At 46.5% G+C, this 111154-nt stretch overlaps 1 protein-coding gene and 1 long non-coding RNA gene across 3 annotated transcripts in view; both read left to right on the top strand.

Annotated features, from left to right (window-relative positions):
- The first annotated feature begins 40130 nt into the window (after window positions 1-40130).
- Window positions 40131-107525, top strand: TCERG1L (transcription elongation regulator 1 like). Of its 2 annotated transcripts, none has more exons than XM_084525852.1 (13): window positions 40131-40422; window positions 41033-41179; window positions 42046-42226; window positions 54825-55013; window positions 77913-78038; window positions 85574-85668; window positions 87076-87164; window positions 88992-89146; window positions 94964-95030; window positions 98921-99056; window positions 100930-101019; window positions 104208-104326; window positions 106533-107525. In XM_084525852.1, the coding sequence occupies exons 1-13, from the start codon at window positions 40147-40149 to the stop codon at window positions 106687-106689; spliced, it is 1827 nt and encodes a 608-aa protein (XP_084381978.1). In that variant the 5' UTR covers window positions 40131-40146; the 3' UTR covers window positions 106690-107525. The 2 variants fall into 2 exon arrangements, with proteins under 2 accessions (XP_084381978.1, XP_084381977.1); XM_084525851.1 differs by having other exon boundaries at window positions 94961-95030.
- A 1631-nt stretch (window positions 107526-109156) lies between these two features.
- LOC311439755 overlaps window positions 109157-111154 on the top strand; it is a 17209-nt gene continuing 15211 nt past the window's right edge. Inside the window, exon 1 of the long non-coding RNA XR_014694975.1 lies at window positions 109157-109420. This is a non-coding gene — a long non-coding RNA (uncharacterized lncRNA). The remainder of the gene's footprint in view (window positions 109421-111154) is intronic.

The following is a 111154-nucleotide window of genomic DNA, read 5'->3' as shown; positions in this document are numbered from 1 at the left end:
GACAAGAGAGCCTGATGAATACAAACTAACAGCGGCAATGCCTTTAACCAGTGCTCTCTGCTACATGCGACCCATGAGCAAGCAGGGAAGGAAAACCCATGCTCGCATTAGTATGGGCCTCGGTTCGTGCTGCAGCAGTGCTTGCCTCCGTCGGTGTCAGCTGGCACCGCTCCTGCTCTGCATGCAGCAGGGGAACCACGGGCTTGGTAAGCGTGCGTGTTATGGAGAGGCTGTGCACTGTTAGCTGTGCTCCAGTTCAGAAAACAAAACTTCTATTCCAGCACTTCTAATTCAGTGCTAGAAAACCACAATATTAAAACAACATTTTTATTTTTATTTTTTTTAAGTGATTTCTACAGCTTGAGCTACACCATGCAAGCTAAGAACAGGCATATGGATGATTTGATGCTTTGGTTGGGGTTACAGTTTATTTTTGGTTACTGCTGGTAGCACAGCGTTGAAGTTTTCAATGTCATTCAGTATTCCTTAAATACAATTAATCAATACCTTAATAACAAATGCACGGTGATGCATGCGGAGGTAATTATCTGTTTAGATTCTCCAGCTGTCTGGTACAGATGTCACTAATGGAGTCTGGGCGAAAGGCATCCTTTAGTGTCGGCCTGGGGTGGGACTGCTGCGGAGAGACATAAAGCTGCTCAGGGAGTGCTGCTGGAGGCTGGATCAGTGGATCCCGTGCATCATCCTATCTGGGAAGCTCCAGGCTCTGTCAGGTATTCAAAATCCCTTCTGGCCTGTCTTGAGGAATTTTTGTGCTTGTTTTAAGACCAACACTTAAGGCTGGTCTAATAGCAACATATCCGGATTTCCATTACAATATTCAAACCTTACTATAGCAACTCCGAAGATGAAAATTTGGGCACCAATTTTAGATAAACTGCATTCACTACTGCTACAGTCAGCTCACAGTCGTGCCAAGGGAAATCTATCAATATAGTCTCACTACCTCTTAAAATACACAATGCTTGTGGTAATAAAGGATGGCTCTTCCAGAAAGCATGTGTGTTACAATTTTAATAGTGCATGTAAGTTGAACAATACCGAAAGTTAATTCAGGGGTTGTGGACCACAGAGCAGAAATACTGTCACACAGAGTGGATTTGCAGCTGCTTGAAAAAACTACAGATGTCTCAGGAAAACAGATAACACAGTTTTAACAGAAGGCTGAGACTACCAAAAAGTGCTTTGTCTGAGTTGCCTAATGGGAGTGGAGCTGACTAATGTGGGTTCTAAGAAGTGAACAAGGAAAATGTGAACATTTGCTGATTGCCTGCCATGGTCTCCTTACATCAAAATGCTTAAAGTTCATTGGTCTTTTTGTGAATGAAAATTATAATGGTTATAACATATATCCACAAAACGCATGTGCATCTGTCCACAGACCATCTAAGCCACTGCTGTTAAAACCCAAGTGAATGTAAATTAAAATTGCCTTTATAATGTAAATAAAAACAAAGCTTGTCTTAAGTGGCAACCTCCACTTGGTTTTAATTGATCTTACAATTACTGGGAAGGGTGGTTTTATTGCAGAAGGTCTGCAATAAAGATGCTCTGCAAGCCCATGAAATAAGCAGTGCAGACGGCGAATGACTTGGCTTGTTGTTTTCTTCTCTTTTTTGGGCTGCTCACCCTGGGGCCTCTCTTCCCATGGGTGTTGGTGTGATGGGGACCCTATGCACTCCTTTGTGCCGTGCTGGTCTCTGTGCTCCCTGCCCAGCACCAGCAATATACACCTTGCTTGGTTACTAATGCATTTGCTGATGCTGTGGTAGAGCAAAGAGCAAGGCCAGGATACTGTCCCCATGCAAAGACCCAGCACCTCCCTGCTGCCGATGAGGGACCTGAACCCCAGGGGATGGTTTCACCCCCCGAGGTGCCTGTCATGCCCCAAATGTGCATGTAGCAGCAGTCTCCGTGCCTGCAGCCCCTTTCGGCTCAGCCCCGAGGTGCTGCAGGCACCACACGTTGCAGGGTTGGAGGATCCCGCCCATACAGTCTGCAAGGCCAGGGAATGCATTTAAAAGATGAATTAGTTAATATTAGCACACACCCCGTACACAGGGAGAGCGGATAATGTATAGCACGAGCAGGAGACACTGTCTTCACCTCCAGCCAGAATTGCCAGCCTTTATTTATGGCCAGTATTATCAGCAATGTCCCGAGATTGTGTGCGAGGCTGTTGCTTGCAAACAGCTTAAATGTTTTTAGATGAAATACAAGATGGATAAAAAGGATCTTTATTCTGTCAGTTTGATGAATAATTACAGTATGGGAGCTACTAAAAAGCTCTGCTTGTAACAGGTTTCACCATCAGAGTTATGGTTGAAAGAGAAATGCTTTATTTTTACTATATTAACTAAAGCTACATTTACAGTCTGAAAATTGACTGGATAGCTCCAGTCCTTCAGATGTGGATTAATACCTGTTTAATTCAAATATATGATGCCAAGTTTGGTGGAGCTGAATGTAACGGTGTTTCTAGCAAGGTGGTCCTCTCTTAAATCCTCAGATTCCAAATATTTCCCCCACTCTACAGCTTTTACAGCACCCATTTTTTTGCAATTAATGAAAATATTTGAACTTTCCTCAGTGCGAGGCTTGCTAATTAAAAATCCATGTCAGTGATGAAGCTGTTACGCGTTTAAAAAGGTTCATTTAGGGGGATTTTTTAGTCTTGTGCCTACATTTTTATGCACCTAGAGTTTATCTGTGTGATTGAACACTGCCGTAGTAATGGGTGGGAAAACGTGCAGCCTCCTCATTTGCATGCTCAGGTATCTGGGTTGCAAATGTAGCCTCAGAATCAGAGTGTGTTTGCCCACAGCTCAGCTCTGTAAACAAGGGCTCAGCGCTTGTTGACATACAGGGAATGGGCAAAAAGCCTTCCACCCTTCCCTGTGAGGAATCCTTCAGTGCAGGAGCACATACTGAGAATGAAAAGCTCCAAACCCAGGTTTGGGTAATGGCTCAGGATGCGAAGTCTGCCGTTATCAGACTGGAAGGAAGGTGGGTGAAATAACCCAAAGTAGCCAAAGCCTCCAGAAGGAGGTGAGTGGAATGTGCCTGACACCAGGGAAACACCAAAATACTTCTCTAAGTGCCTCCTTGTCTTTTGAGGAACATTTAGTTTGGAACTGAGCCCAGAAAATGCATCTGCCCCAGCAACTTACACCTCATTGGTTAAGGCTAAAGAGGGAGGAAATGAAGATGATTAATTAAGGAAAAGTAAATTAGTCTCACATTGTATGTAGCAACTGTTGGTGATTTTCCTTATTAGAGAGAACCTATTTGTGAGCTGGCTTATTAGCCCTTTGTTTCTGCAATGAGGGTGTGTGAGCATGAGCCCCTAACGAGCTGCGGGGCAGCATCTCAGGGGACTGGGGCGCAATTTGGTTGGGGAAAGAAACTCACACTACATCCCCAAAGTGCTCCCTCGCCATGGCTGCCTTTCTCTCCTTCCATGAGGTTTCGTTCTCCCTTTGTTGTCTGCCAAGGATGATGGTAACATTGCTATTTTTGATGCAAGTGATTAAAAAGAGAAGTCAATAGCTTCTGAGAACAGATTAAGCTCTCCTGAAAGTATGCTTATCTGCTTAAAACCAAAATAAACAACAACAACAATAAGAATAGTGTTTTGTTTTTATTCTTGTGATGTAAATGTTCCAAGCGTGGTTCTTTCCTGGTGCCAGTGTAAATCAGGAACAATTTAAGGAAAGTCTGGCCCTCTTCTGGGAGTTACAGGGAATGAAGTTTTTATCCTGGACCGTGATGGGAGGCTCAGAGTTGCCAGCTGGGCACCAGGACAGGTCAATGAAGACCCCAGCCGAGGAAGGGGCAGGAAGCCAAAGGGGCAGTTCTTCCACTGGAGGCTTGGGTAGGAGCTGGAAAACCATTTTTTCCTGGCCCTGTGCAGGTGGAAACACACTGAGGAGTGGGGGGCTTCCCCCCAGCCCTGCCTAACGCCAGCCAGGCTGTGCGGTGCTGAGAGAGCATGAATGTGACAGGCAAAACGGAGTGCTTGCAGGTGAAGGGAAAGCTGTGCGGAAAGCTGTGCAAGAACAGCACCATTCCTTCATTGCACGTAGCATCTGCAGAATAACATTCCTGTTGAGTGGGAAATGACAGGTTTGGCTGTTTTTTAATGCTTGTGCTGCAATTTCCCTGCTCTACTTTCTCAAAGCAGCAATGGGAAGCCTCCTCTCCTGCCGGTGAGGTCTGCTGCCCTGGGGGGCTGCCTGCAGCAGAAGAGCTGCCGAGCCCCCGCCTGGCTCCTCGCTGCTCCCCAGCTGCCTGCATGTCCCTGGCACCCCTCTGGTCCCTGCCCTCCCCGAGGCCCCTTCCCTGGCTTTTGGGACCCCGGGCACAGAGCTCTGCTGGCCCTGGTGGGGAAGGGAAGCAAGCCTTGGAGATGTGGGCTACACCAAGGAGCCCTCCCAAGAAAGCTACCACTTGCGTGCCACCAGGTCGTAAAGACCCTGGGGCACCTGTAGCACACGTCAGGTGCTGTTACCAAGTGCTGAGGCACATCCCAAGGGTTCTGCAGGTGGTCCTGTGCAGCTTCCCTCCTGAGCAGGGGACTGTGCAACCCCTGCCTTTGGGTTCTCGGTGCCTGACCACCCCAATGTGCCTAGCGCCGTGCTTTATAGGTGAAAGAAGCATTGTTCCTTGAGAAAGGACCCAGCCTTCCACTTCTTGTATTTCTGTAATGTGGTTTGATTCATTTCACCCTGCTCACAGAAATGGATGGCTGTCCTCTGCTCCTCATTACAGAGAGAGCTTTTTTGAAAATGCAGGTTCTCCTTTCTGGCACAGCAGAGGTTTAGGTTCATTTCAATTCATCATAATTAGAAAAAAATGATGAAGATTAAAAGACACATGACCATCTCCTTTGGACTTTGCTCTGTCTCCAGCAGCAGAAGCGTCTCTGCTGGCTCCAGTGGTAGAGAGAGAAAATCCTCTGAGATAATGAGACTGGCAACTTATATGTAAATACTGCGACTTTCGCTTGGAGTGGAGAGCACCTAATGAAAGCATCGCCCGTTTTCATTGCCTGGAAATCAAATAGGCAGCGGCGTGCGAGATGTCCTCCTGGGTGCCTTCCAAGGTCACCCCCAGTGAGCGGAGGAAGCGGATGACGCCGAGAGCTGGCCTGAGAGGAGGAGGACGAACAAACTTCGAGCTGAACAAAGGCAGCGGGGGGGGAAGCATTTTTCACAAGTATTGTCTGCATCCAGGAGCCACGTAGAATCGCTCCAGATATTGAAACAATAATTTGCTGGCTTTTTCTCTTTGGTGAGCTCCACACAAACCCTCTTATTTCCTGGCAGGTAGACATTTATTTATGTGCTTTTCAACGAAATCTTCTTCTAAATCTTTGTGAGAGGGTAATGGCTTTGCACTGCCAAAACTGACAGCTCATTGAGTTGCTTTTTGCATATGAAGAGTTTTGCTTTTACAGGTCGTGTCTGGACCCTGTATGCAACAGCACGTCCCAGAGGAGGATTTGGTCTTGCAGAAGTCCCTTCTGGGACCGCTCTAAGACTGCAACTGGTCTGAAAGCCCCAGCTGGAGATCTGTGGGAAGGAGAAAGGTGGGGAAAAGCTCAGGCTGGTTCACTTCATCAGATGTCATCTTCTTGTTCAAAAAGCAGCCAAAGGAGCAGCGCTGTGCAAGTAGTACCTTGGGGGTGGTTGTGGTGAGACCCTTGGAGCCCTGCTGCGATTTGCAGGTTTTTTTTTCCCATCCTGGAACATGGCACCTCTCCACGGCTGGGCTTTGGGAAATTAGTTCTGTTCTAGCGAGACCGAAACTTGCTAAAAGTCAGTCAATTAAGATAATAGGAAGCGCATCCTCACTCTAGGAAAAGAGTACGTAAATGAGCAGCACAGAGAAGTGTAGTATTTTCCTCTGCAAAACCACAGGTACTTAGATTAAATGGATCAATAAGCCATCTGTATCACAGTAAGAACGGTCATAAATCACTCAAAAATTCAGTTTTTGAGCAAGTCTTTGGGCATATGGGCAAAGACAGAGCCGCTAAACGCTGCTGCTGGGAGCCATCCTTGCGTGCAGCAGGCTGAATGGTTTCTTCTGCTGTCACGGGAGAGTGAGGGATGGGGCGGCAGAATGGGCCAGCAGTGATGAAGAATTAAGGTAACACTGAATAAACGGAGTAACGAGTTTAATTTGGGTGCTGTGCAGCATAGCTAAAATCCAAGCAGTGGTTTCGTTTCTGAGCCTGAGCGAACCCCATAACACGAGACGCATTAAACACCATCATGGGAGAAAAAAACAGATCTTCAGACTTCCCAGCTAACCATTGCTGGCACAGCCATGGGGAATCTGGGCAGGATAACCCTGCTCGCTCTGTGCCACGGCTCACGGCACTCACTGCCAGCTCGTGGGGCAGCTTGGCCAGGTGCCTGCCTGGCTATCCGTGCTATAAAAGTGAGCTAATGATAATTTAAAGGCATTAACTTGGCCCTTTGTGCCGCTGCCAGCTCTGGTGGTTTTATAGCTATTTGCTGACAGCTAAAAGTGATTTTCTTTTCCCTTTTTGTTGTGTTACCCGTGCTGGGGAGACGGAGTGAATGAGTGCAGAGAGGAAACACGATGCTACACAAAATGGTGTTGAAAGCACAAAGTGGAAACAGATTTTTTCTCTCTCCTCAGCTCTCCAGTCCTTGTCACGATAAGGAGAGCTGGTGTTTGCAGACCAGACGCGCTTGCTCAGGTGTGTGCCATCGGTGGGAAGCAGAGACAGACCGCTCCACAAATTGCCCCTCACAGGCAGGCAGCTGTACCATGGGAAGAGGGAGAGCAGCAGAGCCACCAGGGAGCAGCTCACACCAAAACTGCCTCAGTTCACACTTGTGCTGCCCCGTAGGAACACGGGGCCTCAGCTACCGGGGCAGGTCCTGGAACTGATGCTGAGGGGAGAAGAGGCTGGATGGGTCCCGGTGCTGGGGAGGTGACCCGGTCCCTTCCCTTCCTCCCATTTCTGCTGGGCTGAGTGCTGTGGTGAGCCTCCTGCGCTCCCCAAGCAGCCGGCTCTGCTGGCCCCAGCTCCTGACAGTGACCATTCATCCCCTCTAAAGACCGGCACGCTTTAAGGGATACAGATTTCTTTTTTCCTCTGACTTCTGCTGAATTAGATTTTATGACAATGCGGCGTCAATAGGCTTGCAAGGTTTCCGCTGAAGAGACTCTGCGGGTCTGAATGATTCCTTTGGGGGATTGCTCTGCAGTTTGCAGCCTTGTGCATGAATCCTTCCTGTGACTTTAGTGGGAGAAGCAGCAGAGGGGAGGGGAGGATTCACCCATCGGTGACTTTATCTCCTGCTTCCAAAGGTCATATCAAGAAAATATTTTAGCCGGCTGTGTTATCTGCTACTCCATCTTCATATTGCATAGCATTTCTCAAGAGGATATTTTAATACCATTTTTTCTTTGCTTACCAGAAACTCTTATATTGGACAAACAAGATGCATGGCTCATAGCTGCCTGCCGGAGTTTATCCGTGGCTCAGAAATAAAGTATAAAAACATATCTTTAATAATGCAGGATAGGGCTGTTCCTTAAGTGATTTATAAACTTCATAGATATAGCGAGTCACTGCTAAAGTAGATTTACTGCTATCTCTACACGAACATCATAGAAATAATAAGGCAAGCAGATGCAAAGTTAAAAGAGAGTCCCCGTTTGTTTCAGCATGGCTGGGAGGTAAATCTGTCTTCCCATGTCACGGATTTGAGTTTTGCTTGTGGGCCAAGCAGAACTTCTAGGCAGAAAATAGAAACAAGTGCTGCGAGGAAGAAAATCATTAAGAGACAAGGAGGGGGCAGGAAAGTGTATGCAAAGCAGCCCTGGATCTACCGCGCATCTGTTCTCCAGAGAGCTACAGCACCAAAAGCTCTTGTCCGTCCTCCCCAGCACAGCCCACCTTCACCTGGACACTGCAGACTTGGTGCAGCCAGCTGGGGACAGATGTCAGTTTGCCTGGCAGAGACTGGAAAAAGTCTTCTGTGCCTCGTTGTCCTGCCCACAGCCGGTCACTGCAGCGTTTTCATGGTCTGACCCCACCCCGCAGTCCTGTCTGTGGCTTCTGCCCTGAAAATCAATCCTCCCCGACCACAGGTGGTGTAAGGGCAGGCACTGGGAACAACAGGGTTTGCTGACCGATGTCAGCTCCTGACCATGAAGTAGTAGTCTTGGAAAATCTGAAATGTTATCTTTTAATATGCCACGTTTATTCTCTGTCAAAAGGAACAGGCCTCAGTGGTGAATGGACTGAACGTGATGCAAAGCTTGAAGATCTCGTGGTGCTGGGCTTTGGCGTGTTCCTTCTGGAAGGGAAGGAAACCACAGGTTGAGATTGATGCCCACACAATGCCTTCCTCGGGATTTTCCTCTCAGGAGATACCCAAACGCCTCGTGGCATGCTGTACCAAGTGAGGAAGGAGGAGGTTTGTCAGTGTCTTCAGTCTCCGCTGCCGTCAATATGGAAACCCAAATGTTATAGCCAACAAAAACACAGCAGGAGTGGGCTGAAAACTTTGAACTCTTCAGGGGAAAAAAAATGTCATTTTATACAAATTCCATTAAAATACAGGTTCTTTGTGTTCCCGGGGCTGTAAGGGAGGAGCCTGTTTCCCTTCGCAGAATGGAAGAAAACATTGCTGATAGCTGCGTTAACTGATGAAGGGGTGGGCAGGGCTTTTAAACAGACTGGGAGAAGGACTCTTCATCCATCTATTTTCTGCCTTCAAATGAACAAACGGGAAAAATAAACACGTATGGTTTCTCGGTCCATTATTCTCCCTTCATTGTCAAAGCAGATGCTTGCTCAGTTAAAAAAAGACGGAAAGGTCCGTGGTTCCTGCAAAGGGCATGTTTTCATTTCAGCTGACACTTTCTGAAGCGATAAGGAAAATGATGTGCTATTTTTTCTTGCCAGATATCTGTTTATCCTTGTTGCTGTGTCTCAGCCCCGGACCACTGTAACACGGAGGACTTTTCCTCCCGTTGCTGGGTCGCTGCACAGCTAAACCTGGTGAGGACGGAGGTCTGTGGCGTGCCCTTTCCTCTGCCCAGGCCATTGCTGGGGTTATGCTGGGGCCCCACACAAGGTCGTGGCCGAGCATCCTGCACCCACAACCTCTGCTGCCTCCACTTCTGGCCCCAGCCTCGGCCCCTGGGCCTCCTGCAGGATGGGGGCTTGGTCGCTGTGCTGCTGTCCTTGCAAACCCATGGCTGAGAGTTTCGGTCTGCGGCACGCAGGTGCTGCCGCAGGTGAGCGCTGTTAAAAGCATATGTTTACTTATGCTGCTGAGATCTGGAAAAGCTGTTATTTAAAGAGAAATCCTTCAACAGTCTGTGCAAGCGTTGGCAGCCCTATCTTCTCAGCTGCAGACGTAGTCAAATTGTATTTGAAAAACAATTTCAGGTGTGCAGAGATTCACTTAGAGCAGTTTAGGTACAAAGTCAACACTACAGACATGTAGGGAGCTGGTGTCAGGTTCTGGGTGTATATTTAAGATCTGAATATGTTAAAAAATAGGTTTGTAGCTTTTATACTTAGATAGTACTTACAGCAAAGGTGGCAAGGCCAAAGAAATGTGTTTTCCAGGAGCTGAGGTGCTGGGGTCAGTGGCAGTGCTGGGTTTCTGGGATGTCTCTGCAGCAGTCGGAGACGTGCTGCTCCTGCCCCACAGGAGCACGGATTGAGGTTGCTCTGGGGGCAGGAGGAGGAGAAGGGTGCACATGTGTAGGATGCTGGGGCAATCAGTGCTGCTGGGCTACAGCAGGGATGTTGGGTCTAGCTCTCCTTGGGGTTAGTAGCAGGATGCAGAGGACACCCTCCCAGAATAAAAGTTTTCATCTACGTTTCCTCTGAAATAACTAGCCACAACTAATTCTGCGGTCCTTCCAGTGAAATATCTCCAGTAACTTCCCGGGGAGCGTTTGGTAGGAGCAGGCAGCCATCCCGCTGTGGGAGTGCTTCTGCAGAAAGCCATTGCAGCTGCAGGGGAAGCAGTAACGTGCAGCCATTGTAGACTCAATGACTACAGTATAATTTTATTTATGGGTAAATAATACTTAGCGCTGAGCTCACAAACATTAATCTTAAAGCAAGAGTTTTACTTCTAACATTTCCTCCTATTGTAAAATTAATAACAGGTAAGACGCACTGGTGAATTTAAAGGGCTGTTGCTGCGCTGTCACGGAGGCGCTGTGGAAGCACCTAGGTTTGCTTTTTTGCAGACACAGCTGCACCCCCAAACCTCTCCTCATGCAGATTTTCTGAGAGCCTGGGATCGCTCTGAGTTCAAGCAATAACAGCCAGGTGCAAAGCCAAGGAGACGTTTCAATTGCATCCTCTTCCACTGAATTAGAGCTCTCTAATGGTAAAACTAAATCTGTTCTGAAGGCTTCTGTGAGTTGCGTTTCACTGGGAAATCTTCATGTATCACAATAGAAGAGTTGGAACAAAAAAAATGGTTTGCCGACCCAGATTCATAGCTCTAAATATCTGTGATCCGGATGCTACCAGGATATGTGGCTCAAATCGAATACAGTCAGCCTGCCTCCATGTGAATTCCCTTCCTATTCCCTTCCCGTTCTCATTTCTCATGAGAAATTGTCTCTTAAAAAGCTTCCGTATGAGTGAATGCTTCCATCCACCCTGGACTTACTCTTGACTTTATGGCTTCTCCTTGACTCAGGACCCTCCTTTGATATGCCCTCCTGCAAATGACACACTTTCACTTCAAAATCCTTATTCATAAATGTCAACACCTCCAGAGACAGGAAAGTAAATGTGGGCTCTAAATCTTTACTTAAACTCACGACGACATCCTCTGATTTTTAAAGTGCCCAGCGTTAAGCAGTTTCCATTGGATTCTTAGCCTAAATCAGCAGTAATAGGATGTCTCCCAACCTTGTACTACAGCCTCTCACCCTATCAGTCATGAAAAGTTTGCATCTCATACATACTCAGGGTGTGCAGCTCTCAGACTTACTGATCCATATTCTGAGATTTATTGGGCATTAACCTGTCTTTTAACTATAAATTTACTCATTTACGTTTGTGATGCGATGTGTCAAGGTAGTTTCAGCATTTGCATGATCCTGGTAGAATCGTGAAGTGTTTCAAAGATGAATTGAGTGATATCTAAATTATTCATGTGCAGTGTCTGGGAATCTTTACATTGCTTTCCTAAATCAGAAGAACTAGGAAAACGGGAAACCTCAGCTAATACCCCTGTAATAACGTGTCATTCTGAAAGGAATTAGAAATAATACGGCCACTTTTCAGCACTTTTTGTGAGCACTGCTACAAATAAATGCTTTGTGCTTGCTGATGGAAAGCTATGGATGGCATATTTTGACCATCATCACAACCACAATCTGAGGAATACAGCGGGCGTGCCTCCCTGTGACAGCAATGTGAAGGAATCACTGACACTGCATCTTCGCTGCTAGCCTGGTGTGAATGCCAGGTGCTCGGGAGCAAGGCGTTTTGTGAGGTGAGGGGGGGCCGAGCAGAGCAGAGAGATGGGCAGGGTGCCCTGGCTGCTGGATGTAACACAGCCCCCGGGGCAGCCCCCGTAAACACTGGGGGACGGTAGGCACTGTTATATGGACATTAAACTTTGATTTTTGGCTCTGAGACCTCTGACATTGTTTTTTCTTTAAACCTCCCCAGGGACATAAAGGGGGTAAGGTCACCTGTTGAAGGCGTTATTGCAGAGCAAGCACAACACTTTACCAGCGATGCCAAATGAGACTTTAATACTCGCTGCCTCTGAGCTTCCTTTTGCTCTGTTTTCCTCTAGGAACAGGATTCAGAATTACTGTATGATTACCAAAAGCAAATTGTACTCGAGGGATTAGAAGTGCAAGACTCCCCCTGGCCAGCCGTACGGCTCAAAGCAGACCTCACTGGGTAGCCCGGGGCCGGGCTGCTAACCAAGGAGCAGGAGGTTTGGGGCTCATCCTGCAGCACGGGCTGGGTGGGAGGATGGCTTTGAGCTGTGCCATGCCATGTAAATGTCACCTGTGCTGCCACACAGACCTCACAGGGATGTCTCACGGGTGTATGTAGGACGTGCATCCTGGGCAGCAGTGTCACACCCCAGCAGTGTCTCTAGCCCAATGCACCCCATGCGCGCTTCCCCGTGCTGGCAGAGGTCACTCTGAGGAGCTACCAGCTGCCACCATGAAGGTGTCACCCCAAAAGGCCCCGTGGGAGCAGGGACCTCTCCAAGAGGTCTCTGCAAGAGGCTGAGCTCCTCTTCACACTTCTGCTTTACCGCCAGGATCATTGCGTCCCTAATAGCTTTTATAGCGGCGATGGCCCAGTAACACCACCTCTGATTTAATCTCATTCTCTGCTCTGACAGCTAATTCAAATCCCTGTTAGAAGTCATCAGATACTGAGAGGCAGAGCAGCGGCGTGTCACTGAAATAAGCTGAAAACAGGTTCCTAAAAATGTTACAGACTGCAATCCACCCTGCAGGCCTCTCCTGTGCGTTGCTGCTTCCACGGGTACCTTCTGTCGGTGTCCCTAAACCAGCCCCAACCACTGAGCTTCTAAAGGGCTCAGACATTTCGGTCAGACTGTCGGTGTGTGTGCGTGATATCAGCCATCCCAAAGTTAATAACCCCCTATTAAAAGCATCTGTGATGTGTAGCTGATTTGGATGACCACCAGAGCTGTTCCTCTCCAATCCAAGTGTTTCCCTACTCCATGTTCAGACTGCACCAGCTCACATTGCCCCCTTGCATTTAAACAAGAAAAGCCAATTCTATGATGCTTTAGTTCACCAAAACGGAGAAGTAAAACCTGCTATATTTTGCATTTCAAAGTTATCTGACAAATTTTATAAACTTCTGAATTTAAAAAGGAGATGATTCAAAGGTCCTTCGCAATACAGCAACTCAGTATAATTTGCTATTCTGTTTATCATACAAAATTTTTCACCGATCCCTTGCACTGTCCCCCAGAAAATCCCCACTCAAATTACTTGTTAAGTAGTGTCATCAATTATATTTGGAGAAAAGACAAAGTAAACACAATCCCCAAACTTCTTAGTCGTTGAATAGTCAATGTAAATGATGAAAATGAGTCAGAAATTAAACCACTGTGCTCCAGCAGAAATGTTTTAAGCTTCACTTGACAACTTTGGTTTGCTTTAGACAGGAAAATGTTCCTGGGGAAACGTTTCTCTAGTTAAAGGAGGATTTTAATGCTGCAAAAAACACTGAACTTGTCAGAAACTTTGCAGCTATGCTCTTAGAAAAGAAAGCATTGACTGTTTTCATGCCGTACTTTTCAGATCAATGTCAGGAGGCATTATTTGTGGCGCTGAGCCCGCCGTGCAGCATCGCTCCACTCCAGTCCCTTCAGGCTTCGGGTCTCCAGCCCCTTGTTTTTGGCGTGGGCACATGACAAGCGGCATCCCTAAGGTTCAGCTGAATGCTGTCAACAAAAGGACCCTTGCTTCAATCCTTCGCTTACTTACAGTACAGTTAGTGCTTCATCTGCTTTTGTTTCTTATGAGTCTGGGTAACTGCAACCTTAGCCATAAATCTCCCCTCTGATGTAAAGTCACACTGCTCCTGTTGGTAATCAGAATTTCAAAGGAAAATCTCTCTCATATAGGTTGAAGGGACCTTTACCCTAATGAAGTTATTAAAAATCTACCCACCTCTATCCAATAAAGCCACCTGAGGATGGCAGAGTAGGGGCAGAGCTGCTGGTGCTGCCTCCCCCCGAGGGCCACCTCAGCATCTCTCTGTGCCCGCTGGCAGAGGATGTGTGGGGACTTGCTGCATGGAGCTGATCAGGCACAGAATAGTCCTTCCATATGTTGTTTCTCCAGGAGCTGGCAAAACTTTGGTTAAGATAAGCTAAGCACACAACAAACGGGGAAAGTATGCAAACACGTTTGATTTAGGTGGGAAAATTTTACTCTTCTGTCATTCGACTATGGCACAAGCTCTGCAAATGCTCATCCAAACCTAACGTTCTTTCCAGCCCCCATCCTCGGGGACCAGCGGTGATTTTCTCTGGACAGACTCATTGGACATTTCTCCCACCACTAGCTTTATTTCCCCTTTTTATTACTCAGACTCTGTGCTTGCAAGCGAGGAGTCAAGGACTATAAAACCAAAGCCAAATAAATGAGATAACCCCCAAGATGCTTTGGCAGGCTGCTTCCACCCTCACCCACGGGGGCATTTTCTGGTCAGGGGACATCAGAGGTGGAGGCTGCTGCTACCACCACCAAAACATCTCCCCTTTCTGGTGGCAGACCCCAAGGAAAGGGCTCTCCCACCTCCCCAGGGCACCCCTGGGTGCTGCTAGGGAAAACACCACCTGGATTCAGGGTTGGTGTTGGCGTGCTCCGAGGAGCAAAGCCCACGAGCACCCTGCCCTGGGCAGCCAGACACGCTGCCGACACCACCCCACACCAAAGGCAGCCCCCATCTGTCTGCACTGGACGCTCATTTGTCATCATCTAGTGATGTGAGAGGGTTTGTATTAACCTTGCACAGGGCCACAGGAGCCAGCCAGCTGCTGCAGGGGGCCCAAAATGAGCTGGGGCCTTGGGAGCTGGCAGCAGGGCTCCTCTTCGCTCAAGGGCAGGACCTCACTGGGGTATTTTGCCTTGGGGAGACATGGATACGGCCAGTAAGATGGTTCTGCAGGTCCATCTGCTCCGGCCCACGTGGCAAGGGTGTTGTTAATGCAGAAATTCCTTATTTTCTTCATCTACTGGTTGTTTATTGTGTTATAACATTGCCCATAGGAGTTTGGGGGGAATATTAGGGAGTTTAGGCACTGCGATGCTTGTGTCATGATCACATAGAAATTTGTTACTACAGTTAACATTTTAAGTAGGGAATATAAATTAAAGGAACCTATATTCCTGCTTTTCCCACTTAGAAATGTACTATCAGCGTACAAAATGTTGCTGTAACTCCACAGAAAACTAAAAACATGTTAGACCCCAGCTTCTAGCGAGCCAGATTTCTTCTGAGAGATTTCAGCAGGCAGGCTGCCAAGTTGGGAACTGCAGCCACGGAGATATATTTCTTTTTGCTCCGGCTCATTAGCAAGAAGCAGCTGTTAGTTCATTCAGTATTAATGTCAGCCATAATGAAAGACACCCACTTGTAGGAAGAGGTGAATTTGGAGAGAACTATAAAGAAGGACTCCGTGCCAAATTACACGGTATCAGTCAGGGTGGTTGAATTATAACAAGACTCAATTTTTGTGAAACCATAAAGGAATAATGATAAAAGTAGAAAAGATGTGCATAGTCCTGACTCAGCAGACTCTAACCGTAATGCACGCACTTGACTTGAAATTAATGCAACGTATAAAATTAAGAGGAATTTTGCTGGGATGACTTCAAATGTTGAAACCTAAGATATATACATATATATATGTGCGATACTGTTCATGCTTGATGCAACCCAACTCTGAGGCTGCTTAGGAAATTTGCCCTAGGGAATATCTGAAAAAGCCTCCTGAAATGAAACTCACTTCATTTATTTTCCACTTCTGGAAGTATAGGACAAGACTTTACAAACATTTAACCATTTTTCTGCCTTTTAAGACCTAAAAAGGAAGCAGTAAATCTGTAGGAAAGATATTCACTGTATAAGGAAGCTAGAAAACACGCAATCAAAGTATTAATTGGAGGAAATTTTTTTTTTTTACATCTTACTCATTTTTTTCTTTTTTTTTTTTTTTCTTTTTTTCTTTTTTTTCTTTTATTTTCAGACACATATAGGGATGGGGCTACTAAGCAAGGGGAGGATAGGAAAGAAAATAACCCAGAATGAGTAGGCTTTGCTTGCAACCATGGGGAGTGGCTGGACTTGCTCCTTTTATATGAAATCCAGACAGAAGCTCCTGACTTGGCTGTATAAAAGAGGGGAGCAGCAGAACTGCCATCTGCAGCACCAAGCTGTGAGCCCACGGCCTGGGGAGACAGGGCAAGGGCTGGGTGCTCATGGAAACTGAGCTGTGGGCTCCAGAAGGTGGCTGGAGCAGGCTGCTGGGGGAGCACAGACAGCTCAAACACCTCCTGTGCCTGGTGCACGGGTAAATAAAATACCTCAGCTGCCAACGCTACAGATGTGGCACCATCAGAGCATTCTGCATGCCCTATAAGAGAAGAGAAAATAGCGCGATTGTGGAATAAATGATGAGTTCATTTCTGTTGCAGAGATGCTGCCTCGTCTCCCGTTGAAGACAGCCTCATCTAGCTCCATCCTGGTGTGCATGCAGGCTCCTTGCTCCTAGCAAATCGTGTCAATTCTCTTTCTCCCTGCCTCCCTGTTGGTATTAAAATCCTTTCCAGCGGGACTCCAGCAAGCTGCCAGAAGAGAAGGCAACTGTGTGCTGAGCACTGCCGGGAGTAAACTGAGTGTGTGCACACCTTTGCCAGCCTGCTTCACTCGTACCCATTTGGGATCCCCAAACCAGTACATATGCTCAGGGCAGTACATATGAGCCACCACAGCCACCGCTGCTGTAAGCCAGCCCCATGTCTGGTGGGGGGACACAATGTGTGTGCCACCTATCTGGGTGACTGACCCAGGGCAGAAAGCATTTGGGCTTGAGACGTGTCGTCTATTAAAGCTAGTAATGTGGGCAGAGCTAGGCTTGCTGTGCTTCTGCAGAAATGTGAGACAATTTTTGTGTATGGTAACTTCAGGGAGTTTTATAGATTTAAAGCCGGCGTGGTTGCGAGGGGTGGAAAGAAAGAAAATGTGAGATGGGAGATAAGAGATGGGAAAGCAAACAGCGAGAGCTGATTGGGGCTAAGCAGAGAGAAATCAAATTCTCATTGCAGCTTCTCAACAGATAAAATCCAAATCAAAGCAAATGTGATGAAATGGCAGCGTTAGAAATGTATTGTAACGGGAAGGATCGTGTGCTGCTAACTGTACTTCCAAGTGTGCCCGAGCCGTACGCCTGTGACATGTGTGAGGCCAGGCAGGCCTGCACCCAAAGGAGCCTGGCTGCACCCAAAGGAGCCCATCTGCCCCTAAAGGAGCCCATGGAAGCCCAGGGGCAGTCAGGAGGGTCATTGCCTTCACTGCCCACACCTGGGGGAATCCCACCCCCTCGAAGCAGGGAGCAAGAAAGGGATAAAAAGGGTGGGAAGGGCAGGCTGCTGCTTCTTGAGGAGTGGTCAGCAGGGGGGACTGCTCTGGTGGGTGCCTGGAGTGTTTGCCCTGGGGTTTGGTTTGTGCCTTTTTGTCATCCTCCTGCAGCCAGCAGGGCCCTCACTGCTGCCTTGTGTGCGCAGGCTGGGCCAGTGCTGTGACTGAACGTAACCTGCTGCAGGTGTGGTGTCCTTGTACCCTCCTGGCAACTGGCAAGCAGAAGGGTTTTTTACAGGAGTGTGTGTCTGGCATTCCTCTGAAAAGCTCTCGCACAACTTATGGGTGAGTAGGTGCCTAAAACTTCATTTATTTAATGGGAGGTAGGCAGCTGGACTCAGAGCTAAGCCAAGCATTGCTTTGTGGCAGCAGAATGGCCTTAACTTTTGTATGTGCAACAACACTTGTGCGTCTTAATGCTAAACTTGTGATGGTGAGAGGGGAAACCCAGCAGGGGCTGGAGGAGGGCTGGGTGGTAAAATCAGGGTGCTGCCCTCCTCTTCCTCCTCCTCACTGGCCTTGTGCCTCTGGTCGTGCTCCTGGGCTGCTCACTTGTGGTGCTTTGCAGCTCTCTGTCCCAGCATGGTGCTGGGGTGAAATGTTCTTGTCCTTAACCTGAGTGCAGCACTGAGTTACCTCCTGAGAGCTTTGTGTTTTACTGGCTGTCGTTCTCAGGTCCTAGCTGCAGTGTCTCCTAACAGTGCTTTTGCATCTTTGCTGTGTGGGAAGGCGAAGCGTGGGCACACAGCTGCTTCTGTGACAAAAGGGGTGTCAGTGTGCCGGCTTTTAGGTGAAAGTGATGAAAATAACCACTTCTTGAGCTTGGCTTTGCTCCCTGAGATTGCACCTCATCTAAAATCCTCAAACTTTTTCCACCAAGGGGACGATGCACAGAGGGATTTTAGGTAAACAAAAACAAGCAGCAGCTAAGGATGCAGGTTTTTAGGGGCAATCTGTTATGAGCTCCCTGGCTTTAGCCACATATTTTATGCAGACACTGGATGAATATATAAACTGTAGCATCTCTTCAGTTTGGTATGGGGTAGTTATAAATGCCTAGACCAAAAATAGGCTTATCAGGAAAGCTCTGTTCTCATTAGGAAATTCAAATGCATGATGATTTTGCATGTGCATATATTAAGTCATCTGGTTTCAAGGATTCCCCTGGAACAACGTGGTGTGGTTAGACTATGGGCCAAAAGTGGTGGTGAGTGGGGAACAAGCCTGGAGCTGGTGTATGTGCTTCTACGTGGGTAGTATTTTAAGAAATTGTGTACTACTGTGAGCAGTATTTATGCTAATCTGAAGTCTGTTTTGCCCCTGTTGTGAGGCCTCTGAGCAGAGGACTGGGAGGAGTAAAGCCTTCTGGCTTCCCTGGTATTTAGGAGTAAGATGTTCTGGCTTCCATGGTATTTCTCCAACAAATCCTTTGCAATGGGGTTGTGGTCCTCTCTCTGTCACCAGAGCAGGGTTTCTCCGGTCTCTGCTTGAGCCTGGATGGGAGGAGGCAGGAGTAGATCAGAGGCTGGGTTAGAGGCTTGCTTAGCATGTAGAAATTCTGCAAGCGGACCAAAATGCATTATTTTAAGTACATCACGTGAGATACTTCAGCTTCTTCACGCTGAGCAGAGCCCCTCGTGTTGCTGGGGATGTGCTGCTGGCTGGAGTGCAGCTGTGACTGGTGCATTAAAAACACTTTTGAATGAAGCCACAATTAAACTCATTTTTTCCCTGAGTGAAGCAGTGTATGAGGTAAGAGGCATCCATTTGCAGCTATCACCATCAGCCACATGGCAGCAGGTCACTTTACCTGGTGGCTCACACAGCCAGCTGTGAACCCCTGCATTAAATGCATTGCAGAGAGGGAACTTCCAGGTGAGCCTGACTGAGAATCACAGCCAGAGGAGCAGTGGGTTTCAAGGGAAAATCCCCCTTTGCAGGTTGCAATGAAGGCGTACAAGCTGTGTGCTTGCTTTATTTGCTAGGTAATGTTCTCTGTCTTCATCACAGGGCAAAAACAAGTGGGAGAAAATCCTCATTTAAGAGCATCATTGTGCTCTCAAGTTGAGGAAGAAAGTGCATGAATAAGTGGAAGACTTGAGGAAAATAACCATTTATAATAGCAGAGTGCAGTAATTACGGCACAAGGCAACATTTGTAACTTCTGGGATTTGTGGATTAGACAAGTTCTAGAAGCACAAATGTATTTTATTATCCTGAGAGGTGTTCTTATTCCCTGCCACTTCACAACCAGAGCGTTGCTGGATTTTATTGTTTGACAGCTTAATATCTGCTTTCCCTACAGTGGCAGAGCTGATGGCTAACACAGGTACAGAGGGGGGTGTTGCCAATGTTTTATTTCTGAGCCAGGTAAAGGACTGGAGAAGTACCTGCATCTGATGAATTGGATGGCGTGCTGATTTCTTTGCTCTGCAGCAGTGATGATTACAGCTGTAACGGGATGTGACCCCTCTCGGTGGGATGGCAGGGGCTATTTCCCTGGCTGTGGCAGGTTACTGTGCTAGCAGCCGGGCACCACGAGTGCTGGGAGGGTGAGGAGGGGGTGTCTGTGCCTTGCAGTGGGCATGGGCTGTGCCATGGGCCTGCCTCCCCTTCCACCTCTCCAGGGGAACCTTGTACTTTCGTTCACTGGCTAGTAAATACATAATCTGGGTATCCCCGAGGGAAAGTTAGGAGAGGTGTTGGAGAGCCTGGCAGATCATAGATCCAAGCTGTGTTTCTCTACATTTATTTTTAAAACGCTTTAGGAATGAGCTACTTCAAACTGTATGTAAACTAAAAATATTACTTCTAATAAGCCATATCTTATTTAGCAGTATGAACACATTTCTAAATCCTCGCTTTCCAGAGAGATGTAATGTGCAATCCAAGACTATAAAATGTTGAACTCAGCAAGCTGCTCCCTGCCTGACAGCCAGGTAGTGATTAACTTAAATGATGCCTTTCTACACAGGGTGTTTCGATGTCTAATGAACTTCTGGATAATGCTGATTGCAATCAGTTCTCTGTCCAAAATTCACAGAATGATGGCTTTTCTCTTTTGCAAATAATTCAGAGACTTTAAGCGTACATCTTCTGCCAACTGTCCAATGAATATTAATCTATTTGCAATAAACTGCCTTATGAATAATTTGCTTCACAAATGAGTGAGTTTAAGATATTGCAGAGTTAAATGAATCATTAGTGAAGTATGTCTTGTAAATATTGCCTGTTATTGGGTCTTGTTTGAGTTTTGTTGCATACTTTTATTCCTTCATCTATGAACACATTGCAAAGAGGGGCTTAACTTTTCCTTATTGCTCTTTTTATTGTCCCTATTGAAATGTTGGATGGATTCGTTAGATTACAACAGTAATGGCCCATCGCTAAGTGGAAAAGACTGAATGGCTCCCAGCCAGTGAGGAACAGAAGGCAGAGGATGAGAGTATCTTGATTAAAATAAGGGCCGAGGGTGCCTGAGTTCAGATTTTGGGTTGGTCTTAAATTACCTCTATTAACCAGGGCAGAACTTTCAGCCTGCCTCTGTTCCCAATGTTATAAAGTAAGGATATTCTTTTTGCTTAAGTTTTTTGATGAGAATGCTTGGGCACCTTATTAAGCCAGTGTCCTGCTTAGCACAAAAGGAGGCTGACCTTTGCTCAGGGTATTAAATTCTGTTAATATATTAAAGTTTGCAAAGCTTAACCATAATGCAGCTTAGATGAGTATAAAACGAATGAATGTCTTAGGCCTGTGACAGGGCTGCCAGGGGACTGGGGGGCAGCAGCTCCCTGCTGGGGGGGCAGTGTGCTGAGAAGAGGAGCTGCTCCTGTTTGCAGAACGATTGCTTAAATCTCAACAGATCAGTGATGGCTTAGCGTGCTGTTTTCCTGTTGTGCTCTTAGTTTGAAGCGTTACTCATTTCTGTAGGTGAGCATCAAACGGGCGGTATTAAGATTGGCCTTTAAAAAAACACAAATAATCAAACCCCATGAGCTTAGTTATTAATCACTTAAACTGCAGTGAAAAACTCTGTGAACTGCTTCCCTCGAAATAAAAGATCCAGTACACTGGAGAAAGCCATTTTAAAGAAAATGGTTAGGACAGGTAGATTAGTTATTCCCTTGAAACAACTCTGACCTTGACTTTTTGGGAGCTCTTGCTTTAAAAAAGAATTAAACTAGAAATTAGCATAATGACAGTGGCATACTTTAATCTGCAATTTAAAGCATGTTAAAAAAAAATCAGACTTTATTTGTATTTAAAGCTTTTAAAGCTGTTGCTATGCCTTATTATAGGAATATCTTCATAATTGCTCAAAATTCACTTTCTTGTTGTTGAAGAATGTCATTTGCATGTGGAGGAGCAAATGGGGAGGAAAATACGCCACTTTGTTTGCATTGTCTAATCCAGTAATGGAAGAATTTTTGAGTGAACATAGGTGCTTTGTCAGCAAGTTACCCTTTTCTTTTCCTTTTTAGAATGCTACCTGTGACTTCTGCTGAGAGTGCCGGTGGCTGGACTCTATTTTAATTCACACAATTAGTGTTTCAATATTGTGACGGGTTCATCAAAATCACCAAGCTGCAAACTTCTGACTAATTAGAAGTTGGCTGTACAGGGGATGTGAATCCATTTCCTCTGAGAAATGAGGTGAGACACGAATCTCTCTGCTTCCAAACCCAGAATGGTTAAAGAATTTAGCAATTTGTAAAAATATGCAAGCTGTACAGACAGATAAGGCTTGCTTATGAATAACATTACCCTATAACTCTCATCTGACGCTCTTATCCTTTTTATGCCATTGCTACGAAGATTGCAAAGTAGATAATAGAGCCATTTGTAAATTAAACAAAATGGTTTTTATAAGTTGTTATTCTAACATTTCAATTTGTTTTTCTCTTTCTGCTTTGGGCATCTCGGAGACGACCTATTTCCTGGGCTCTTGTTAGCCTGTCTCAGTGCTGGCTGTGGGGCTGTCGCAGGCTCTGGGGGCACAGCATGCCCTGCCCAAGGGTCCGTGTCCATCCTGCTGTTGGTGGCAGTGCCTTTTCTGGCCAAATCCCCATGCAAACAGGCGGTTTGTGCAGTTCCAAGCCAGAAGGCACTGCCTTCCCTGGGCTCACTTTGGTAATGAGCCCGTCTGTCCTTGCTGAGCTGGCGGCTCCTTCCCTCGTGCTGCCCCCCAGGCATTCCATGAAGCCATGAAGGGAAGAGCTGCCACAGCCCAACCAGCCATGGGACCTCTCCTTGGAGAAGTCCTGTGCTTAACGAGAGGCTGTGACCCCAATAAAATCTATGCAGAGCAACAGCAGTGTCTTCAGCAAGGCTCTGGCCACTCTCTCTGTCCCCAGAGCTGCTGCTGACCCTGCAAGCAGCTGCCTGCGCGTGGCTGGGAAGGTCAGGAAGGAGCTGGTTTGCGGAGGTGATTACTCAACTTTCTTCTTTTATAGAAAATTAATTAGGCTATTATCAGGGGCTCGGCAGCAGCGGGTTGCCATGTGGTTCTCGTGTGTGGGTGTAGTCCTGAAGGTTTTCTGAATCTTTTAATTACTAGTCATGAGCGCAGCGAAGTCTTGTGAAGAAGTGCCTTTGGAGGAAAATATTAATACATGGATGGGAGGCTGTGGGGAATGTTTCCAGCCAGGTACCTGCAGCCAGACCCGCTTGAAACAGTCTCTGGGAGAAATAAAACCAGAAGGAACAATTCTGTGTGCTTGAATTAACGTTGCAACAGCAGCAGGGGTATATATGTTATGGTTTTAATTTCAACAATCTTATCAAATCTGGCTACCACAGAAAGGGTTTCAGAGGGCCTTTAGCATTGCCAATGTTTTTCTCTATTGAAGCACCCATTAGTGTGTTCTCTTCTGAAAAAGGTCCTTGTTTTTACTTGGCTAATCTGGGCTTTTATACAGATTTTAAAGGTTTATTGGTTAGGAACAGCAAATGCCACATTCATACATAGGCTGTGGTACTGTGTCAAACTGTTAAAGTTCCTCAGGTATTGCTGGTGAGGTGGCCAGTGGGTTAGCTGTCTCCATCAGAAGCTTTCTGTGTAGCATCACCAAAAATAAGTATTTTGTTGGTAGCTTTGAAGAAATGCACTGAAAGTACAGAATCACAGAATGGCTGGGGTTGGAAGGGACCTCTGGAGACCCCTCTGGAGACCATCTCATCCAACCCCCTGCCGAGCAGGGTCACCGAGTGCATGTTGCTCAGGGTGGCAGCAGGCAGGTTTTGAGTATCTCCAAAGGAGGAGACTCCACAGCCTCTCTGGTAGCATCAGATAATACTAACTCTTCTCTAAATCTCCAGCAGATTACTGTTAGAGCAGTGTTTATTACCTGCAGCATTGCCCGTGATGTTGTGTAGTCCTTGGCAATCCTTAAATTCATAAAGATGGTTAAAGCTGGAGATGCTGAGCAGCTCTCACAGCAGCAGCATTCACAGCCTGACAAAAGCAGCCAACTTTCTTTTGTGGCTATCATTAGGTTGTTTATGCAGGCAGAAGTTTCTGCATGTGGTTTTTGTTCTGAAGATACACATTTAAGAACAAAATCACAAAACTAATAGCCTGTAATAACTCATCATGTCAATTCCTATTTTTTTCTGTGGCATTGAGATTGGCATTGAGATTACACAAAAGTTTCCTTCCAGCTGAGGATCTGAAAGACCTGTGTATTTTGTTTTGTTGATGAAGACAAATTCTTCAAACACTCAGTTGCATTAGCTTAATGTCTGAGTGTGTGTGTTTAGGAATATGATGATAAATTGAGTTGGTCAGTGTTTGGCATACATGTGCAGTTGATCACTACAAAGTTTGAGGATAACATACAGTAGTTAGCTGTTAAATGTATAAAGTCTCTATAGATAGCATTGCACATCTTGCTGCCATGTCTGCTGAAGCTTCCCTTCCACCCCAAGTTTGGTTTTGAGATTTTTGAGCTTTTCCAGAGCTACTCGTCCTTTCTCCCTTTCTGTGCAGAAACGTATCAGTGGCCTTCCATGTCCAAGTGAAGCATTTGGTAAAAATCTAGTTCTACCTGACCTTGGCTGCATCATGTAAGAAACAAATTTGCAAGAAGGCTTAAAACTTTTTTATTTTAACTGACCTTTGTTCTATTTTCCTTTCATTATTTGCTTTGCTCCTTCATCTTATTCTTGCTTTTTTAATCATCCAACTTTGTCCTCTCAATCTCATCCTTCTTTCTATATCTTATCCTTCCTCTTGGTAATCTTCTACCAGACTGCTGTTTTTTTATCTTAACACTGTCTTTTCATTTTATTTTAATATGCTATTTTGAGCTTTAGCTTCTGGACTTGCATTTCAAAAAACTGGAGGGAGGCGGCCAATGTGGAGTTGCATCCACTCCCTGTTCTCAATCCAGAAAGCTGACTTCTGTTGCCAGCCTTGAATTCAGAAACAACTTCCCCATCCTTGCAGACAAAACCAGATTTTCCTCCTGTATGGAGGTGATGGCTAAATTCAGGTATTGACATGCTGACCTTCAGCCTGTTTGGGCTCTTTGGGCTGGTTACATGAAAGGGTGAGCCCAGTGATGCTCGTCTGTACTGGTCAAGCACTGGCTAGACATCAGCAGAACATTTTCTGGTAATCTAATCTCAATAATTCTGCACTGCTATTGAAAGGGAGAAAAAAGTGATTCAGAATCTGTTTGACTCAACAGATAATGTTTATCCTTCCTGTAAATGCAGCTTGACCATCTATGGAAGAAATATGATCCATTTAGTTTCATATTTCAGACTTCAGCTTCAACTAGTGCAGCAGTAATGAATCATTGACCCTAGAAAAATATCACTGATTTGATTAATTAGCACTTAAAAAAAACTGCTAGGATAGGAAACTTTCAAAGGTTGGAAATAATGCTGGTATTTTATTTGTCCTTTCATTAACTGGATTCCTAAGAAAAATTCTGGCATGATGATCTTTATGGGCATTGTTTCAGCTGGTGCAATGTAGCCTCTGATTAGGTCATCTTTATCAGAAAGATTATGATATGTTGATCACAAGAAAACTTCAGAGAAGTTGATTTTATTTGACAGAGTTGGAATTTCTCTTTAGAACCAACTTTTTAAATTCAGAAAGCATGGGATCCGTTCAGAACGGGTAATGTATGCATTCCTTCTTATTCATAAAAGATGGTATTAAACTGTTTCCCTGGTTTCAAAGAAATACATCCCACTCTAGCACTTCTGCTGGAAGCAGTGTCTGGCTTTGCCCATAACCAATGTACCCACGTGCGAGTGAAGAAGCAGCTCCCCAGGCTGCTGCAGGAGCAGCTCGTGCATCCTGTGTGCAGTGTTTGGTGCTGAGGGAGGCGACAAGCTCTGTGCAGCAGTGAAGTATGTAAGGGCTGACTGGTGCTGCTGCACCATCTTTATAATATCTCTGCTGCGCTGAACTACTGAGCTCAGTGCTTGCTCTAGATGCGCACCCAAGAGCCTTATCAGTGGAGCAAACGAGCTATTAAGGAGTCCGAAAAGGCATTAAAGTGCAACACTTGCTCTTGCTACAGGGAGTGAAAAGACTTGCATGTGACCAGTGAATGGTGGAGAATGGGTTGAGTGTGGATGCTCAGCAGATAACTGCAGCCCTTTAATCACACCTCCAGGTAAGGGATACCTGGGCTGTGATTAAGGCACTTGCAACAGAAAAGACTGGTGTCTGTCTGCGGGGGCCACAGTCTGACAGCAGCCTGGGGCTCAGCACATCTGCTCCTCCCTTTTTGGTGCTTTCTGGTAGACCATGGCAGAAATACAGAGGCTGGCATGAGGTCCCCTGGGCTGCCTTGCCACAGGAGGAACACGTCACTGGGATCTGCTCTCTGTAATCCAGAAAGATCTGTCTCTGAATTGAGACCTACGCATTTCACGAAACCCATATGCTAACCTAAGGACTTCAGTTTTCCAAGAACTGAAATCTGTTCTTAAAAGGCCCTGGGAAGAAAACAGGAAAATGTTTGCATTTTAATTTCCTTTAGGAATGGACATGTTCAGTGGTAATTTAGAATTTAATTTCAAAACAAGTTACAGTATTATCATTGTATGATATAATGCTATTACATGTTAATTAAATTAATTGAAGTGTGTTAACTGGTAATTAGTCAAATGTACTTTAATTGGATAGATGGCATTATGGCACAGGGAATAGAGCTTGACAGACATCTTACAGATGTCTGCACTCCTACCTTTGGCTTGTCTACCTCCGTAGTAAATAGGCTTTGCATTTTGTGTTGCTGAACTTTACATGAGCTTTTTTTCTGTGAATTGTGCCTTTGGGATATCCTTTGATCCATGCTGCTTATTGGATTAAAACTACTTTAATAACTGTATAAAGCTATGTTTGGATTAAGGAGGAAAATTAACGCTTTGAGGAAGGAAATAATGAGACTTTGCCTAGCTCACTGACTTCAGGCTCCTTGCATGAGCAGAATCTGTCAGCATGCAGCGTTCTGGTTTTTGTTGAGTATCACTTATCAGTACAAAAAATAACATGTTTTCTAAACTCAAATGTCCCTAAAAGTATGCCATTTGCAATTACAACATACTGAAATGCATCGGTGCCCCTTGCAGGAGGGTAGAGTAGCCCTGCCAGTGCGAGCTGCAAGTGAGAGCAGACAAGTGAGGATCCGCGCTGGATGCTGGATTATTTTTAGCAGTAAATAGTGTAAAACTCAACACTGCACTTCTCAGCGCTCTGCTGCAGCAGTCCCGTGTCTGTGTGGGCCTGGGTGAGAGCGGCAGAGGATCGCCACGAGTGGAGCTCTCAGCTCAAACCAGGGCTGCGCTGTGCTTAGAGGTTTACAGAATTTACAGAATTTCTAGGTTGGAAGAGACCTCAAGATCATCGAGTCCAACCTCTGACCTAACACTAACAGTCCCCACTAAACCATATCCCTAAGCTCTACATCTAAACGTCTTTTGAAGACTTCCAGGGATGGTGACTCCACCACTTCCCTGGGCAGCCTGTTCCAATGCCTCACAACCCTTTCAGTGAAGAAGTTCTTCCTAACATCTAACCTAAAACTCCCCTGGCTCAGCTTAAGCCCATTCCCCCTCGTCCTGTCACCAGGCATGTGGGTGAAGGCCTGACACTTCCCTCTTGGTAGAAGAGCCTCTACCAGTGCAGCCCCAACACCCAGGTGGCACAGCAGGGCCTTGGGGACAGGCTGTGGATGTGTCCTGCTGTGCTTGGGGCCATCCTGGGCCTCCTGGTACCACCATGGGCCTGGTGCTCGCCACGGGCCTGCCGCTGCCAGGCGCTCGGCAGCCGGCTCCCACTCCTCCGCCGTGCTGCTTCCAGCAGCAGCTTGTTGTCATCTGTTATGACTAGCGATTTGATCGGATCTTATGGTTTGGCAGTTCTTGCTGGGAAGATCCCAGCACAAATCTATACTGTCGAGGGTGACTGCTGAGAGATGAGACTAACTTTTTTTTCTCTCCCTGAGTGTTATTTCACTCTGGTCTAGTGTAATGATCGTAGATACGTTGGGTTTTTTCTGTTTACAGCAGTGTGACAGGCTGGAAAGGAAAAATCACATCCAGGAAGCTATTGATAACGTTTTCCTCAACTTCTTCACTCCAAAACAGAGTATGTCAGCATGAAAAAACCTGCTACAGACCCACATAAATGTAGGAATCTCTGTTTGGGAAGCTATTTGCTAGCACAGGGTAGTCCCTGAAGTTGTGTGTGTTTCAGACCGGAATTACTGACCTCCCTGCACTGGTGAATGGCATGACTGGGAGGAATTAAAAACCTGCCTACTTTGAAGCACTCCCTTTTCCTTACACTGTTTTTAAGATCCTTCTGGTGCTGCCGGGCCCAGCACAAGCCTGTGGGTGCTCAACATGGGGGAGCTGGAGCCGCTCTGGGCCCGTCTGGCTGTGGGTGAAATAACGAGCTCCAGAGACGAAGAGGATTTCATTCATCTGCAGACGATGCTCTTAAATGAACTTACTGTAAGCTCTTGCTCTAATTAAGGAATAGATAGCTTTTTTAGCACTCATTTGGCAGGGGAAAAAAAAAAAAAGCACTTGTTTTTACTTGTGCTATGCTGGCATTCGTACACTGAACACTTCTTCTCTAGCCCTAACACCAAGGCATCCCTCATGAGCCCTGGGCAGAGAGAGACTGGGGTGCCATTCATGTAAACTGGTTATCCTGTACTTCCCCTTTAAAATACATTTTTATTTTACATTTAATGTGCTTGCCTTAGAGCTACAGCACTTTTATGAGAACAAATCCTGCTTCGGGGCTGCTCGCTGCTGGGAGCTACCCAGTTCTGCTCCTGGCTGCTGCGGGGGCAAGAGGAGAAATTTCAGGGCTCTGTGCACCAGGAGCAAAGGAGTGGTGCTGGCTCACCCCTGTGTGTCAGGGTGTGAGCTGGGCATTGTGGAGCTGCCAGTCCTGTCCTGGGCACGTGCTGTGCCCTGAGGGAGGGATGTGCCCCACAGCTGGGGAGGATAAATGGCAAACTTGCTGCCTGGCTGCATCAGAAGATCTGCTCTGTGTCAGGTTAAGTCTGAGCTGAGGGCTGAAATCTCCACCTGCAGCTGTCAGGGCAATACTGACATTATTACTAATGAAGTTACAACAGAGGATGGGTGCAAAGTTAGAGGGGAGAGGGAGGAGGTGCATTTATTGACAGGCAGGGGATCACTTGTGGTTAGGAGCATTGGGCCCTGGGGAAGCTTGCTGGCTGTCCCCGCAGCAGCACGCCTGCTCGTTCCCCTCCTGTCTGCCATGCTCCAGCAGGTGACAAACTCCCTCCTGCCCTGGGAACTCTTCCTGGAGTTTCTTGATGGCTGAGCTTGGCAGCAGCAAATTTTTTAATTTGAGAAACACAGATAAAAGCCTTGCTGCTAGAATACAGAAGGCCAAGATGATTTCCCAGCCACTGGCCTGTATGGAGAACCCCCAGATGAAGAAGCACATTCATGCAGCTGCATAAATATTGCTACTAAAATACTCCAAGCACTGTTATGCCCATCAGCACCCTTTATTTGGACTTTAGCTCTGCAGCCAGAGAGCAGCCTTCTACCATAACACAACGGCTCGGCAATCTCATCTGATTACGGGAGTAAGTGGTGCATACGAAGCAAAGCTGCCTGATGACAAAGCCCTGATACAAGGGATCTAGAAATTAATCAGGCACATCAGTTTTTCTGTAGGAAACAGCCAATTTCTTCAAAATTAATGGATTGGAAGACTTTCTATTAGATTTAGGGGAAAAAAAAAGGCAGATTTGTTTGGAGTGTGGAGTGCATGGGGTGTGTTGGGAGGAGTGGTGTTGATCGGTGTCAAGCACAGCACCGATGCTGGGGCTGCTCCGGCAGCAGGGCCACTGGGCCCCCATGTGGGACCCCCGGCTCCCTTCTGTCCCCTGCACCCACAGGGGATGGCAGTGCCATGGGGAAGTCCTGGGAAACACGAGGTTTCCTCAGTACTGCTGTCACAGCATCGCTGCTGCTAACCAGGCAGTGAGAAGTCTCCTCTTGCCTGCTAGTACCGGTATTCAACAAATAATATAATCAGAGCAATCAAATCTTCAAGTGCTGTCACATTATTTCTGGAAGTTGAAAGCATGAAATGTTCTGGCAGCTTTTGCAATAGAGGCTGAGCAAACCAGTGGGTTTGTGATGGAGCAGGGCTGTTCGGGGCCATGGGAGCTGGGCTGGGCTGGGCTTTCTGTCCTGGCTCTGACAGGGAGGGCAGGGCAGCAGCCCCTCTCCTGCCCCCCTGCTACATGGGCTCAAGCTTAATTTAAGGGCAGAGGTATTCAGGAGACTGCCTGTCATTGCTGTTTTGCCTGCTGAAACATCAGGCACAAGGAAGTGAAGCCTGCCTGGTTGGGGTTAAATTTCTGGGTGTCTGTAAGAGTCCTAGAGAACAGAAAAGAGTCAGCTACAAGGCTCTGGCCATTGCTTCCTCCAAGCCAATGAACACAAATCTTTCCATCTTTCCTGAGACATGGGGCAAGGAGAGGTGAACAGAAAATGAATAAAATGAGGTCTCAGGGGTGCGCTGCGAGCTGGGCTGAGGTCTGCGGCTCCAGGCTGAGAAAGGGCTGGAATTTTGAGCAGCTTTTGTGTGTTTGTATGCAGTGGAGTTACAGGGTGGGGTGTGCTTTTAGTTATTTATCTTTTATTTTTTTTATCATATTTTAATTTGTTGGAGAAGCAGAGCTGCTTCATTTAGCTGGGGGAAACCCTTCACCTGTAGCGAGCTGGCGGTCTGTGCTGGAGACACCATGCTTTCCTCATCTGGTGCAAGACTTCTGGAGTTCATTTCACAAGTGGAGGAGGGTTTTTAATGGGAGGCCACAAATCTAAGTGGATAAATAACTCCTCAGGAATGGCATTAAACTTACAGTCTGTTAAGTTTTATTAAAAGGTTGGCAATGCCACTTCAAAATATTTGTAATAACTTCAGCAACTTATTGGGGAAGCCATTTCAGCTCCTTGCACCCTGTGCACCCTTACCATGGCACGATCAAGCAGGACCAGCAGTACATCGTGATGTCTCTGGATGACTTCACGAAGAACCCAGGAAAGACTTAAGAGTAGTAATAAATAATAATAATAGCAATAAAAAAGGCCGATATGTTCAGGGATCTTCCCCCCTGCTTCTACTTGGCATCACAACAAGAGAGACAACTCAATTACTGAAAAAGAAGGACTGTGGAGGATGTAATTGCCATCTAGCAGCAGGACCCTCTTGAATTGATTACTTTTTCCCTTTAGGAGCTTGCTTGTCAGTTGAGCTTTGCTTTCATTAACGTACTTTTCCTCCCAATTTTAGTCTGCTCAAAAATATCCTAAAAAGCAACTTTTTTTTTTCTTCCCTCCCTCGCAGAATAGCACTACCAGCCAGTGCTGAGGCTGTTTGTAAATTAAGCTGAACAGGGGAATTTTCTGATAGGGAAGGATTTTGGTTGTTATCAGTCTCCCCTATGAGCCAGGGCTGTGGCAGAGGGTTCTCGCCTCCTCCAGGTGTCCCTGGGGAAGACACAGCAGGCGTGCAGAGCTACCTGGGATCGTTTCGCTCCCTTGCTTGGCTTTGTCTGCAAGCTGCTGTGATCAGGGAGACTGGGGCGGGGGTCCCAAGGTGTCCCCTGGGCCTCTCCATGCCCTGGGAAGGGGCTGGTGCATCTCCAGCAGAAACGTGCTGGGAGGAGCGCAGCAGGGAGCTAAGAAGGAATAAAATCTGTCGGCCCTGGTGACCTCTGCACAAAAATCCTGGGCTGCAGCTGGAGGTGAACCAACCCCTTCACTGAGCAGCAGATTGTTGTGGTGAGCAGTGCCCAGAGAATCGGGGGCGAGGTGTGTGTTCCTACCTAAGACCTGCATTAACAATTTTTTTAAGCTCTGTCCCTGTCAATCTTTCCATCTTTCCATCTTCCTATGAAGATTTAAGATCATGTGCATTGCACATTAAAAATAGCCATTCCCTTTCCTTCAGGGGAAGGAAGTGATATTTTGGGATTTTGTTCCGATGTCTTTTTAGTATGTATTTCTTTAAAGTGTTCTTGAATATTTTCGAAGAACTAATCTTACAGAGTTAGGAAAGCACCTTATATAGATGGGATACCAATGACCATTATTAGTTGAATGAAAGGAACCAATTTGTATGCAGTAACACTTAGTTTATTAATAATGATTAGCCAGAAGTGCTTTGGTCTACAAATATTTTTTAGGTAAGCTTGATGTATGGTTCTAGTTTATGAATTATAGCCACTACAACTGAAGTAAATGCTCGGGAGCAAACTGACAGACTTGTGTGATATTGCTACCAAGGCTTCAGGAAGCACTGTACACCTGCTCCAAGGGAAGGAGGCTCCAGACAAGGAAAAATTAGAATAGAGAGCAACAGAAATTGAGCAATCAAATACTGCAAACATTGCTCCAGCTACTACAGTGCCTACAGTGTGCGTTTAGGACCCCCAGGGCATGTGCCGGGGTTCCTGCTCGTACTGTGGCAGTCCCCAGGCGTTGGTGGAGCATCCCAAAGCACCGCGTCCCTTGGGCACGTTTAACCTCACCCAGCACCTGCACTGCTACCGGAGCTTTGAGCTTTACATGGCTGTGTGCACAGGTCAGGTGGAAGGAGCTGTGCAAAAATGTAATATTGTGAGATCTTCCAAAACGCGGGTTTGTTCGTGGTTACGAATGGCCTTCCACAGGAGGATTTCTGTGTGATCTCAGATAGGCTCATGTGAAGTCACTCTTGCAGTGCTGTGTCAGCGGTTTGCTTGGCGCTGTCCCTGCCAGCTGACTGGGGCATCTTACCCGAATTTGTCTGTACGAGGAGCCAAGTGAAGCAGGTTCTGGGTGTCAGCTCATAGCCCACAGGAAAACTCATTAAGGCATGAGCTGCACTGTGGACCGTTCTGAAAGCAGAGGTTCTCTCACAAAGATCATTAATCAACAAAACGGTTTCTCCGAGCAGTAAACAAAATATAATCAGGCTTGTGATGTGAATGACACATTGTAAAGCAGTGCCAGCTGCGGGTGGGGCCTTCAAACAGAAAGAGCATCTGCCTGGCTAAGTGGAAGCGTGCTCTCAGGGAGACCTCCTTCCTTCAAGCACTGAGCACAGAGAGGAAGGCGGGGATCAGAGGGGGTCTCCGGCTAATGAAGGGAGGCATGCAGGAGAAAACAACACTGGCTCCTGCCCCCCGTGTTTCCTTTTAACACTGGAGGGGCTGCCTTCTTCAACTGAGCACAGCATAAATAAGCCATGGTTCTGGTAACGTTGAACCCAAAGAAAGAGATGCACAGCTCGGGGAGATCTCCAGAGATACAACATGCATCCGCCTGGCATGGACAGAGGGAACATCAGTCCTTACAGGTTTGCTTTTATTGTTACTGACTGATGTGTCAGGGAAATGAAGCAGGAAGTCTAACTCCAAAGGCTAGCTGGAAAACAACCACCACAAACGACCCCAAAATGTGTATTTTAAGGTTTTGAAATCGGTGGAGTCAGCCTAACCACCTCGGAGAAGGAAAAGCAGCCCCGAGGGTCAGGGCTGAAATGTCAGAGCAGTGCCCTGGGGAAGGCCCTGAGGTGCAGAGGGACTGCAGGGACACCCTGCGGGCTGCGGGAGCATCGGGGGCATCTTGGAGCCTGGGACTCGTGTCTGGTGGTGTTACGAGGCTTTTAACAATTCCTGCTGCTTTCAGCTCCTTCCGAGCCACAAGCTTCTTTTTACTAAACAAGGAATTAACTTCCTGTAGGGTTTTCTGCCTTAAAGGGTGAATGCCACATGTTGGTCGGTGTTATGCATGACCTGTGTGAAACGGGGTGAATCAGAAATCCTCTCCCCCTGGAAAACCCAACAGGCTGCCAGCGAGTCCCAGGAGCTGGAGCCAGGCAGTGAATCGGGAGAAGCCTCCTGAGCTCTCCCCAGCATCTCCTCCTCCTGCTGCTGCTCCCCTGGGCTCTCGGCTGGAGGCTGGGGGCGGAGGGAGCCACGGGCTGGTGCTGTTTGAGCTGCGCACCCAAGGGACGGGGTGCTGGGGGACCCCTGGCTCCCACCTCCAAGGGCAGCAGGACCCAGCCCTACCCCCAGAAACAAGCCGTGGGATCCAGGTGCTGTAAGCTCACTGCACATCTTTCATCCAGCCTTAGGCTGCCTGGGGAAAGGTGGCTCTGTCTTCCCCAGCCCCCTCCTGCCTGCGGTGCGCGGGAGGGAGAGCTGCGGCACAGGCGGGCGGCAAAACGCAGAAACCCAGAAGTGCAGAATCACAGAATCAAGCCCAGCTCGGGGGCTGGCAGCCACTGCCCCATGCTGAGATGGGACTGGGGGCAGAAGGAGCGGCCCAAGCTGGCAGTCAGCTGCGAAGGGAGCTCTTCTCCACGTGTGTAATTAGGCAGCGAGCTGTGGTAAGGAGAAACCAGGAGAGCCCTGACCTGAGAGCGCTGCGAGATGCTTGGAGCAACACCTGTTACAGCTGAGCCACTGAACAATGATACTGGGGAGTTTAATGTCAGAGAAATTAAATATGAAGTTTTCCAGATGGAAAAATTAGCCCTCAGTACATTTTTTTTGTACCTTGACACTGGTATTTTCACATTTGGTTTCCAAACTGGTTTCAGAGATGAGTGTGATCGGGGTATGCTGCCCCCACCACCAAATCCAGAATAGTAGGGATGTTATTTAAGAGCAGTAATTTGGGAAGAGAGATAATTAGGAAACAAAAGTGTATTAAAATTACTATAAAAAAGGATAAAGCTCATAAAAATGAAATTGCTTGGCTGATAAAGTGAAGTTTCAAACTTATAATGAGCTTAGACACAATGCTGTTAGCACAGGAAGGTAACACACCTAATTGAGAGGCTAAAAACATGCATTTGTGGACTGGAATAATGCGTAGGAAGCGGAGGTGGTGATGATTTCCCACCTTGTGGTGCCCACAGTGCCCATGAGTCGCCCTCCTGCCCCTTCCACTTCCCAAATAGCCAGCGCTCGGGGTAAGCGCCCCCGTTGAAGGGCTGAGTGGCCCACAGCACCAAGAAGATGACAGTTTTTTATCCCTCCGGGAAGAAATACAACTTGCTTTTGAGGGTAAATAAGCAAGTTGCTGTGGTATCTTCCTCTCACCCTGCTAATGCCGAGGGTGTGCTGGGTATCGCTCTTCACCTCCTGTTCTAGCTAGCTACCAGTGGACGCCAAGAAAAAGTGAATCTTTCTGCTCTGAAGCCTACCAGTAGTCTTTCTATGAGAGAGTTCATCTGACTCTCTGTCAAGACTCTCTTTGGAGCAGTAGGTAGATGTGAGCTGCCACCATCTGTTGTTTGGTGCTTTTTGGCTAGCGCGATGTTTGGAGCTCATCACGTACGCATTTTGCTGAAATTACGAAACAGTTAATTTCTAAACAAGCTACTGAGGGTGAATTCATTGATCTGACTTCACTGAGGACCTGGGATGCTCACAGTTTTTCCCTAGCTATGCAAGCATCACACCCAAGGTACCCAAAGTGCACGCAGACCTGCGGTGATGCAGAAGGCGCGGAGGGGAGGCAGGCTGGCAGGTTAACCAAGGAGGGTTAAAAGCAGATCAGGCAGAGACTTGTTCCATACGACTGCATGAAAAACAAATTTTTCTTTGAATGACTGTGCTCTTTATTCCTCAACTCAACAGGAAAATGTGGACAGCAACTTGGTCTTTTGTGTGTGCATTCGGAATAAGCCATTTCAAGTATTTCTCTTGGTTTGAGTGCCTTTCTGTTTCTTTTCTTAGCTCCCTGAATGGATCTTCCTATACGCAAAACCCTGCAGAGCTTAATTCTGAGTGATGCGTTTGTTGTTCTGATTTTAAGAAAAAGAGACCTGTCTGACCCCGGAATCTGATGTGCCGGAGATGCCCCTGGGATTTCAGCAAAGGGGCCTGGCTGTCCCTAGCAGGCCTGGCAGGTGTTTGCTTGCCCCTTCGTGCTCTCACTTTCCGTGGAGCATGTGGACGGTGAAAATGAAGTGCAGCGACCCCTCGTTTGTCTTCTCCTCCTAAATAATCAGCGTCTGAAATACGGATATCAATAACGCCACCTTTGTATAAAAATAACTTCAGAATGTTGTATGAGAAACTGGAGAACAGATCGATCGAAGTATAATGGGAAGGAAATTCATATTTTATAGTTTAACTTGCCAATTAATCATCTTTGTGCAATCGTATGCTCCTCTGACAGCTGCTTGAACTGCCACTGGGTTCGTCTCGTGCCCAGCAAGGTTAAGATTTACTGTAATCTCCTGATGCGTCCTCCTAAAAACCCAGCAAGTCTGGGGACAGAGTGAAAAAGGGATGGATGGACAATTAGGAAACATAAAAGGTGGCAGGGCAGCCCGGAGATCACCCCACCAGCCGAAGGTGGTGCTGCTGCCCCTCTGCCCCTTCCCTCTCCATCCACCCCCCTCCCAGAGGTTATTTTCTGGTCTGCTCCCTCACAGTTTGGCATTTTAATTCTATGTTGTATTTTAATTCTAATATTGTATGTGTCCTCTGGGAACTCAGCAGCACTGGCCCGACGGCTGGACCCTCTCTGCCACCGCCACCTGCCTGTGGTCTCCTGCCAGAGAGGGGGAGAGGTGTCCTGGGGAGCTGGGCACCTCGAGGCACCTCTCACCATCACCCTGGGAGATGGAAAAAGGGCTCCTAGGAACTCTGAAGTCCCGTGTCACCTATGTCTTGCTGCAGTGACTTTTGCTGCACTTTTTATGCCCTTCATTTGACATTTCTGAGAGTTTTCTTGGTGGGATTACAGCAGAGGACAGACTATTTAACCCCGGGGACAGACTATTAGTCTGTGTGGTTAGGAGAAAAGGGAATAATCACCTGGCTGGGGCGTTTGTTTGGCTGGGTGTTTTGGCAGCCCTGCTTGGGAAGAAATAAGAGCTCCTCAGATGGGGTTCCTGACGGCTGCGCTGCTGCGGAGGAGTGAGCCGGGTGCTTTAGCACCTGGGAAGAGCAATCTGCTGGTGCTCAGGCAGCTCCAGGCACCCGAGGTGCCAGAGGAGATCCCTCTCCTGCTCCAGCCCCTCTGCGTGGTGTGAAACGAGCGGCTCAACTGCTGGCAAGGATAGCAGCAAACCTCATTCCCTGCGCCTCTCCCCTCACAGACAGCGCACGGGGAGGGATTTGTTCGTTAGGAATCTGCTGAAGCATGCAGTGCCTGAGGCTCTGGTCAGGGCTAACATCTAGAGGCAGCTTCGGCATGTCCACATCTGTGTCTGCATGCCTCTGCACAGGGAGTTCTGTGTAATGCCTGCACAAAATGGCACGAAATGCTGTTCTGCTCGTGGTTATCACAAGTAAATTTTTCCCTCTGTGTGCCTACTGTGCTGGAAAGGAGATCTCTCTTCCAACGTGGTCCATATCCAGCCACCAGCACTGCTGCTGTGGGCTGGACCCAGAGGAGAGCCCCGGGGAGGGAATCCTCCAGGGCCAGTCCATGCCCAGGGCCAGCTCGTGCTGTGCTGGGAGCCACTGGAAGGGGTTGCTGCTGTACTGACACCCGTGCTGCTGTGCCAGCTTCTCAGCAGTACAGGCCATTTCAAGCACATCAGCATTTAATGTGACAGTAAACGCTCCCTGGGCTCGCAGGCAGGTGTACCAAATCTGTCAGCAGCAGCAGAACACCATCAGAACAGGCCCTGAGAATAAGCTCCACGAGGAACTGGGGAGCTGCCAGACCCACGTCACTTCTCCATTTAACAGGACATCCTGCCAGCCTTCCCCTCAATAAAACACAAGGGCTGGGCACGAGGATGGCTGTTCAGAGCAGCCCCTACCAGAACAAAGAGACTGACTGCAGGTGCTTTGGTGGGGGAGCAGGAGACAGTGCTTCGTTCTGAGAAGCTGCTCCGTGCCCTGAAGATGAAGCAGAATGTGTGCACATGAGTATGGCAAGTGAGTCCAAAGTGGGAAAAGTTTATTTGAAGCTTTTCACTTTGAAAAGTGTGGCTTCAGAGCCAGTGAGTGCTGCACTGATCACCCCAGTTCTGTGCAGGGATTTGTGGAGTTTGTCCTCTTCCCCCAAGCACTGCGGGGCTGTTCCCAACCGATGGCGTTCGCTGCCCAGGCGCTGTTTCTGTGCGCTTTGCTCCATCCCTGGATGCTTAAATTGAACTCAGCATCACTGCCACTCGCTGGACTGGCCGGGAAAAGCAGAGCACAGCACAGCTCGCTGCTCCTGGCAAGTGCTGCAGCTCGTCCTGCTGCGGTCACCTCCGCCTCGGCCGGGGAGCAGGCGGCAGCGCCAAGCCTGGACCACGCCAGCATCCTGCACGTGGGCTGGAAAACACCCAAGGATTTCCCCAGCTCCAGGCAGGAGCAGAGCAACACTTTCCTTAGTATTCTTTGAGGTGTAGGAAAAGCAAGTCTGAAAGAAAAAGCAGCTGATGTTTGTGTGTGCGTGTGTTTAGCCAGGCTACAAAATGTCATTACAGCAGCTGACTTCAGCTGACCTGAGTGAGCTTGGGCTTTCTGAAGTCACATTGCCTGCACAAACCTTCACATCTAATAGTAGTAAAGTATTTGGTAAGATGGCACACTGGTAAGAAATTATAATTCCCCCTCATCACCATTCCTCCCCCCCCCAAAAAAAAAAAAAAAAAAAAAAAAAAGGAAATAAAAAGGTAAAAAAAGTAAAATGCTGGCATTTGCCAGTGACTAAATTTGGATTCAACATTGCAAATAAACTCCTCTGAGAAACATTTTTTTCCTTCTGGACCTTAAATAGAAGAATACTTAAGGATGGTTTTGGTCCTTTCTAACTTCCCTTGCTTACGTGAAAAAAAATAGTATTGACAATGTTGTGTACCTTGGAAAAATGTAGTTAAAAGCATCTCCCAGTGATTGGCAGGGCTCTTACTCTGCCCTGAATGCAGAGGTGAGCGGATGCCAAGAGCAGCTGAACTCCTTCAAATTCCCCACATTTCTTCTTCCCCAAAATAAATCCCCAGCAACTATGTCCAACGAAATACAATTTGTTATTTTGCTGCTATATGGAGTATTTTAGAGATGAACTGCTCTTAAATAGACAAAAATCAATCAAACAAAAAAACTTTCTTAAATAGACAAATTCTACCCCAGGATTATTGCATTTCATAGGAAACAATCTTTTTTTCTGTCACTATATATATTTTTTTCTGTTTAGCTACAATCACCATTACATGATTTTTGTGTTTAAAATGTAGCCAAGCACTAAAATATTTAGAACTGATCTTCTCTTTATCTGGTTTCTGTCACTTTGTAGATTACTCAAATCTGTAGGTCCCAGGATCTCTGAGGATGACTGTAAGCAATGTGTTTTCCTGACCTCGTGTTTATCCATGTATCACAATAATTGTACTTCAAAACTTCTTGGTAATTAACTTTGCTACGGTTATTCACTGCCACGAGAGACCCAATTCCAAGGGGCCTTCCCAGGCTGTGGGAAGGAGCTGCCATGGAGCCCTTTCTCCTCACACCATCACACCGAGTGTAGTGCTCCTCTCCCAGCTGCTCGAGGCTGGGACGCCTCCACGGGCAGCCACGTGCCATGGGTTGAGTTTTAACGAGGGCAGTTAATGGGTAGTGCTGCTGGGAGCTTCTTCCCCAGCCTGGCAGGAGCTGAGGGCACTGCTGGTGGTCGTGGTGGTGGCAGTGCCTGGTGACAGGATGAGGGGGAATGGGCTAAAGTTGCGCCAGGGGAGGTTTAGGTTGGATGTTAGGAAGAACTTCTTCACTGAAAGGGTTGTGAGGCATTGGAACAGGCTGCCCAGGAAGTGGTGGAGTCACCATCCCTGGAAGTCTTCAAAAGACGTTTAGATGTAGAGCTTAGGGATATGGTTTAGTGGGGACTGCTAGTGTTAGGTCAGAGGTTGGACTCGATGATCTTGAGGTCTCTTCCCACCTAGAAATTCTGTCATTCTGTGTGTGTGGCGGTGTCACCCCTGCTGTGGGGCTGCTCTGGGCAGGCTGTGAGGGCTGCAGGGCCCCCTGCCCTCCCCGTCTGCCCCACCTTGGGAGCACAGCCTTCAAGCAAGCCAGGGCAGGCTGTCCCCGCAGTTCAGATGCGGGCAGCTGCTGAAAAACCCTAAAGCACCGTGACGGGGGGGGGGCTCGGTTCCCCTGAGGGGCTCAGCCCGCTTCCCCCGCGGGGCACCGGGCGCCGTCCCCTCACCGTGCAGCGGGGGCGGCTCCGCTCCCTGCCCCTCCTCAGCCTCTCCCCATCCCCTAACACACCGAGTGCCGCCCGGAGGGGCCGGGAGCCCCCTGCCCTGCCCTTCTCTTCCCTTCCCTTCCCTGCCCGGCCCGCCCCACACGGGCGGCGCCTCAGCGGGGCGGCGCCTGGGCTCGCCTCAGCCGGGCTGGCACTCGGCGGCGGCTGGGAGCAGAGCGGAGCGGGGCTGTGGCAGCCCCGGGCCATGCAGGATGCTGCCGGGCCCCGCAGCCCAGCGGCCGCCGCCGCCGCTGCTGTGGCCGGCGGAGCCCCCCTGGGGCTGGGCGGTGCCGGCGGCCGCCGCGGGGCTGCTCCGGCTCGGTGGGGCTGCCCCCCATCATCCCCATCCCCATCCTCCTCCTCCTCCTCCTCCTCCTCCGCCACCGCTGCTGCTGTCCGCGCCGGGCTGGCACGTCCCCTGCGAGCCGCTGCTGCCGCTGCTGCCCGCCGAGCACCGGCACCACCGCCGGCAGCTGCTGCCCGGGCAGGTAACGACGGGACGGGGCTGTGGGGGCTCCGTGGGGCTCCGTGGGGCTCCTCCGCAAAGAGCCCGGCTGGGCGCTGAGCCGCCGCTAGAGGTACTCCCAGCCGCGGAGCACCGGCATCTTCCACCGGACCTGCGGTGTTTTCATCTCTTTTTGTTCTTTCTTTAATTTTTTCTTCCTTCCCCGCGGCCGGGACCCCCCTAGCAGCTCGCTGCCCCTCGCGGCTCTGCCTCCTCCGTGTGCTCGCAGGGCAGAAGCACGCCCGGCAGAGCCCGTGACCGCTCCCGGCTCCTGTTCTGGGTTTGTTCGTGAGGTTTTTTGGTCATGCGGAGAAAAAGCCGCGGTTTGGGGGCGAGCCGCAGCCCCCCCGCCCGGCGCTGCTTTACTGGGGATCGGCAGGGCAGCTCCCGGCGGCCGGGGCACCTCTCGCTGCCCCTACAGCGCCTGCAGAAACCCAAACGTTTTTCGGGCTGAAGAGGCTTGTTTCTGAAATGTGCAGTCATCTCTTTAATTAAGAAACCATTTAAAGCATCAGTTTACTCGTGGTGAAATCCCTTTGTTAACTTTTCTCCCTGCTTTTTTTTTTTTTTTTTTTTCCTCCCCCCTCCCTCAGTGGATATTCGGAGGCCATTCTCCCGTCATAGGATTTTCGCCGTCGTCGGGTGTGGAATTTGTTCCTCTCTTTCCCCCTGTGTACGCATCCACGGTTCCGCCTCACGCTGGGAAGAACTGGATAGATAAAAGGCTGCCGACCTGCAAAGTAAGTCCGGGTCTCGTATTCTGGAGTGTGTTCAATGCTGGTGCATGTAGGCTGTGTGAGCCGAGGAATAGTCCTGGTTCTGGAAATTGCAGCTGTGTGCAGGAGGGCAGGGGTTTGTCTTGGAACCCCCCAGAGAGGAGGAATGTCATGGGGTGATGGGCAGAGGAGGGCACTTCAGTGGCGTTAAATCTTCAGCCTTGTGAAGTTATGCAAAGAATAAAATATCTTCACTATTTATCCACGCTACGCTGAGTGAAATGCTTTAGCTTCGCTCCTGAATGGGATTTTAAGGGTTTCCATTTTCCTCTCCTGAGCACTTCCCCGTTTTCCTCAGGAGGGGACATGGGGGTGCAGCGCAGGCAGTGTTGTCGCTGGGAGCGCTGCCAGCCCCGGGGCTGGCGCCAGGGTTTCGCTCACAGTCCCAGGCCCTCGTGCTGCCCATCGTTATTTACATCCGTAAATTTAACTAGCTGAATAATTGAAATGAGGCTTTGTGACTGTGCGTTCCCATTTCCTTCCCTCGTCCCTGTCACTCCAACCTAGAAGATGACTGAGGTCTCTGAATTGCAGACAGACGTGCTCTGCAATAGCTCTGTCTGAGGCACAATTGGCTTCGGTTATTATTTTCTGTTGGTGATGCTGCATAAGCTGATTATTCATGTTCAGAGCCAGTTAATTTTCTTATCATCAGCTAAACTCTGTCCACAATGCTTACGGAGCAGCAGCAATCTGTTCTTGTAAGTTTGTCCCCAAATTGAGATACTTTCCGTATCATAACAATGAGCTAAAGATTAAACAGAAAAAATGAGAAATAGAAGTGAGAATAAAGTATCTCAAACCTTAATGTTTTTATTTGTGTTGGACAGATATACTTAAATAATGCATTTGCTCTGGACTCAGCATGGATACATCCTGAGGAATCAAGACTCTTCCAGGGAAATGAGAAGCCTCTATTAATGACAAATCAAGTAGCTATGGCTATAGCCAGGCCAGCTACTGCCTCCAGGCCTCTTCCCACAGTGGTGTTGGCACCTCAGCTGATACCAGGTTAGTAAATAATTAAGTATTTACCGCTTTTTATGCAACTCCAGAGAGGCATAAGCCATTTTCTAAAGTAAGGGTTTCATTCCATTCATTTGAAAATCTCTCAATTGATCTGGAACCTTGATGGCAGAGTGCTTTTCATCCCCTAAATTACTTTAAAAGAAAGAAAAGAACATATTAATTATAGAAGATTGCAACAGATGATTCCGTAGCTGGTTGTCTACTTCCAGAAAGATGGAGCAAGCTGCCCTCGAGATACTTGGCTTATTTTCAGTTAACCAGAAAAAAATAATACTGATAAGAGTTCATGTGTGATTCTTCTATTTGCTGTAAGTTGTACGGATTTGATGTGGTTTGTGTAGACGGTAATCAGTAGAGAAGAGTAACTGATCCATCATCTCATTGGGGCTCAGTTATGCTCGGTGATATTTATGAAATAAATGACATTAATCCGCATAACTCGGGTGTGTCACAGCTGCTAGTAGAAAAGCTAAGCTTTGTGATTGGAAGAGAGCAAAGTGTGCTGCCATAAAGCTGAGTCTCTCTGTGAGTTGCAGGATTAATTTGGAAGAGCAGTTGTCTCACAGAAAGGATTAAGAACCATAATGCTACTGATACTTAAACCAGTAACTTATGTTCTGAAATTCAGGATCAGGATATTCTTAATGGGTTGCCGACTTTGTTTCTGTCGTGGATGTAAGGTGATGGTCATTTGGTTGGCAGAGGAGCCCTCGTTCCCTTGGTCTTTCTGTGTAAGGCACTTTGTGTTTTGAGCCTGTGTAGCATGCAGTCAGTTTCTTGTATTTTTCCAATAAGACAGAAGTTCAGTGCGAGTGTGCTGGAAGAGATTACTGTTTGGGTTAATTTGCCAGATTGATTAATTAGCGTGTTGAACAACTCGGATCAGCTCTGTTTTGATGTTTCCAGCAGCCCTTTCCAGTAAGCTGCGCTCGGTCCTTGCCACAAGCAGGCAGTGCTGGGCTGCGGGGCCCTGGCTCTGCTGGGAGTGACGGTGGTCATAAACAGGGACACCACGGGTGAGAACCCATTGCGTTAATGCATTCCCACCTGGATGCGGTAGGGAACGTCTGAGCGGTGTTCCCAGGCAGGATGCATCGCTTGAAGTGCATTCTTAATGACAAATGCAGCAGTGAGGAAGGAGTTTGGCATAGCTGCACGAATGCACGTGTGGCGGATGGGTTGGGAGCCTGGTACCTGGTAAACTGGCTCGAATTTATGTGCTGGCTCTGAGTCTTGAGAGAGCTCTGTGCTGAGCTGTCGGCTCAGACAATGCAGCAAAGGCTGGGAGTTCGACACATATCTTATACTTACTCTTTGTATTTGAATTATATCTCTATCTGGTAGCAGATGAGGAGAGCTCGTGAGGCAGAGCAGGGTCTTCCCAGCCGAACGGCAGGGTTGTGATCCCGAAGTAGCAAGGGGAAGCTGTGTTGTCGCTGAAGATTTCCTTCCTGGTGAACAATATGTGCACAGCCAGGCGTGTGTTGACAGGTCTTCAGATGGATCAAACTGGTGCTGATCCATTTTCTTCTTATTATCCTCCTGCTGTAAGAGGTTTCTGGTAGAATTACCCTGAATGGCGTCTTTTTTTCCTGCTGATACAAAGTCTGTCTGCTGTTAATTCCATCACTGACCTCTCACTGCTTACATTTCAAATTGAACTTGGGGTGCCACCGAGTTGCGTGGTTGCTTATTTGGTCTCCCCTCAGGCTCTGCCTTTCCCCTCTTTTCCCATCTCTTGGTTGTTTTCCTGTTGCCTGCTCTGTTCAGGGCTGTGTCCAGCCCTGTGCTCAGCGCTGCAGCCTCACCTTCCTCTCTGCCCTCAGTTAAATGTACTCATGCTCCACCTAATTCTAGTTGTTGCTTTTACAGGACAGGCTGATGACAGAGCCTTTTTCTGCTCGTGTCTCTAAATTTCTCTTCCAGCCCTTTTTCCTTCAGTGTATGGCAACTTCTTTGACTACTGTAGCTCCTTTCAGAATGCTGCTCTTAGGGCTGCACAGCACGGGCAGAGGTTGCTGGTGGTAAAACTCCTGACTCATTCACCTCTGCAGGTTTTGCCTTTCGGGCTCCTTCCCCGTGCCACTAGCAGCCTGGCACGGTGCAAGCCCCTGCTTTTCTTCCAGGAGAGTGCTCAGCATTTGCCACCCTCCTTTTCAGAAAGCTCTCCGTGTTCCCCTTCAAGTGGGAGAGGAGCAGGGGAGGGTGTGAAACACCCCCCAGCTAACTTCTTAAATCCTCCCATCCCTCTCTAAATGTTTTTGTGACCGATGCAATCCATGCATCAGGTGGATGCTAATCAAATGATGTGCTCTGAGGTCTGTGTGCTCTGGAGCTCGTGAAGGCAGACGTGTATATTTATGACACTGCTGCAAGAATGGGAAGATGGTATCAGTGCCTTACAGCCCGATCAGGAGCTGCTTCCAAACATACTTAAACTTCCTAGGAAGTGTTATGGCAGTACTTGAAGTGTTTCCTATATAATCTTTACAGTTAATATGAAGAGTAATAAAAATACTGAGAGCAAATTGCTTAGTTAAGTGGTTTAAACGGAGAAGTTAATAAGCTTTTTGCAGGCTACATGGCTGTATTCGTTTTGAAAGCCTATCTTACAGGCAGGGTTGCCTTCCACAGTTATCAGTAATGATATAATTGTTTTCTCAGTGTATCAGCAATGTTACGAAGATAAAGGAATGAGGCTTTGGCGTTTGGTGAATGGTAATGCCCGTAATTTCACAGCTGTGAGTACGAGCTACTAGGAGGTGTTATTTTCTGCAAGAGAAGGAAGCTGCTATTATTTTCCAGTATATTACAAAACATGAATTTATGTGCTTACAGTTTTGTGTATCTAAAGTGAATAATGGCATTTTATTTTCCCACCCAGAAGCGATAGCTGGTTTTATGTCTGTCGGGCTCATTACTGTAAGCGAGGAAGGCAGTGTCGAGGTATTTTTGCGGAGGAAGGATGAATGCTGCTGTCGCCTGCGGTGTGCTGCCTGCCACGTGGACGGAGTCACAGCTGGTTTGGACCGAGTCAGCCATGCCCGTGTTAGCTGTGCCGTCTGGCTTAGCTCTGCTGAAGGAGCTTCCTGGAAGCTTTCCTCAAAGCACCGTGAATTAGCTGTCCTGGGTGGTTAATTCATTCAGAACGAGGTCTCTGCCTTGCGCTGAAGCTTTTGGGTTTCAGCACTGAGCTTCCCGTGGGGAGCAGCATCCGCAGGCACGGCTCTGCCTGGGAACGGGGGTACAGAGATGCACATTGCCTTCCTCCTGCTGCCTTCTGCACGTCCCTGCGCGGCTGGTGGCCTATGGAGGGAGCCTTGGTTCCACTGTTCAGGTGAAAGCTGTAGCCCTCTGGTCCTTGATGTTCGCTGCTGTACTGTTACCGGTGGTAGTGAAGCTGCTTTCAGTATGCGTCCCTGCAGCTTGGCGTCTCCGGCTTTGAAGAGCAGTGCTGCCAGCAGTTCCCTGGTAAGCCACGTGTTCCTGCTGGTGCGTGGAAGAAGGTTTTCACGGGAAAACCTGGAGAGCAAGCCTTTCATCTGGCCTTCTGCAAGGGGAGGTTCAGGAGGTACAGACGGATGTCTCATATCTCTCTAGAAGTGCTTTATGAACCACGGTGAGCAGAGCCCACCTGGGCAAACACCAAAGCTGGTCCCACCTCTGCTTGTGTGCTCCAGCTGCTGGCACGTGGAGGGGGAGTGAAGGAGGCATCCTGGCTGAGGACAGCAGAAACCCAGAGATGTTGTTATGTTGAAATGATGGGTTTCAGCCTGTAGCTGTTGAAATCTGTGTATGGCTTCTGCTCGCTGAAGGGTGACTGAAATGTGAGGTTAGCTGCGCAGTGCCTCCTGTGACCATGGGCACGGTCCCACATCACACAGCTCAAAATCCTGTAGGGACTGGAAGCTTCCTGGCTCTGTAGCAATGCCACTAACACAATGTCTTGTGCTGTGTCTGACAGCATGCAGGCACTCCGGCAGCACCAGCAATACAATATCTCCTTCCTGAGGGCTGTAGTACTGTGTAGCTTCCAGCAGAGCACCTGTGGACAGCCTCGGGGATTGTGCAGGGAGATTCTTGGGCCTGCAGAGGGACCTGGGCATCCGTACCTGACCCAAGTCCTGTCCTCAGCCGGTGCTGAGAGGGCCCAGAGCTGAAGATTGCTTCTGTTAGTGCTGCTGATGGCTGATTGAATAAAGGCTTTCAAACTTCTTTCTGGGCGAGTGTTATGGGCAGTGGTCTAGCCCAACAGTTTGGGGACTTGGTAGCCTTGAGAAAGCGGTGTCTGCAGGAGCCTCAGTGTAAATGGAGCCTGGGTGCTGCCTTCTGCACATCTTGCTCAGAGCTGAGTAAACTCGGGCATTTCATCATCAGTTTTCATTTTGAAACACTTGGCAGTCCTCAAACAGATTTTTTAAACATACTTCAACATAAATTGCAGTTTTTTACACGTCTTGTGTTGTACTGGCCCTGGTACTTGCCCAGAGAAGCTGTGGCTGCCCCATCCCTGGAGGTGTTCTGGACCAGGTTGGGTGAGGCCCTCAGCAACCTGACCTAGAGGGTGGCAAACCTGCCCATGGCAGGGGTTGGAACTGGGAGATCCTTGAGGTCCCTTCCAACCCGAGCCGTTCTGTGATTCTATGGACTTTTGTAGCGGTAGCTGCTAGGTTGTGTGTGGAACAATATGTGATGGGAAACCTGCGGGAGCCTTGTCAGTCAGAGCACTAAGTGCTGTGAGTGGATACTGAAGAAGTGAAAGCCTTTTAATTGCTTTGATCTTTAACAAAATGCTCTCAGTATTTTTTTCATCGGGGTCAATCTAACCTGGAATGAAGACTGTGTTGGTCTCCTTGACAGAAGTTAGTCTTTTTAAAGCAGATTTTTTTTTTTTTTTTTATGGAAAGATTTTTCAACAGAAGGTGTTTTCCACTAAGTCAAAGTTTCTTTCCTTCCCCTACACTTCAACAGGGTCTCTTTGCTCAAAACCAGTCACTTTGCTCTTTCATCCATGGATATTGACAATCACAAATATCAGAAAGATGAGTTCATTTATAATTTCACAAAATTACTTTAGCATTACTGATCCCATGTGGATTAGGATTATTTGATCCTTCCTATTAGTATTCATTTTCTTTCTTCTAATCCCACTAACCTTTGCAGAACTGAGCCAGTGCCACAGCAAGTATCTGTGTTAGAATTTGTGTACATATACAGATAGATGATTTCAGTTTAAATTGAAGACAAATCTATAAAGGAAGGTGATTCCTTTATATATAAAAATTTGCTCAATTTCACTTTGAAAAGTTGTATGGTTCTGAGCAAATTTGAAATACGTGACACAAAAGACCTCTGACCTTCCCTGGTTTCTAAACCAGGCTGGATTTGAGGCTTTTAATGCCAGGAATCCGGTACAAAGCCTGCAAGCTGGGAGATATTTATCTTGCTATTCTTCTCATGCTTCCGTGTTGGCAAAAGCACAAAAAGAAAACCTCTATTTTGAGTAGGCTGTGAAAAGATGGGCACTGATGGGACACGGCATGCCCCTGGATGCTCTTTTCATCTCTGGTACTGGAGAGGGGAGAGTTGGCTGGAGGGGGGGCTGAGCCCACAGCAGAATGTGTCGGGGTTCAGACTGGGGGATGCGGACACCCCGGCTGTGAAAGCCAGGTGCAGACCTGAGGTCTGGAAGAGCCGAAATGTCACGAAAGCCTGCTGCATTTTTGGACTGGTCAGGTGCTGCAGAGAAGAGCACTGAAGTCCTTGGGAATACTTGACTTCACTGGCACTCAATAAACAAAACAAAAATATAATGAAATTTGTGGTTTTTATGGCTCTTTGTGTTACCTACCCAAACCAAGACCAAACCTTAGCACCAGTAAGATGGGCTTTCACTCGTCATGTAAATAAGGCTACAAGCTGTATGTTTATGACAAAGGCTTGTAGTTCTGACCTGCTCGTCGTGTTTTCCTACCCAGCCCCAAGACCCCATTGTACAGAAATTCATCTCTCTTGGGGCTTTGCAGAGGCTGTCAGTGTGTGTGAGGAGCCAGGTCTCTTTACTACATGTGGGCATAAAAGTGAGCCATTAGTGGTGCTGTTACTGGCAGACGTGTGCAATACCAGCTAACACACATAAAAGGCTATGTTTTTTTCTTCCCTCTTGGCTTCAGAAGATAGGGAAATCAATATGTTTTCCTTTGTATTGGGATAAATATACTATTTAAGTCAACCCATTGCTTCGTGATATTGATCGATAAGCGCTGCTTCAAGCTGCTCAGCACCTGAAATTTCGAGCCATGTGCACTTCAGGCAGCAGGGCCAGCAGATCCTCCACAGCCTGAATTCTGCAAGAATAAATACTGGTATTACAAATTTATGTGCTGTAGGCCTTCCAAATGTTTGTGCTTGATGAAAAGAAGCTCGGTGCTCTTCAGCAAGGCCGTGGCCTTCCCACTCACCAGCCATCGTCTGGCGCCTCAATGTCTCTGTGACAGTCCGGCCTGCTGAGCAGGGGGCAGGCAGAACTGACAGAAACAGGTTCAAAAAAGTGCTTTATTGTTACTAGTAAGTATACTGAGCTTGAGTGGGTGGTTTGTATGTATCCGCTTTAGAGTTAAATTTACTCCTGAGGGGAGTATGGGACTGGAAGGACATCTTAGTCTGCCAAAGTGCATCAGTCCTGTTGAGTCCATGGTACCAGAAAATATCTTTACAGTGGTAGAGACCTGAGTGGAGCAAGAAAGGACAATATCTAGTGTTTGATCCCAACGGTCTGTAATAAAAACCCTTTTAATCCCACTGATGAATGAAACAATAAGAGTAACTTATCTTCCCAGTTGCTGTCAATTTCAGGGTCTGAGTGCATTCCTTACACGTACTGGTCAGTATCGTTACATGTATCTAGAGGTAGGATAAGTATCTATATTTATTATTAAGGTGATACTTATTAATATTATTAGTTGTCACGTTTTGTCCTGTTGTGTCATCTTACCTTGTGTTTCAACATCTGCCTTGCACTGCTGGCCAGGGCAGTCTCTGATACCACTGCTGTTGGTCCACAAAAGGGCCTGGAGCAACTGGCAAGGTGAGTGCTGTGCCTGCCTGGAGCAGCAGGGCCCTGGGTGGCGATGAGGTCTGAGGCACAGAATCCCAGACTCATCTAGGTTGGAAGAGACCTCCCAGATCCCCCAGTCCAACCTCTGACCTAACACTAACCAGTCCTCCACTAACCCATATCATGAAGCTGCAGTCCCTGTGCACCTTTCCTTGTCCTGTTCCCCCTGTTCTGTGGCTCGTCCTCCAGGAGGGAGGATGGGACAGCGACAGCCACTTTAACTCATTTGAACTACGTTCTTTTTTTCCATATCAAAAGACAGTTGTTGTCAGTTTTAATACTGATAATAGTCTAATAAGTCTATTAAGGAGCTGTCATCTCAGACGTTATTATCTCTTTTTTTCTCTTAAAGACTCTGCAGATGAAGGGAAAGGGAATAAGGGACAGTAAACAATAATTCACACTTGAAACGCTTTGTTCTTTCTTCTGGAGTTGTTTTTTCACACATCTTCAGAGGAAGTGCTAAGTGTTTTATGACAGCTGTTGCAAGAAGCTGAGTGTCCCAGGCACCCTTCTGCACCCCGTGCCTTGGGGGCACCGTCTCCCTGCGCTGCTCTGCGAACACCCATGGGGCACACCAGGGTGCGGAGCTGCACGCCAGCATTTCATCCCTGCTCCCCACCTGGCTGCCAGCAAGAGCTCATCAGGGAGCTCTCTGTGACAGCTCTAATGCTTGTCAGAACTTATTAACCCCAGGCTGGAGCGGTAAGTGGCAACCCTGTGCGGCAGAATAGGTCCCCAGCCAGTGGACTAGACCCGAGGAGTCATCTGGTGGTGGTGTGGTGTTGTGCAAAATTCCCTCTTCTAGCCTTCAGCTGGTTTAGGCAGCATCAGCTGCGATTCAGCGAACATTTCTGAAGTGTCTTTGTAATCACAAATGATAGACTTCTTCATTTTTTTTAGATAGTAGCCGGGATTGTGCCTATGTAGGTGCAGCAAATTCAGTAACAGATGGACTGAGCAGGGTACTGGTGCCCAAAGAACAGCGGGGTGCCTGTGGCCGGGGCTGGGAGGAGGGAAAGTAGCTTGAGCCTTGAAAGAAACAGGGGTAAAGGCAGTCAGGCTGCTTAGTGATCATTAGTTTTATGAGGAAAGTAAAAAATACATCTGGTTTAAAAAGAAGTAGAAATGGTGTACCTCCCTCTGCGGGTGAGGATTAAGAGCTCGCTGTCACTAACTTCCCTGACTCTCAGGTGAAGGTATTTAACCAACCTGTGTTTAATTGGTATTTAATTTCATACAACTTTCGTAACATGCATCTCTGCTGACAGCCTTCAAAATACCTATTGCTTTAGATGTACATGGGAAGAATTACAAATCCCTTAGGATGCTACTCAGTACTTGGCATTTTTTTCTGCTAGTACCGAGTCCTTGTGTTCTTTTTGTAAACTACCAAAGATCATTTGCATAGGGTTGAAATTTTTGGCAATTGGAAAGCTTTGATAGAAATTGTGTTGTGTGGCTCCATACGTTTGGTATCCACATATGTGGAGAGAGATGCTTCAGCACGTTGATGTGGAACGCCATTTGTGTCAGAATTGTCTTTCAGTTCTTTCAGGTGGAAAAGAAGAGGCAGCAAGGTCAGTGTTTGAGTTGGTGTCCAGTTGTCCTCGCCAGCAGGAGGTTCTCCTAAAGCCACAGAGCTCTTACAGAGCCTTTGTTGGGCCCTTGCAGGAGCTAACGGACTGAAAGGGGAAAAAAGCAAAAACAACCAAACAAAAAAGAGGCATTTGAGTAGGTCCTTAAAAGAAGTGAAAAGGAAATACATTCATGTATTTTTCTTTCTTCAATGACAGCCAAAAAGTTCAAAAAGGTCTTTAACCTGTTTGATTTTTTTCCTCCTCTTTTATTTCTTTAATTTAGGTCTTTCAGGAGATGCTCATTTTTGGGGGAAAGATGTTCTGTAGGCAGAACTGAAGAAACAGACTGAAGGACAATCTAGCCAAGTGTCATTTCAAATGTATTAAATTACACGTACAGTAAATTTGCACAACACATGCCTATATATGTGTTTTTTCTAAAAGAGAAGGTCTCGAATTAAATTACCCTTTTTTAGAGGAGTGGATCTTCATATCTCACAAGTATTAGTAGTACTTAGTTTTGTCTTGTTAAATTATTCTTTTTTTCTTTGAGGCAGAGAATCTTGATTCAGTTTTTCATGTGTTGGACCATGCTGATAGCCCAAAGCTGGGCTTTGCTGTGCCCTTCCATCCCGCTGGGTGCTGCAGCCTGGCCCAGGCCCGCTGTCCTACAGTCCCTGGATGTCTGTAGCCAACTGGCCCAGGTCTACCACGTGAAAATAGGTCGTCCACATCAACAGGGAACTGGATTTGGTTAAGAAACTTAAGCAGATGATGCTGTGCTCGAATAAAAGAGAAGGTGCAAAAGATACAGCTCCTCCCCTGTGCGCGTAGACCCTGTCCCACACGGATATGTGCAGGTAGACATTTGGGGATGGCCCATTGCTCACTGTGCTGGGCTTGCTGCCCTGTTCCGTCGCCTTCACTGCATTTCACCACCTTCGCTTAACTGTCTCTGAATAATCTCTTCACTGCTGCTTCAGCTGCTCTCCAGTAGCATCACATACAAATCTCAGATGTCTCCCCTAGCCTGCTTGCTGGAGAAGCAGGGACGGCAGCCTGGGGAAGAATAGCCGAGTGGGTGTTACACTGCCCAGAATGCAGCGTGCCTTGGGTAAACAGATCTGGAGAAACAACCATTGCTATTTTTTTTTCCCCTCAAGTGTATATTGGTGATGGTATTTTACTATTACTTGCAAAGCATTAGGCTCTTGAAATTCAAGTAAATGAAGTCATTAAGTGTGATTCTAAGAAACCCTTCCCAGAACTTTTTGGAAATGCTTCCAGCAGAATCGGCTTTGTTCCTGAGCAGAGCTGCTTCTCTCCAGCTATGCCGAATGCAGAAGAAAATCCCGATCTCTGAAGTGATGTCCTGGGCCAGGTTCCAATAGGAGTTTGCTTTGGAAATCATATTTTTTCTTTGAGCCTGATAAATTGCTGAGATGGGTTGCTCAGTTGACTGCAAAGGAAGAGATGGGCTTGATGACCCCCAGGCACCCTGCTGGTGATGTACTCTCAAGTATTAACAATTACAGGGGTAGTCCTTGCTTGATGGAATTATTTAGTAGGAGAGAGGGGGAGAGAACCTCATCAAAGGCAGGGAAATCACCGAAACTTCTCTTTCGGCTGACTCATGAAACTTTAATAACGGAATTGATGAAACTTTAATAAGGAAGCCCTGCTAACTCTACTACTTCAAGAGTTTTACTCGTCTGTGCTCATAGAAGACTTTGGCTGTCCAAGCAGCGAAGACTTCGGTTATTTTGCTGCTTTCCTGGGCTCTTTGGGGGATTTGCATCTTCTCCAAAATAAGAATCAATTGAGAAGTAAACAACCTTGCGGCTTGTGTACCCTGTAGGAAGCCAGTAGGAAAGTAATTTTTCCATGCAACATTAATTTTCATAAGAGTTACGGAAGACGTTTTGTTGATTTCTTTCTCCCCACCTGAGGCTGGCTGGGATTAGCAGGGAGTGAGATTTCTTGGGGGCGAGGTGTTTAACCTCACCCATGTGCTGTGTTAGCTCTCAGGTGAAGAAACATGAAAACTGGTAAAACGGCTGGAGTAGCTGGACACTGCTATTGTTGATGATTCCATTGTGACGTTGGCAGAATAATCTATTTTTTAACTATCGGTGGTTGAATGGTTAAACCTTTAATATTGTTTGTTAGTGTGTGTGTTTTTGCCTGCATGCCTGTCCTATTAGTGCGTGTGCAGGTATTTTAAATGGGTTCTGCTTGGAATTGACAAATGCAGTAGCGATAATGGAATTTTTTCTGTGGTGCTTGCTGAGAACATTGACTTCTGTTCTGCTAAGAGAGAGAGCTTATTTTGTTGGCAATAATTATTACGAAGAGTTAGAAGCAAAGCTGCCAAAAGTTAGCACAATAGATAACCTCAAGAGCCCCAATTAGCTGTAACCAAAACATATTCCTTCCAAAACACTGACCCACTTTTCTCCCCCAGTGCAAACCGAGAGCAAAACAGCACTTGGCAGCTAAAATGCAAAAAGTTTCAGGTGTGTGAATGCAGAGGAGGATCTGAAACCCTGGGTGAGGTAGCTGTGCTCCAGAGCTGGACTGTGGCTTGCTGGGGGTGCGTCCACCACCTCCGACCATGGCAGCACCCTCCTTGCCCAAGGCACGATGCCGAGCTGCCTTCGCACCTTCTGATGTGTCCTGGGCCCATGCCTGGTGGGCAGCGGGTGCTCTGGGGCCAGGCAGAGGTACAAAAAATCTGGGAAATGTCTGAAATGCCTGCTGTGATGTGTCTGAGCAAATAGTGTTTTTTTTTTGTTTTTTTTTTTGCAGAGCTACAGTTGTCTCTTACTGCCTGAAGGATTTCCACATGAACTGCAAACATTTGCTAAATAACATAATAAGCTAATGATTGCTTAATTTTTGAATACATAGCTGAGTACAGAGGGTGTAACAGCTGGTGTTTGTCAAATTAGTTTTTTTCCTTAAGACTTTTTACTACTCATTTTCTTGTTTATTTAGCATACTTAGACAAGATTGAGCTCTAAAGGTCTACCCCTTAAGCTTGTTAGACTTTAAGGTAAATCTTACACAGTCAAAAGTGAATTTGAGCCTACGTTTGGTGGACAACTTCAGAGTTGCTCTGTAAGATGATCAGAATTTTCTGCATGGCGTGTTTTCAAGGCGAATGTTACTATTAAATAAAACTTGCAGAACTCAGGTATTTGCTGGCATCTACCAGGACAACAGTCCAGCAGGTAGCACTAACATTGGATGCTGAATATAACAGGCAACACAAAGATTCAGATTTGGAATCAGATGGCTTATATTTAGGAAAAGTCAGAATCAGGCTGTTCGTGAAGAGCTGTGAAGCCGTGGCAGATGAAGTAAATACGGTCGATACACTCAACCTGTTGACTTCATTTATTATTGATTTTTTCATTTAAATTTAATAACTGCACAGCTTATGTATCACCCAATATTACTCTGCTTTGTCCCTCCAGGTTATAGTGGTATGTTCACGTGCATGGGGTTTAAATATCTGAAAATGCACTAACCACAGGCTCGGACTTGGAATAATGGCAGTGAGGTGGGCAAGGGCTCTGGTGCCTGTGATGCTGCACGAGTCCCATAGCCTTGGACAAGGCATTGTATAAAGTAAAACTTATATTTAAATGGTGCCATTATGTGTGCTTTTTGCAGAAAACTCAAAGGTTTCGAAAGCAGTGTTAAAGTATTTTCAATGCCTAGCATCTCGTGAAGGTGGACTCGTGTAGTGGAAGCCAGGTGGAGAACGTTCCACGTCGTTGTGCCAACTTGTGTTAAAACTCAAAATGCTGAAACCATTCTGACGTAAATCCACTGGTTTCCAATTGACAATAAAATGTTGTATCTCGTTCTTCCACAGGTGGTTGCCAGAATAGCCTTAAACCGGTCAGCAGCAATCAAACCCTCGCGTTGGCCGCAGCGGCCACTGCGGCGATGATGTCGGTGGAGTCTGAAGGCCCTCAAGGACCTTCACCTCCGAGCATCCAACCCTGCCACGTGCTGACCTTCTCACCTATCAAAATTCCAGTGTTGACTTCGCCTTTTCCAGGTAAGGCTACCCTTGTTGGCATTAGGAAGCAGCTTATTATGCTTTGCAACGGAGAGAGGCTTCCGTGTATGAGCCTTGTTGTGTGCTCTGAGAAATATTTGCTGGTTACAAGTGTTTTTCTGGAATTCAAGTTATTTTTTCTGGTACTGTTTAGAGGTGCTTTCTGAAAGTGTGGTAATAGTGAGTTCAAAACTCTTATGCCTTAGTAGTTTTTAGATGTGCTTTGACATTTATGGGTATTATGCGAATTGAGTTGCATCCTTTATCACATCTATAAGAAAACACGGCCTTAGTGGCACTCAGCCTTTGCAACAGATCCTCAGGTTGTGGTGTTGGCAGCTGAAAGGTATCTGCTAGAAACAGAATCATGGAATATCCCAAGATATCCCAAGATATCATGGAATATCATTTTCTTAGCGTGACACCACTTAACAGCTTTCTGAACATGATACCCAGGGAGATACTGTGGCATCCCTAACTTGCTGTGGAAGTCTGTCTGATTTAAGTCTTTGGGATAATTTTTGAAACTATTTGTTCTTTGAATGCTTAAGTATATATTTTTGAAATACAGTATATCAGTTAAGTTTAAAATTTTATTTTTGGTGCATTTTGCATTTTTTTGATGCTCGAAGTGTACCACAGCAAAATACAGCGAGATTAAAATTTGGGGAAAGTGTGCAGTTACGATATTGGCTGTTCAGATGAGATCTTTGTATGAGCAATGTATCTCCATGATTATTGTTCCTGTTGAGCAGTCATTAGAACCACTCAGATAAATGACTGCTGAGGAAGTACGGCAGAGTGTTTATCTTCAGGGAGCCTGAGGAGCAAACGTTCCCATCGGAATAAAGCCTGTCAGACTGTAGGACAGGGCTGTACTCTCTTCAGAATATTGTCCTGGTTTGAGGGGCCCAAAGGGGGGTTCCCTGCTGTGTGGTGTGGTGTGGGACAAGGACTATGGGGTGGCTGTCTGGGGGAGCTGCCGCTGCTGGGTCTGACCGGGCACCGACTGGTGGGAGAGGAGCGACTGTGTTGTGCATCCCTTGTTTTGGGTAGATGTTACATATCTATTTCTCTTCCTTTTCTGTCCCATTAAAGTGCCTTTATCCCACCCCCTGTTCCCTGGTTCCCGCCCCATCCCCGTGGGGGTGTGAGCGAGTGGCTGTGGCGCTGAGCTGCCTCCAGGCTAAACCACAGCAGCCCTTTGGGTGGCTGTGGGTTGGGATAACAACAGATCTGACCAGATTTTAATATCTGTGGGTTGTTCAGACTAGCACGGTCCTGTTGCCATGCCTCCTGCCTGTGTTTGCAGCTTTGTGTGAGGTTAACCAACTATTTAAGAATGCCACCCGGAGATCTGCCCCGAGGCAGGACGGCAGCGGGTGGCAAGGTGTGTGGGAGGACGTGGGCAGGTATTTATTGGGATTGTCGCCTCCCATGGCTTTGGAATTCAGCCCTGAACAAATGCGGGATCCTAAAAAGATGATAGAATGTTCTAGAAAGGTCTGCCCTGATCTGCCCTGGGGCTGGCTGTGCCCGTCAGATGCTCTCAGGACTGTTCGGCTCCGTCAAGAGGAGGCAAATGCCTCTGGGCCTGGACGTTTGGTTCAGGCCCTACAGCTGAACCAGGGCCAACCTGTGCTGGTATCAGCCATCACTGTACTCGAGGAGAAGCAGTGGATGTGAAACCAGGTCTCTTATTAAAAGAAGAAACGTGACTAAGAAGGGGAAGGAGGAAGAAGAGGACGAGGCAGGCCACTCCGAAGCAGGCCCATCGTGGGAGCAGGAGGAAGAGGCAGAGCTCATGAACGAGGCAGCACCTGCCCGAATCCCTGTCCCTGGGTCACCTACAAGATATGCAGAAAGACTTCAGTCATCGTCCAGGGGAGCACACTGTCACCTGGCTGCTCCAGCACTGGGTAGCGGGGCCCAGGCCTGGAATTAGGGGCAGGGAAGCCAGGCAGCTGGGGTCCTTCTCTAGGGCAGGGGGTTGGCAGAGCTGGTGGCACTTCCCACAGAGTTATTTGACCCACAGAGATTATCGTGCCTCTTTGCAAGCGAGCATCTTGGAGGAGAATCCAGAGGGGAAGAAAATCGTTCTTCTTCCATGCCGAAAACCAAATGTGGATGCCAGCTGTGTTCCTGCTTGAATTGAGATGCTCGGGCGCTCTTGGAAGAAGCAGTCGCAGGACTTGTGATTTACAGCTGCAGTAGCGAGCCCTGCGTGAGTTGTGTTAGGCGTGATAGAATATTCTAATATCGTGGAGCTCTGCCGTGCAGATAACTGGCTCAGCGCTGCAATGATAAACATGTCAGGCCATGATAATTGTTGCTTTCCTTTCGAATGAGTGTGTGATAGGCTATCAACTATCATGCTTTGAGTGCCTGAGCAATCATCCTATTATCAATCTTTCTCAGTAAACCACACACTTCTGGGTGTGTTCTCCTACAGAATATATAGTAGCTTTTTAGAAAAGAAAGCTTGGAAATGCCCAGTACATACAAAATAAACTGGAGATTCAGCTAACCATTTTTCTCTATTAATCATCATCTCTGGAGGGATGGCTATTTCCTTTGCAAAGGCTTACATAAAACATTTTTATGAAATTCCTTTTTATTGTGCTTGCAGTAAAGAGGACTCTAAGGTGTTCATTTTAAATTATCTTTGTCAACATGAGCTTGATGAAAAGCTTCCTGAACTTGTGCCGCGCTCGGCGTGTTGTGGATTGATGTCTGCCCTTGGGGCCGGGGTGGCTCTGAGGATGGGGCAGCGCTGGCTGACCAGGTCCATAAATACAGACACAGCGACCTGATTAAATAAATAAATACGTGTGTGTGTGTGTTCATAAATGCTAATGAATGAATCAGAGTTTGGATAGGCATGAGTGAAAAGGCAAAGAGACACGCTGGCGAAAAGCTTTGCAGAAGCGTTAGAAATAAGCTCTGCTGTGCGTGCTGCAGCTGCCCCCGATCTCCTCTGAAATACCCCACAGTCAAGGTGGTGCAGCTGGATTTAACTTCCAGGGCAGAAATGGTCAGCTGGCCAAAGGCGGCTCTCTGCTGTCAAAAATAAATGTCTGCATTGCCCTGTGAGGTAATGACCGGGAAAGCCTCAAGAAAGAGTAATTTAATTTACAGATAATCCCAAGTGCATAGCGTACTTTGTAACCCTGTCTGCCTTTCCGTTAAAAACATCAGCGTGTTGACGTTTATTAGGGATGACTTACAGTTCTCCCAGAAAAATAAATCTTTGAGAGCACATAATCTGCGGGCCCTGGGGCAGCCGCATTTTTCTTGTTTCATGTATGATTTATAAAGTAACGTGGTAATTAATGAACTTCCCATGTTCTCCTTGTCTAAAGCATGTGAGGCGACGTTCTGGTGGTATGAATGAACTTAAGGAACAAAGCAGAAGGTTAAATTATTCCTGTGTTAAACCTGCTCGTAGCTTGGTGTCAGGCTGAGCGGAGCGCTTCGCTATCGGCCGCGAATGGATTACTCCGGAGGTGGGTGTTACACCGCCACGTGTACATTGTATTTCCAGTCACTGCAGTTTGTTCGATCAATAAGCCTATAATTGACTGAGTATCTATTTCTAGGGAGGTTTCCAGCCCAGCTGTGCTGCTCCCCGCCAGCCCCACAGGTGAGGCCCCGTTGGTAATGGGGTGCTGGGGGCGTCCCGGTCCTGCACTGCGCCAGCCTCCCCCAGGAGGGCTCCTGGAGCTTCTGGAGCACAGTGCTGGGGGAACACAAAGCATTCAGCCCCAGGGGCTGGTGCTGCTGCTTCTGGAACTTCTCATTCCGGTGTTCCTCTCTCCTTTTTTTAAAAAAATATATTTAGAATTTATATATATGGTGTGGAGGTACCTTGGGAAAGTCACAGAGCTTTGTCCCAGGCAGTGGCTGGGTAGGTTTCTGTGGCAGTGTGATACCTGAAATCTTTGCACATGAGAACTGGTGTCTGGCAGACTCGATTTCCAGTTTTTCTCCTCTTCGGCCCTTCTTGTGTTGAAATTGCTGATCTCAAGCCAGTCCAGATGAGCCCAGTGGTGGGCAGTTTATGAAACAAATGCGAGGAATCTGTACAGCTGCCAGATGCATTGCTCTGTTTGCTGTCTGCCAGAACGTAGAATTCAAAGATAATGTTAGCATTTCCCTACTACAAGCTGAGCATGCTTGTTTTGGTGCCATTTTTGTTGACAAAAGTTCTTTTTTTTTTTCCCCTTGATATTTTTAAACAAAGCTAAACTCTTCAATTTTCTCTAGTTATCAGGGCCTTTGTCTAGTCTCCCATACGCTCAGCCACAGCCTGCCCTTGGGTGTCTCGGCCAGGGCAGAGTTCCTGCTTTTAGGCTGGGAAGAACCAGCATAAGGCAGGTACCGCACATTTCTGTAGAGCAAGCTGGTAAAATAGTGCCTTAGCTGCCTTCTAGTGAGGAATATCCAGAAGGCTGTGCCTCGACTGGCTCCTGAAAGCAGCTGAAGCTGTAATTAGGGACTCCTGGTGTGATTAAATCACTGCTTTGCTTCCTTCAAGCACTGCTAAGCTTGAAGCCTGGTGGGGAAAGGGAGCTGCAGCAGAACCTGCTGGTGGCCAACATCCCGCCTTAGGTTGGGAGTCAGGTCGCCAGCTACACGCTGGTGCTGCCGGGGGGGCCCTGGCTCAGCCAAGCCCCTTGCTCTTTGCTTCTCCTCCAGATGCCCGCAGCAGGGGTGTCTGGGTTGTCTGTGTGGGTTTGTTTGACAGGATAAAACTCGGGTAGCTGAGGATGGAGCCACTCAGTAGCATGGTGTAGTGAGAAGTGGGCACAGTGCTTGGTGAGCTGCTCGGTTCTGCTGAGCACAGGGGAAGTGGTTTAAGATCAATCAGCTAAAACTCAGAAAGGTCCAGAAATGCGATTGGAGCTCAGTTTTAGGTTTATTTCTTCCTTTTTTCCTTTTTCATCTGTTGGTGGTTCTGCTCCTACATGTGCTAGGGAAAATGTTCCATGTAATGTCACCCTTGCTGTTAGCTTGGGTTTTGTGCCAGATCTAACATAAAGACTAAACAGGAGCTTGTGGAGATACAGCTACACAGCTATCTGTGCTGTATCTTCCTACTTATTTGCTCTGCTGGTAAAGAGGGAACTTAATTTTCCAGCAGTATCAAGCCAAGCCTTTGAAGAGGACTCTCTTAAAACAAGCAAGCAAAAAAAAAAAACAAAACACCACCACCAAACCAAAATCCAAGAAACTTCCAGATTTCAAATTGTGTGGTGCTTCAGGTATACGATATCTGGCAATCTCTAATGCCTTTCTTATGGCTACTGTATTAGGAGCTGGGGTATTTGTTTCTTCACATACAATTTGTTAATTATTCAAATGGGAAAGGTAAGGTAGGAGTGTGTGGTTATGGACTCTCTAAATTAGCAGCGAGTACAAATATTAAAAAAGGCACCATCTGCCATAGGAGCCATTTACCACCTGTTCTCTTCCTTTCAGAATTATTTAATGGTTTAAATGTAATGTTTTACCCTGCCACAGAACAGCTGGGAAGTGACTAAGTATTTTTCCTATCAGTAACTTAACGGCCAAGCGTCATTATATGTTCAAAACACCTCTGAGTGCCAGGGTTTTTCTACATGCTCTTTCATGTGTCTGTCAGCTTGCTTCATTAGCAAATTCTGCTGATACAAAACACGTTTTCATAACAACAATTACTCAATTATTTTAATGGTGTTTTGGGGGGAAAAACCAGCTTCTTCACAGCCAAGAGAGGCGCTGGCTATGCGGAGTGCTGGGGGAGAGGCAGTGCAGTTACAGCTGTGCCATCCTCACGTCCTGCTCCTCTGTGAGACTGAATGGCAGGGCTAGGTACTGCCTGTCTGTAGCAATTATTTTGTCTGGATGTTAATTAAGGAGTAAGGTCAGCCCTCTGGTGCCTTGAAGCTACCCAGAGCCACGTGGCAGCAGAGCTGAGCCGGTGTTGGACCGCAGCAGTCGGTGTTTCACTGCGGGGGGGCTTTATCCAGCCTCTGGTGCAACTACAAAATCAGGAATTACAAAAATAATTAAAAAACAAACAAACACAAACTTGTACATGTCTGGCATTCAGACAGCTTCTCTGGGCTCTGCTGGTCTGGGCTTTGGTGGTGGCTCTTTCCTTTTCCCCAGGAAACACGATGATAATTCACATGGTGGCAATTTTCCTTCTGCATTTGTTAGCTGTGAGTGCCTGGCCCAGACATTCCTGGAATTCATAGATGGCAGGTGAGCAAGAGGTAACATTTATGGAAAATCAGGAGCAAATCCAAACATTCCCAACAAACATTTGGCATTAATATCCTTGGGAAGCTTTTTTCCCCTCCTCATTTCTGGGTGTCCTGTGTCTAGCAGTAAAACCGAGCTCGACTCTGAATACTGAGTAGTTCTAACAAGCTCGTTGTAAATGATCTGCCCAGCTTTAATGCTGTGTAACGAAGCAAGCAAATGAATGTTTATAGTTATTAAAGTGATAACTTCCTACTCGACCTAATATTCAGCATAAAATTACCTCTCGGTTTTATATCTGTGTTGGCACATGCGAAGGAAGGCGCGCACGTACAGCGGTTTTCGGAGCTAGAATCGTGCCAGGGATCACATTTAAATACCAATTTTCTCCTGCTGCTGGACAGCAAATCCCTGCTGAACGCTGAAGCGCTCAGCTGCCCAGTGAAGGCTCCTCCAGCAGCTGGGTGATTGTCCTGACGGTGATTCTTTGTGGAAATGCAGCCTGGTTTTGGTGGGCCAGCACGGTGCGGCTGGTGCAGAGGGATCACAGAGGTAACGCTGCAGGGAGGTGTCAGGCAGGGCTTTGTTTCTGAAGTTTCCCACACCATCCCCACTGAGAAATGAAGTCAGTCAGGGGACACTTATTGATGCAACTGAGGGGACGGACAGATCTGGACTGGCTTTCTGGATCACAGTTCAGTTAGCCTGCAGACAGAGCTGGGGATTTCTGGAATAATTTCTGGAATAGCACTGACGTGACTAAGAGCAGGCAGAAGGCAGGGTGCCCTGGTGGGACAGAGACACTCCATGCAGGGGCCGTACCTCTGCGGGGCTCCATCCGTCTCTTGCAGGATCCCCGTGCCCAGGGGCAGCGGGCACACCGGGCAGAATGGGCTCAGTGTCCCCAGCGTGCCATCAGGGTGTTGACAATAGCAAAATCCTAATTAAATATTTCATGTCCTAGTTAGAAAAGGCAAACAACCCAAATCCTTCCATTCATGCCCAGCTGTTTGCTTGGTAAATGTCATAAAAGTCGGACTTAATTTACTCTGTTTAACTACTTGTTAAAACAAGTAGTAGTTTTTTTTTTCCCTTTGAACAGTGCTGGTACGCTGCTGCAGGGAGCTGAAATCAGATTCCGTGTGTTAGCAACAGCAGCTACTCTGCCAAAATACCTGCGGGGTGTTTCCTTCCCCGTTCAAGAGACAAATAAGCCGCAGACCTAGGCGGTTATCGCTGCTGGTACTTGAGAGATGAGCACTAATATCAAAAAGAGGAAGGACAAGGCAGGTGAGGAAGCAGTGCCTGTATTTCTCACTGCTCCCTGTGCTGCGCTGCACCCTTGAGCCCTTGGCTCTTCCACCTCCCGTCTCCTCCCGAGGCGCTGAGTTCTGCACCCCTGTGCTCTGTAGCCCTGCTCTCACACTTCAGTGCCCGTGTGGGTCCGTTCAGCTCCTCCTCATCAGCAGCACGAGGCATCTTTTTGCACCCTGGGACACCTTTCCATAAAGGATCTTCCTGCTCCACATTTTTTTCCCCGCTGCAGACTGCCATTTAGTTTCTGTTGCTTAGAGCAGTCTCGTATCCAAACTTCATATATTGTCAGAGTAGCAGGAGTCTTTGGAGAAAACAAACAAACAAACAAACAAACAAATTAAACAACAAATTGACTGAAATGAAGAAATAGGCTGTGCCAGGATAATGGGATGGTTTGGGGAAGGCAGGCGTTAGCTTGCCCCCCTCAGGAGGAGACGTGTGGACAAGAATTACTGGTGGTGTTCGTGGGGCTTACATCAGCTGAGGGAACAAATCGTTTTGGTGACTGCTGGTGTTGTTCCCTGAAATTTATGTATGCAATTAAACCATTTGGAACTCCGTCTGCGTTTTCAGGGCTTAATAAAGTCAGGATGCAAAGCTGCTGTGGTGCCAAATAGCCCAGGGTGTGGTGACGCGGGGCTGCTGCTCGCTCGGGATCCCAGAGCACGGCGAAGGAGCACGTTTTGCTGAGCTCCATGTAAACGATGGGAAGGTGCTGAGGAGTGATGCTGCTTTGGATTTCACCAGAGAAAATTTTAACTTATCAGAGAGAAGCTCGCTTTTTTTCTTTATTATTGGTTTTCGCCATTTTTGCAGCCAATTTTGTTGGCTTGTTTTGACATTGTGAAAGGAAGCTGTAGCGGGGATCTGACCCTGCATGCTCTTAACTTTTAATCTGAATCTGTGATACCGAGCCCGGTCTGGCTGGTGGGTAAACCTGGTGCAGAAACAGCCCGGGAGGAGGAAGGCAGGCAGGCATCCCGTGCCTCCTGCAGCTGCTGCTCAGAATCTGCAGAGTTTGCTTCCTTCTTGTAGAAGATGCTCGTTATGGCCTACACGGGAAATTATTTTTTTTATATTAATCACCATACAGAAACCTCTTTCTTTTATCCAGTCAAACAGCTCTGCCCGTTCAGCCTCTTCGGCGGTGGGAAAGAAATGCTGAGCGATTTCCACGGCTGCTTCAGCTGAAGTGAGGAGCCCCGTGGATGGTCTCTGGGTGACTTGCGTTTCTCAGTCTGGCCCCAATATATGTGTAAATAAATCTAACGAGGTAAAATGAATCTTGGCTTGTTGGCCAGAATATAAATAAGGAAAATTAATTAAATTCCACGCTCTTAAGCGTGCCATAGGTGCTTCCCTGGAGCAGCTAAATAGAATTTCATTGATTTTATTGCAAATTTAGTTCTGTTGATCGCATTCGGAGTGAGCTGATGATGTTTCTGCAAACAAGGCAGGAGTTCTGGCAGCCCCGCCGGGGGAAGGGCTGCTGCTGGCCCTGCACAGAAACCAAGCACGGATTATTTGGATAAAGGGCTGGGCTGGAATTGCAAAATCCATCGCCAGCACAGGGCAGGCTGTGTCTGCGGCGGCTGCTCTGCTGGACCCCAACCCTGCGGAGTGATGCGAAGCGAGGGCAGATGTCACCCAGCCCCAAAAACACGGGGTGAGGAGCTGGGGTGAGAGCTGCTCAGCTGAAGGCTCCCCAGGAGCTGCGCTGATGTTTGCCCATGGGCTGGAAGCAAACGGCAGGAAAAAGGAGAGGCCGCCTGGCTTGGTACTGCTCTGGGGATCACCTGAAGGAGCAGGCAGTGGTTTAACCAGCCCTCTGTGCTTTCCAGAAATGAAAAAAACACACCAAACCCTGCCAGGCACTGCATCGTGTCAACTTCCCCACTAGTTTCAAGAACCAGTCATTGTAAAGCTTGGCTCAAACACCCTCCTTGCACAAGCGTGTAAGGAATGGGGAAAAAAAAGATGGAATCACATTTCTGGTTCCTGTGTTACTGATTTTAAAATTCCCAAACTAATTTATAGCTCAAATCCTCCCAGAAATAAGTATTTGAAGATTTTTTCTCCAAAACACAAAAGATTAGTTCATGCAGAAATAATTACTTCGCTCTGACAGCCAGCAAGCTGGAGTTCGGAGGTTTGCTGCCGCGCAACTCGCTGTATTCTTTCAGAATTACATCCTATTAAACTGCAAGATTGAAATTTTATGCTGGAGTTGGTTTTCATATGACTGGAAATAGATGATAAACGTGGTGCAGATGTGAATGTATTAACGAGCAGCGTCACCCCACAGGGGTGCACTGGAGAGCAGCCACTGCCTGGTGCCTACGGGGGCCTCCCCGGTGCTGGGGTTGGGGATGGGCAGCACAGAGGGGCACGGCACCGAGGTGTCCTTCTCTAGCACGTGGCATCGTGCTGCCCAGCAGCACCCGTGAGCAAGGAAGCAATGGGGATGTGATGCCCAGGATGGAGCAGGAGCCCTATGAGCCATTCCCCACCCCTCTGCAGCCCCTGTGCCTCCAGCTTCCCCCATGTGTATTTGGGGCAGATGTAGGTTTACAGCTTCCTCTCCTGGCAGGAAAGGAGAAGGGGTCTGGCTGCCTCTTGAAAGAGGGCCAGGCTGCTTTCAGAGGGAAAATAAAGATAAATGGAGGCCTTCCATCAGCGTGGCAAGCAGAGGCAGAGTGGCAGAGGAATGAGGGTAAAGCCCAGGGGCTGCTCTGTGCCCAGGGGCCAGGCTCTCGCTGGTGCCTGTGCTCTGGGGGGTGGCACAGGGGGCTCTGTCCCCCCGTGCACACGGATAACCCCAAAAACCATCTGCTCGGTACCTGATGTCATGGTCCTTGGGTGAGAAAGTCCCTCTGTGTGGCAGCTTAGCAGGTGAGGTGTTGTTGGATCGTGGCAAATCTCACGCTAACTTTTTTTTTTGTTCAGCAGAGGGTGAGCGCTGTGCTCTGCCAGGCAGCAGGACCAGCGCTGCCTGAAACGAGCTCGGTGGCTGAGCTGCGTGTCCTCGACACGCACACGAACCACTGCTAGCAAAACAGGGGCTCAAATGCCGCTCCTCAGCCATCAGTCACGTCTCATTTGTGTCTTACTGAGGAGTAAAACAGTAATGTCCCGAGTGTGACCTTTGTGAGTGGGAATTAAGGGGAAATAATCTTTAAGAAGTCTACAGCAGGGAATTCAGGTATGTTTAAATTACGGAGATTTGCATATCAATCTTAATAAATACGTTATTTTAAATATCAGTAAGTAATTAAAATGCTGGTAGCGGGCTGTCTCGGTCCTGGTGCTGTAAGCCTTCCCCCGAGGAAATGTCTGTGCACATTGGGGGAACCATATTTTTATGTATTTTAAGTGAGCAGGAAGGCTCGGCTTCACTTCGTGCACGGCTTGTTTTCCCGGTAAATCCAGAGGATGCTGTAATTCTGTGGGCTTTGTAAATCACACCAAATAAGCACCCTGATTTCATTCACGTCTCTCAAACGAGTGGTTTGACTTTCTGTGTGGTGTGGCACGAGCACCATGGCCTCGCTCTTGTGCTGGCTAGCAGGCTCACGCTGGTTACCGTAGGCAAAGATGGTTTTGCTGGGAGAGTGGCAATGTTTGATTTTTTTTCTGTATTAGCATGTTGTTTGCTTTCCAGAGGATCGTATTCACTGGGCTGCTTGGTTTTAGAAGGCTGTAATCGCTTTGAAAAGGATAAAGATAACTGTCCTGCTGCTGCTCGCCGTGGAGCGATTCAATAACGCTGTGTACATCTCCTCTGCAAACACGCGCTGCTGGCCGCACGCACCCGAGGGCATTACAGGAATTAATTTAATTATGATGTGGCAGTGAGTTCATACTGCTTGTGGAAATGCAAACGAAGATGAGTCCTAATGCACTGCATGGAAATGAACTTCAGTTGTGGCGCTTGGAAGGCAGAGGAACACCAGCACCGTGCCGGGCTGACCAGGACAGAACTTCCAAAAATGTTTTGGCTGTTTGTCTGGTTTTGGCCAAAGAGTTGGAGATCGGGTGTCAGACTGCCTCAAACGTTGTCACGTTAGGGTTGGCACCCAGCTCTTAGGCGTGCAAGCTTTTGGGATAGTTCTAGCAGCACCACCTTGATAAAGTGAAGCTGCCTCCCCCCTTACAGCAGGCAGAGCTGGGTGCACACCTCTGCGCCCTTCTGATGACAGCGTTTGGGCAGAAGGAACACGGCCAGGTTTTAATAAGGCAAAACGGGTAAGTTGGTGCTAGGGCAGCTTTGGTTATGGTTTGGTGCTTAGAAGAAATCTTTGTTGGCAAAGGCAGCTCTCCTGTTTGGGGGAAGAGGAGCTAACTCGGCAAACGCAGAGCTGGAGCCGGAGCTGTGCCCTGGATGGTGCGCAGTCTGCGCTGACTGGAAGAGATTCAGGGAGTTAATTAATGAAAGCGAGAGCAGGGAATCTAATTTCACACTTGATGTATGTAGCTGTTAGGAAGCATACTTTAAATGGTGGTTAAAAACCCTGTAACTAAATAAATCAAGACCGGTCCTGGAGTTGAAATTTTACGGGCGCCTCTTTTTGGCGGTTCCTGTTCGGGACCATCCGAGCCCCGAGGGGCAGGACAAGGACTGGTGGCCGTGGGGAACCCTCTCTGCAGGGCTTCGGGCAAGGAACCCGCCTGCAGTGGCCCAGAAGCTGGATGTCTGCTGGGGTGTGCTGTTTGCCTTGAATGAGAGAAAGGGTGCAGAAAATTAGAAAAAAGAATCAGAAAAATATTAGAAAAATAGGAAATAGAAAAGGGTGCGGAGCACAGCGGGGTGCAGAGCCTCTGTCCCCTGAAAGGCGAGAAATGAGGAGGCCAAAAACCCATCTCAGAACGATTCCTCCGGGAAATCTTTCCAATCGAGAAGCCTCCGCCTGCCCATGTGCAGCAGCGAGGCTTTCTCAAAAAGCAATTAGAGGTTTAACGGGCTGCAATTAGCGGCTTCTGACTGACAAGTGGCAGCGCTGCGGCGCGGGAGGGTGCTGGGGGCTCCCCGCGGTGCCTGGCGGGGCTCTGGGCGCTGCGGTGCGGCCGGCCCGGCTCGCCCCGTGTCGGGAGCACTGCTGGGCCTGGGGCTCTGCCCCCAGAGCTGTTCCCTCTGGGAAGCAGCCTCACGAGAGGAGGAGGTGTGAGGAGCAGCAGAAAGGCCAAAACTCATCCCTCTGCCTGCCCACCCGCAGGGCTGGGCTGTGGGAAGGCCCTCTGCTAACCCAAAGATGCACAAATACACCCTCGGGATTTCGCAGAAATGTTTTGGTCTCTGCTTAATTAAAGTATGGGGCAAGGTCGGGTGCTGCCGTGGCACTCCTGCAGCCGTGGTGCCTTCTGCCCAGGCTTTTTGGAGGTTTCTCCAGCACGTGCTGGCGTTTTCCTCGGAGCATGGCACGGTCAGGCTGTGTCCTCCTACAATCCACGCCTCACAAAGTTATAGCCTCGTGTTATTTTCTCGAGAGCAGCTTTTCTGGGAGGAACAAAATATGTCAGGGGTCTGCTCGGTGTTGGTCTTTACCCAGCTCCTGTTCCCTGCTCGGAGCTGACGGACAGCAGGGACCTGGCTGGGGGGAGTTGGTGCAGCTCAGTGTCTGCCTATGCAAATGTGTGAATTTTCACTCAAAATGAGTGAAGCCGCTTGGAGTGCAAGTGGTGCGAACGCCCTGCAGGGCTTGGGGTGATGGGGAGCCCAAGGGGGAGAGCAGCAGTCGCTTGCTAAACGTCTCATCACCAGCGTAAAAGGGCTGATTTTCCTCTCCTTTCCCTCAAATTAACATCTTGGCATGTGTGCAGTGTGTGTTTGACAGCAGTAGGGATCATTTTGGAGGAAGAAATTTCTCAGATAAACTTTAGTGGAAGAAAAGTAATTTAAAACAATGCCAGCCTAATGCAGGCTGAAATCTAATATTTGCGGCCGTGCTGTCGTTGTGATTTGTATCTTGTAAATACCTGCTTGCATAAAACGAGATGAAATCGTATTTTCTCTTCTTTGCTAGGAATCAATTGTCCTGTTAAAATCACAGTGAATGAAAATTACCCAGCGTAGAGTGGTTTTGTGATTCGCAGTCCTGCGGGGCAGCCTGAAGGGTTTTCAGAGATGTGAAGATCCTGTCCCGTGCCTCTGCAGAGGGGCTGGGAGGGGAAGAGGGGACAGGAGGGAACAAGAGGGGAGGGGAGGCCTCGTCCCAGTGCCTCCTGCGTGGGCAGGGCTGGGGGGACCGCCGGGACCCCGGGGTGTCCCCGCTCGGGCTGCTGGTGCTCGGGCGAGCCACCCAGCAGCGCCTTGCGGCTTCCCTGCAGGGCCAGGGATGGGTGACACCGACCCGTTGTTACCAAGGAGCTTGGTGAAAGCCGTGGTTTTGCTTTTCTGTGAGCTCTCGAGATAATTTAACAGAGGAGTTTAAAGCAAGACAGTAATGAAGACGCGGGAGGAAAGTGTTATATGATCTTGACTGGGCTCTAAGTAAGTAATTGCCATATTATCGGGATTTGGCTCTGCTCCAAAATGCATCTCATTTAATTATCTGAAACTGATCTGGACGCCCAGCTTGCCAACTTTTTGACACGATAATTTATTTTTGACTTTTATCTTTAAGGGAACAAGTGATAATTGCGCACAAATGAAAATCACAAACTCAATTTTTTTTAGTTTTTATAAGTTTCTCTTCGCACCTCATCATGCTCTTTTTTCCATTTTGTGCACATTTTTTTAAAGAAAACTGAACCAGTTCAGCCTCAGTCAGTGCTTCTCTGACAATGAAAACATAGCTAGAAAATATATATAAAAATAAAAAATAAAAAAACCTTCAAGGACTTTCCTTCAGACAGCCCCAGCAGCAGAACCCGGAGCTGCTCCATGGGAAGCTTTCAGCCCATGACCACAGCTCGCCCCAGTCACAGGGGAGCTGCCCCGCGGGGTGGTGGAGGTGTGCTTCTGGGGGCCTCGCTCAGGGGCAGTTTTATCCCAAATAAATGTGCTTCTGGGGTCAGGCTCCAGAGGGTGCTGAGAGGCGTCTTCCGTCGCCAGTCACTTGTTTTATCTGTTACAGCTTAATTTCAAAAAAATACTAAGGAAAAAAAAAAAGGCAGCCCGACCTGTGATTCATGTCTCGGGATTCCCTGAGTGCTTCCGAGCAGCTGCGAGTAATTCAGATTATCAAACAAAAAACTGTTTGTTCTTCTCTCAGCCCCAGAACGGCTCCTCTCATGATGTGCTCTACAACCAGGCAGTTGAATCTCCAATTGTTCCCAGTAAAAGGAAGCAGAGATAGGTAAGGCTGTGGAGCACGGCCCCACCAGGAGTGCCTCCGTCCATCCCCACGGACCCACTGTGCCTGGCAGCACCGGGCGATGCTCTCTGCGGCGGTGACATGGGGACATGAGGGCAGAGGAGACTTTCTGTACTGGGCACGAGGTGAATGTGACCCTTGTACCTGCAGAGATTTCCAGCCCTCCCTTCTCCCACCTGAGGATGAAACAAAACACATCCGAGTTCATTCTCCTCTCCATTTACTACTCCCTTAACTTGCTGCCTTTCTGTCCAATCTGAGTGATTTTAGTTTTAAATTTAAAGCGTTTAAAAAGCAATTATTGCATTACTGGTTGAAAAATCTTAGTTGTAAAATGGAGGTGGGGGCACGCTGCCCGCTGGGTTTGGGTTCCAAACCCAAACTGCTGGGGTCACCTCTGGCTCCTGCATCTGGGACAGGCACACCGGGGTGCTGCTCCACTGCCACGGCGTGCGTGGCTTTGCAAAGCAAAAGCAGTAAGTTGTTTAAAAGCCAGAGTGTGGGTTCCTAGGATAGAAGCTGTCCCACAGACACAGCTTGGATACGTGTTTAATAAATACATTTTGTCATATTTCTCTTCTGGCATGTCCAGTGAGGTGTAAAGGAGATCAAATTAGAAATTAATGGGTGGGAAACAAACCACTTGAATTATTCCCTCATTTATATTTCCTCTCAGCCCTGCAAGGGCACGTATGATTTCGTTTCCCACCTTGCTATACATTTAACTCCGGGTTCAGAAGAGAAACAAATTATCTGTAAATACTTTGCCAGGTTTGTAATTTGTCAAAGTACTTTCTCCGCAGTTTCGCTTGCCGGTAGGTCCCGGTATTTCTGTCTCTGTAAATGGCTGAATCCCTGCGTGAGGCAGTAGTCAGGTTTCAGGGCTGCCCTCATTAGTGGGGGAACACCGACTCCCTCCAGCCTCTCTGTGTTTGGCTCTCCCAAGCAGAAATTTTGGGCTCCCCAAACGCTGGGTTTGGGTTGCCACCACGGCAGCTTTCCATGCGGCTCAGGGCTCCGGCCGTGTTTGGATTTGAAACAGTCTGAGATGTTCTCAGATCTAGGAGGGAAGCTCAAGAGTCCCATAAATCCTCACCAAATTGTGCAAATTTCATCTGGAAATAATGCTCAGGCTCAAATTATTTAAAAAACAAATAAAAAGACCTGCTCAGCTCACAGCAGAGCCAGCTGAAACAGCTGAAATTCTCACCTAGCGTTGTCTTTTTCTTTAGTGCACTCAGAGCAGATTTACACAGTTCTGTTTTTAAACAAATAATGGCTCATTAGCAGATGTTTGTTGAGCATAATGGCCTTCAGAGGAAGGGAGGACTTAAATCCAAGTCTGTCACGGCTCTTTTCAAGGAGCACAGTAGAATTGGTTTCAATACACGGATTTACGAAGTGGCTCATTTTACCCCAAACACATCTGATCCAACCCAGCACTAACACGCTGCTCTGATTTACACCATCTGCTTGATCGCTTCTTACTTCACGTGGTTGTTTCAGAGACGTGTTCTCCTCTGCTCCAGTTCCAGAGCAGAAAATCTGTTTGTGCTGTGATCCCGGCTGGTGTGGCTCTGGTTCCCATTCCTATGCCTCTAGAAGGGCCCAAAGCTTTGCTCATCCCCCGTGCAGGATTGCCTTTGGAAGAACAGCAGAAAGTAGCTGCCAGCCCCCAGAAGGTAAATTTGTGCTCTGCAGGTGTGCTGTGTAGTCAAACACGGTGTAAGCTCAATGAAAGGCCGATGGAAACCAATATTCTGGGAGCTTTTTCCTGGCACTGGTCGTGGGATGGGGGCAAGCAGGTGGGAAGCACGCTGCCCAGAGCCCCAGTGAGAAGTGCTCGGGGTTGCTCCGTGCTCGGGCTGAGGTTTGGGGGTGCTGCTGGCAGGCACAGGAGCCTTGATGTGTGCCTTGGCTGAGGTGGTGTGGGTTTGGTGGTGCTGGTGCTGTCAGCACATTAACATTTGGACTTCGTGTTCGGGTCTCAAAAAGCATCTCTCCGCACTTCCAGTGCTTGTTTGAGGTGAAAAATTGAAGCTGGTTGCAATTCTTCTGGCTTGGGCTAGCGGTAATTAACATGATTTATCGAAGCTTCTTTAAGCTTCTAAAAATATTGGTGCTTTTTCAAAACGTGGAGGTTATCAGGATGAGCCGCGCTCGCACATCTGTAACCAAATAATTGCAGTTTCCAGCAGATGCAGTGCTGCAGGAGCGGTGGCATCGTTTCAGGGGCAGTGTCTGCCTTCATGTGGGGCGTCTAAGCTGGGGAGCTGATGGCAATGGGATATTCAAGATCCCAAATCTGGCTGTAGATCGGAACTGGGCGGGTTGTGCCATGGTGGCACTGTTGGCAGAGCAGAGCTGCTGAGCCTTCGTCGTCCTGGAGACTCGTCTGAGATTTGTCAGAGAATATTCCCAGATTCCTGCCATAAACCTGGGAAAATGCCAGGAGTGAAAACCCTGAGCTGTGCCCCTGAAATAGGAAAAACGACGTTCTTCAGCACTTCTGAGGCTCCCTGGCTTTGGGAGAGGATATCAATCAGCAACAAAACGATCTCAAATTATTTTGGTTTTGGTGTCTGCTGAAACATCTTTTTGTACCTCTCAGCAGCTGGGACTGCCCCACCTGGTGCTCTCTGCAGGTAGCCAGACCTGAGCAGCACTGAGAACAGAGGGAGCCAGTGAGAGACAGGGTGCCAAGGTTGCTTTCTTGGGATCCCTGATTTCTTTTTAATGAGCTATAACATCATGCAGAATTCCAAGCAGCTGTTTTGCGTATTTTTAAAATGTATTTTTAAGAAAAAAACCTGTCGCCGTTGCCCGTACCTCCCAGATGATGCAGAGCTGGTGCAACGTTCCTTTAAATTTTCCTTTAAAATTTCATGATGAAAAATGTTCCTTGCCCACAGGGCTGCTGTTTGTGTGGCGGGCAGGCAGCCAGGAGCACAGCAACCCAGTGAGCCTGCGTTACCACGGGGTGGTTTGGACCACAAACGACCTCATTTCTTTTTTTTTTTTATATCATTTTTTGTGCACTTTTTTTCTTGGCACCTTCGAAGGTGCCCACTGCTGTTTGTTTTCTGTTGTCGATCCGTCTCCTCAAACACTCGGGAAGCACTGCCTTCGGTCTGAGCAGAGCAGCTGCTGCACGTGTGGACAAGTGAAGGATGCCAGGACGTCTCCATAGGCCTTGCAAGCCAACTGATAGAAACCCAACAGAGCTGTGGATGGTGCCTGGCCCCAAACACCTCACAGGCTCAGCGCCAGCTATTCCTGAACAAGCATGTATGTTCGTACCAAAAAACAAACCAAAAAGCCCCAGGACTTGCTTCCCGGTTTGGCTGCACGCCTGCTTGCTCAAGGCCAGAGCTCTGTAAATGTAAAAACCTCTCTGTAGCTGTAAGGTTTCTTATTTTAATGGGTGTAGCACACATCCGTGGACAAAAAGAGCCCATTAAGGATTATTCCGTTCTTTGAGCTGTGGTTATTGGAAGGTCTGGAAGTGCCCTGAAACATTGTGCTGGTTCTCTGCTTTATCCCTACACCTTTTCCCTGTGTGTCACTGCATCCTAGCCACGTTGTGCTCTTCCTTCAATGTTTGCAATTAGCTGTGTGTTAGGAGCAGGGTGCCGGCCCAGAAGGACTTACCCCATGTGTCCATCTTACGCTTAATGTTCGTATGGACACAACACATCTATCAGATCGGGGAAATACGGCCCCATTTCAAACCAGGGGTCCTCCTGCAGGCAGTGGGAGCACTGTTTGCAGCACTTGTTATTGTTGTGGTATGGGCACAAGTCCCTGGCTTGTTGTGTGATGTTTTCTCTTAATTTGCTGTTGTATCCCATCAGGTTGTTGATAGGTGCTTCCTCGCTTGCTGTGCACAGGTTTTCATTTGAAAAACCCCCAGAAGCCAGGAGACTCTGGAGTAACCTGTGGAAGATGAGGGAGTTTGGATTTGCTCGGGGCCAGGATTTCTCCTTCGGTGTCGTTCTGGGTTGTCCAGCACTGCTCTTGTCTGCTCCGTGGGGCTGTGCACGTTCGGGTTTATTATCAAAAACAAATCCAGAATCGATGGCAGGTTTCAGGGTGATGCTCTCTGCTCCCCAAGGACTTGCTTTCTGCATGTACCCACGGCGGAGAGAAACAGCAGCCAAGCCAAGCAGCAAGGACAGCTCTGCCAGCATTTCAGGTTCAATATTAGCATTTTATTTCGTATTTACAGGTTGTGTCCTGGTTTGGGCTGTTCTTGTTTTGGTTGGTTGGGTCTTGTTTGTTGTTTTTCTTTTCCAAAAGAGGAAAATTTCCAAATGGTATCGAAAGGGCAAAGCCTGTGAGACGTCAGCGTTGCTCGCGGGTCCCTCTGGAAGTTTTAAGGTAAAGCCTTTGCCGAGCAGAGCCAGAGTGCTGAATATTTAATACTCTTTGTTAATAGATTCCCTCATTACATTTCAATTTGGATGTAGAAAAGAACCATCGCAGCTCATATTTGACTTAGAAAGAAGCATATCTGGGAGTACCTGCTGGGCTTATTATTGACTGTGGGATTTTCAGCGTTGCATCAGTGACTTGAAAGTCAACAAAATTATACCGTTAATGGGTTTTCTGCTCTTCAGCCGTGGGTACAGTTCTGAAAATCATATTCTTGGGCTTTATTCCACTGACATATTTTGCCATCTTAAAAAATAAAAACAAGGGTGATCCTATCTGTACGCAGCAGAGTGTAATGAATATGCATGCAGACAGCAAGAATACGTTTCTGACAAAGCAGAGGAACCAAAACAGCCGTGTTCCAAGCACAAAACAAGGTGCAAAACAGGAAACCTCCCTCGCCGAGCAAACCTTCGTCTTGCCAGCTGCATTCACAGTGCCCAGCGAGGCACATCCCTCTTGCCGTGCCATGCCTCGTGGTGCAGAGAGGAGGTGAGCGGCTCCCCGGGGGCTCAGCTGGCCCTGACGTGGCCGCGGGCTGTGCCCAGGGGGGTTCAGCTGTCTGGCCTTGTCCTCCTCTGGCCTTGCAACATCATTGCCACGGTTACATGGAGAGGTGGGCTTCTTAAATCTCTAAACAACAGTAGAATGCATCTGCTCTGAGATGATCTTAAACACAGACAGATGTTCCCAAAGTCATAGAACCGTTGTGGGATCATCAAGGTTGGAGAAGACCTCCGAGATCACGGGGTCCAAAACGCACCACTCGCCAGTCGGTGCTCTGCTGGGCACAGCAGCATTCGGAGGCTTGATAGGAAAGATGACTTTTCTACTCCTCCCTCTCAGAGTGGTTTTGTAGTAAAATTTCTCTTAAACTTAATCACAAAGCGCAGGGGGTACGTGTGGGTGGGTGCCGGGCTCTTTATGGTTCACATTTTGGTATTATTGCAGCCCAGGTTATATTGAGTTCATCCTGAAAGCTTGGATTGCATGGTGACATTCAACTAAATCCACCGGGTTTGTTTGTATTCTAAATTCATCCATTGCAAAGACGGCTTTTTTTTATGAGCACGAAGAACTAGAAAGCATAAATATTTATTCCTTAAATGTTATGATTGCCTTAAATCATTCCAGCTTATTTGGTGAGCGTAAGATAAAATTAAACTAAGCTGTTGAACTTGATCTGCAGTATGAAAAAATATCCGTGTGTATATGCTTGAGTCAAGTCTGGATGGGAGCTCTGAGCTAATTGCTTCCATCATGTTGAAGGATGCACTGATAATTTTATTTTTGCTGGATGTGATAATAAATCACCATAAAGAGGCAGTGAAAATTGTGTAACGCAAAATCACGTTTCAGCGTGCAACATATGTTTTGATGGAGGGAAAAAAAAGAGGCGAGCTAATCTACAGCGACACGCGGGAGATAATGAAGCACCTTATGAAGTTGCTCCAATTTTATCTGTACATAATCGTGGTTGTGGCCTGACGTTGATTTGCGTTTGAGGTAGCACAAGAAGCATCCCGGTGTCCTGTTCCTCTCCTGTAAGTACTTTACTTGTCGTTCTTCCTTCAAAGTAAGCGTGGATTAAATTTATTATAGCACAGGGCAGTTCGTCTCTCACACAAGTGATCATGTCTGGCAGAATTTCTCCTGTACTGACTTAATGGCTAAAGATAAAGAGAAATAATAGACAGCCTCCTTTCCTGGAGCCTTCCCTCCAGCTGCTTGCAGTTAGCCTTGCCAGGCTCTCCCAGGTACCCGCGTTGCCCTAGCGAGGGCAATGCTCTGTCTGTCCTGGGGAGGAGACAGCCTTGCTGCTGTGCTCCCTGGCCCCTTCCCCCTACTGATGGCACTGAGTTATTGCTCAAGAAAATCAGTGCTGTGCAAATCCCTGCTGTGCCTGCCAGCTTGAAGTGTTCCCGTCCCTCTCCTCTCGCTCCGTGCTCCCAGCAGCCGGGCAGGCTCAGCGCTGTCTGGGCACTGGTGGTGCGGGGGGCTCTGCTCTGGCTGTTTGGAAAGCCGAAGTGTGGGAAGAAGCCCATAAAAATATTAAGCATCTTCTCACATTCTTACGATTTTCAAGGCTCGGAGGAGGCAACAAAACAGAGATCTGAAGCTGGATGTGTCGTGGTGCCACAGCTGCGGGGTGTGCTCACCTTCCTGGGGTGTGCACGTGTGAGAAAATGAGCCTGTGTGTAGCATCAGTGCCGTTAGTTTGCAGAACACGCACCTTAAGGTGGCATTTTGCTTCTCCTGAGGCCTGAGCCTGCACCCTTGAAGCCCAAAGTTAAGGATTTTTTTCTGAATAACACTGAGTAACGCTGTCTGTGCTTCGTTCTGCACATCTGGAACTCAGCTTTTCCTTGCTGGACTGCAATCTTGTTTTTCTGAGGTGTTTCATTTACATTTAAAATGAATACCTCATCCTTTACCAAGTAGTATATTCTTCAAGGCTGGGGAAGGCAGCGTGGGCAGCAGCAGGCTGTGTGTGCCACCTCCGTGTCAGAACAAGGAGAAATTACCCCTCTGCCTGGGCACTAGGCGAGCTGGTACCCATAACCATAGTTTTGAGGAAGAAAAAGGACATCAGAGTAACCATTGTGGCAATATAACATAATGAGGTGTCTTAGTCATGTTTGGGGAAGCGATCAGTGTTCCCCGTGCCAGTGAGAGCTGTGCTTAATCGGCTGCCTGGACACCTGGGAACCAAGACACAAATCAGTGGAAACATTGACAGTGGACACGGAGTTGAACCCTACAAGTTCTGCAGCTTGAGACGTGCCTGGGAAATGAGGTTTTATTCTCGGTCCATATCAAACTTGGAGGTGTCCCTGCTGCCAGCTCAGTCTTGAAATGGCAGCTGGTCAACGGGGCATGGAGGCAAAAATGGGAATGAGATGATGTGATCTCCTCCAGGTTCTGAAAAAATGCGCAGAGTCCAGACATACAGATAATAGGAAAAGAGTGCTTAAGGTTTGACCTTAAATTTAGCAATAGCCACAAGTTCTCGAGGATTAAGTAGCCTAGTTCAATTATGATTTTAGCAGCATGTCTGGGTCACTACCTTATCACGAATATCGCATGTGGGCAATGCAGTGGTTTTCTGTTTTGTGGATTGTCTGTGAGCAGGCTGTGATTCACGTGGAGAAAGCTGCTGGTGTAAGTTATTGGCAAAATATTTCCCGTGAGGAGAATGGGACACACATGGTTGGTGATGAGTAATGAGCAGAAATCGGAGGTGTGTTGTTTAGTCTTAAAGAAGAAAACTGATCTGGCTGTACGTCTGTTCTGAACACCCTAATGTGTTCTTGGAAATTCTTGTTTTGGGGAACGCATTTATAGTAATTTAAAATATCCACCTGTACTTATTTGCCAAAAATCAATGGGCATCACGTTCAGGCAAGACGTGTAATTCGAATAAACTCAGCCCCTATTGTTTTAACCATCCGAGTGAGCGTAGAGAGAAATGTTTCACAGGAGCTTGAACAAGCATTATGTGAAATCCGGCTGAAAGACGAGATTTTTCTGAAGGCGTTTTTGTCTGCTGGAAAGAAAAAGTGATTTCATTATGGTTCGAATGCAGGTTCTGCCTCCAGAGTGGATGCTCATCTGAGTCCTTTGATGCCAACGCAAGTCGCCAGGGTAACTGCTGTGTCTGCACCAGCTGTGACGTTCATGACAGCCAACCTGATGGATCAGGCATTCACAGGTGTGTTTCTGTTTCTCTGGACTGATTATATTACTGGAGCATATGTTGGGGATCTGTGTACGTCCAACCAAACCATGTTTTCCATCCCGCACGGTAATGGGGGGCCCTTAAAAAATCCGCTCAAATTTTATGGCGTTTGCTTTAGCTAATTACAAGTGTTTGCAGAGCGTTTCAGATCCCGTTTGCTCGGTCTGGCAACTGGCAGTAGCTTTGCATTTGATGCCACAAAAGGCAAGTTTGTGAAATGTCCTTGGGCTTTTCATTTCCCATGCCAATGGTACTCACAAGCATTGCAGTGATAACGTGGTTATCTTGTGGGTAGTTGCTCCATGAAGCCTCGTTGGCTGCAGTCTCAGAGGATGCTTTGTGCTGTACTGAGTGATAAAACTGTTTTATTCATCTTCATGTAAATGCGTGTGTTGTTGTGAGAGGGAGCCGGTGCTTTCTCCCAAAAGCTGGAAGAAGTCTCGTGGCTTTGTTCAGATCCACACGGACACCTTTGCAGATCATGACCAAAACCAGATTGGATTTCGATAGAAAATGGAGAACATCTTTCCTACTGACAAGAAATCCTTACACACTGCCATGTTGGGAGGACAGGAGCTTTGGTGGAGGTGAAATCCTACCTCTGGAGTGAGGATGTGCTGTCCTCTGCCCGCCGGGGTGGCCGCAGCCCTCCGTGCCTGGGCGTGCTGCAAGCTGATTTCATGGCAAATGCTGGGCTTTGCCAGGAATTACTAGGTATCAGTTCTGGTGTAATTCTCCCCACCTAGAAGATGACACCATTTACACCATTTCTTCACACCTAGGCGGCATTAGCATGGTTGTGGAGGGGTTGCAAGCTGCGTGTTAGAAGCGGCTGTACTTGTGTGTGTGCAGGGTTTTGTGTAAAAGCCATCGCTCATCCCGCTAAGCCCCTTGCCTTGTGGGTGCATCATGCTCACGGGCTCTACCCACAGCTACGATAAAAGTTTCAGGGTCAGCTGTGCTAGGCAAAGCCCTGCCTGGAGCTGCAGGCTCTCTTTGCAGCAGGTCTGTCCGCCCTCAGACCTGTCTTGCGTTAGACCTTCTGATGGAGTTTATTTTGCTGAGCATTCCACTTCGGGTTGGGAATTTTTGAAAATGTTCTGACAGATACAAGACTGAAAGAAGGTTCATACACATTTCCTGTGATATACTTTGACTTAAAGTTTCTTGTCTGGCTTAGTTGGCTTTAGCTAAGCACCTACTTCTTTTACCCTTGGTGCAGTTCCTCTGTAAGATCCGTGTGTTCCTCTGCTATTGACTTGCTTTCTGGGCAGGAGCAAGAGATGGAAGAAATGCTAAAACTGGTTAAAGAACGCATGTGCAGAAGGACAAAGTTCTGTGTGAGAGTCCTGCTGCTCTGCAAAACCGCAGTCCTCATTTTGCACTCCGTTTCACGCCAGAGGAATTTCATGGACGTGTGGACACAAACCTCCCTCTTCCACCCATCGTGCTGATGGAGGGTTACACCGTGTGAAGCCTTCGATGCCCGGATGGCTTTTGATGACGAGGCCCGTGTGGCATTTGGTCAATAGGTTGTGTAAATCAAAGGGCCGTGGTGTTGAAAGGTCGTGGGTTTGGAAGAGCAATCGTTCAGTTTCTGCACATATACAAGTGATGTAAATAAGATGAGCGCTCTATTTTTGGTTCTGGCCTTACCTTGAAAATAGAAAACACATTCATCTTCCTCCGATTGTCATCTTTGATTTGCTGCTGACCGCATTTAAAAGAAAAATGGCAATTTCACTCAAGTTTAGTATGGATTTTTCTTTAATGTTTTTCGGGAGATCACACGCTTTTCTATAGGTTTCTACAAGCTATCATTATTTCCATTGGAAAGGCAATCAAAGAAAGGATCATAATTAGGGGCAAATAACAGTAATAAAGGTGTTTTCACACATCAGTCTCAAAGTACTGCAGAAAAGGAAGCGTGCACTTCAGAAAGCTGTTATGAAACAGCGAGAATTGGACAAAACCCCGGGAGCTGCCCCGGTTGTGGAGTCAGCTGGGGAGACAGGGCCCCTAAGGACATGCAAAAAACTTCCCTTCCTGAAGACAGAATTAATCTATGTTTTTTTGTATTTCTGGAGCACAAGTAGTAAACTTTGCAGTGGTCCTGGCTTCTAGTAAGCATTTATTTTTGTGTTGGAAGCTGGAAATATCCAACAACCAGTAGCAATGATTTTTTTTTCCCCTTACAGTCAAGGGCAAAACACCTCGTACACGACGCTCCGTACAGGAGTGGAGCTGGTCCCTGCCACCCGCACAAAGCTCCGCATAACCTCACAGATCTTCAGCGCTCAGACCATCGAGTGCTTCGGGTCAGGGCCCAGATCTTGAACTCGATTTAAGTTTAATAGGAATTGCACATAAAGAGCAGGGCAAGGAGCGGCGCCAGGAGCTGGCGGAGCTGTTTGACTGCAGCTCGCCTGGACAGCCCTGCAGGGGTGTACAGAGCTGGGAGAGAAATAGCACAGGGGCTGCAGCCGAGAGAAGAAGGTAAACCCAGGCAGAAGACTGCAGACAAGCACAGATTGGGTGGTTTTGGGGTAGGTAAGAGTGCCTGGTGCTGGGGGAGGCCGAGGCACGAGCCCGGTGCTGTGCCTGGTCCCGGTGGATCAGGACGGGGGGTGCTGTGCACCCTGCGCCCTGTCTGGGGAAATGCCATCTGTTGGAGAGCGTTGGCTGCTCGTCTCCAGCCTCCGCACCAGGCACAGAGCCCGTGCCGTGGTACAGCAGGCAGAGAATTTGTCCTCGTTTTGCTGCTGTGTTGTTACCAGCCTTTGGGAAAATAAGGGAGTGAGTGGGAAGGGGTTGGTGGGGAAGGACAAAGCTGCTCAAGCAGAGATGTGCTAAGGTGGGAAACACAGCGTGTGGCACATAACAGAGAAAAGGGTGAAAGCAGAATATCCACACCAATTAAGGGGTGAAATAAGCTGTGCGGGAAGGAGCAGATGATGCCAGGAGGTGCCCGCTGCTCTGAGCGGTGCCGGTGGGTGGAAACTGGACCCAGCCGTGCGGGAGCAGGGCAGGGATGGAGCCAGCAGTGAAAGCAGCCCGTGGCTGAGCAGTGAGCAACAGGGGAGGAGCTGGGCATCCGCCCCATGTGGGTTTTAGGCTAAGCTCAAAAAAAAACACAAAAGAAACAAAAAAAAAAGCTGTGGGGAGAGACAGGACTGGCATACAGCAGAACTGGTGGGCTAGCACAAAGCAGAGCGCCTGGATTGTGCACTTGAAATAAATCCATTTCTCTGCAACACTGAGTCAAAATTTTAAACCTACATTTGAGAGTAACAGGAGTGTGGCCTCTAAAAACCTTTGCCAAACAGTTTTATTCGCTCTTTGTCCAGAGCATCTCGTGGGGTAAATCAGACCTCCTCTTCCTCATCCTCTCTAATTCTGCATTTAACATGTTTATAGTCATACGCCTACATCCTCTGTAATAGATGTCTGATAATTTTGCTACTTCACCTCTGCTTTTCATCCTGTGAATTATTCATGTCTCTCTACCTGCCGCGGAGGCTGGGAGCAATCTCTCTAATCAGGCCTCCTTATCCTCCAGCCTCCGGCGCATCCCCCAGCAGCGCTGCGGTGGCTGTGGGAGCGCGCTGCTGGTAATTATGCTGCTAAGTTTAGGGGCAAAAAATGCCGTGCGATTATGCTGGAGATACGTCACGGTGCCTTAATTGTCTGCCTGCAGTATATTTTATGCACTTAAGTTAAAGAGGGGAAGAAAAAAGGTTTGATTAATGAGAAAAGAGTAAACCCGAGGAAAGACGTGCACCAGTTGCCAATAGCGGTCAATGCCTCACCTTGCCCACTCTTCTTTCTGGCATGTGCCGAGAAGAAGAGATCCTTAATGAGCTAACAAGGCCCAGAAGAAGTCTTCAGTGATCTGAGCAGCCCTGCCCGTGCTCTGTTTCACGTTCTCCTGCACACGCAGAGCAGTCCATGAGTCCCACCTGGCCTCTGGCCTCACCGCTTTCGGCTCTCTGCATCTTTTATCTCAGGCTTGGGTTCCCTCGTTCACACAGCCCCACCTGAGCCCGGGGAGCTCAGCCAGCTCAGGGTTTTGAAGCTAGACGGAGGAAACACAGGCTTGAAACTTCGGTGTCTGGGGAAAACCCATCTCAGTGGTCACTGTGGATATAAAAATACTGACTCCTGACCTGCCCAGTGACTTTCAGCAGTTCAGCCCAATTCTTTATTTTTTATTTCTTTATTTTTTTTTTTCCATTTTATTTCACGTGTCCTGACTACCCAGCATTTTGTGGAAGGCTGTGTCACGTGTGAGTGCTGCGCGAGCTGTGTGCTGCAGGAGCCCACGTAGGTGTGCTGCGCTGGCGGCACGCTATTTCTGGCAGAAGACACAGCACCCAAGTCCCTCCGTGAGGCCTCAGATCCCTGCTCAGATGATGTGAGAGAGCTTTTCAAAGGAGAAAAACTGAGAAGTTGCTTCGGGCGTTGCCAGCACAGAGAGTCTCCGAGTGGAACTGCGTAAGGTTCAAGCAGGAGTGAGCACAGTGGTGTGTGAGGCTCCAGGCGTGGTCAGCGCGGCCGCCTTCGTGCTTCGTACTTCAAGACAGCCTCCAGCTGCTGGAGAGCAGGGTCAGAGCAGCGGTGGCAACGTACATCGGACCTTCCTTTGCATCAAACCTGAACTGCCTGAGCTGTGGGAGTGTTGGAGCTTCTCTCACCTGTTTCAGTCTTCAGTGTCAGGGGTGCAAAACTTCCCCTGAGCTTCACATGTGCAACAGTCTGTTTAAATCCACCAGTTGACATTTATCCATTTTTATTAATTTATGTAATTGTCAGTTAACAAATGATGCCAGCAAGGTAAACGTGTTCTTCATGTACGCATACGTATCCATGTGGATGAATGAGAGTTCCTGGCTACTTCTTAAATCAGCATGGCAATGGAGATTCCAGAAGAATCGAACTAGCTTTTTTCTTTTCTTCTAGGATTAGAGAAATAGGTAGGAAGAGAAAGAAATAGAGCTGGAATTGGAGTTGATGTGATTGCCCTACTAAAAGAAAAATAAACCCAAGGTCTGTTCAGCATTGTCCAAGTGTGCTGCTCCACATTCAGCTCCTTCTTTGCGTGGCAGAGTCAGGGCTTTGCCTTGTCTGAGCAGCAGCTTGTGTATGACAGTTTCACCAGGAGGTAATTAGCCTTCCAGAGCTCTTTCTTCTGGGATTACTTCTTGGCAGGAGCAGAAGAGCCAGGAGCTGGATGCGCTGAGGCACAGCACCATTCAGCAGCACTACCTTACACCGTGCTGGGAGCCCGCAGCCTGCAAACTGCCTCCATACCGGGGCTCTTCCTCCTGCTTCCATGCCACTGCACCCGCACTGGCTTGTAAAGGAGCTACAAGGGAGGTGTCTCAAGGTTCCTTTCATCCTCCACAAGCATGTTTCCAGAAGGCATGTTAATGCTATTTGGATTTAAAACCTTTGTTTGATTTAAAACCCACACCAAGTGGCAGCAGAAACCAAGAATATCCCTGGAGCAGCAGCAGTGCCAGAGGCAGAGATGGAAAGCCATGGGGCAAGGTAATGAAGTACCTTCATGAGGGTGAAGAAGCTGCACATCTTTCCTCTGCCATGTTCTAGAGTGTGAGAATGTGTTAGCAGAGTGGAATTTCAGCCAGGTGCTATAATTGTGCCTCCAGACTTCACAAAGTGGTGAATGAGAGAAACATCCTTGGCTCTCAGGCGTCCTTTCTGCTATGCTTTTTTCATCATACAGCTCTTCTGGTGTGAGTTTTATGGCTTGTGCCACCATTTATGGACATGAACAAGAGTGCATTTCCTTTGTAGGTTGTTCTTTTTTTAAACTTTGTAGTAAAATTTTTAGTTTCAGATTGAGGAATGAAATGTGCCTTCATATTTATCAGCGGGACCCTGGTTTTTCTCTTGGCTGAAGATGAGCGTCCTGGGGTCAGTTTCTTCCTACTGGCGCTGGTGTCCCTGGTAGGAAAATACCCAGCCGTATGTGTGGCATTGCTGTGCCTGTCATCACTGAGAAATTCCCTGCAGGATCCAGAGAGGTCCTCTGATGTCTCCAGCCTTTGGCTCTCTGGCTGTCTGCTCTGAGCCTTTTGGAAGTTCGGGAGGAGAAGGCAGAGGTGTGACCACCTGCAGGCAAAATGAAGCTGGATGTAATTTATCCGTGTTCAAAGCTGAACTTCTGCAGTAATGCTGTGATTCCCTGCTAGCAGATGTCCAATGAAGAACGATAGATTTAGAGATCCTTTTGATATATATTAGCTGCTCCCTTCTCCTTGCTCCTTTAATGTGGAAATTAATTGATATGATTTGTAAATCTTCTTCTTCATTACCCATAAAAATTGAGTAAGTTGTCTTCTGAGAAAAATGACTTATACTTAAATTTTTATTATTGTGATATATTCAGTGGAGAAAGGGAATCAAACACTTTGTGGGCTCCAGCCTTGCCCTTGATGTAGTTCCTGTTGCAGGTACGTCTCTTCTGCTAAGTAATTTCCAAATTAATCAAATGCCATTTCACACCCGAATCAACTCCGTAATACGCCCTCCTGGAGCAGCAGCACGTGCCAACAGTTCCTTCGAGCTCCTCTACCCAAGTTTTAGTCCATCCTGAAGGCAAAAAGTGCCCCGCAACAGCTGGGGATGGGAGCAGTCCGTCCGTGCTGCCCCATCTGCAGCGCGCCGAGCTCTGAGCCCTCGAGCAGCGTGCTCGGGGTGCAAGCAGTGCTGCACCGGGGTGCTGGTGGCGTACCCCACACGGGCAGGGTGGGCAGTTTGCTTTAGCAGCAGTTTCAGGGGGGTTCGAGCCTCCTCTGGTAATTCTGGTGCGGTGCTGGACCTCGTCGGGGATGTATGCACAGTGGTGCTGGGGGTCAGGGTGTTGCTCTTGGGGTTTTATCTTGAGTGAGTCCAAACGTTGTCACCATTTGTTGTTTAACGGTGCCAAAAATGTTGTAGGATTTAAGGCAAGAATCTAAATGTTGTGTTGTGGGGCCCCAATCATAGTTTTGGGGGCTTTTATCCTCGGGGGGATGCTCAGGGCCGCACGACACGGCCACCTGCATCCCCAGCCCTGTGTGCTGCCTGCTGGAGCCGCTACCGTCACCACTCACTTTCACCATTGTGGAAAAAAAACACTTTTTTTCTGGTTGTTTGGCTTGTCTGATGCCCGCTGCCCTTCTGCCTTTCCTCGCTGTTCACCGACCTCCTGCAGCCCGTGGAAACACCCCCAGCGCTGGGCACCTCGCTTGGAGCCAGCTGCCGTGTGAAAGGGGAGGGCTGGGGGCTTGTTCTTACAGCAGCTCCAATTAAAAAGCAATTAAAAGCTCAGCCACGACTGCTGCGGAAGGCGAGGCAGAGCCCAGCCGCGGCCTGCAGGCCCTGCCGGCCCCTGCTGCTGCCACCGGGCCGGGGCTGGGGGGCAGAGGGGCAGGGGGCTCAGCCCCACGTGTGGCCGGCCATGCCCTGCCTGCACCCAGCCCAATGACCCTTTCTCCTGGCAGGTACCGGGAAGGAATCCAGCCGGCCCTCCTGCCCGCCAGCCTTGATTTTGCACGCCGACAGAAAAAGCGCGCCAGTGGAGCGGGATGGCGATAAGGTCTGCTGTGGGTTTCTGTCTTCCTTTAAAACCCTTTTCAAGCTATCGAGCTGCGCGGATCGGAGTCACTCTAAAGGACTGCTCTGTGACCTGCAGCTCTGCTGTCAATTGAGGATTGTTTCCTCCAGTCGATCGTAAAGAGCTATCTGTTTAATTTGTCTTAGTGCTCTGCGGAGCTCTGTCAGTGCAGTGTCAGGGGGTCGGCCCCGATGCTCTCGGCTGCAGCCTTGGGGCTCAGGAGGCAGCGGTGGGGAAGGTGCCCAGAGCTGCCCTGCAGCGGGCACTTCACCCACACATCTCCTCCATGCACACCAGGAGCTCTGTCCTGAGGGGGAGATGTGGAAGGAGTTCAAATATTTGTTTAAATTTGATGTTTCCATCACGCTGCCTTCTTTAGGCTCTGTGCAAGCAAAACTTCTCTGCCTGCCAGGCTCTGCAGGTGTTCCCCACATTTGCATCTGTATTGGTGCTGGGACACATCCTTGGTGCTTCAAGTGCTTTCAAAATAAAGACCTCTGCATACATGCTTTATTATATTTGCCTGAAGTACGTGCTTCTCATGTCTTGATACTGCACTGAGCTAGATCGCTGCCTTCCTCCCACACCTCCTCCTCACAGTTTGTTTCTGTAAGCCACTGAAATGCTCGCTGCCCGTACATATCAGCTGTGCCCCAGCACCCTCCTTGGCTGCTGTGCCCTCTGCACGGGCCAGCCGTAGGCAGAGGGACCCATCCCTGTGGTGAGGGGGTTGACAGGGACAGGAGTGGGGCTGGGTCCCCACACGGGACTCCCCCATGGGGTTTCAGCACTTGTCACTGTTACGTCTTTGCACAAGACCAGAAAAAATGCACACGAGCAAGCAGCAGGTGGTGGTAGCCAGGACATGCCATGGCCAGGACACAACCTCCATGGGGTGCTGAGTGCTCCCTGGTTCTCCCCCCTGCTCAGACGGCTCCCTCCAGGTGTGTGCTTGCCCACTGAGGTGTGTGCTTGCCCACCAGTGCCACCCGCAGCCCTGGCCCTTGCTGCTACCCCACTGCTCCATGACTTGCTGCTCTGCCCAGGTGCTGGAAGCGCTCCTCCTCCAGCCTGCCCCCCTCGTTAGCCAGCCCTTCTGGGCAAATCTCTCCTCGTGGTTGCAATACACAGACCCCTGTCCCAGGTGAGCTATTAGCATGGACAAAAGCGTGCCTGCTGGTTTTTCATTTGTACTGAAAGTGGGGCACCATTTTTGATTATTTCCAGTTTATCCGGACTGGTCTCAAGGCAGTTGGTTGGTCGTGAAGCTGTCAGTGGAATAAAGGCAATTTGCGTAATCCACTTTGTGTTAACGGGAGCGATTTGTGTGACAGTAGCAGTCTTATGTATCGGTTTTACTCGTTGACTAATCTCTATCTTTCTTTCAAGGATCATTCTTTTAAACTAGTAAATGAGGATGACAGTTCTGCAAATGGCAACAAGCCCGTGGCATCCACTCCAGTGCCAGGATCACCATGGTAAGCAAATGCAATTAGAGCTAATAAAAGTCATTCATCAGTGCTGGTTCTCTTGCCAAACATGCATTAGTTGTCTTTACGTGGGGAAAATACACTATCCTGGGTGTTAAGTAGCAGCACTGCATTCCTTTCCAAGCTTCCAGTGTGGCTTTTCCTCATTAATCATGTACTTAACGAAAATGAGAGGACAGAGCTGCAAACATGGTGTGAGCCACCTCCCTGGGATTCATGAGGTACCTCAGCTTGGCCAGAAACCACTTCTGGCAGAAAGCAGCCGGTGGTTTTCCTTCTGATTTGGTGGGTGCTTCACTGCTGGAGTTCTGTGCAGCAGTGCTCAGGATTGTTCTGTAGGGCCCTGGTCTTCCTAGATCTCTCGTGCTGAGAACCCAGTTTGTACAGTTCTTGGGTAGATCAAAGAGGAAATACAACATCCATGAGAAATGTTCTTGCTTTTTAGGGCCAGTACTCATGCTCAAACCAGTTTTCTGTAGGGAAAAATGAGCACAGCAATATCTGCATCTCCAGTTTGTGCTCGGTGACTGAAACAAAATACCATGCGTTCCCTGTGGATAATTGGAACTGTTATTATATCGAGGAGGAACAGGTGACGTGTTACATGGGGAAAGGGACATTAATTTTAAATTAAACATCAGATGATATTAGGCGCAGAAAAGTAAAGGGGTGTCACAAGGGAGCCCAGAGCCTCTAACCCGAGGTGATGGCACACGAGACCTGGTGGCACTGGGTGATTAATGAACACCAGCAGCACCCACGTGAGCGGCCAGAGGAGCCGTGGGCACAGCAGCATGTCAGCAGAGACAGAACAGGTTTCCAAAAATGCTGGTTATAATCTCTGTCAAATAATAGCTTTGCCAGTCCCATATGCGTGGGGCAGCGTTGCTGTTCCCAAACAAGATGCTAGTTTCAAGTTTACCGAGTCTCTTTCCTGCAGAGGTTATACATATATTTATTTTGTGTATGGGCAAAGTCAGTGGTGATGCCTTACCAGTGGTACACAGAAAATGTTGGGTTATAATCCTATCGTACCTTGCAGGGATTGATGGAGGGTTTTTGGGTTTTTCATATTTGTAGTCTTTTACCCAGAGCAGATTTATTTTTTTTTTTAACCGCTTCTGATCCCTTCTTTTAATAACAGCTAAGCATTAGGGCTTCTACTAATAACATTTGTTCTTTCCAGCACTTTATGTATCAGAGACCAATGTTTTCCCATTATAAGCGTGTGTATGTGCTTGAGGAAGGCAGGGTGAATATGTGCTCTTTATTAGTTTCCTTTACAATTCAGAAAGGGAGGCTGTAGATGACTGCTCTGCTGGTTTATTTACATACAGATTCGGCGGCGTAAATCTGAGCTTTACTGACTGTGTCATGGGGCTGTGTTATTTACTTTCATGTTATGTTAGCTGTTTTAAAATGAACTTAGGTGCAAAAACTGATGTCAAGCTGAGACAGTTATTTAACTGAACAAGTCCAAAGACTGGCTTGCACTGCAGCAGCTCAGTCGTGTTTCCCAGACTGGATCCAGAGCCCATGGCTATCACCTGGGCTCGGTGCTGTGGGCTGCAGCCACTTGCACGTCCCAGTCCCAGTGCCCATGGCTCTCATGTTTTCCTGTGGTTTCTTTGGCTGTGAACAAAGCATTCACTGTGTTTTCCTCTCCTTTTCCTTGTTCCCTGCCCATGCAGGTTGTCTGAGATGAGTCTCAGCCATGCACAGCTAACGGTGACAGACGAGAATTCAACTCAGAGTTAATTTCTTGGTCATACGTGTATCTGACATTATCTAAGCATAGTTTATCACTTGAAATAGGTGTGTAGTCTGGACTGGAGATGACCGGGTCTTCTTCTTCAACCCTACAATGCAGCTATCGGTGTGGGAGAAGCCGCTGGACTTGAAGCACCGTGGCGACATCAACAGGATCATCGAGGACCCGCCGCACAAGCGCAAGCTGGAGGCCGCAGCAAGTAACTAACGCCCTGTGATTATTTGCCTCTACTTAAACTCACATGTTGAAACAGTCTTGATCTCTAAGTGCGTACGGTGAGAATTTGATAAGCGTGATTAGAATGGCTTTCCTTTAGAGATTTCGTGCCAAGTATCATATTAAAATTGATGTTCATTACAGGGTATTTATCCCTCCTGAAGTGCTGAACTAGGGGATGGAGCGTTCTCATTACTGGCAATAAAGAACCAGGTGGCTTCTTACACTGGATGGATCTGTGACGTTTAAAATACATCTCAGAAGACACTATGTTTTATTACACTTATTTCCAAGATGTACATTGCAAATGCATTACCAATGCATTATTCAGTTATTCCACAAAAGCAGATACGCCATAGTTAATGATTATTCAACCAGGTTGTAGAGGAGGAAAAGATTCCCAACAGTAAATCTCTAATGGCTGCTAAAAGGTTAGATAGAAACATGGGTGCTTCAATCTCAACGTAAATCTACCACTTTTAAACACTGTGGATTCCTGAAGGGGAAATTTGTGGCCCTGGCTAAAGAATAACATGCTGATGTGCAGTAATACATGTTAAGTGGTTCAAAATACAGTTTAAAAGAAGGGCCTTGACTTGTCAGCGACCCAAGGTTTGCTGTCGACTCCTCTACAAGGTTTGTGGAGGCAGTTCCCCCATCCCATGCTTTGTACCTTTTCTTCCTGTCTTTTTATTCTGCTATCCATAGCTTAGCTGACCAGTTCAGATTTTGTCCCCAGTGGTGTCCAATCCAGCGGTGACCCCACATGTCAGCCTGGGTCTGCTAGTGTACTAGTGGCCCCATAGTTTGTTCCGCCACATTTCTCTCAAACTTCTCTTGCTTCACCAGTTGACTCCCTGTGCATCGTTACTGGGAGTGGTTCCACTCCCAGTGCTTCCTCTATTTCCTGATGCTTTACGCTGGCTGTCACGTAGGAGCTGTGTCAATAGGATCTGCCTTTACTGGGGGCACATCTAGTATGCGCGGCAGTCACTTGGAACACTGCCTGTCTTGATTAGCTGTTTGTGCTGCTGCATCCTTGAATATTGAGCTTTGCAACAGTTTCACAGCAGAACCTCCTTCAGCTGATTAGTGGTGAGGTCTGGAAATACCAAGAGGGGGAAAAATTAGGCTTCTGTCATTCCTTTAAAATACAGCATTTTATAATTAGAAATAAGATGGCGTTACAAGCCTCATGAAGTGACCTGTCTTTTATATGCGTGCTGTCAGGTGCCATAATGCATGCTTTGATCCAGAGGGAAAACTTCCAGTTAACTATTGAAAACCACATTGTGAGTGTGCCTTTTTGGACTTGAAACTTGATGCTGACAGGTAGATAAAAGTGAGTAATAAATCAGTATTTGTGTTATCGTCACTAGCAGAACGTTACTGAGGAAATGCTACAGAGAAATGCTGCAGAGTGCTTTTCTGTTAGTGTAGTCCTTATCAGCATATAATGTCATTACAGTATTTCAATATTAAATATTAAATTTAAATTGCCAGATGCTTCAAATTCACATAAAGTCTTTTTTGTATAGAACTTTGGTTCAGTATCTAAAATGGCAAAGCATATCTGCTGAATTTCATTCTTCAGGAGAAAAAAAGAGCATATGTTTTTATTACAGGATATATTGAGAGATCGATTAGTTACTGACGAAGCGACGTGGTAGCCAAAGACAGAAGTGAGGGTCATGGTTCACGGTCTATAATTAATTAACAACAAGACTCTAAAACTATTGCTGATGTCTGCCAGTTCACTCCTATCCTTTGTTATCTATCTATAAGTACCACCAAGATTTGATTCATGGACCAATTTTGTTATGACTGTGGTTTTCATTGCTGCTAATAGTCTTCATCTTCCTTGATATAACTGGGACTTGTGGTTGCTTGGTATTTGAGGCAGTCGGGTTATAATTAGTATATATTAGCTGCTGAGGTGAAAGAAATTATTTGTTGCCATTTCTCTTAGCTTCTAATCTCGAGTGAATAAATAACAGAGATGAGCCGTGTGTTTGCAACAATGGCTGCCAGATGTATTTAGCTTACTTGCTGCCACTGAGTTTTAATTAGAATTTTTAAATCAAAGGAACGAGAAAGTTAGCAAGCTTAATTATTCATGGGGTGTTATAGGTTATCTGTGCATCACTCCACTGCAAGATCAAGTGCATCTGTAATTTAGGCATAAATGAAAAATTACTCGTTTATCAATTACTCTGCCCCCACAAAGTGCTCCTTCCCGTAGAGGTGTCCAAGGCCATCATGCTCCTCGACCAGTGGGTTCCCAGCCGGCCATCCCTCATGGTCAGGCAGGACCACAGCCTCTCCCGCGCCTCTACCAAGGAACACAGCTCACACCAGCAGGGAGAAGTCACCTGAATGGAGAGCCTGGTGGTTTCTTCCAGAGTCCTGATGTGCCTCGAGTTGTGCCGCCTCCTGACTGACACTGTGCCTCCCTAAAAAGCCTCTCTGCGCTCCATTAAGCCCCACAAACAAGCACAGGCTGTACTTGCTTGGGAAGTAGAGCGAGTATAATGCTGGGGATAAGAAACTTTTCCCAGGCTGTAACCTCTCCAGTCTTCCACTTTACTCCATCATAATTATTGGAATTTCTGTCCATTTATTGTAAACAATCAAATGGTGAGGAAACCCAAAAGCTAGTGCAGCAGGAAAGAGCACCAATTCTTTAAAGGAATACTTAATTAAATCCAGAGGTGAAACTTGGCACATCAGCCTACAAGTATGGTACTCCTCATCAACCCCAAAAGACATGTTTGGGCGGGGGATACTGGAAGGTAAGAGAATTGGATAGGAAAACTGAAAAAAGACTTAGGTGGAAAAAGGATATTTTCTTTCTGTTTTTAGAAAATTGTTTGTCTGGATGTTAGGGTCAGGAATTTATATTTTTTCAGACAAAGAAAACGAATGTTAACAAAAAATTGCATGTTGATTCATACTTGGTATGATCCTCATTCAGAATTAGGGATGATTTAGTCTACTCTGTTCCCAGAAATATTTTCAACCAGTTAGTATTGAGACAAAAAAAAGAAGCCTGGTCCTTACAAATAGCATAGATAGTTAAGCATTTAACTCACAGCCTTACATGTAGAGAGCTAGAGCTCTCTACAAACCAGATTTGTGTGTGTTGCCAATGGATTGGCAACGCTTTAACTCACCAGGTAAATAGTGGTAAATTTTTTTGTTCTGGAAAATGAACTGAAATTCATTACACGACAGATTAGTTGAATGATTTAATTAATCGGCACTAAGCTCGATAGGCCATCAGACTGGGGCAATGCTCTGGTTCATGATTTCATGGAAGGATTACTGCCAAATAATATTCTTCCTCAAAGCTTTGAATTAATTATTAGATTCTGTGCTCCATTGCCTTTCTTCCCTTTCAAAGTCAGTTTATAATCTTACCAGAGGTCCAGCGATATGATGTGATTCAGTGGGTTCCTGAGTGAGAGTATAAATACCATTTGTCATCTTTTACTGAGTTTTCCATCGCACCAAAATGTTAAGCGATGATGCTGACTCCAATCTTGTTCCATTTGTCCAAGGCAGCATACCCAGAGAAGTCACTGATGCAAGCAAAGCAAGAAGGATTTAGTGTCCCTCCTTCATGCAGGCTGTCATCATTCAGTGGAAGAGCTTGAGGTTATATAAATCAGGAGGCAGCGGGTGGGAGTAAATAATGAAATCAGGGTGTATTGTATCGGGCTTCTTTTATCTGAAAGTTATATGGTAATTAAAGGTTTGGTTTCATAAATATACAGTCCATGGATTTTTTTCACAAAAAGAATCCAAAATGATACAGCCTTCTTTTCAGAAATCTGTGGTAGATCTTTTCCTAAGATGGCTTCAAATGGAGTTCAGGCTCAAGTAGCTTGAGAGCCTCACATAATCATTTTTCATCACTGGTGAGTTTTTCCCTTGCCTTGTTGAAAATGTGAGCTTTCTGCTTTGGACCTGACTTCCTCACCACTTGCTTTCTTTTCATTCTTTACTGAAAGAACATACTTTCACGTCAGGATTTGTAATGTCCAGGAGTATCACTGAATGCATCCTTTAGCCAGCCCTGGAAAGGCTCTGTGTGGCATTTGATAAACACAACTGCTCTGCTAGCCATGGCTTTTTCTTCTTTTTATTAGTGCTGAAATTTGGTAGGAACAGGATTATGCTTGGTCAGTCAGCACTGAAGTTAAGTCATCCTTACCTTCAGCTGCCTTTGAAAACAGCATCAGGTACTCTGCTTTTCCATGTTATGGCACCAATCGTTAAAGCTAAGAGCACTGCTGCTTTGGCAGGTCCAACTTCTCATTAATAGCTTTATACTATCTCTGTTGAACTACGTTCCACCATCTAAGTGAACGGATTATTTTTCTTATTTCTTTGTATTTTTAATTGGGTGTCCCAATGAAGAAGTCAGCAAAAAAAGATAATAGTTTCTGTGAATTTGTATATAGTTAAAACATTATTAAATTGATTAATGTATTTGTAATGCTGAGATCAAACTCTCCTTATTTTGAAATGACATTCACTTCTCAGTGTTTTCATTTAAGTTATATATTCATTTAAGTTATAGTTAGAAAAATATCAAAATAATTTCAATTTTCTGTGTATTTTCTTCTTATGTGGTCTTCAACATGCCCGAATCTTACAGCTAGCATTTGCGCTATTGTTCTTTTTGAAGCGATTTAGTGTGTGCTGTGCTCATGCACTTAGTATAAATAAACCTTAATATTTGCTGAAAACCCCCTAATATATAAGTAACTTCCCTAAAATAAGGGGAAAAATGAGCCAAGAACAAGTTTCTTAAATTGAAGCTTGGTTTAAATGGCCAGAATTCTGTTAGCTTCAATGATTGTACCTGGACAAGTAAGAGGGACTTGAAATTAGTTTATGCATTTCAGAATAATTACTGATCTCTATTTGTATTAAATTATTTTACTGCAGACCTCTTGGAGTTCTGGATGGGTTTGATTTCAGTGAGATCAGATCTCAGCGTACAAAGTTATTTGAAGCAGTGAAGCCATCAGTTGAGTTTTATCTCCATAACCCGTTCAGTTTTAACTTAATTTTTATTTATTTTTTAATAGTTTCCTAAATAACAAGAGCCATCTCCAGTACCAACCTAATAGGCTCAGCTTAGTCTTTCTGGTGTCCCCAGGCTAAGCACGTCCAGTTTGGTGTTTGTGTTTCTCAGCTGATACACGGTGATCTACTGAGAAATACCCAGCACGAACCAGCCACCAGTGGGGCATTACTTCTGCTGGTCTGTCCGTGTCAATTTAGATGAAAACCCAGGGAGGCTGTGGAGTCTCCTTCTCTGGAGATATTCAAGGCCCATCTGGATGCCTACCTGGGCAGCCTGCTCTGGGGCACTAGATGTGCTTATATAACAGAGAAACGGGGTAAGAAATAAGCTCTGGGGTGAGTTACCGCCGTTGAATCTTTCAGACTACAAGGACTGAAATAATTTTGCAGAAGCATCTTCGTGGTTGTGTTTTTAAGGGAAGAGAGGTGAGAGTAATGAGATTTTATAAAAACGTCACAAATGAACAGTGAGCAGTTTTTCAGAATGAAGATGGCCCTTGTTTGTTGCTATCGCTTCCATTTGCATGAAGGGATTTCTAAGGATTGAATGAAATAAGTTATTTTTAAAATACTCTGTGCAGAGACAAAACAGTAAATACCTGAGCGGAAATCAAAGAACGAGAAATGAAAAGTTAATGTGGGGAATTTGGATTCCCATTTATCTAGTTCAAATCTAACTGCTCTATTTATTTATCTTTAGCAGATAAAAGCGTTAGCTCTTGTCCGGGAGATGAAAATGATGATCTTAGCATCAAAATAAAGAGAAATAAGTAAGTTCTAAAGTTTACTTTTTTTTATATATATAATGTATATAAAATCTTGGGAAACTAAAGTCCGGTCAAATCAGTGCAAAGAGAAATAATGCTATTTTCTTCTGTATGGATAACTAAATCAGTAAACTATGAAACACATTCTCGAAAGTATCCACTCTTCATCCAACACCATGATTTTTTAAAATATTTATTTCCCATAAACATCATCCATTTTTGTGTGAGTTACTGTTATTTATTTTTAAATTGCTTAAAAAAAAATACCACAAGGATAAGTCCTTATTTTAGAGATTGGATAAAAGCCTTATCTTGATTAAAGTGAAGTAACATTTTTTCACTACAATCAGGAATTCCAAGGTTTCAGTCATCTCTTTTGATGCTGTAGTCAGGCAAAACTGCAGCCAAGCTACCAGCTCAGAAATGTCCAGAGGCATTTGTATTGCCATGCTTTTATTTGACCTTTACCACCATGTGTGCTTCAAATCCTTGTGAAGTAGGAGGCTGAAAAACTGTGCCAAATAAGCTAGCTCCTACCCTTGCCAAAATATTAAGAAACAGTTTGGTTTAAGCAGTGCCTGAGGAGCATTTCATTCTATGTAACCTTTGGCCAGTAACTGCATATAAGGTCAACACAGGCTGGCTATGATTTGTGTGCTGGTTTGGAACAGTAAATAAAAATATCTGTAAAATAAATATGTATAATGCTGTTTTCTGTATTTGTGGGCATTTTGATTAGGAAACACAACACATTTCTGTGTTTTGCAAGTGGTGGTATTGAAAATAATATTATTCTCTTCTATATTGCCTTTCTTGCCTTGCTGCATTGAGTGGGGAGTTTGACCTCAGTAGGGTTCCCATGGGTTTATATTGTTATGAAGGAGAAATCAGATACCTTGAGTTCAATACTCAGAATATTTAAGCATTTAATAATATAGAAAGCATGCATTTATACTTAATATATTGTAAATACAGATACTTTTAATATTTATTCTGTATTTGTAAGGTTAGGATAAAAGTTGATATTTAGTATAAAAGTATTTAAGAACACTTCTACTGAAATCAGTGTGTCTCACAATAACGGGCTGCTCATGGGACCTGTGCATAGAAGCAGGTATTTTCTGTGTGCCATTGAGATGATTCCTTTTAACAATTGCTTGAGGTGATGAAACTCCAAGCAAACAGAATTCCAAAACTACAGAAGCTTGTTCATAAACTTGAGAAAATGCATTTATTCAGAGATTTCTGCATCAAAGAAGTCTTGGGCTTATGGTGCCTGTGCCAGTCTCTATTTATGAATAAGGAATATTATCTCAGCTGGATTGGATTTCTGTGCCTTATTCACCAGAGGACATTGAGCAGACATCGGCTGCGGGTGTGCAGGTGCCAGGCTGGACGAGGCTGTGGGGCCTCCACGCCACTGTCCCCCACAAGCCCTCATCTCAGCACGGTGTCTTCCCGCACCATGCTGGCTTCGGCTTCTTCAGACAGCCAGACAAGCGAGAGGCAGGTGTTAGGTGGACATTTGCAGTGCTGTGCATGAAATCTGCAGGAGAACAGAAAAGTGAATCTCATTTTTACACACAGGCACACGTTACTTGCTTGTTTTTGCAATATCAACATTTTTTCTTGGTTAAATATAACAAAAAAGGAGATGGTGCATGCATTCAGGGTTTGTTTTAAAGCATGCTGCAATCCCTATTCCAGTTTGGTTGTGCTCTCTCTGGAAGTTCAGTTACCTCAGTAAATCCCGTGGTTGCTCTGGCATACAATAAATCACCTGCTAGGTGATCTGCTGGAGGAAGCCCGGTGCTAATGATAGGATGCAGTTGCCTCAAAGTTCCAATACAGTTCATCCCAATTCAGCTAGAGGGGTCACACAGGTATTGGGTAGAGCTTCTGATTGCAGCACTTCTGTCATTTCTGATACTCACACTAATGTCTACATCCACATTTACTTATTAAATTTATATTGGCAAAACCAGCTCTGCTCTTCTACTTCTTCTTCTGCTTGCTTGCTGCTGACGAAGCTGGTAGGGGACCTAACCCAAAGCTGACTACAGAACAAGGCAGAACTCCCTTTTTTCTCACATGGACATTTGCACGAGACTTGTTCCAGAGCTGCCAGCCAGAATCTGCATTTACGGGTTTAGGAGCTCTGCACTCCACAAGCTGCTGGTGCACTTACCGTGCATTTCTTTGGGGTGTAAGGAAACTGCTTCAAAATACTGAAGGCAAATCTTACTCAGGTGATGTTTTAACTGTACCCTATACAAAAGAAAAAAAATCTTCATAGAAACTTGGCTCAACTGGGTGTTCTTCACAGGATGACGGAGGGCATGGGGGTCTCTGTACCACCCTGCTGGCAGCAGGTCCCCACGGCTGGTGGCTCGGGGACGTGCCCAGGAAGGTGTGAGCATCTCCACGGCTGGAGCCCCACAACCTCCCTGGGCAGCTGACTGCCCTCACAGTCAAAAAGCTTTGTCCTGTTTAGATGGATTTCCCTGTATTCCAGTTTGTGTCCTGTCTGTTCTGAGATTTGCAGCCTTCCAAAATTGTGCTAGTTGCAAACCCGTATGTGTCCTTCTGACTTCGAAGTCACATACTTTGTTGTGCAGATTATTGCATTATTTGCTAAGGAAAATTGTATTCTTTATTGTAATCTTTGGCATGAGAAAAAAGCAAGTCTGTATAATATTCAACAACATTTTCAATCGCCTGAGAAAGATTGAAGAAAAGAAAGGCTTCTCTGGTGCCGAGCTGATTGAGCAATGTGCTGTATTTCTCACAGTTTCATCTTGCAAAAGCTCTTTGTGTGTACTGGAAATGGGATTGGACCTTTCATGGATCATGTTACAGAATAAAATTTGCTATTGCAATGTAAAAAGCACTGCCGTTCCGTGAAGAATAACAATTTGATATCTTTCAAATCACTGGTACTAGAGCATTCTAGGATAAATGTAAGTGTAATGTAATTATTTATAGAGGGAAGATTGTGAAGTAGGACTCAGATTACATACTGATGGAATTCATTTGCTTGGAAATATTAAAAAAAAAAATTGTTTTCATGTTGAAATTCCAAACCTAAGTATTGAATAGCATGTATTAGTGAAAATTGCATCATTAGCAAACGCAGCCATGCCTAGTAGGAAGCTAAGAATCAAGCAGCTTACTTTCATTATCCTCACTTGTACGTTGTGATCACTTTAGGGTTCTTGGCCTTCCCAGAAAGTACCTTAATTTTTTATTGAATCCTTTTTTTTCTGAAAGCCATCAGCAGCAGTAGGATGGATGCAGAGCAGTGTGAATTCGGGATATTTACCTGCTGTAGAAGTGTTTGGTTGTGGTGATTACACCAGTTTTGTAGGGTCACAGCTGAGGAGATCACCCTTACGCTGCTCTGTGCTCCTTTTGGTTACAACGTGCAGAAAGCTGCCTGGAAGCTTTTCTCCTGGGTTAGCTGCAAGTTGTTGGGGTGCACGGGAACATAACAGTTAGCATTGCCTCTCACGTGTGGGAGCACAGAAACAGAGACAAGAAAATAGAAGAGAACAAAATGAGTCCCTTAAGTCACTCTTAACATCTTTGCTCTTTGACAAATTGTATATGAAGCTGTCACTGTTCTGTAGCTTGACACACAGGTCAGATTTTGGTGCTGAGTTGCTCTGTGATCACACAGATGGGCTGTTCTTCCACCTAACAAGTCGCTGGAGCTCCCCTGCAGACCTGCAGTTAATAAATAGCTGCCTGCAGGGCTGGGGAGCGGCTGCTGGCAGAATCTGCTCCCTGCCTGCAGAGGGATCCCGCCGTCCTGAGGCGTTTGCTGGAGAGGGTTAAAAATGCCCTCCGAAGGTTACAATTTCTGAACTGCTTTCTGTCTTCCCTTGTTAAAGAACAGAAGATTCCCAAGCCGCTGACCAGGCGGAGGCAGAAGCGGAGGAGCAAAAAGCGAAGGCGTCAGGACACCAGATCACACCTCCCCTGGAAGAGCGCATCACACATTTCCGAGATATGCTGCTGGAGAGAGGGGTAGGAAGCACGCCTAGGTGATCTGACAGACCTCGTTTGTCAATTAGGGCATCCCATATGACCACTGCAGGAATCATTTCATAATTCTGAGTTGGCATTCAGATGGAGAATTATTGGGAGTGTATTTTTCTATCTATTTAACCAGGTAGTTTTTGTGTTTCTTTGACTTTTCTTCCAATGCCCTCCAGTAAAACATGGCCATGCAGCATTAAAGCCCTTTTGCAGGTGCAGTTCTGAATAAATCCCTGTGTAGGCACCCAGAGATGACCAAAATTCGTGAGGAATTCTGGATGCGGTTATTTATAAACATAAAGGTGCCAGCACAGAAATTCATCCCCCAGCATCCCTTCTCCTTCCAGAGAGTGGGAGCGGGAGTAATGAACATAACAGGCTCCGTCCTTAGTCCTGCAAACGTAAATGGGTGTGCACTGGAGTAGTATGTGCAGATTTTACACCTTCTTCCAACACTCTTCAGATACGTATTCTATAGAGGTTTATGTAATTTCTGTAAAGAAAAAAATATCCTTTGTTAGACAGTAAAGCTTGTAAAACTTGTCAGTAATAATCAGATTTTAAAGGTACATAATCAGAGATTCAGAAGCTCATCAGTAAATTATTTCCAAACAGACCTGCTTTATTAATACATTTTGTTAATTATGCTTAAATAATGCAATAAATGAATACTGCTTGAAAAAACTTCTGCTGAGAAATTTAAAGTAAAGGACAATAAGTCAAAATTATGAAGGGTATTCTATATGAAGGGTATTCTATAAAAAGATTCCTCATTTCCTGTTTACTTGCCCATCAAGTAAGAAATGTAGTCAATTTACTGTTTGTTTTTGCTTTTAATTAAAAACAGTTAGAAAATAGGTTACTTTACTTTTACCCTAGGCCTTTTTAAATGTCCAGACAAGCTGCTGGTTAGTCTCAGCTGGCTGGCATTTCTTGAAATGCACTGAGGCCATTAGTGTTATTTTAAACGGGTTATTTAAAAGGACATCTCCTGCCATTTTCTTGTAATGTTGTTATTTTTCAAGAGGGTACTTGACAGCATTACAAAGAGCTTGAGCTAGATCTAGTTCTTCAGCGTAGTTATGAATCTTCATATAAAAAATATATCAACAAAAGAATAATATACTGTAGCATTACAAATAAAATATGATATTGGTGCAACCCCAAGGTGACAGCACTATTCCTAAGCCTGCGGCAAGTTTTCCTGTGTAGAAACGTAACCTCTGTTAGTATCCTCCTGAAAGTTTACCAGTTTTCTCAGAATCCCGAGGGTGGTGCACAGAGCCTGGGTGCACACCCAGCTTCCCATGCCAGAGAACAGAACAAGGTAGGAGCCTCCACATGGAGGTGGTGACACCTACACCATGGTATGGAAGTGATAAATTTAATATGAATATCAAATATGAATATCAACTTGATATTAATATAATGCTTTGAAGATTATCGCTATCAGTTCTTCAGTGTATGATGCACTGACAGCTTCCTTTGGGTTAGCATTAAAGTTTTGGAAGAGGGGGAGTTAAAGCTGAGGTACTTAAATGGAAATTGGTGCTTCTGTCATAGAAAGAGGATAATAAAAACAGCATTTCCCTTTCTGCTGCAGATCCTTTCCATCAAAAAATTGGGAGTTAACATCTCCCAGATACTCACTGAGATGTCCTAGAGCAAACCAACAATAATGGCATGGGTGCAACCAGAGCATTGCCAGGACCAGATTGAAATGCAACTTCCAGCTGCTCTGAGGCATCTTTAGAGCGTTCAGTAGCTTTCTGAACCACTCTTTCGCTTAACCATGGAACATTTGCTTGTTTTCAGTCCTTATTACAATTCTTTAATGCGGCTGTATTTGTATACTTCACAGGTTTCAGCATTTTCTACATGGGAGAAAGAGTTGCACAAAATAGTATTTGATCCACGATACCTTCTGCTAAATTCAGAAGAACGTAAACAGGTGAGCATTACTGCCAGCACCGCTTCTGACTGGTGGCAAACATTTCCCAAATTAGCACGGGTAAGGGAGCGGTTATCTTGGTAAGATAAAAAGCATCGCACAGAAATGAAGCTTCTTTTTTGAATTTGTCAGTGGGGCTTGTAATTTAGGTTGTGTTTATAGGAAAGTGCTGTTGCCCTTGAAAGGCAGCAAGTAAGTTGGCATGTAGAGAGGAGCTGCAGTTTCTTAGGTTGTAGGACCAAAGCCAGATGAGTCGGGGGAACTCAGCTGTAGAAAGGCTAATGACCATAAGGTAATGCTTCCACTCTGATTTATGTTACATATTGTGGGGAGACTACTTTATTACTTAGAATTTTTTCTAGGAGTTTGGCAGTATTTATTACTATATTTTTCAATAACTAAACTTGCTAGATGTAAATGGAGCGAGCGTGTTGGCTGTGATTGCATGTGTTTGAATGGCTATAGCTTCTGTGGCCGGCTGCAAAGGGAAGTATACTCCTTGCTGCCTTGTTTATTTGGGCATTAATTATCACGAGGACCTAAAAGGACTCCAGGACTGCAGATTAGTCTAAAAAATTTAGGGGAGATGCAGGGATGTGGCAGGGAAGGTGAACTCTTTTACTCTGTGGTCGTATATCTTCCTTACTAGTTCTTTGTCACCCTGGCAAAGGAAGAATTTTGAATATGGAATTGTCCGTTTTTAAAATAAACATCATGAAAAATGTACTACTTATTTATATTCTGTTGCACTGAGACCCATATTGTCTTGTGGATTCTCCAGAGAGCTTGCTGTAGGTAGTTACTGAGGGGCTGGGCACATGCATCTTCATTTACCACCTTTCCAATATTTTATTTCCTGAGAAAAAAACCTGAAATAAAACAATAATGAAATATGGGAATGAAAATGTGAGCGAAACTGCTAGAGTGGAAAATACTGCTAAATAAGAGGCTAAGCAAGGAGCCTTGTATTTTATTTCAGGGAATCAGCAAGGACAAAACCTAGACCTTGATCAGTCAATCAAGATACATTACTTCTTTTATTTTGTCAGCCATGGAGATGATATAATAAAAATACATAAGGAACACACATAATATAATGTGGAGCTTTGCTTGAAGCACTGCTGACAGGGACCTCATCTGTGGGGTGCGTTTAATTCAAGGAGAGGCTGTGAGAAGCGAGCAGTCCAGTGGGTAGAAAGCCTCTGTCAGGCAGATGTTGGCTCCGAGAGTGATTCAGGGCTGAGGGTGGTTCAGAACTGTGGTGGGAGGGGATGATCATCAGGAGCTCTTCGACTAGCCAGGGCTAAAAAAAAAAAAAAAAAAAAAGGAAAAAAAAAAAAGGTTGGGAGGACATGCCATGTATGTAATTTATTGTAGCTGCTAAATTTGAAGTTAAGAGGTCTGGACACTGACTGTAAGTACTTCCCTTTAATTAGACCTCATTTTCCTCTGGGAAGAAGTTTAAGGAGAAAGTTAGAGCTGGACAAGGATCGATGATTTCATGAAAGTGTGTACTGAAACACAACTCACGTTGGTAGAAGACTTCATTTAGATCCACAGAAACGTTTACCATGACAGATGCTGACTGTGTGGCCCAAATAGCAAGCCTCTCCAGTGCTTGTGCAGTTACACAAATGGATTAGTATTTGAGGGGTGTAGGGGTGAAAACTGTCTCACAATGAAAGAAAGGCGTGAGGGAGTGATGCATGCGTGCATGGCTGGCTGTACCACAGATTTCTTCTGCCTGTGGTCAAGCAGGTAGCCTGCAAAGAGCAGGGAAGGTGTTTTGAGTGTGGTGTGCACTTGTCAGAGGGAACTTGGTCTTGACTTGACCGTCTGTTGGGGCTGGGTTTGACTTCCAGGACTGCAAGCTGCGGTGGTGCGTGTCCTTACACTGCCTGAGGAACATAATGACCCCTTATTGAATATTTACAGATTGATCTGCCTACTGAGCAATATGTTCCAAGGGGTTATTAACAGTTGAAAGATGCTACTGTGTTTTAGTCAAGGATCAGTGAAGGGTAAAGAAGCGACTGTATTAGATAATGAGCTATCTGTTAATTTTGATTTATGACTGTCGTTAATAGCTGTACTGATAGCAGAAAAGCAAGCTGTAACAGTTTCACAGATTTTATTTGCTCCATTTTTCCATCTCCTCTCGTATTCAGCTTATGCAATTGCATGCAGTATCATATATTCAGATTTCCTGTGTTGTCATAGTAGGTCTTGCATGGCCACCTTTGATGTTTACTTTTCCAGCGCTGCTTCTTCCCCTTTTCACATACCATGCCCAGTACCAGTTGTAGTGCTGCTTTCATGAAACGTAGATTTGCACCTGTGCATCTTCACGGCTGATGAGAAATCAACCATGGCAGTAACCATTGTAATCGTATTCAATGTACATCATGTGTGGGGAAAAGAGAAGGATGGTGAACACGGAAAGCTAACAGCTTTCGGAGGAGCAGCTCCTCAGCAGCTTGGTGTGCCTCACTTTTCAGAGCACAAAGTCAGCAGGATCAGATTTTTGGTATTTTACGATGTGATTAAAGCAGTTGGCAGAATTTTCAGATGTAGGGAAGTCCTTAGTTCCTTTCCAAGACACCAAAAACCCTGACGTGGAGCACTCTGCGGCATATTTAGCTGCCAAGTGCTCTTAGGATGAAGACTGTCAATGCTTCCAAAGGCAGTAAAGCTTTCGGGTATATGTGTAGAGAGAATCATGTGTAAGCTCATGTTTTCTGACAATTGAATTGAAGGGTCTTCAGGCTTTTTTGGGGTAACATACAGGATGCTGATGTTTAGCGTTACAGACGTTTTCAGGAATTAATGCAAGTTGGGAAAGATGTGAGATCCCAACTAAATATATGCAATTAGTTGTACAGACACGGGGTAGAAAAAAAAAACAGTGCTATAGGCATGAAGATTTGAGCAAGTCAGGAAATTGTGATTTATGTTGCACTCGATGTTTGAGTGATTACATTATCTGTCAAAATTATGCCTGTTTCCATCTGCCTGTTTCTGAAAACACGTGGTCAGTGCTCCGTGAAGCAGATTCAGCTGTGTTTGAGTCAGCAAGTACTGAGGGCAGATAAGAGTTGTACTTGTTGAGATTGACAACCCTTTAATGAAGCACAAATAGCATAAGCCTTTTTAATAAATACTGTATCTTGTTTCCCTTATTTCAAAAGATATTTGAACAGTTTGTCAAGACCAGGATAAGAGAAGAGTACAAAGAAAAGAAAAATAAATTGTTGTTAGCCAAAGAAGAATTTAAAAAACTCCTCGAAGAATCCAAGTTATCACCAAGGTATGGCATTGCCTTATGAAGATCTGTTCAGACAAGGTTTCTCATTTAGTGTATGCTTATCAGTCCTGGAATGCTGCAAAACTGAATGTGCTCTTTATAGCAAGGTTCCACATCCATTGTTACAGTGCCGTGTTGACATTTCTTTAGTAATATTTGATAGTATTTTCTGTTATTACTGGGAAAGAGAATATACCATTTCTCCCTTTCTGTTCCTTTTTTTTTGTTTGTTTGTTTCTCTCTCATTTACAACGTGTAATATTTTGCAGAACACATTTATTTTATACACATATATATGGTATAATTATATAAAGCATGAGTGTACATAAAATCAGTACCTTAATGCACTTACATTAGGCATGCAGTTAAAACTAGTGAAAAACTGTTTGGGTTTTGATGGAAGAGAAGCATAACTGAACAAAGTTGTTAGTAGTACCACATCACTAAATTAAAATAAAGCATGCAGTACAATAATTTATTTTTCTACATTGATTTTTAAGTAATGGATCCAAGGTTGCACGATAGCAAATGCAGTGCTAAGGATGGCATTTGCTCATTTGTAAATGATGTGGAAATAAAGAGGTTTATATATAACAAGTCTGGTTAAATTGTTGGAACTAAGAAATTACAGTTTTCTCTACTAAAATCTGCAGGTGATTGTACAGCACTGCCTGCCTAGACACGTAGATGCAAACAACACATCAAAATCTATGGAAGTAATAATTATAGAAAGTTGTTTTTTTTTTTTACAATGAAACAGAAACTATTCCGAGATAACCTAACAGCTAAATGCTGGTTCCAGCAATCTCTTTTTCAGTTTGCAAGGGCAAAAACATGCTGGCCTGCAGGAACTGAGAACGTTTTACCATTTAATGTTTTTGTTGAGCTAGCTGTGAGATCCCAATGTCAGAGAAATTCATCTGCCTGCAGTAATCTCTAGCTTGATGTTAGTGTGCAGTAAGATAAATAAATAGAAAATATTTCAAATAGAACCAAACCCAAGTGACTGTTACAAATCCACAGCGTTTAGAGCCAACAATAAATGTTGTAAAATTCATATGACAGAGTGTAGTGAGCTCAACAAAGTCCTTGACAAGACAAAGAAGGAAGCGGCGCGGTGCAGCCGGACGGTGTAAGCCCAGAGATGTGCATTGCAAAGCGCCCCCAGCACTGGCTCAGTGAGCAGCCGGAGCACAGGGTAGGCAGGCTTGGCAGCAGCAGAGCAAACACCGACGGGACCTGGAGCACCTCCAGCATTCCCTGTATGCCTTTCAGGTCTGACAGAGACAGCACACGATAGCAATCATGTGCACGACACGGCGATTCCTGCCTTTCCTATCATAATCGCGCTGCTCCAGTTCTTCATTAACTCCAGCTTCCATCATTTATCCCAGCACCGTGAATGCAACCTGAAAGCAAATTAAGCTAGAAACCATTGCTTGGGCAATGTGTACCTAAGAGATTCCAAAAGTCTGGGAGTTTAAAAACAAAGTCCTGGCCATCGCTCTGTGGGTGCCAGTACCTGGAAGTGCCCGGCTGCTCTGCTCGGTCCTGGGAGCAAGGGGACCCGCAGAGGTGCCCACCCGTACGGGGACCTGCAGAGGTGCTGCCAGGCAGTGTTTTGTCCTCAAATCCTATGTTTGCATCTGAAAATGTTGGTCCTGCCCGTGAAATCCCCAAGCAGAGCTCCCGGCGGATTTCAGTTGTGTCGTGCCTGTAACTCTCAGTTTTACAATTAATTTGTTGCTGTTTTAAAGGAGCTGAAGCTACCGCGGCCGTCCATCAGGCACCGTGTGCTGCTGGCAGGCAAAGTGCATTCTTTAGCAATTAGGCGTAGGCTTGTGCTTCTGCTATTATGGGCTAATTATTGAATTGAACTGCTGGGGAGAGATGAAGGCAGGAGTAAGTAACCTGCTTGTGTCAGTGCAGTGCTAATGATTCACACTTGGCCCCTCAGCTATCGCCCGGGTGTCCCCCAAACCCAAAGAAGGGAGTTAACCTGTGCAAGGCGATGGGGGAGGCAGCAGCCCAGGCAGCTCTTGTTCTGGCCTTGCCTTCCTTGTCGCAGGGGTTGCCAAGATGTTCTCATCAAATTTTCCCCAGAACACACCTTATTGTAGTGCCCCTGAAAAGTTAAGCGTGACATCCAGGTCCAAGAGTCGGGGTGGGTGGACCAAGCTGCAGTTCAAACTGTCTGTCTTTTCTGCAGAACGACGTTTAAGGAGTTTGCAGAGAAGTACGGAAGAGATCAGCGGTTTCGGCTTGTTCAAAAGAAGAAGGACCAAGAGCATTTTTTCAATCAATTCATACTTATTCTTAAAAAGAGGGACAAAGAAAACAGGATAAGGCTACGGAAAATGAGATAAAAGCTCTTGAAACTGGCAATAAGCACAGAAGTCAATGCTGTGACTGTGGTAAGAAAATAAATGAACGCTAAAGCAAAGGTTAAACTTGCAACAGCTGAACGAAGAAGTGGCTATCCCTGGAAAAAACTTCCTCTAACGACGTTTGTTGAACACGTGTAGAAGTTGTGAAGGCTGTTCTGCAGGAGTCTGAAGGATATTTTGTTCTCAAAGAATTAATGTTTCATATTGAAGCTCTCTTTTGTACAACATCCAGAGTTTGATGCATTTCTAATTGCCATGATATGTCAATCCCTTAATTGTTTTAATTATGCAAATTACTTGTAATATACACAAATTATGAATCCAGTGCAGATTTGTAATTAAGCAGAAGCAGATGCCATCCATAACAACCTCAAGATATTTTCATCATTTAGGGGAATTATCTATCGCAATCTTTTGGCAACTTTACGCATTATCATAAATTGTTTAGAAGTACAGTGGTATGCAGGGATTCATTACCCAGTGTTCACACGTCTATGTCCAGTTCTCTGAGTAGTAGTAATAAGATATTAATTGTTAATCTTAGTGAAGAGTGTGAAAATCTTGGCATATGTTCCATAGGAAAACTCTAAGTTTCAGAAATAGCTCTCTAATTCCTGTGAACGGTGCTTTCAGGCACACGAGTGGTAGCAGCACTTCTCCGTCAGAGTTCCTATCAAGCAGTTATTTTGTAAAACCATCACAGTATGATTTGAATTATGTTCCTGTATGTGGAAAGTCTGCATGAGATTTTTCTCATCATCTTTGTATGAATAAATATTTAACTTTTTTAATTAATAATAAATATTTTAAGCCAATTTTCAGGGTTTTTAAGTTTCTAAACTTTTGGAGATACTGGGTAAAATAATGCAGGGCTCAATCATTTCAACTTGAGAGGGAGAAAGCCACGGAGAGCTCCTAGGACTGCTGATTTGTATGCAAATTTCCACTGATGCCAGTTGGCCTTCTGGAGCATACTGAGAGCAAAGGCGTCCCTCTGCCTGTGAAGATCAGATCTCATGGCTGGAGGAAATCAGCACAGCTCCACACCGACCTGCAGCGTGTCCCTTCTCTTTCCAGTGCGGGGAGGACAGACTCTCCTCTTCCATCTGTGATCATAATCATTTTCTCAGTTGACCTCATTTTTAAGTTATTATTCATTAGATTTATGGATTTATATTTTGTAGGAGCGATTATGACATTTTCTCCTACGAATGGGGATTTTTCTTTATGATGTTGTGGGTATTTGTTATAGTCAAGGAAATTAATGGTGTTTTCTGTTGCTTTGGAAAAAATGAACTCAGAGCATTTCAAAGCAGAGTACTTAATGTAAGATGTAATTTAGAAAGTTTGTAGAGTTCCAGAGCAGGCTGGCAGCTTTATTGAAAATTGTTTCTGTTTTCCAGTTCTTTTTCACTTTTGTTTGAATTTCTTTTCTTCCGTGCCTATTTTTCTCACTTTCTTCCACACCGATCTCAGAAATGCCCCATGCAGCAGAGTGCAGTGCCCACAGGATCCATTTCTGCTGCTTCTGTGTGAAAAAAATCTCATTTATTTCTATGAAAGCAAGATCTGCCCCAAAGCGTACGCTGGTGAGAGGGGTGGTGGGACCAGACAGCAGTGACCCCCGCAGAAGGTACAGGGCTTCCAAAGGACAGACTTTATGGCAGTTTCCATAGGGTTTTGCAAAGTTTCCCATTTAGAGGGAACAGATGTAGAGGAGCGATGAGATCTTGCTTTTCTGGAGGAAGGCTCTGCTGTCACAGTGGCTCGTACCAGTTTTGTGGCTTTCTGTCCTAAACGGGTGAGCATGTCCATACCCTGTACTGCCACCCCCTCTTTCAGAGATGAATAAAATGGGAATAAAATGGGGTATTGATATCTTGGGGATTCTCTGTGCTTGTAGCATTTCCTAACAGCATCAGAAATCTTACCACAGGACAGGAGTGCCCCTGAATGGGTCGGTCTGTTTGGTTTTCTTGCGCAGCTCTGTGAAATGCCAGAAGTGAGCGATCAGTGCAAATGGTGATATGTTTGTTATAACACCTCCAAGTGCAGCTCCGTTTTGTTACATTTAGAATGGAAGACCACTACAATAAATGCAATTAGCCCCGTGGTGCAATAGAAGAAGGTTTTGTGTTGTCACATTGCAGTGCAAGCTGCTGACGGTCCCTGAGCTACAGCTTCAGAGAGGAAGGAGCTGAACCTCTTCAAAGGAAGGTGCCAGCATCAGCAAAGCTGCCCGCATGTGGGGGTCTTCTTGGGCCGGAAAAAAACTTTTATCAGGGTGAAAAGATTTTGGTGCTATTGCAGTTGTTCAACACAACAGTATTTCAGCAAATGAGGTCCTGGGCTGCTCTGGTAAAAGAGTCACAGAAAATAAACTTGGAATATTTGAGGGAAAAAAAAAATAAATACAAATTGCTCCTCCAACCCCTCCCTCTTCACCCCATTAGGCTGCAGCACCCCCAGCTGTGCATCTCCTGGGTGTGCATCGCTCCTGACAGGCACCTGCCTGCAGTCTGAGCCCATCACATCTTGGCCCACAGGGGCACAGGGAGCTGTGTATTTGCTTTTTCTTTTCTTTCCCCTGGAAACTGCAGAGGCTGGAAGTGTTTCATGCTCTGCTCTGAGCAGTGCCTGTACTAGGGCTGCCCCCGCTGCTGCTGCTCCCTGCCTGGGATCTGCCATGGTCTGGGCTCCTTTTCCTCAGGTAGGTTCCTGTGGGTGTTATCATGTCTTTAATTCGGGTTTTCCTGCATTCCTGGCCCCTTCTGGGTGCAAAATGCTCCAGAGCAAGGAAGTTGTGATTTAAAACCCAGCCACGGTGAAACGCCCTGCCAAGGGCTTGAGCTCGCCGTGTGCTGGCTTCACAGGTTGGGAAGCCGTGCTCCTCTAGGAGTAATTTGTCTGCTTCCACCCTTAGCAGGATCGCATTGGGTAAAAACAAGATAAATAGGAAGAAACAATAAGAACAATAATGTTTGTGTGGTTTTGTTTTCCTTTAGGAAAAGTGAATATTTAGGGACCAAAATCTGGCCAGAATGGGCAACAGGAAAATAAGCCAAGGGCTGCTGCTGGCAGCCTTCTGTGGCTTTGGCTTTGTTGGCTGCTTCGTTTTTTGCCTCTTGGCCTCCCAGTGAGGATAAACATTTTTGGATGGAAGTTTAGTGGTTCTCTGATAGTTGAAGTCATTTTGTTTTCCTTTCCTAAGTAGTTCGTGTGTTGTTGTTGTTTTTTATACAAACTTAGTTCTTCCCATTTTATTTCTTCACTTGGGTTTACTTTGGTAAATATTACTTTCATCCCGTTCCTCTGGGAGCGCGTTTTTATATTGCTGTGATCATTGTTCGGAGAGCTAATCTCTAACATAAATGAAGAGAAGTCAAAGAAATGAAAACAAATGATGGCAACGCTCCCCCGAGACTGCAAATTTACTTTTCTAGATTCACAGCGAGATGCTTTGGGTTTGCTTCTGTGAGCAATTTAACTTGATTTATCCCTCCAACCGCCAATGAAATATCTATATATTGTATTTCTTCAGCAGTGGCTGTGACATCCAGAATTGTTGCCTCTCCACATGCTTTTCATAATGAATACACTCCTGGCAAGTGTGCTTGTGTTTGAGCTGTTCGGTACCCAGACAATTTTTCATGGTTGTCTTCCATTTACTTGTCTTCAGGTTGTTTTATTTAATAATGCCTTCACATCGGGAAGGAAAGCAGGGCAGCTACCAGAAACGCAGCAAAAATGCCTTTTCTTACAAATGGGACCAAGCTTCTCACCTCACCCCGTTCCCACATCGACGGACCTGAAACAGATGCGGAGTGTTTAACTTGGAAAGCTTCTGTGAAAAGTTACCTTGGGAAAATAACCGGGATGCTCGGTGTAACCCTGACGGGGGGGGGGTTAGCAGAGTTTTCACGTTGTCGTAGGCTGCACTGCTCCTTTTTTATTGCTGTGTGTTTCATGCAAGTGATGTTGCGTGTGTGCAGCGTGCCTGGTGCTACCGGAGGCCGTCACCTTCTTTCGCACCTGATGGAGTTCAACATAAATGTGAATAAATGCTGGAGATGGCCTAAAAGGAGGTGTTTGCAAAGGGTGTGCTGCAGGAATGTGGTGAGATGCTCAGGCAAAACCCTGCAGATGTCTGTCCAGAGTTTCAGTGGGCATTAACCTGTCCTGTTTTTTTTTTTTTTTTGTTTGTTTGTTTGTTTGTTTGTTTTTTTGTTATGTTTTGAGTATATAGGGTGAAATCTGTAGCTGTGCAAATGGAGTAGGGGGGTGTATGAGATGCGTTGGGAACCCAGCCCCTGAGTCTCAAACACATAAGATATTCTAGTCTCCAGCTTGGCCAAATGCACATGGAAACTAGAACAGCATGTTTATTTTTAAAATCTAATAAATCTCCTAATAACCCGTGTTTTAAAATTAATGCATAGATAAA

The sequence above is a fragment of the Aythya ferina genome, assembly GCF_964211825.1.
Source record: "Aythya ferina genome assembly, chromosome: 7".
Taxonomy (NCBI): Eukaryota; Metazoa; Chordata; class Aves; order Anseriformes; family Anatidae; genus Aythya; species Aythya ferina.
This window is presented reverse-complemented; position numbering and strand designations above follow the sequence as displayed.

Excerpts from the sequence above, each read along its gene's own strand:
- TCERG1L (XM_084525851.1), top strand. The coding sequence starts at position 40,147 with ATGCTGCCGGGCCCCGCAGCCCAGCGGCCGCCGCCGCCGCTGCTGTGG. Across the intron at positions 40,423-41,032 it reads GGCAGCTGCTGCCCGGGCAG|TGGATATTCGGAGGCCATTC; the intron begins GTAACGACGGGA and ends CCCCTCCCTCAG. Across the intron at positions 41,180-42,045 it reads AAAGGCTGCCGACCTGCAAA|ATATACTTAAATAATGCATT; the intron begins GTAAGTCCGGGT and ends TGTGTTGGACAG.